Here is a 144179-nt window from a genome sequence, read left to right as displayed (position 1 = left end):
AAACTCATTTTTCATTGCATTTTCTTCTTTAGTAAGTATAGTCTTTATTTTATAATTGCATTATGTCTTTGCATAATACTGAGCAATGTACTTAATTTCTTTAGAATATAAATATAATCTTTTTTATGGCATTAAGTTTTTTCTTACTCATTAAGAAGTTTAAAACATATCATATTACTTTTCATAGACTTTGGCCTTAATAAATAAGTTTCTAAAAACTTAGGGATTATTGTCATAACTTGTGAAGTCCTTTTTCAATTAAATATTTATTCTTGGCATCTTTTGAAAAGTCAATTATTGTATACAATGGCTTAAACAATAAATTATTTTAATGAGTTTGTTTTTGGCATTGTCAATAATAAATCTTTAAAATTATCTTTTAATCCATATTAAAATTTATTAATAGGGGCTTTATTATTCTAATATAAATTATAAGTAAAGTTTTAGAATTCAATGTATATGGTAGCTAGCCCTAATTCTCATTGTAAAAAAAAGAATTAGATTTTTAATATCCTTTTTTAATTATTTCTTTCAAATGTGGCTGTCATTATTTTATAATATAATTATAAAGTAAAAGATAAAAATATGAATTTTATTAAAAAAGATCTTAATTAAAAAATATATAGTAGTACAACATAAGTAAGAGATAGATAGGTGGTATATGTTTTTAGTGTTAATGGTACATTTTTATAAAAAAAAAATAATCTATTTACTTTATAAAACCATAAATAAGGCAAAAAAATAGATTAGAAAAATAATTAATAAAGACATCTTTAAAAAAATTAATAATAATATATATATAAAAAAAATCTTTAAAAACTTAAAAAATTGATATTTAAAGAAGATTGATTATGAATCAAGGTTAAAATTATATTCTAAGGCATAAAATCACGCATCTATATTAATTCAATGATTTTTTGTTAATTAAAAAATAAAATAAGAGAGCATATTTAAAATAAGATAAAATAAAATAGCATTGATTTGATGAATATTGAGTTTCAAAAAGCTTTTCAAAGTAAAAGATGTTTTCAGTGATTTCAAATATTGGAAAATAAAAAATGGCTTACATATATGAGAAATTTGTGAGTATTGTAAGAGATGTACAAATGAATTTTTTTGGATTCATAAGTGAGCTTATTTTAAATATATTTTAAAGATTTTAAGTCAATCAAATAATTAAATTGAAGGATATAGAAGTTTAATTGGATTAATATCTAAGATATTTAAATTTTAAAATCAATATTTTTTTTTAATCTTAAGTAATTTTTTAATTTAATTGAAGTAATTTTTTTTTAATGTGTAATAGAATTAAGTTATTATAATTTTTCAAATTTAGAGATCAATTGAATGGTTCAACAAGGAGTAATTGCTACTAAAAGATCAATACTTAGATTGGAGAAGGAGGATAGTCAACATCTAGAAATATTAAAAATTCCTTCTTTCAATTGATAAATTTTTTTTTTTTTTCAAATCTTGTATGCTTATTTTTTTTTTAAAGATTAAAATATAAATAAATATTTAATCGAAATAAGTTATTTCATTAATAATTATTGAGATTTTAAAAATATTATAGTAATTTTCTTTAAATTTATTTGGAATTTATTTGAGGTTTTATTAGGATTTATTTGAAATTTTTTTAGAATTATATTAGAATTCAGTTGGATTTTATTTAGGATTTACTTATAATTTCTTTATAATATTTTTTAGAGTTTTTTAAAGATTTCTTTAGAATTTATTAAGGTTTTATTGGAAATATTAAGATTTAATTGGTATTTATTTAAAATTCTATTAGAATTTCTAGAACCTTTGTTGTTTCAATTTTAAATTTATCTTTCATAGCCAAGTACCCAATGCATTCTCAAGCAACACCATAAATACTTAATAAACACTTCTAAGAATGAATTTAGATTATATAAGAGTCATCAATTATTTTCTACCAATAATATAAGTAAAAAATAAAAATAAAAAAATACTTTTAGATAAAAGTGCACCTATGAATCCAACTAAAGTAAATCCATTAACATATTAAAAAAGATATAAGGTTAAATAAAGCTTAGCTAATTATAGAAATTATCAAAAATTTAACCTTTTCTAATAAACTTCTTTAACATATTGGTTCTTGTCTTTCTTATACTTGTAATAGAAGGACTTCTTGGATTTAATTGTAAAGTTGATCTACTTGCTTCTTTGAATTGTATAACTTCTTAATATAAACATTGAACCTCATTATTGACTTCTTTCATGTACATAGGAATAGTATCTTTATATCTAATGTTAGTAATATATAAAATTTCTATATTTTTTTAATTTGACTTAAAAATAACTGTCTTCTAATTTGACTTTAAGAATATTAACAAGCTTGTGAAGATTTGAAATAGTTGCAAATCTATTTTCACTTTTTCCAAGTATAAAATTCATAAAATTTTCTTCTATCTCTATAATAAATGATTTTAACAAATATTTAAGTTAAATTAGAGGAAGATTATTTATAAATTATAATACTAAATAGATTTTTTTATTAAGATGAGTAATCCACTTTCTTTAAAAAAATAATCAATATTAGAAATTAAAAAATATTAATTTTAAGATAGATAGTTTATAACCTTGAAAGCACAACAAAAGAAGTGAAGTAATCTATTCACTTCTAAAATAAAACATGAGTTATGAATTAGCACTCTTGTCAAATTATAAAGAACATGAATTATAAACAATCAAGAGGTCAACATTCTATTGTGTTACTAAAAAAAATAGATAATTATTCAATGATGACATAATATTAAAATTAAAATGGCCATTGCCAAAGACAAGAAGACTAGAGGCTCTTGAAATAAAACTCAAAAATTTTAAAAAAGTCTATAATATTAAAACAAGACTAAGAACAAGAGTAAAGAAGGCCTCACTCTAGCATACATATATACTATCTAACTAGAAGGTATATGGTGATATTTTGTGAAACTTCTAACATGTATTTAACTTATAAAACAAATTTCCTATATTTGCATTGTATAGCCAATTTGTGCCACAAGTCACCAATATGTGTAATATGTAAGTAACTTGTAGGCCAAGTTTTCAATCTATCAATCAACTTCAAGCACATATAATACCATGGATATACATTTTTTTACACCAATAATTATCTAGATAATATGAATAAATAGAAATAAATTAAAATAATTAATTTGACAAAAAAAACTTCATAGAAATACATATCATATTGCTTTTAGAACATTGTTATATATTTCTTTAGTAGATAATATATCTTGAGGCAAGAATGAAGCTATTTTTTCTTTTTTCAATGCCTTAATTGTATTCTATCTTGATTTGAAAAATACTAATCTTAGTGCATTTGACAATAGTTATTCTAATTTCAATTCTATATTTATTTTTTAACTTTTAACTTTTTTTTTCTTAAAATTATAAGAATTATATTTTTATTTTTAGAATTTTTTGTGATTCATGTCCTTGACATGTAGAGTTTAAGCATTCTTATGGACATGTCATTAAGAATATCCATTGCAATTGCAACCAAAACTACTTGGCACAACTTTGATGAATCTTAGTACAGAAGTTGCAAAAAACTTAGAAGTAATTAGAAGTTGCAAGAAACTTCTAATTGAAAGGGTTGAATCTTTAATTATTGACAGCAATGACAATGATTTCTGGAAGCTGAAGTATTGTGACTGTTGTCAGAATCTGCTCGATCGAAGGTCATGTGGTGTATTCATGTTGTGTCTCACATTCTTCCGTTCATAGTGGTTCACATTCTTTCGTTCATAGTGGTTCACTTCTTCACCAAGAAACCTGAGCACTACAACAAATAGCGTGAGTTTCAGATCTTCCACTGTCCAGTGAAGGGATTTTTTCACGAAGGCGCGACGCTTCCAGCATCTCCGCATTTTGATAAATAGCTCGAAGTGCAGGTAGTGCAAAATGTGGTGTAAAAAATTGATACATGACTGGTTATGGAATTCAAAATGCTTTGTGAATCGATAAGTGAACCAGGATATTATTGACTCTTGAAATTGAGTAGAATACCTGAATACAAGCTTTGAGTCGGTAAGAAATGCACAATATCGACAAAGGTGCTGTGGATGTGTTGAGTAATCGCTCTAATGTGTGAAGAGAAACTGATAAATCCCTCTGCTACTATTGCAGCTTTTGATGTCTCCGTGGAACACATGACATGTCTCTTCATTCAAATAACAAAACCACCCAGTTATTCAACTCTTGAAGGGCCTTCAATAACGAATCAGGAATCCCTCTCATGTTTCGATTTCAGAAGCCACTGAACAGCCATTTGTAGTGCATCGAATGCTTGCGATGTTGATTTTCATGAGAGTTTTCAGCAATGAGGATTGTTGAAACCAACATGGTGAGCTAGAGATGCCCAAACATTTGAAAATCTTGAAAAATATAATAGAGACGATAACAAATCAATTTGACCTCGGCGTCTACAGGACGGTGAAACATAGCTATTCATAATGGAAGGTTGAAAACAGACAACAATCACAGTCGAAGATAAGAGACATTCCTGCAGGAAACTGAAGGACTAGGTGGAAACATATAGAAGCTCAAACAACGTCCAGCCTACTTCGACATCTTATAAGTAAGAACAGTAAATAGACGTGATTTGTACCAAATTGCTAACACCGTGCAGCGCTCAAGGTATAGTCCACCAAGGTCTAGAGAGTTATTCCTTGGCTTTAACACTAAAGCCCCATGCTCCTATGATCGTGGAAAGGTAGCGTCAAAAGAAGACTGCTGGTGGAGCACATCATTCTTTCAAATTAGCGACCACAGTCCCTTCTACTACAATGAAGGTTTAACGGACCAAGCTCTTGTGAGACAGGTAAAGACGGTACATTTCAGGACTTGGTTCGTGGCGAGCTGTAGAAGTTGTTCCGGAAAATAAGAATTCGTAAAGCAGTGATAGGCGTGATCAAGGTGCGAAGAATTTGCTTTGTATAAACACCTTGTGCGACTCACTTGTCTAGATTGCTGCGTGGTGAGCGCCGGTTCGTTGCGATAGACAAGGACGCCCTGATCACGACCCCAGTCGCAGGACCCTTTATACTGTGAGGAATGCAACATACTCATGATCTGGTTGTTGTGAATGCGTTAATTGGATTGGTCTTCCGTATGTTTGTGGTTAGAACTTCTAGAAGAGAAGCCAGTGAATTCTTGCAGAACCGCGATGTAAGCCAAGCTCAATGTTTGTGCTTTGGTATTCGATGTCCCGTTAGGACCAGCTCCCTTCCTCAGGCCTCTACGTGAAGATTGGCCGACACTCGCAGCATATCTAAACACAACACATCCTTTGTATCTTTGAAGTGACCCAACTTATTGCTTCATAGACGAACCTCAACCAGCTGCTTCCCTTTGAACAGGTCTTCAACACCACCGATAGTGTAAAAGGGTGCCATAGATTTCTGTTCTATATTCAACAGCGACCGATGAGCCGATTTTGATGTGAAGAAAGCTCGCTAAATTATCCTGAAAACGGAAGTGTCAACGACGAGGTGTGCCGAAGCCAAGTGGTAGGGCTGGACTCGTGGACATAGAAAAAGCAAATAAAAAAGCAACTCAGGATGAAGGTTATTTTCCATCATCTTTCGACGACCATGTCAGAGTTTCAGCAAATATATCCCCATTTTCATATTTTAAATAGACACAAAAAGCGGTATACCCTCTGACTAGATTAAGTAAAAAGGGGAATACAAAACAATTCGACTTATATCCTTACACTTTTTCTTGCCGTATAAGAGCAACTGAGGTATCTCAAAGAAACTACTAAGCTAGTTTCTTTTATTAAACCATGAATAGAATGCCATTTTGTGGTATCCTCACTTAGTTCCATGTAATTGTTACTTTGGATCCAGATTTCATCATTTTCCTTGACTTTTATTGAGAATGTTTTTAGAGAGAAAAGAGTAGCTAGAAATAATATACACACACAATAAGTGAGTTTATTGATAAGGTTATATCTCTTATACAAAGAAAAGGAGAGAAGATAAACACTGTAGCTATAGTAAATATTGTAAATTACAATAAATAGTATAGAGAGCACCAGCTATATTTAATACTTTCAATACTCATCCTTGCTCGTCATAATATTTATATGCATAGAAGAATGATCTATACTTTTCTGTAATCTCATAAGATCAACAATTCCTGCCTCAATAAAACCTTATCTAAAAAAACCTTATTATATTTAAGGACAAAATCATAGATGAAAGAAAAAGAGTATAACATTATCTCAAGATTTCACTAACTTTTTTGCTCAAGAAAAGCAAGTCGTTGCATGCCGATGCAATAAGTAAATTGGCAATGGTTGCACAAAGGTAGAACTTTGGTGAGGAGATTAGTAAGGTTATTTGCATATTCAATTTTCTTGATCTTAAGTACTTGATTACTAACTAAGTTATAGGTATAACTAAAACACTTTGGATTAATATCCCTTGTCTTATCCCATTTAAAGAAACCGATTTGCATCTATGTAACACAAGCGTTATTATCTTCATATAAGATAGTTAGAGAATGTCAAGGACATGAATTAAAAGGTGGTGCATAAACCAATGAAATTCGTATCAAAGAAAGAGAAACAAAATAGAAATAAAGAAGTACATATATTAAAAAAAATTGGAAAGACTTATTACCAAAAGACAAGAAAACTTGAGACTCTTGAAACTAGATTAGAAATAAGAAATGAGTTGACAAGAGTGAAGAGGGCTTTACTCTTGTCTCTATATATACTATCTAACTAGGGCTACATGGCCATGTTCTATAAGACCTTTAATGTGTGTTGACTTTGTAGGACACATGCTTTAACTTACAAGGCAAGTTTTTCTTTGTGTGGGCCACATAATTAGCTTGGTCTTCAAGCTAACAACATGTATATCACATGGCCAACTTGTTTACTATGTTTCTAATCCAAAAAGTCAATTAAAGACACCTATGAAGTCAAAGCAGTGTTTATGAAGCTTCTAGGAAGCTTACATACCAAATACTATAGAATTAACTTACTTTTATCTATTTTTACTTACTTCTACTTATTTATACATGTAATTATTGGCTTACATGTGTATGTCTGTGACATCTATAGAGCTTCTAGGAAGCCTCCATAGAAGATATTATAGAATTAATTTATTATTATCTACTTCTACTTATTTCTACCTATTTATATAGGTAATTACTAACTTACATGCATATGTCCATGATAGAGAATCATCAAATGAAAGTCCATAGATTGTTTGAATGAATTTATCAATTGATCGCAATCAAATATACTCTTGAGATGCTTCAAGTAAGATAATAATTTTTGCATGATTGGATGAAGTTGCAGTTATAGTTTATTTCACTAATTTCTATGATATTGTAACTCTATGTCTTAAGAATATATAGCATATTTGAGATTTAGCTATTGTAATTTCAGATTTATATCTTTCATCAAAATATCCAACTAATTTTAGATCTGCAGATCATGTATAGTATAATCTCAAATCTTCAATGCCTTTTAAATAACGTAGCAAATGTTTGATATCATTCCAATATTTTAGTATTGGACGTGCACTATGTCTTGCAAAAACAATCACTACAAATGCAATATTTGGTCTTATACCTGTGACTAAATATAAAAGTGTTCCAATCACTGCGAGGTATAGATATTGCTCTCTCAATATTTCTTCTTCCTCTTTGCACGAACAATATGGATCATGACCATCACAACCACGCTCAACCATTGGTGTAGACAATGGATAAATATCAATCATATTGAATCTCTGTAAGATTCATTTAATATATGTTAGTTGGTAGAGAAAAATGCTACCATCTGTGAGATGCATAATCTGAAGACTAATACAGAAAGTTATTTTTTAAACTTATTTATGATTATATAATCTTAGAGACATTGATACCACATACATTCAAATTTTTTTAGACCATATAGGATCTTCTGTAATTTAATACTATGATATTATCCTGTAGCAGGTACATTTGGAGTTCATATTTTCAAACCACTTGGAACTTTTATATAAATATATACATCAAAAGAACCATACAAATACATAGTTATCACATCCATGTGGCATATTTCAAGGGTGGCATGAATTGCCATTCTAATAATATATCAGAATGTAATTGAATCCATGACTAGAGAATATCTTGATTCATAATCAATGTCAAACCATTGAGTAAATCCTTGAGCAATAAGACGAGCTTTATAGCAATTTATTTGACCCTTAGCATCTTGCTTGAATATTAATATCAACTTATATCCCATATGGCGAGAAGTAAGAGTGTCCACAATTAGACCAAAGACTTTCTTTTTACATAAAGAAGCATATTTTTCATCAATGGCAGTTTTCTATTTTAACTAATCAAAGCAACGCATCACTTCTTCAATGGTTTGATATTCAAGTTCTTTTTTCTCATAAGAAAGAGCTTCTGCAATCATGAATGCAAATGATTCATCTATTATAATAGATAGTCTATCCCAAAGATCATTTGTAGTACAATATAGATGTCACGGACATACATATAATTACCTATATGAATAGATAAAAGTATGTAAAAGTAGGTTAATTGTGTAATATCTTCTAGAGAAGCTTCTTAGAAGCTTCATAGACGCTGCTTTGACTTTATAGGAGTCTATAGTTGACTTTTAGGTTAGAAACTTGGTCAACAAGTTAGCCATGTGCCACGCATGTTAGAAGCTTAAAGAACAAGCTAACTACGTGGTCCATCCATAGAAAACTTGCCTTGCAAGCAAAGGCATGTGGCCTAGAAAGTCAACATATATTGGAGGTCTTATAGAACATCGCCACGTGGCTTCTAGTTAGATAGTATATATAGAGGCAAGAGTGAAGCCCTCTTCACTCTTGTCAACTCCTTTCTTGCTTCTAGTCTAGTTTCAAGGGTCTCTAGTTTTCTTGTATTTTGGCAATAGCCATTCCAGTTTCTTTCTTAATATACATATTTCTATTTTGTCCTATTTCTTTTTGAGAAAAGTCTCACTTACTCTTTAGCTTTCATCGAGTTCTTGTCCTTGACAGATTGACAAGAGTACACTTACAATATCAGAGCTTTGTCTTTTCTTGATTAAGAGTGGATTACCCCTTTTTCTTGATAAGACATAGGCGCATTAGAAGTTGCGGATTACCCTCTTTTAACATGATATTGTTCTTAGTATTTTCTTTGTTATCAATTCCTCTCTTCTATTTGTTTTGAGCGTTATTAGACATCTTCTCTTTTCTAAGTGCTACTATAGCAGAGCTTGTTGAAATGAAGAGTGCAATGGCACAGATGCAAGAACAATTGAGGGAGTTAATGCTTGCGATGCATCAACTCAATTTACCACCACAAGGAGCAACAAGAATGGTAGGAAGTGAAGATATAGAGATGATTGGGGCTGCTTCAACATCTGCACCAAACCATGTCCCTTCTCCCAGAATGGAACACCCTTCGAGTGTTAGAGAACCGAGAGTTGCCTTGCCCGAGAAGTTTGATGGTACCAGATCCAAGTTTCGAGGATTCATCAATCAGGTCCAACTAGTGATTGAACTTCAACCCCAGAGCTATCCAACTCCAGGGTCACAAGTAAGATTCATTGGTACACTTCTTTCAGGTTCAGCATTGTCATGGTTTTCATCTTTTCTTGAACGACGAGATCCAACATTGGATAATCTGGAGGCTTTTTTGGCGGAGTTTCGATCCATGTTTGGAGAACATGATGCAATTCGTGTTGCAACCAACAAGATCCGTATTTTGCGACAAGGCAAGCGATCAGTAACATTATATGCTTCACAATTTCGACAACTTGCAACTGATATCAAGTGGGATGATGCCGCACTTGTGAGTCAATTTCTCTACGGATTACAATATGAGGTAAAGAAATTGATGCTTAATTTACCTGATCCTCAAACATTGAGTCAAGCAATTGACTTTGCTGTGAAGTGCGACAATCGACTTTTTGAATTTCGATCCGAGAGTCGCACAAGTGGGCCTCAACGTTACTACAATTCAATGGCAACACCGACGTCTCCTCAACACATACCTTCAGAAGTAGAGGATATGCAAATTGATGCGGTACGTTTCAAACCTCTTACTGAGCAAGAAAAGTCTCGTCATCGACAAGAAGGATTGTGCTTATATTGTGGAGAACCTAAGCACACTGCTCAACATTGTCCAAAGAAGCGACGTAACTACAAAATGAGGAGTACGGCTGTCAAAGAAGACAGTATGTCGGAAAACGAGTACGTCCAGCTACAATAGGGACCGTGCAGCTGGAATCTTGTACAACTTCTAATAAAGGTCCTATCCTCTCCTCAGAACCATCTCCTTGTTTTATAATAGATGTGCGTTTAGGACCTAATAATTACAAAGCCTCTGCCTTGGTAGATTCAGGAGCCTCATCTTGTTTTTTAGATGAAGAATTTGCTAGATGTCATAGAATATCATTAATACAAAAAACTAAACCTGTACACGTAGAAGTCATAGATGGTCGTCCGTTGTCTTCTGGAGATGTAACTCACGAAACACTTCCTGTAGATGTAGTAATAAATGGTCATAGTAGTTGCGTAATTTTTAATATAATTAGATCTCCCTCTAATCCAGTAATTTTAGGCTTATCATGGTTAGAAAAGTATAATCCTCGAATAGATTGGATTTCTCGTAAACTTGATTTTCCTCAGAGCATTAGTAACAGTTCTATTAACCAAGTAAAAAACCATGAGTCTAGTATAGTAAAACTCGCACCTATAGGTGCAAAAGCATTTATACACGCAGCAAAAGAAGGATCAACTTTTGCTATTTATGCTGCACCTATTTCTGAAAACGTAAAGACTTCAAGTGGCATTCCAAGTCAATATCAGGATTATCAAGACGTTTTTGAGAAAAAGAATGCAGATATTCTTCCTGAGCATCGCCCATACGATTGTTCAATCGATCTCAAGGAAGGAACTCAGCCACCATTTGGACCAATTTACAGTTTATCGCAAGATGAGTTGGCTGAACTCAAGACATATATTGACGAGAATTTAGCGAAGAATTTCATACGCCATTCAAAATCTCCAGCAGGAGCTCCAATTTTATTCGTAAAGAAAAAAGATGGATCTTTACGAATGTGTGTTGACTATCGAGGACTCAACAAGATCACAATCAAGAACAGGTATCCATTACCTTTGATATCAGGACTCCTTGACCAGTTAAATCAAGCTAAGATCTATACAAAAATAGATCTAAGAGGAGCATATAATCTAGTACGGATCAAAGAAGGAGATGAATGGAAGACTGCGTTTCGAACCAGGTACGGGCATTTTGAATATAATGTCATGCCTTTTGGACTCACGAATGCACCAGCTGCTTTTCAACATCTCATGAATGATGTATTTCGTGAATTCTTAGACAATTTTGTCGTCTGCTACCTAGACGATATCCTGATTTATTCTAAGAATGTTGAAGAACATGAAATACATGTTCGTCAAGTATTACAAAAACTCAGAGATGCAGGATTGTACGCCAAGATGGAAAAGTGTGTATTTCACACTACTCAAGTTGACTTTTTAGGATACATCATTTCAAATGATGGTCTTATGATGGATTCTAAGAAAGTCCAAACAATCATGGATTGGAAGATTCCAAAGACTGTGAGAGATGTCCAATGTTTCTTGGGATTTGCCAATTACTATCGGATCTTCATCAAAGACTTCTCACGAGTTGCAGCTCCACTTACACGCTTGACTAGTAAAGATAAATTCCAATGGAATCAAGAAGCGGAAGTAGCATTTGAAGCCTTGAAGACATCGTTTGTCTCTGCACCAGTCTTATATCGTGTTGACTTTTCCAAGGCATTTTTTATGGAAACAGACGCATCGGATTTTGCCTTGGGTGCAGTTTTATCACAAATGGGAACAGATGACAAACTTCATCCGATAGCTTTTCATTCAAGAAAATTCTCAGCAGCCGAGATCAATTATGAGATCCACGATAAAGAACTTCTTGCAATCGTGGATTCCTTTCAAGAATGGCGTCATTATCTAGAAGGTGCTTCTAGTCCAGTCACTGTGTATACAGATCACAAGAACCTCGAGTATTTCATGTCAGCACGCGTGTTGAATCGTCGTCAAGCTCGTTGGAGTATGTCTTTGTCAAGATTCGACTTCATTATCACTTATCGGCCAGGAAAACAACAAGGTTTGTCCGATGCCCTGTCTAGACGTTCTTATTTTGCACCAAAAGAAGGAGATGCAGCTTTTGAGCAACAAAGAACGGTCCTCTTGAAACCGGAGCAATTTCATCTCCGAGCAGTGAAATCAACATTGACTGTTGATTCAACTTTTCTCAAGCAAATCCAGTCCAGTATGTCCTCAGACCCTCTTGTTCATGATATCGAGAATAATTCTTCTAAGTCTCATGATTCTTCTAAGTTCGAGTTCAAGAATAATCTATTATATTTTGAAGGACGCCTATATGTTCCAGAAGGAAAAGCACGTTTGCGTGTTCTTCAAGCACGTCATGACTTTCCAGCAGCAGGGCACTTTGGATATAATAAGACTCTGGAACTCATATCAAGAGATTTTTGGTGGCCACAAATGTGGAAGTCAGTCAAAGACTTTGTACAATCATGTGATATTTGTTCAAGATCAAAAATTCCTCGACATCGACCTTACGGACTTCTTCAGCCATTACCTATACCAGAACAACCATGGTCTTCTGTTTCTATGGATTTCATCACAGATCTTCCAAACTCAAGATCTTATGATTCTATATTTGTGATAGTAGATCGTTTCACCAAGATGGCACATTTTATGCCATGTACAAAATCTATCACAGGTGAAGAAACAGCTAAGCTTTTCATTGATAATATCTATCGCTATCATGGATTGCCTAAAGATATCATATCGGATAGGGGAACTCAATTTGTATCGAGATTCTGGAGGACTCTTTTCAAGATTTTAAAAGTGGACATAAAGCTATCTTCAGCTTTCCATCCTCAAACTGATGGACAAACAGAGCGCGTAAACCAAGTCTTGGAACAGTATTTAAGGTGTACCATCAACTACCAACAAGATGATTGGACAAACCTTCTGCCATTGGCAGAGTTTGCTTATAATAATACGGTACATTCCTCCACGCAACAAACACCTTTCTTTGCCAATTATGGCTATCATCCACGACTTGATACTTTTGATTTTTCAAAAGTTGATAATCCTGCAGCAGAAGATATGGCAAATCGGTTGTCAGAGTTACATGCAATAATGAAGGCGCAGTTGAAGAAAGCTCAAGAACGACAAAAGATAAATGCAGATGTATATCGTAAAGAGCAACCACAACTCAACGTGGGTGATAAGGTATGGCTACTTCGTCGCAATATCAAGACCACTCGACCTTGTGACAAATTGGACTATCGTAGGCTTGGCCCCTTTTCTGTTTCTGAACAGATCAACCCAGTTGCATATCGGTTACATCTACCGGAGTCAATGAAGATCCATCCTGTATTCCACGTGTCTCTTCTTGAACCATATAAGACAGTGGATATACAAGGAAGAAGACAAATGCCACCGCCTCCTATAGAAGTAGATAATAATGAAGAATTTGAGGTGGAAGAGATATTAGACTCAAGGCGGCGCCGAAATAAGCTGGAATATCTTGTTCATTGGTGCGGATATGATATTAGTGAGCGCACATGGGAGCCATCCAGGAATCTAGCAAATGCATCAGCTAAAGTCAAAGTTTTTCATCAACGACATCCATCAAAACCAAGATGAAAACCTCTCTTATAAAAGAGACAAGATTGAGGCAAGATAACATTCAATTTCCTATCCTTGTTTGTAACTTCTTTGCATTTTGTGACGCTAATTAGATGGAGAGCCAACAACCAGCGGATTCAACTCAAGAACCTTCGTTTGCTGACTTACCGGATGAGACATTGCGATTGTCACAACCTTCAAGACGACGCAACCGAGATGAAGACCCTCAAGAACGACATGTTCTTCTTCGAATAGATGGTGAGATACAACGCGTTTGGTATCACGACCTTGGAAGAGATTCTCGATGTTTGGTGATATTATTGGAGATAGGAATGACTCCTGATGGTCTTTCAAATGTATTATTTGAAGGAAGTTATGAAGGCCTCAACAGTGATCAAATAACAGGGTGGTCTTCTCGCCCTGGAATGGGACACTATCGATGGCTAAGAGGACCCATCAACTATCTTCGAAGAGAACAAAGATCAGAGTATGTAGCAAATACAATTCGCCGCATATTAGATTTTCTCAATATATAATCACCGCTCCTCGTGGAACTCGTCCCTAGAAGGGGGGGTAATGTCACGGACATACATATAATTACCTATATGAATAGATAAAAGTATGTAAAAGTAGGTTAATTGTGTAATATCTTCTAGAGAAGCTTCTTAGAAGCTTCATAGACGCTGCTTTGACTTTATAGGAGTCTATAGTTGACTTTTAGGTTAGAAACTTGGTCAACAAGTTAGCCATGTGCCACGCATGTTAGAAGCTTAAAGAACAAGCTAACTACGTGGTCCATCCATAGAAAACTTGCCTTGCAAGCAAAGGCATGTGGCCTAGAAAGTCAACATATATTGGAGGTCTTATAGAACATCGCCACGTGGCTTCTAGTTAGATAGTATATATAGAGGCAAGAGTGAAGCCCTCTTCACTCTTGTCAACTCCTTTCTTGCTTCTAGTCTAGTTTCAAGGGTCTCTAGTTTTCTTGTATTTTGGCAATAGCCATTCCAGTTTCTTTCTTAATATACATATTTCTATTTTGTCCTATTTCTTTTTGAGAAAAGTCTCACTTACTCTTTAGCTTTCATCGAGTTCTTGTCCTTGACAATAGAATAGATAATTTTGTATTCAATTTGATTTTATTTCTTCTAATTTCAAGATTTTCTATTGTATGAAGTGAAGGTATAATGCGCATAGATATAGTATTATTAATTGATGGTTCCGTAGGTTTTGTAGGAAATTCCAAAGAAACAATATTAAAATCACCATATGTTATAGTTTTCTTCTTTCATGGTTGCTTATCTGGTCCATGAGTCCTTTTAATTGCTAATATTTTAACTTGAGGTATATTTGTTAGTAATATTGCAATCTAAAAAGGTTTATTTTGAGCCTCATTAATTAAAGCTCTTGTAATTCAAGATGCATCATTGAAGCCATCATGTGTTTCATCTGCGATCTATTTTAGATACAAAATCTTGGCAACTTCACTTTTAGGCAAAGATATTTTAGGATCAAGATTCATTATAAATGTTTCTAGTACTCTAAATACAAGTACTATATTTCTTTGTTGAATAAATATTCCTCCTTAAAGCGATGGAAATACATTCTCTTCAAAATGGCAATTTTAAAAATATACACATAATAATGTGTCAATTGATGGATCAACAATATAAATAATGCTTGATGAATCAAAACCAATATATATGCCTTCTCGTTGATGAGCTCGAATGGTATACCATTCACGTTCTGATATTGGAATCCAATCACGGCAACCAAACATCTATAAGTGAGATACATTTGAAACACGACCTAAAATAAACTCTTATAGTATAACAATTTCAAGAAAAGAAGGATAGAAGCATATTAATACTGTAGCATGCAAAACTACATGGCCCTATATAGATGCAGGTAAATTTGCCTGAAGAAAGAGTGGCTGGATAATGAGTTGTAAACAGCTTATAAATGACTCTATAAGTCCATTTTAAGCATATTCATGTAGAATACAATATATTAACTCAATCCTTATTATAGTACAATAATCTTCAAAGGAATTATATCAAAGAACTATGCATGTGTGCAAGGCAAGATAATTACTTGACCCTCAATTTAGAAACTCTCACAAGAGTTACCACCAATGCTTAAAAGATTGCATGGTGATATTTGTGGTCCTATTAATTCAATATTTGGCCATAATTCTATAGAATCTGTATCTATAAGTCTTAAATTATACTCAATTATATATGAAATTATCTTTTAAAATAATGTAGATCTCCAATGTTTCAATTGTCTATGCTAAAGAGAAATGCAATTCTTTGTAATAGATGATGCAAAATTAAATATAATAGGAGGCCAGATTGTAATTTGGTATAAACCATTTATCACATCAAAGGCTTTTTCTACAACTTTATGATTCAGTTTAAGAACCAAAATCTCTCACCTAATTAGAATTGTAGTTGAGAGGTGATAATCATTGGCATGCATATTTCAGTAGCTGATCAGACTCTGAGATGCTAACGATGCAAACATTGCATGTTTACATTTTATGATAGAGCTTGCAGGTAATTTTATCATTATTGTTTCCTTTTAGAAATAAAAATGCATTTGTTTCAATCATAGTCATCAAATTTCTAGTTTGTGAGGTTGAAATTTTTTTAATAAAAAACAGTCTATTTGGCATGATAGTATGTATTGTTGGAGAATCAATGAGTGTATAATTTGACTCATTATTAGAGATTTTGTCATTCATATGAGCCTCTAAATCATCAACACCAATTGAATCTATGGATGCATCCATGGTATGAACTTCACGAGCCTTAACTCAAAGTTTCTTATTTTCTTGGAACATTTTAACAAAATATTTTGAATTACGGCTTACATGTGCTAAATGTCCAATCATTCCATATTTATAGCAAGAACACATCTCTGATTTTTGTTTTCTACTGTAATTAATTGTATAACATTTATTCTTTCTATATAGGTAGAAATGATTATGACCATGATTGATTTGGTACTTATGAGCATTTTTTCTATATTTGTATAATTATTTCTTAGACTTTGGAATATTAAATGTATGAGATTCTAGAACCATGGTTCCAACAAAATAAGCTTCTACATTACGTAAGAGTAGCTCATTTTGTTTCTTCACAAGAAATAGATAGGACATGAGATCAAGACGACTCTAAAATTTCATGTTCCTATGTTATTGTGCAAGCACACCAGATGTAGGAAGAAATGTAGAGAGAGTTTTCTCAATCTTTTTTTCTTCAGAGATGCTTTGTCCACATAACCATAATTATGAGACAATACAATACATTTCATTGTTGAAAGCATTTGAATTTGGAAAATCTAAGACACATAAATGTATCCAATTATGACGTGTATGTGGAAGGAAAATGGTCTTTTGATGATCAAACCTAGATTTAAGATTCTTCTAGAGCTTGGTTGGATCTTACATTTCCAAATATAGATATTGTAATGCAGGTAGAAGATGTTGATGAAGGAGAAGAAGTACTTTCTAATAGATAGTAATAAGAATTGAAGTACTTATAATAGGAGATTCTTCAAACATAATTCTATTTGAGAGTTGTTTTGTAAATAAATTTATTTTTGTTATTTTTTTCCATAATAGATAATTATTTCCATCAACAATCAATGGTGGAAATAGAAGAGCTTGAAAATATTGGGATATAGTGGTGATAGTTGGAAACATAGTAGATGCAATGGAAGATGTTGAAGCACTTATTATAAATCTGTAAACAAAAATATAAGTTCAAGTAGAAAAGTTTGAGTAAAATGCACCTTAAAATGTAAAGCCAAATAAAATGATATAGTTGAAATTTTAAATAAAAAATATTAAAAAATTAGTTTTTTTTTTTTTTTTTTTTCACAAAAATAAGGGTCTACAATGGATTGTGACAAGGTGCAACAGTTTGGCAGCAAGATGCAGTAATATAGCAATATAATAGCAATAACAACAACACAAGATATCAACAGCAACAACAATAGAGGACAGCAATAGCACAACAGCATAAGACATCAATAGCAACAACAATAGAGGACAACAATAGTAGTAGCAATATCACAACAATAGCAATAGCATAACAACAGCAATAGTAATATAGGACAACAACACCAACAATTTCAACACAACACAACAACAACACTAGTAACAACAATTTCAACACAACACAACAACAACACTAGTAACAGCAATACAAGACAACAACAACATCAACAACAACAGCACAATAGTAGCAGCAACAATAGTAACACACGACACCAACAACATCAATACAAGAAGAAAAAAAATTGAAGAAAAAACGAAGAATAAAGTACATATAAGTTTTTAAGAACCAAGACTAGGGCATAAGAATAATCGTGCTGATAACTTATTGAGAATGTTTTCAGAGAGAGAGACAAGAATAGTTAGAAGTAATATGCATACATATGTAAACACACACATACACAAGAAGTGAGTTTATTAATAGGGTTATATCTCTTACACAAAGAAAAGTGGAGAAGATAAACAGTTTCTCTCCACTACATTCCAAACATTATAGCTATAGTAAATACTATAGACCACAGTAAATAATATACAGAGCATCAGCTACATTTAATGCTCTCAACAACGTCCATGTTCTATTTAACCTTTTGAGAAGTGTTGACTTGTGTTGAGGATTGACTTCAAACTTATTGGAGGTAAATTTTCACAAAAATTGTCTATATTCTATAAGACCCATCCAAATAGTTTTTTCTGGCATGATAGCCAGGCTATATTTTGGATTCATAGATAAATTTATTTTGTTGAATTCACATTGTCCAAATGCACAACCGACGTAGTGAGAATTTTTTGAAACCAGTAGATGAAGACTGGGCAAAAACTGTCTGTTTCCAGTTAAACCCTTAGCAAGGGCCCCATTTTAAAAAAATATATAAATAATTTTTTTTAAGGCTCGACGGATACATCCCATTTTCGATAAAGCACCTCAATCTTCGCTTTCATTTAAAGATGGAAATGACAGGTGGAAGACTGCAAGCTCGTACATCACCGAGATTGCAGCAAACGGTGACGCACCCTCAAGTCTTATCCATTACCCAATTGTTCCACACAGATTCAATCAATGAGACATGGCATGGCTAGTAATGCAATCTACACAGAAAGCTCGACACCAATCAAACAATCCCAAGCCATTTTTTTCTGTGGTTGAAACTCCCTTTCGATCCAGAGATTTTGCCGCTTGGCTGGTGACCCTTCATGCTCTTCGGAAGCACTGCAACAACAACAACAACAACAACCTGTCAGATGATGTTCACAAGAGGAATTTAACACTTGGGGTTCAAGGTGCTGCAATACGTGGACATCTGCTAGATAGATCTCACTCGGAAGATCCACATGAAATCGTTGGCATGCTTTAAAATTTGCGTCGCATGTGGGTTGATTCTGCATCTACAGGACTGAGCTCGACAGAGCAACCTGAGTTTGGGCACTGCACAGACAGACAGATCAGTGACTTGTTAATCAACAACCCCAAGTCAGTGTTTTTCTGTTGTTTTTGTTGTTGTTGATTCGCACACATTCCAAGACGGTTTCTATGAAAGAATGAACTAAAATTAGGAGGGAATTGTTCAAAACAACTTGAGAGGAGGTTTGATGGAGGATGATTCCAAAAAGCTAGACATGATGAATTTGAAGAGTCATTTGTGCATTGAAGATGGATGGGCAAGCCCACTTTTTGATTGTGGGCAGTGGTTTCCAGCATTGCCCGCAATGGCTTTTCGTTGGTGGAGCGCCTCTAGGGTTGTGTCATTACCTCCCAATAATCTGGCTTTTTCTTTTACTATTTTTGTGCTGGTACCCATTAGTTTAGGGATTTTATAGTTGAGATTTGAACCATTAAGTATTAAAGGAGTTCTTATATTTAAAAGTCCACTTTGAAAGATCATTGTATAAAAGTCTTACAAAGTTCTCTTGCTTGGTGAAAAAAATATATATATATATTAAAGTCATGAAATGAATCAATTTAGCTTTTTATTATTAAAATTTTATTCCTAAATATGTCAAATTAGATCTTAATTTTAACGATTTTGACAGTTATATTAATATGTTATTTGATATATATATATATATATATATGCATCTATGAAATTTTGTAACAATTTTTAACATAATTTCTTGATTCTATGTAAAGATCATTTTTAAGGTGGATCATTGCAAATTTTGGAAAATAACATTGTTTACACCATGAAAGAAAGAAAGAAAGAAAAACAAAACAATGCATTCTACCTCATATTTTATCTTATGAGATTTTGATTGTGTTTTTGTTTGTTTGTTTATTTGTTTGTTTGTTTGTTTGTTTGTTTGTTTTTTTTTTTTTAAGTATAAAAACAACAAAATGATGTTTCTTCATTTCAACCAATCACAAGCTTTGAAAGTTGTGGCTTCTTGACTTCTTCCTTAAACAAAAAGATTCTCTACTTACAAACTTTTGGTAGTTTAAGATCTATGCAGACTATCTAATTTGATGTTTTTATTAGGTAATCTAAACTTTGTAATTTAAACTCTAGATCTTACTCTTGGGTATTACATGATAGATCAAAAAGTTTGGTCTTAGTGTGTTTATAATCTATAATTTGGATTAAATATACCTTGATTCTAAAATATTGTTGTATGCATCTTATTCAGGAAAATGCTTTTTATTAAAACATTGTTTAAATTTTAGATAATGAAAGCACCAAAATAAGTGATTTTTTTATTTTTTATTTTTTTTTTAATTTTAAAGAACCAAATATGATTATTATGATTGTAGGATTTTAACATTGTAAGAAATAACTGACACCATGATGGCTAAATGTAGTTAAATCTGAAATTATATAATTTCTATAATTTATTAGAATATAAAATATATATAAAATTAGTGTATAAATACCTTATATTCCCCGATTAGAGTAGCACTCAAAGAAAATTTGATCCATAATTGTCTAAAGACCATTTAAAACAAACTTAGATAGTCTTCTAAATCAAATATGGTCCTTTATGAAACAACTAAAAAAAACATTTGTTATTACAAAATAAAGTAAGTGCCATATCTAATAAAATATATCATGAAGAATGATGTTCTTTTATAATATAACATAAAAACTAAAAAAGATATAAAAAAATAAAATTAGTATTGAATATATATTTTTTAGAAAATTATTATATTACCATATTTATATTTATTTCTAAAACCATTTAGTTATAAAATTATAGATTGTGGTACTTCAAAATGTTAAGTTTTATATTCTCTATATTATTGTTGATTTTTTTAAAAATATATAAAAAATATACATAGTATAAAAATAAAAATGAAATTTGTAATGACTAAAATTATACACTTTTATAAAGATTTAAAAACTTATGATGAGTTTGTACATATATACATTGTTTTAAGTTATGGTATTTATTTTTGATTTTTTAGCTTTTTAAAAGCATTTATTGTATGGTATCTTCTTCATTTATAATTATAATAATATTCTAAATCTAATTAAAATCTTTCTAAACCTTTCAATTTGCATCACAAATCCAATCAATTTCTAATTCATTCTTCTTTAAGTTTTAGAATTTAGATATCAAATTACAAAAAAATAAAATATTATTTTGAAAAAGCATAATTATATAAAGTAAAAACATGTAATAAAAACATTGTCAACAATATCTATAAATACCTTCCTAAATATTTGGTATATATGGAGCACATTTGAAATAACAGTACATTCTCAATCTCAATTCACTGAATTTATTTATTTATTATTACTTTAAAAAAAAGTTTAAAAGTTATTTTTATGAACTTTGTGAGGACTCTTAATTTGAAATATAATTTACCAGTAAAGGATTTGAATTAATATAATGAAATCATTTAAATTTATTAAAGTCTAGTTTTAAGCTATTATTCAGCCCCGCATTTTGATTATTCTTCTCAAAATTAAAAACTAAATTTTAAAAAAAATAAAATATTTAAAAAATTACATAAAAGTAACTGCAAACAATATAGAGAATTTTAAAATCAGAACAGGAAAACTATTCTCTCTTCTCAACGAACAGCTGAGGCAAAATAGAGAAAAATTATTCAATTCAAAACTAAAATTTTCATATATGAAATACAATACCATCACCAAAACAACTCTCTAATTTAGTTAATAATGTAGAAAAAGTATAATGGAAAATTTAAAATCAAAATATATTGATATGTGTTTACAGTACATCTACTGTTTGACATGATTGTGAGCATACCAAAATAAATAAGTTGGTTTTAAAAAAAAAAGATTAAAAAACTAATGTTGTTGTCCTTTAAGCTCATCCACATTATCTTTATATACTAATAGAACTAATTTCTAACAAGTTTGAGTAAATCTGAGGCTAAACAACAAACAGAAATAACTTGCATCTGTTGTACTTACTTTAGTGCAAGTCTGTAGAACAAAGTAAGAATTTTCATAATTCAATAAGCCAAATTTAACTCATTATCATTCTTATGTGTTAAAGAGATATATATATATATATATATATATATATATTTGAAGTTGGTCACATCATCAAATAGCATTATAAGACCATGGTGTTGTAGAGTTCCCCTCTTCCAATGATATTTATGACTACCACTAATATGGTAAGAGTAATAAACAATTATTAGATTAGATTCTCGACACAAATATGGAATTACAGCCCAGGTGGACATCACAAAAGCAGCAGAATGTTCGTTGTTCATTAATAAATCCAAGTAAGCATTGCAACCCCACCCGGCTTTAGAATCATTTATCCATTACTTGGATGAAAACCTCTAATCCACCGTGTGAAACAATTTTCATTTACATCAACTCATTCATCCATCAACTTTAGGGAGTAACGACCGTCGATGTTGCATCCATGCTTGAATATTTCCCCTCATTTAGGGCAGATCGGGCGGATCGGGCAGATCGAACACAAATGTTTATTGCTGGACAGCAGGACCAGGAGGAGGAGGAGGTTCGTTTGAATTTTGCAACGTTGAAGATGGAACGATTCGGGCAGACGAGAAGTCCGTGGAGAATCTTTCGTCGCATCTGCCCGAATGGAGAAAGATTCACAATGATATGCCCAAGTAGGGCAGGATGACGGGCTGAGCCAGTGCGCAGAGAGAGGGAGCCAGAGAGGCGAGCTTGTGGGGCCCTGCAACACCGTTCTGTGCCCACCTCCCTCGACTTGCGTCCCTCCCTCGCATCATCAGACTGTCCAACTGGGTTCCGCTGATCTTGAGCAATAGGCGGAGTGTCCGTCGCGAGTGTTCGGAATCAATCGCCATTCGATGTTTTTTGCCTTTCCAGTCGTGGGTCACGAGCAATTCAATTGGGTTTGTTCTCACCCTACAGGTGCCGAGTTCTTCTACGCCTCACTGTCAGCACACGTAAGTGCGAAGAAATGGTGTGAACCTATCACCAGATAGAGCTCGGCGATGGAACAAGAGCAAGCACAATTTTTGTAGTCATTTTGGTTACCAAGTGAAGAAGGAGCAAGGATTGCGACATGCGCCTCGGTCTTGATCATTTTCTTCTGTTAGGTCTGCGCCCCTTCGTTTGACAGTTTTTTTCTGGGTTTGTATCGTGAGAGGCTGCTGTTGTGTGGGTCGGAGTTCAGCTTTGTGCCGTGAAGGGTTGGAGGAGCTCTTTGTGTCTTGAGTTCCTCGTTTCGGAGGAGGAGGACGGTGGGGTGAGAAGGTGTGTGGGTTTTGGATGCGTGTGAACGCTGGTTCGCGACGAGACTGTCCAGTTTAGTTCTGCTCGTTTTGGCTGATGTGCTCAATACCTTCCGTGTTCTTTTATCAATGTTGATCGATTTTGAGCCCAATGAGGTTTAAAGCAAGGCCTGAAGGCTGTGGGAGTCCTTGGTTCTTCTAGATGGGTTAGTCAATTTTCTCGAAATTAGAGGTTATTCCAGCTTAAGTGATACTTGAATCGAGAGGAACATGTGAAAGACACGGTGGAGTCAGATCATAATTCGGAAGTTAGTCTAGTTTTGAATCAAATCCGAGTCACAATTTCTAGTTCCAGTTCATTATATTGAAGTGAGTTATTTAGTTCTCATTTCGTCTCAAGGTGTTCCAAGGATTGTTGCAGAACGTGGTGAGATGTTCTCGCTGGTGTCATGAATCTGGAATCAACCGACGAAATGCGTAGATTAGGACTAAAACCCGCCTACATCTCTCAGCGATTGAGAAGTTTTTGAGTGGTGGCGTCTGCACTCAGAGCAGGTGTTCAAAGAAAGTTAAGTGCCGTCTTCTGAATGAAATGGAGAGACAGGTCTGGTGTCCCAAGGTGACCACCAAGTTGACAAGAGGATGTTTACAGTAAGCGGCCTCAAGGAACACTCGAGCTCCTGTCAGGCTTGTAATTCCACTTACAGTGATTATCATCACATAGACATTGACCACCAATAGGTCACGTTGCATTTACAAACCAGGGAATTGTCATAGAATGCAGTTTTTACAGCTTTTCAAGGTTCGCATCATCAGTAATTACGGGAACATAGGTTCTTGATTTTTACCTTTGAAGAAAGTCTACTTGAAGTTGTTGAGGTAGTTTCTATCTTACTTCCATTCAACATGGCTAGGCCGGATTGCATCCCGTGGGGACAGGTTGTATTTCATGGCTTGATCTGGACATCTGCTTATCTGCTGGTGGGGATTATGATGGCCTTTCCACTTATTCACCGAGCCATGGGATTATTCCAAAACTGAGGATTTTTGATTGGCTTGGGTTGCAGCAGTGATTTTAATTTTCACCTGAAAAATGGTCAAAGCAAACCAGAGCTCCTTTCCTTTGAGGTATCTATTTTCAACTCAAATTGTTAGTTCTGTGCTAGCCTTAGATTACGATCCGCTTCACGAATTTTTAGCTTTTAGTTCTCGATGTCATTTTTTTAATAATCTAAGTCAAGTAATGTGAGAGCTTCTCCCACAAGTTGTGATTTGTGTGACGCTGCGTTCCATATTTCTTGACTTTATGATTGGCACAGAACTGAAATGAATGAGATCTGTGTTAGTTGACTCTAAATCGGGCATGGTGCTAATGTTGCAGGTCTAGTTGTGCTTCGGAATACCATGTGCCAGTTTCATGAGGAGATGGTTTTACGCTTGCTATGAGGAACCAGCTGGAACAAGGGATTAATTTTCAGAGGGAGCTTAGTTTAGAAGTTGGATATCTCGAGTGGTCTTGAACCAGGTGGGGTCGTTTGTGTCCAGTCTCTTCTCAGACTATCATCAAATGCAAACAACCTTGACTTGGTGATGTGAGAAACACGAGTCAACCTTTCATGGAGATGAGCCTAGTTTTGAGAGGCACTTACGACTGAGCTGCACCTTAAACTAAGCAATGTGCTCCTGTTTATTAACTGCATTAAGTGATGGCAGCAAACACATCCTACCTCAGTTAATTAGAGCGAATTAGTAAGCCGCTTCACGCGCATGTAAACTCGATCAAGCTGTGTTCTATTTTTATTTACTTATAGATTTTCAAACGGAAAATTTAGCTGGTAGGTCGAAGAGAAAACCTTAGTGCTAGGCAGACCTCTCACGTACCCGGGAGGTTGGATGAGTCATGAAGACTCTGGAGTTTTCAGCGGCACCTAGATTTTCTGATGTTCTTATGTTCTGATGTAATATCTCAGTGTCTTGGAAGCACGAATCAGTGACAGAGACATACGGGGCCAGTACCTTCGTTGGTATGGATTTTCTTGGTTTCTCAAAGAGAGATTAATCTTCAAAAATCACTCTTTTACGAATCAAAGCTCAATTGGGTACAAGAGACTGTTAGAGTGATGGAAAAAAAAAAACGAACTGGAATTTGTATTCCAACAGCAAACTCATATGAGTGAAAAATTGTAGCTGGCGCTTGTATCTATAAGGTCTCTGTTTTCACTGTGCTACTAACAACTCATAGCCTGTACTAGTGACCGCAACGTTCTAACTGCAGCATAGAATTAAATCCTTTTAGGTATTCGGTTCAGGGATTCATCGGCTGGTCTTGACGTTGCTCCTGAATCTCAATTTCATCCGGTTCCTCCATGTGGCTACTACAGGTTGGGGGTTCCACTGGTTCAACTGACGGAGAAACTACCGTGACAAGCTCGGTGCCTCCAGACGTTACACTCTGCTCCAGTTGCGGAACATTAATGGTAGTGTCAAGAGGTGGTGTCATGGCTCGGCCCAAGAGGCTTGCCAGGCTGTGTCCTTGAGAATTACCACTTGAATTCCCAACTGGTAGAGTCTCCAAATTCGCATCTTTACAGACCCGCGCAATTGCAAGCTGCATCTAAAAACCATGTGTCATTTCCCAAAGCTAAACTGACTGTTGTTCATGGCATTCTGCACTTGTGCTACAACACGTTCCTGAATGCAAATATATTTCCCATGTGTGTTTGAGAGCAGATCCAATATTGAAGCACTTGTGTTATGTGTTCACCTTAAGGCCGTCAGGCTGCTGGACTGCATATATGATTTCTGTGGAGTCGCTCAACACGGGCTTACTATTTGCCGTTGAGGCATCTCTAGCCGAACCACTTTCATGTGAGACGACTTGGTTAATGACGCGTGCTCGCATGGCCCGTGGGGATAAACCAATTATTTGTATGCCCTGTGTCAATTGCATGACAAGCTTTTAAGTGCAACTGCTGCAGTTGTCACGGGCAGAATGTCAGGCAGTGTCGTGCTTAGCTGCGTTCGCATCTACTATCCGTAACATGCAATTGTGGTGAGTCTTGAGTGCAAAGAAAGTGATTATGAAAGATGTCCTTGCTCTCTTTAATAGAGGGAATTAGGTGATGGATATTATCTCCACCTGCTGTAACAGATACCACTGACTCTTGACGCTAATTAGGTGCCACGTTGTAGAGTTACAAGAGATGCTGGGTGAAGAGGTAGGGGCGCATACAAGGGGACGCAAGTGAGGGTCTTCTTCATTTGCTACTGAAGAGACTTGCGTTGTTGGCCAATTAGCGATTATGTGACCATCGTCGTTTGCCATGGGCATTCTTGACACTTTCGCCACCACAACCGCTACGAAGATCTGAAAGTCGATGTCTCAGCACATCAACAATTAAATGTGGAAAATGATCACAACCGACGCATTAATCAGTATTACAAATCACGACCAATATGGAATAGCACAAGCGGATTCTATTCATGACGTCGAAGATATACCATAAAGATTCAGTTGTAGAAATGCTGCACCACGAGTGCCTTGACCCACCTGGTACGAAAGAAGAATGCAGTACAAAACAAGTGGAGCAGCACAGCTGAATCTGGAGCATGGTTGTCGTTTCGCATACACTGAGATGGAGAGCAGCGACAATAATATTTGAACAATTGAGTACTGTATCATCAGAACACCAGATTACAGTCTGTTGGTCAAGTGCGTATCATGAACTGAAATTACACTGATGTTCAGAAATTAGCCGCGGAGGTTGAAATATACGAATGCAGGTATGTAGCCCCGAGAGCAGATGAAGGCCACAAGCTCCACAGCCCGATTAAGCATCATCGGATATAGATGCCAGGGGAAATAGCTAGCAGTAAATAGCTGGTAACACAGCACTCCAACTATCTCTATCTGCACAAATCATTCAAGCCTCAATCCTTCGAACATCGAAATTACATCCAATTCGAGAAACTGGGTTATCCATAGACTCTCTTGTAGGCACGAGTCTTTTCATTCTTGATCACCACCTAAAATCCTTCGATTGGACGCAAGTGATAGTTCATTGACAAACTTACAAATCTCATGGCAACCAAAATTATTGAGTGCAATCGCATTTATAGGGCCAATTATCGTACCAGATCAACAGAGACGAGGAAAGCGAAGAGAGTCACAACGTATTTGTGTGTGAGGATGATCTGTTGATACTGAGAAGATTCTGGCTGTTGCGATGCAGAGCGCCGCTGCCAACAGAATCGCCATGGTGTCGGCATTATCCCTCATATGTCGATTAAGCTCTAAATCAGCATCAATGCCGGTACGATGCAAGTATACAACGTGCTCATGAACTCCTTTATTAATTATCATTCATCTGAAACAATCTGTCTTGTTTCGGACAGCATGGATGCAGTAGCATTAAGACGATGTCAATCCCGTCTATTCCCCACATTGAGAGATTGGTATGTTTGTGAACTACGGAATAGCTTCTCATATCATAGGTTTGCAACCTGTTCGTCATATAATGGATCCCCGATGTCATGGAAAACATAGTGATCCTTGGATAAACATGAGGAGAGTTGAAGCAAAAGAATGTAAAGGTAGCAAATGAAGGGAGTTAAGTATAATGGAAGGGATACAGAAAGGTGTTGGTGACCTAGAATGCCAAACCACCATATTTATAACCGCCAACCATTGTCTCCATAAGAGATCCATCCACACGTGAAAACTCAACTCAATAACCTCTCTCAAGGTTTTACACCTTGTGCCAAATTAAAGGATTTTAATCCGTTTCAAATGTATATAAGACTTCAAAACCTATAGAGTACACCAAGGTGGTTAGGATAAGGTCACAACTGTTCCTCTACCAAGAACTTTGTGCACTTCCATTGCCAGTGTATCCCCCGAAACCAACGAACTCATCTGCATTGATGTCACTGTAGCCTAACAAATCATACATGAGACAGCGTCAATACAGCATGATTTAATAGTTTTCATCCAGTGATACTTTCAGGAATGAATGCAAGTTAACTAAAAATCTCTTTTTGGAGAATGGAAGCACCTATATTATGGAAGCCCGAGGACAAAGCTCTCGGACCAGTCATTGAATAGAAATGCTACAAGTGCTGTGTGCTTTCATGTCTATCACTCAGCTACGATGCACCTATTTAGGGGCTCAGTGAAAAGATTCGGAAAAGTTCTTGGAACCTACTCCCCTACCTCACTTGGGCTACTACATTCTGCCTTGGGCAAGTCGGTACAGCAGATTTACCTTTGAATAGTCGGTCAAAACTGAAATGTACAAGTCTAAATATAGGTAATGTTGAAATCGTGCTAAATATGCTAGCAATAACCCTCGTAGTATTTACGGCTCCCTCTTCAAGACACGCATTAAGGCGGCTCTCGAAGTAGCACAACCCAATTACTCTTGACACCTGAGGATTCTAGACGTCTCCTCTATCCAGTCCTGATGATATATTATGACAATCGATCCTGGATGGTAAATGGTTGCTTTCTTCCACAGTGTCTTGCAAGCCGGCCTTGAACGCCCGGATAAATGCGTCTGAATCATCCTTGATGTCCTGCGTCATGGAACCATTATGCAGGGCGGTAATGATTTCTTGCCTGCATTTGAGCTCCTCCAATTTTCCAGACACTTCAAGCATGGTAGGGCGACGCCGCACCTCAGTCGCTGTGCACAGGTCTGCCAATGTCAAAAAGTTCGAGAGTGATTCACTGTCACCAGTTCGTATCACGATAGGGTCATACACCTCATTGCGCCGGTGAGTCTCGACAAGAGTTTTAACCCATGCAACTAAATTTCCACCCTCCATACCATGGAAGTCGGGTCCAATGGGCCTTTTCCCCGAAGCAAGCTCGAGCATCACCACACCAAAACTGTACACGTCTCCTTTGGCAGTTGCTCTCCATGTCACTCCATACTCTGGTGGTACATATCCAGGGGTACCAGCTACCACAGTGCTCACGTGTGTCATGTGCTCGCCTGTTATTAGGCGCGCAAGTCCAAAATCAGTCAAGCAAGCATCGAATTTCTCGTCCAGAAGAATGTTGCTAGTTTTCATGTCGCGATGGATGATCAGTGGATTGCAATCATGGTGAAGGAAAGATAGCCCCTGAGCTATTCCAGCAGCAATTCGCAACCGTAGTGGCCAAGTTAGTGTAGCTGCTCGTTCCTGGCTCTCATACAGCCAGTCATCCAAGCTTCCATTACTGAGGCACTTGTATACCAGTAACCTCTCTCTCCACCTGCAGCAGTATCCTAACAAAGGCACAAGATTTACATGCTTAATGGACCCCAGTATATTTATCTCAGCTTGGAACTCGCGATCGCCTTGAGCTCCATCTTGCACAAGTTTCTTGATGGCAACGGCTGTGCCGTCTGCTAACTTCGCCTCGTACACCATGCCGAAGCCACCGTCACCGATGATTTTAGCTGAGTTAAAATTTTCGGTTGCGACCACCAGATCTGAATACGTGAGGGGCTTCAATGACCCATCAAAGCTGTGGACTGGTACGTAATTAAAGTTCGAACGCATCACGTTACATGTTCTGAAATCGGCTTCAACGTCCACGATCGACGAAGTTTGCTTCCTTCCCACTAAGCAACGATCCTTGATCTTCATGACCAACAGAAACATGGAAGTTACTACTATGCATACCAGAAGGGCACCAAAAACGCCAATGAGCGTGCAGGCCAATACCAAGTGTTTTGAGAATTCACTTTGATTGGTTACCGAGAGAAAGGGAGGAGCTGAGGCGGACATGCTGCTGCAAACTTTCATATCCTGTTCAAATTGAAGTCTTTGAGTAGCATCTGGATTCCTGCAAAGCTTTGTGTTGTTAATAAAAGCCCATGGATTGAAATTTCGAAATGATGAACGGTCCGGAATTGGGCCTTCTAGCTCAGGATTATAGGAAAAATTGTAGGCGGAAAGAAAGTTCAACTTGTTTAGAGAGCTGGGTAAAAAACCAGCGAGGTTGTTGTAGGAAAGTTGTAGACTCTGGAGAGTGGGTGCCAAACCCTCGAATATATCTGGAATGGAGCCATTGAAGTTGTTGTGTGTCAGGTCTATGTTGTAGAAATGGACGTTGCGGAAGCCTACTGGGATTGGACCTGAGAGCTTGTTATTTGACAGAATGATGCAGGATAAGCTTATCGATATGTTTGAGGCTGGCTCAGGTATCAATCCAGTGAACTCATTATTGGAGAGCTGCCAGTACCCCAAAGCAGGTCTGTTTCCATGCAGTATGTCCAGCCATTGCTTGCGACATTGGTCATGTTTCAAGGTCATTGCCATGTTGTTGAACGGTGCGATATCCTCAGGTATCCAGCTCTGTACTAGAGAGCATTCGCCAAAATTCATGAGCGGGAAATCGTTTAATCCTAGGGTTCTCCAAAAAACTGTATTTGTATCCATGCCTAGTGAATATAAATCACGGGGAAGTTCTCCTGACAAAAGATTGTCGCGCAAATTCAGCCACAGTAAACTCCTACACTTTGTCATTTCCACTGGAATCGAACCACTCAGTCGGTTTTTCGCCAATTGCAACCACATGAGACTGTGAAGGTTCCCAAGGGAGGACGGTATTGACCCATTGAGATGGTTCGCAGATAGATCCAGCCCTTGCAAGCCAGTCAAATTCCCAAACGCTGATGGTACGAACCCAACAAGTTGATTACTGGCCAAGCGCAGAAACCTCAAAGTTGTCAGGTTAGCAAGCTCTGAAGGAATTCTACCACTCAAATTGTTGATGCCCACATCGAGGTGGACCAGCATCGGTGCTTGTCCAAGCTCGAGCGGGATTTCACCGGAGATGTTGTTCGAGTGAGCAGTGAAGTACCGAAGGCTTGGCATCCTACTCAACCATATTGGTAAGCCCCCAGAAAGTAAGTTCCGGCTCACGTCAAGCACCGAGAGCTTCTGACACTGCAGAAGACTTTCAGGAATCGTCCCTGTGAACTTGTTCTTGCCTAATCTCAAACTCTCCAAATTCTGTAACAGGCCCAGCTCTTCTGGTATGGTTCCAGTCAGCATATTGCTTTGAAAATTGAGGTGGGAAAGCTGACTACAACTTACCAACGAAGCTGGGATGTCACCACGAAATATGTTGAAGGAAAGGTCCAGGTAAGTGAGGTTGGAGCACCCAACCGACTGAAGCACATCCGTCAAATTTCCGGTGAATTGGTTTAAATATAGGTCTAGCTTTTTTAAAGAGTGGAGTTGGTGAGCAACACCGGAGGTCAAATCACCAGTAAAATTGTTGTCCCTGAGTTGAATTTCTTGGATGTTAGCGCAGCTCCATAGATGATCAGGTACCGGCCCTACCAAATCATTGTCTGAAACTCGTAAATATTTCAAATTCTGACAATTTGCAAAAATATCTCCTGGAAGATTCCCCGAAAAAGCATTGGACGAGATTTCCAAATTCTGCCAACACACATTCCCATTACTTTCAGCAACCACGCTGAACATATACCCATTCATAGGCATGTGAAGCACGCCAGCGAACTGGGACACAATATGAAGCACAAAACACAGGTTGTACTGGGAAAAAGATATCAATCATCGTTTTCTGACTACAGATACGACAACTTGCAGGCTTACACACCTTCCGCTAGTACAGAGGCTAGAAACGACTGGTTTAATACAAGACAATTCTGTTCTCCGTTACTGAACTAGGGTTGTAAAACACACGATCCATTATTATAGGGTCATCACACTATCAACCGTGAAACCATAAAGACCTTAAAATTTTCGCAGAGTATGAGGATGATTAAGTCAGGTCTGAACCTGAGGCTTCATCCATGAACTAACCTCGAGCTTGATACATTTTCCGATGTCGGTAGGGATACTTCCATTGAATTTGTTGGAAGCTATCACTAAACTGAGAAGACCTGTGAGGTTCCCGAGTCCATAGGGCATGGACCCTGTGAGGTTGAGAGCAGTAAAATTGAGGCCAGTAACGCGAGCTTCTCCTTCAACACTTCCACATTGTACTCCATGCCATCCACATGGTGCAGAAGCGTTGTTGGATAACCATGAGTTACGGAAGTTGATGTTATATGTCTCGTTTAAGAGTGAGTACGCCCAATTCTTCAAAGCTGCTTGATCTTTACTGAGCCACGTTTCTGATGATGGAGATACGGATAGCAGACCTGTACGGAAACACGTTCATTGGATAGAAATCAGGACAACTCTTTCGGTGATTTCAACTATGAGATTCACTTGACAGTGCAAAGTAGTAACAACAAAACACCTACGCTCCACGATGTGTCAAGGTCGATAATAAACGCTAAACTGTGTGAACTCTTACTCAAAAATGCGTCGCATAAAAGCAGACATCGGACTCAAAAAGATATTCTAGGTGTAGGTCGAAAAATGTTTCATTTGGGCAGGCAAGGAGTTTCCCATCAAAGTCATTTGATGTTATTTCTGTGATCATAAGAATAGCAGTTTCAGAAGCACCAACTACAGTGCATATTCACACAAGTATGACTATACTAGCACTGAATCCAACACATAGTACATGGTTGAGACTCACCTTTTCTGAGACCCACGCTTGCATCTTCATCTGAAATAGGAAGAGATGCGAGCTCTTTCCCTCGCAAAGGTTCATCCGCTGCTACTGCCGGCGGTAGAGTGATAATGAAAAGCACAAGTCCATTGAAAATGAACCTGAACAAGAATGTCAGCATTCTATAGCTGAAAATTGCCCAAAATGTGTATTAGTGCTCAAAATTTAGCCTCGCGTAATCTGCAGCCGCTCATTTCATATCTCCACCTATCCAACGCCCACGGTCCACATATGCAGGACATACTCTTAAATTCATTAAGATACGACTCCAAACGAAGAGCCACAGCTCACATTTCTTATCCTTGTTGTAATACATCTCCAGGACAATATTTCAAGAAATGTTTTTGTTGGAGCAAACTTTCGACGCAAGAAGAGCTCAGACGATGAAGATCGAATCTTACATCCTCTCTAGGAACCATTCAATTCCAACCCCGATTTACCATTTCTGCTACGTGAGTTTGCAGCAGATACTGATTTCATCAACTACCCGAGCACGTTTAGTCTGTACAGCACAGGCTTTGCACCAAATGTAATTGGATACCAAAACTTGCAATGAGATATTTGCATGGGGCACTATCACTGGCTTAACGACTTCGTCAAGACCGCGTCTCCCTTCACCTCGATCACTCTACCAGAGCTGTCAACGATGCTCCTTTGTTCAGCTCCTTTGAACCACGTACGCAGCCTCGTTCTCAACTCAACCATAGCATCAAACAGACGAGCTTCCTTGAAGCCAGGTGATAAACCAAGACCTAATATGATTCTCGCAGGTGTAGAATCCCCCAGCTGGTTCCTCCTCACACCCAATTCCGCCGACTATCTCAGACCAGTGCACCTATCATATTGGTTTTAGAAACTCTTCCGGTACACCCACTGAGGAGATGAATACAGAACGAATTCAAATTCAAGCACAACTTCAGCGGCTAGCCCGCCAATTGCAACCAGCCTCAATCATTTTCGCCTTTAAAGAAACAAGCCTCCGCTTCGACGATTTGAAACCACCTTCGCAGAACCACATCATTCATACACCAGGACACCAGAATCATAACCGTTGGTCTACATCATGATCTCAAACCACCCACACGCATCCCACAATCCCGATCCCATCCAGGTCATATCCTCATCCACTTCGCCGCACTTTAGACCCCCCCCCCCCCCCACGATCTCCTCCTCTTTCAAACTCACAATCCACGAATCTTCTCGTTCTATTCCGCCGGTCCATCTCTCCCGCTCTCGTCACACCTACTGCCCCTACTTCCCAGTCTCAGCCCCTACCCCATAATTCCCAAAAATTCTCCTCACTACACCTAGCACTCATCCGGTCAAGATTCTTCCTCTCATTCACACACACACACATACTCAAACTCACTCACTCATGCACACACACACGCACAGACTCGCAGTCGCAGCACTCTCAGCACCCGAGTTTGACCGTAGCCAAGCAACGAGGACTTGTGTCACTACCAAGCAAATTCCGAGAGGAAAAAGGAAAAATCCGGCACCACTGGGTCCGTGGATTGGGAGCAAGACGCGTGACGAGGGAGTCAAGGGAGGCGTTGAAGAGGTGATGGCGCGATTGAGAGAGAGACGTAGTGTGCCCGTGAGTGAGTGAGACTGAGTGCGGGATCGGAGTCAACTAACTGCCCTGCATCGCCTTGACCAACCCTCCCGCAACTCTACTCCTCCTCCTACTTTCTACTTTTTCGTCGCCGGACTCCACAACGTTCGTCGTCATCGTTGATGGAGTCGTCGAAACCAATAACGCTCGTCTATATTCTACTTTTGCGTCGCTGGACCCCACAACGTTCGTCGTCATCGTTGATAGAGTCGTCGAAACCAATAACGCTCGTCTATATTCTACTTTTGCGTCGCTGGACCCCACAACGTTCGTCGTCATCGTTGATGGAGTCGTCGAAACCAATAACGCTCGTCTATATTCTACTTTTGCGTCGCTGGACCCCACAACGTTCGTCGTCATCGTTGATGGAGTCGTCGAAACCAATAACGCTCGTCTATATTCTACTTTTGCGTCGCTGGACCCCACAACGTTCGTCGTCATCGTTGATGGAGTCGTCGAAACCAATAACGCTCGTCTATATTCTACTTTTGCGTCGCTGGACCCCACAACGTTCGTCGTCATCGTTGATAGAGTCGTCGAAACCAATAACGCTCGTCTATATTCTACTTTTGCGTCGCTGGACCCCACAACGTTCGTCGTCATCGTTGATGGAGTCGTCGAAACCAATAACGCTCGTCTATATTCTACTTTTGCGTCGCTGGACCCCACAACGTTCGTCGTCATCGTTGATAGAGTCGTCGAAACCAATAACGCTCGTCTATATTCTACTTTTGCGTCGCTGGACCCCACAACGTTCGTCGTCATCGTTGATGGAGTCGTCGAAACCAATAACGCTCGTCTATATTCTACTTTTGCGTCGCTGGACCCCACAACGTTCGTCGTCATCGTTGATGGAGTCGTCGAAACCAATAACGCTCGTCTATATTCTACTTTTGCGTCGCTGGACCCCACAACGTTCGTCGTCATCGTTGATAGAGTCGTCGAAACCAATAACGCTCGTCTATATTCTACTTTTGCGTCGCTGGACCCCACAGCGTTCGTCGTCGTCGTCGTCGTTTGTGTCGACGACTCTGTCGTTGTCGTTGTTGTCATCGTCATTGTCGTCGCAGCGTGGAGTGCCAGGAAGGTACTGTACAGCTGTTTCGAGGGGTTCTTCTTCCATGTGCATTTTCCCACATGCTCGTGCTCTCTGCATAATCCTTTGAAGTTTTTGTTTTGTTTTGTTTTGTTTTTTTAATAATATATTAAAAACTCTTTTGGTTCTAGAATAAAAATTGGACATTGAAAATGCTATACAAAACCAGCAATAATGTGGCATGTTGAAAGGCTCGTCATCCGTTCTTCAGAAGCTTGGATTTCAACTTATTCCAGTTATTGTGCAATCACTACACTTTTCTTTCATATACATACATACATATATATACATATATATATATATACACACACACACATAAACATATATTCCAAGCAGTAATGATTTTTTTTTCAAAGATATTACAAAATTGTGAAACTGTAAAACTGTAAGATGATGATAAATTGGGTAGTCTTATATTAGTAAAAGTTATTTACTAAAAAGGACAAGTGAACTAAGCCAAATATCAAAATATAATAAAAACATTATCTAGAAGAGCCATGCAAACCCTCTTTTATCAATTGAATGAATTATTGTTTGAATAATTATTTTTTAAATAAAAAAATGGAAAAAATAGAATAAAGTAGAATAAAAACAATGACATTTGTTGAATTTCATCATATATCATTTATAACTTTAAAGATGTGATATTAATTGTGTTCATATTTTCAACACATCACTTATAATAAAATATTTCATCCCCCCTCCATGCCTCTTTAAAAAGCAATAATTTGTCTCCCACTTTAAAATTTATTCTAGTTTTGGCCATGGCTTAATCAGGTTGGTTGAAGGCTCTAAATTTATACATGTGCACATGAAAATATTATATGAACTCACAAATCAAATTCCAATGAATTGGGACTATCTTGAGGTCTTTGAAGAATGTAGCTATGATAGCAATGAAAGATCACTAAAGATATTGTATACATTGGACTAACCATCCTTCTCTTACTACATATATATATATATATATATACACATATAAACATACAACATTCTCCCACTGTAACATCCCATATTAATGACATAAAACAATAGAGTGGGGGACTGTAGAAAGAGCACCCACAGAATTGCACGGATTGAGAAGAAGATCAATTTGATTGGAAGAGCATTGATGGCACCATCAAATTGTTTGCATGGATGAATTGCTTTGGGAAGAACTCAACAACAACAACAACACCAAAGTCAGACAAATAGTAGAGGAGAAGAAGATTAGGTAAAAGTGGTTAATTTTCTATTGCCTTCAAAGCCAATTGCACTCTTTGATTAACAACCATGTGTCTATCCCACCCCACATCTTGAATTCTTTGTAGAGACTAGTTTTCATGGTCTACAACCCTCAATTATTCTTTATGACCAAATTGACTAATTGACTATACTTCTTTGACTTCCATTCACGTGTGTTGAAAGGATTTGTAGTACTTTTAGAGGCAAGAAATAGTAAGATGACAAACCCTCTTTTTCTTTTTATTTGTTTTGTTTTTGTTTTTCTTTTTTCCTACGATTCTATAGTAGAAGAATGGGAAAGCACATACTTGGGGCCATCAATAAGGAGCAACCAAGGAAAGGAGGCTCCAAAAGGTATGTTCATAGAATTTTCTAGAACTAAAGGCCACCAATTAGGGCATGACCGGAAGGTTCCGGAATACATCAAGCAAAGAGAATCCACCTTTATGTTACAAGAATAAATGACCTTTGTCATAAGCTTTAGTCTTTTCTCTCCATTTATTTATCTAATTTTATTCATCCAATGCATTTGTACAAGCTTGTTTAGGTGGGTCTTTTCTCACTCATGCCTCACATTCTATTGGTCTAATTGGCTTCATGACTTTATTGACTATCTAGCCTCTTCAAAATGAATGAAAAAATTGTTATTGCTTTGAGGCACTCATTCCAAATTGGCAAATGTGAAACCACAAAATGCTTTTGTAGGAGTGTGACATGTATAAACGGAGTAGATGGTTTGGCTCTCAAAAAGGCTTACACAATATGCTCTAGTTGGTTTTTTATTTATTTATTGGTTTCCTTTCTCATTTATAATTGCAATTTTCTCATCGGACCAAGACAATTCATCAATCTCTCACTTATCGAGGTCCTACTCCTATCACTACTTTTAGTTTTTCTCTTTAAAAGAAAATGTCTGAATGTATGTATGTGTGTGTATATATACATATATAAACATATTAATAAAAATTGTGTGAGACCACAAGTATATTCTCAATTTCATTATTACATAGATAATATATGATTGGCAATAAATAAAAACTTCACTAAATACTTTAAAATTTTATTCCATTGAGAGAGGATTTCTCTATTTTGTGCTGGCAACAATAATTCAGTGACGGCAAGACACAAAAATATAGATGGATAAATTGTGTATTTAAATCATTTCTTTCAACTTTCACTTTTTATTGAAAAATGATATACTTATCAATGTTTTTTTTGGTAAAAAGAATTATTCACAGTATTTATAAATTTTCCAACACATCCAACATAAAATAAAATAAAATTTGAATCATTAAGGCACTGGTGATGTAAATATATATATTTTGTTTATACATTCTTGTTAATAATCAACAACTTTATTTGATATAATGATGTTTTTAATGTGATTATTTTTGTACATCACCTTACATATTTTATGGAGTTTTTACTGAGGCTTTCTAGGTCATAATAAATATGAATCAAGTAATGGTTAACATGATTTGTTAGTAAATAATACAATAATAATAAATCTTGTTGGTTCCTCAAAGTGTTGTATGGTACTACCACATGAATGAGTGTGGTCTTTTAACACTTCTACTTGAAAATACATTAGATCAAGCCACTTTGTTCAAATATATATATATATATATATATATATTTAATGAGTTAATTAACAAATTCACCTGAAATAATCTTGAAGTTCTAATAGTTGTGTCTCTTCAAAGTTTAATTTTAATAAATAATACATCAAAATTTGATACCCAAAACCAACCAATTGTACTTTTTTCTTCCATAACATAAAGTCAGTATTAATCCAGTTTAAACTGTCACACTTTACATGTAATAAGTCTAGCTTATTTTTTAAGGACTAATATGTAGGTGACACAAGTGTTGCCTTCAAATACTAACTAGACTGATTTACAAACTCCATGTTCCTTTGAACAATACAGTTTTAAGAACAATGAAAAAAGGATTGAATGTAATATAGAATACTGCAAATTTCTTGTTTGTGCAAACTAATGCCACTCAATTATCCTCTGTTGTCTGGTTATATTGCCTTATTATCCACCAATAATGAAACACATTGTAAATTCTGTCTGGTGAATACAAAAAGTACACAAACATGAAAATTTCATAATATTTCATAAACTGCTTATCAACAGTTGTGTGGATTTTCAGAAGCTTGCATAACATGTTCATGTTTAAGTGCTCATGCAAACCAAAATAAAAGTAAGCAACAAATATAAAGTTGAAAAATAGCCAACACATGTTGCAGAGGACTAAAGAGTTTCATTCATTCATTTGCTCATTCTCCCATGCTCTAGAATGTATTCTAAATATTTCATAGATACAGTGTATTATGGCACAAATGCTAGAAACCTTGAAGGATGCAAACTGCAATATTGTATAACATTTTATACAATGTTTGACCACTCAAACATTTTTATTAGATTAGGATCTTTGATATTTGAATTTTAGATTTAGTAAAGATTTTTGCAATCCCAAAAAATCTACTTATTCAACTAGAGAAAAATTTAGTGAGAGCATTTTTGACTAAGGTATCTACTTTTTTGCTAAATTGTAAAGAAATTGAACAATTCAACAAGGAGAAATTATTACTAAAAGATCAACATCTAGGTTGAAAAAAGAAGATAGTTGATATCTAAGAGTTTTAGGAGCATGTTCTGTCAATTGGTGAGTTCAATTTTCCTCAAAATTTGTATGCATAATATTTGCTTATGGATTGAAATGAGTAAAAAAATTTAGTTAAGATCAACAATTTGATTAATAGTTGTTGAGATTTTAAAATATCTATAGGAATTGGTTAGGATTTACTTAAGGTTTTTTTGGATTCTTTTTAGTGTTATTTAGGATTTCTTTAGAATTTTCTTAGGATTTAATTTGGATTTCATTAAGATTTAATTAGAATTTCATTAGGGTTATTTTAGATTAGCTTTAGATTTTATTAGGATTTGTTAGGATTTGGTGAGAGTTTGGATAGGATTTTATTAGGATTTAATTAGGATTTCTTTATTATTTTTCTTTAAGATTAATTTCTGATTTTTTATGTATTTTTAGTATTTTCTTTCTAACTTCTTTTGGATTTGATTAAAATTTAATTATGATTGTTAAGATTTGATTAGAGTTTATTTATGATTCTATTTGACTTGTTGGGACCTTGTTGTTGCATTTTTCTATTTACCTTCCATAGCTAGGTGCTTGATGCATTCTCAAGCAAGAATTCACATAATACAATGGCACCATGGATTATCAACCTTTTGAACCAGCTTAATACATGTAATCGCACTAAAGGCCACATTAAGGTTGCAATGAAGGCAAATGAAGTTGCGATGAAGAGCCCTTTGCAAAATTTACAATTACATCGAATGCAAATTAAGTTATAATAAAGAATCCACTATAAAAGAGACCATTGCGATAAATGCAAATCAAATTGCATTAAAGAATCCTCTACAAAAGGGACAATTGTGATGAAGTCAAATCAAGTTGCAATGAAGCATGATTTGCAAAAGTTTTTTGATATCAAGTGGTCAATTTGTAATTCAATATTAAAAAAGTAATATATATCAAAACACAATATACCTTAGTAGCCAAAATGACAGTGCTTTTTACTGCATTAAATAAATAAATAAATAATAAAAATAAAAATTACACAGATTGTATTGCGTAAAAGAACAATCTGAATTTTTTTATGTAATTGAGATGATGTCATTTCAACAACTCACAAACATTGTACTTAAATTGCTTGCACATGATAATCCCACATACAATTGCCCATGAGTAAAGACATGTTGTACCACAGATGGAAACTAACAATGCTCATAGTTTGTCCTTGTGCTTTATTTATAGTCATTGCAAAGGCAAGTTGAAGAAGGAACTGCCTACATGGAAGCCAAAATGGCCAATGTGTGGTACTCATATGTGTATGATCATGTTATTTTTATTTTCAATCAAACCTTTTAACTCTCATGTTGATATCATTTTTAGATCTCTATCCACCACAATTGTTATATTTTGATAAGATTTCTAAAGATTAGGCACATGCTTTACGATCAATATGTCATAGTTTTTATACAAACTATAAGTAAGGTTATACTTGATATAAAGAATGTTAAATGCCTTTGAAAAATAAATGAAGTGATAAATAAATTTTAAAAATTAAAATTAAAAGATAAAGTATTTAAGTGACTTCATATATGCAAGTTGTTTTGAATTAAGAGTTAACTGACCTATATTGCATGACAATAAAATCAACACACAAGGTATAAAACCATTTTGTTTCAAAATAATTCTTTTATAATTTTAAGATACATAAGTTTAATCAATAACAAATATTGATCATTACTTTGTCAAAATTTGTGAAGATATAGTACAATTTATTTATTTATTTATCTTTAGAATAATGTGGTATTTGATTTTCTATTAAATGTATAAACTTATATTTTGAAGGACAATTTTTTATGAGATTTATAAACTTTCTACCACACATCGGTAATAATTTTCACACAGCACTTAAATGTTCATGAAAGAATACATAAAATTAAAAATTAAAGTTGACTGAGATATAAGAGTATAAAAATAGAGGTCAAACTTGAAATATAGTGGCATATTTTTAAGATTCAAGGACCAAATTTCTTACAAAAAAAAATAATTACACAAAATTGTATTAAAATTTGTACTATCATTATTCACAACTTTTCTATTCACAGTTTCAATGTTGAATACTATCATTTTCACAATAGTAAAATCTTTAAAACATAGAGACTATTTATTTTATCTTATTTCTTCAAACACCAAATGTAAAAGAAAAACCAATTGTAATGATTGCAAAGAATTGTAACAAAACATACACATAATACTCTTCTAAACATTAAAAAGTAAAATGATCAAATGTTAAATAGATTTCAAAAAATCATTTTCATATTCGTAGTGTTTTTTTTATAAAAAAAAAATAGAAGAGAGAAAAAGAAGGAACTGTCATCTTCAAATTTTCAACGAGAAATAAGCTCTCTTCCCTACCACGCCGAAGGTCGGCTGGCATTCAAGTCTCACCTCGTATTCTCCGTCACACACCCACACACACACACTCCCTTCTCTTGCATGAGTGGCCTCGGATCCTCCGCCCGCGGGTATTCAATTTTTTGAAAAAACGCAGGACTTCGCCTCGGGTACTCGACCCCCAAGTGTTGCATAGGGCGTTAGAACTTCCAGAGCCAGTACCCAAATGCGGGGAGGCGAAGCGGAGAAGATTTTTTGGGGAAGTTAAGGCGACTAAAAAAATCGCTTTGAGATCAAACGCCAACCAGAATTAGGGTTCAAACACACCAGTCGAAACTCTCTCGTATGTCTCTCTCTGTGTAGTGTGTGTACATGGATGGGCCCATCGATCGTGAAGCACGATGGCGATGGTGTCCCGAAAAAGGAATGATCTAACTAACCTGTCTGCCCTAACTCGTCGATATGTGTCTCTCTCTCTCTCTCGAGATGGATTCATTTACTGTACAAATGGTTGTGTGTCAGCCTGGTGTGAACCATGGGAAATTGTTGGAAGAACTTTCACCACCTCTGAAGACAAACGCAAGGATCTTCGGGTGCGTCGCTCTATCGCTGATATGAAGGACAAAATTGCAGGTGACCACATGACATGGTACGCGACAGCTGGTAGCGGAGGAGTAGGATCCTTTCTGAATGTGATCTTCATGTAAGATTGTGGTGATGAAGAGGATTAGTATAAGGGAAGGCAGGTACGAGGCACTTTGCTGGTGCGTCTGAGACTTTTGGAGTCCATAGCTCCTCCTCTCACTGCTCTTTCGAGGACCTTAGCTTCTGCTGTGATCCTGTCCTCTGATTTCCGGCCTGCCATTGACATGCTGTTGTAAAACTTCTCCTTCAAACCTGGGGACTGCAGCAGTGGAGAAAACACAACAAAAATTGTCATGAAGCTTTTCAAAAGGAAAAAACAAAAAAACAAACAAACTGATTCCAATGCGAGTTCATCATGTTGATTAAATAATAAAGGGCAGAGATTCTTCACAAACCTCGGGTTGCTTCACTGCTGTAGCGGCTTTGGCTCGTTGGTGATCTTCCAAGGACTTGATTTCTTTCTCCTTCCTTTTGTGTCTGTTTGACAGAAGGCAAGGTTCAAGCAAGTAGGTTAGACTGCCGTTTTCAAACTCTTCGGTCCGATTGCAGATAACACAACTAGCCAGAATATCCAAGAGTGGAGCTCAGTTGTCTTGATATCGACGGATTTAGAGATCATTTTCCACATAGTGCCACAAAGTTTCATTCCCGAAATGTGACATCCTCAAACGCGATTGTTGACTTCACAGAAAGAAGTGGAACAAAAAGAAAAGAAAAAAAAAGGGGAAAGGAAAGACTGAAAAACCAAATGCCTGGTTCAAAACAATCTGCTTACTTCATGTGGTTTTGAGGAGCGATGTACGGCTGTGGTGACCGAACTTGCTCAAATGCTTCTTGCTCCGAGGTCCTTCTGTATAATCTCTGAAGAGGAGTTGGCCCTAAAAGCCACAACTATCAAATTATGGTTATAATTTAACTATTAACTGTGACTGTCACGGCAAGTGAAACAAATTTCCTAAAAAAACTGTACGTGTATGTCATTTTGGCTACCAATCACACCACGAAATGTTTTTTGAACTTTACCATAAATCGCGCCCGTGCGAGTTTTTTTGTCATCCACCCACATATCCTTCAAATCGCCACTTCCAGAACGATTGAGAATGCGAGCTACGCGTGGAAGTTCCATGGACCAGTTCCGGCGTGGTTTCCTCCTCACAACTTGCGGAAGTACGCCAAGATTAGAGATGTCGGAGTCAGCATCGGAGACATTCGAAGCTCCATTGCGGGCCTTGTAATCAAAGTTACTCGCAGACGGATCGCGTGTACTCATTCCGGCCGCATTTCCGGCGGCTAATATATGCTTCCACTCAAAGGTTAAACTAAACTCGCTACGGGGTGAGCCACATTCCTCTGAATTGAAATTCTCATGGTGATCGTTCGTTTGTTTAAATGCAGGCGGAGACGGAAAGTCGCTATCTGCAAAATACATCAGCCAAGACGCAACTGTAAGCTCAGTGCACGCCCAATAGAGAATTTTCACCAAGTAAGCGTACAGTACAAAAACTCAAAGAAAAAATGAGGTAAATTCAGGAGGCCGTAGAGTTTCGGAGGGGCTACATCGCGCATTCTTCAAAGCGGTCGAAAGAAAGCTGCCTCCAGTGCTGTAGTGTTCGGCATCAATCCTTGAGACGTCTTCCGAGTTTCTATTAGCTGCACTTTTAGAAGGAGGAGAAATGGTCCTTGACTGCAACAGCGCCACATTCCAAACACAACTGTTAATCTCTTAGTTGTCGTGACAATACAGCAAATGTATGAAACATCACATCTTTCTGCCAGTAAAGAAGCTAACAAGTACAACATAACAATTTCATTACAAAAAATGTATGAAACATCACATCTTTCTGCCAGTAAAGAAGCTAACAAGTACAACATAACAATTTCATTACAAAGATACAGAATGTAAATGTCGCACGAACAACTCCAGGACAATCCCGTTAGGAACACAAGGAGGTTGGGTTGGAGTACCCACCCTGCTATGAGCAGCTTTGCTAGTCTTGGAATCTAAGGTTTGGAACCAAGTAGCGCAGCTGGAATGGTCCCATCCGCTGGGTGAAGAGTTGAGGAAATCAGAGGAGGAAGGGTTCTCATCATCAAGTGTGTCCAGCACGGAGGTAGGACTCGTCTTCTCTAGCCACGCCTCGACGGTTTCCCGCGAACGAAACATGCGCTCCGATGTAACAGACGCAACTGCGCCACTACTCGTCTGTGGCAATTTGCTGGATTGTTGTTCTTCATGCCACCAGCCATGGTGACCCGGCCATTGGCTTGTGGGTTTGGGGGGACAACTGTGGGGCTTATCCTGGAGTTGCTTCCCCAAATATTGTGTTGCCCTTGAACGTATGGACATCTGTAAAGGGAGTCTTAATTCTCCGAAATGATCTATTCTACCCTGGGTGTACGTATACTCTGCAACGAGCTTTACCAATGAAGATTGATGCCCCGGTATGCTACACACGTGCTTGTAACGACTAGTTCGAGATTGAACACCGACTGAATGAATGCCGGCAATACTAAGGAACGCTCAGTATCTCAACGCAGCGCTGGAGACTTCTACCTGTGGCCGTTTCTAAACTCCACCGCACTTCAGTCTATCCTCACAGTCTGACGCCGAAATCCCCAATGGTAAGAATCACACAAACCAAGCCTCTGCTCCAAATACTCGTGCTTTGAGCCAAGGATTCGAGCTGCAAAATGTCTATTCAATAGAATCTAACTAACCTAAGAACATTAATGAAACTCCCACGACCAGCTTCGACTCAAAAAATGCGCACAGAACTCACCCAAAAAAACAACCGCTTCACCTCAGCTCTCCCACTCTAGCAAGCAGCATCCGGTCCAGATCCCAAAGCAATTGAATCGCCACCTTATGTGAGTCACCACTCATCCCCCACTCATCACCAGCTCATCATGCGCTGACGCACACCACCATACAATCCTCAATCCCAAACAGTAACCAATCTGGAAACCGACTTCGAGACCCCCCCCCCCCCAAACAGAGCTAACCTAAGAGTAGAAACCACAGCGTCACCGCAAAATGATCCGACATATCCTTTGACCAACCCACTTGTACCAAACCTCGAGCCAAAGACAAATTTCTCCATGGGACCCACTTCCATGCACTTGCAGCAACACCGAACATCGACACCAACTCTCTCAGTTGCGAAGTCCCAATCATCTCGCGGGCAGCGCTAAATCGAGAGGAAATACCGTGAGGAATAGACACCTGGTGATGGAACGCCAGCTGCACGAGAGAATTTTGGACGCATCTAGAGCGGCAAAATCGCCTCGAAATTAGCTAGCCACCCGGCGCAGGCTGGTGAATCGGACAAACATGCGACGAGAGACGGAATGGGTGCGAAGGCATCGCGAAGCATCAGCAGCAACAGCGACACTTCAGGGTTGCGTCAGGCAGGACCTGCTGCTGCTTCGGCGTCGGTGGGCGACGAACTCCGCAAGGAGGCCCCCGGGACAAGTGGGGGGGATGATGCCGAGGTGGCAGGTATCGAGGGGAAATAGATCTGAGCTGGACCCCCCCCATGTGTGCGTCATATCTTCTTCCCCCTCGGGGTCGGGTCCAGGTGCACGGGTACAGGTCCACTTCTCCCGTGCCTGCGCGGACCCGACGACGATGTCCTCTGGTTGGTGCAAGATCCTCGCTGCGTTCTCGCCGTTCCCAACGATGTTCCCAAGCACAGACTCCCCCACACACCCCTTGTGTGTATTGTCTCATTCTAGCGTCAACTTCAAGATTGATTTGATTGCTCTACTTTGAAGTAGTATGATAAGGGGGAACAATAATATATTTATTTATTTTTCTGTACTACTTTGTAGAAATATTTAAAAAAAAATACCTTTTTTATTGTTGATTGTTTTTTGTTTTATTTTATTCATTAGAGGGAGCTATGTTTGATTCAAATGGCTTCCAATCAGAGAAAATCATTCCATAAATATAAAATTTGTATATATCTTTTATGTTTGTTATAAATTGGGAGACTAAAATAAATAAATAAGTATTGGCAAAGATTGTTGGTGGAATGGAGTTGTGGTAATCTACAAAATCATAGAACTATACAACTAGAGAATACTTGAAATAGTACAAAGATTAGAAATATGAGTGGAGTTTGTTTAATGATTCCTAATTTTAAGTTGCAAAAATGTGTGTATCCTTGGTAAGATCTATGTGAGAGTGCAAAGTAGAATTTAATTTCCATCTCTTCTCATAGCTTTGTAACCAATAGTTTGATCTCTTTGTGCTTGGAACACCATTTTTTTTTTAATTATTATTATCATTAAAACAACCATTCTTTTTGTACAAATTGTTTTCTTAGTGGTCAATATAGATCACACATAATCACACATGTGAAGTCATGAAACTAAGTTATTGCAAGTTATGTGTGATTGGAATACTTAACTTGCAATTACATAAATATTTGTATTGGATTATCAACCGAAATATGGTGGTAAGACTATTAACGTAAAAACGTTACTAAATACAAACAATTGACATTGTTTGCAACCGCATGGGCAAACTTACTTATGTAGTTTTTAGATTTAATTTTTTTGTTTACACTACTTGTGTTATTTTTTAACATCAAATCTGAAAAACAAATTGACAAAATACTTTAGCAATAAGGATTGTGTATTTGAAAACAATGCATTCTTTTTCTTCCATTTCTATTGGACGTGTAGACATCTCTGAGTAATATAACAAAATAATAATAATAATAATAATAATAATAAAATGCAAATTTAATACATGATTTACATTCATGCAAATAAATGCTAAACTTTGTATTGGCTTTTAAAATAGAATTTCCAAAGCTAGAAGGATTCACAAGTCCAGTTGTGTAGCATTTTTTATTTTAACTTTATTTTAATATTTTATAATAGAGAATTATAGGTTTGTATCTAGTACATTATTTACAATGTTTTACTACATGCTTGTTATAATAAAAATCAACAAGGACCTTGCCCAAGGGAGGGAGGGTGCGGAAATGAGTATCAGGGGATGGTGACCGTGCCAGGGCGGGTATAAATTAGGGCTCACTGCTGCATTGAAGTCCAGCAGGGCCAACGCTTTCTTCCACGTGTGACGTAATCTACCACGTGGGCATAGATTTTGTTAAACTAGATTAAATTAAATTAAATTTTAATTTTAATTTTTGTCTCTCGGTTGCCTACGTGGATGGGTGCCTTCCTACTAACCAGGCCAATTACGCAGCGGCACCACCCGATCCATATATTGGAGGACGACACGTGGATTTGCTTATTACTTGCTATGTCGTAGATGTCCCCAAAACAGCCTCCTCCGTGATTTATTTTTTCTATTTTAAAAAACATTTGTGCCCTAAATGATTCAAATAATTAATTAAAAGCTGTTAGTGTGAGCTTTGTGCTTGTTTGCTTCAATTTAAAAAATGCTTTTGTTGATATATTTCATGGAATCACACACAATGTTGTAACTTGATGTTGAAGCATTCTGTGTTTTAGTTTTTTAAAGTATTGTAACTTGTAGAAGTGAAGAAGTCTCCCATAATTGGTTTATAGCTTGAGAAAAGATGAGGTGGACTTCACTTTATTTTTACGTGACATGGATAGTGTTGTCCATTGGAATTTGTGATAGGCCCACCTCAAGATATGGTTACACAAAAATTTAAGAGCCCGTATCGAAGATTGCTAAGAATATTCATGAAAAGGTGTTTAAATTCAAATATTTGTATATTTGTCATAATTGCCACAATGAAGGCATGAATTTCCATATTTAGAATTGCAACAAAAAAATGATTTTGTCCTCCTCTTACATAATACTACCTCCAAAAGTCTTTACTTCCAAAAAAAAAGAAAAAAATAAAGAATTTTTCTATACTAAATAGAAAACCTTTATAAAGCTTTTAAATCATGGCCTTTCAAAGTGGGATTCTAGGTCCAAATATCCCCTTAGCCCATAATATCTTTGACCAAAAAAATATTGATTGTGTTTCCATTCATGTCTTGTCACCACTAAAAGTATAGTGGATTTATATCAACAATCACAATGATTAATTCACAAGAATAACTATAACAAAAAAACATAAACAGTTGATTAATAATAATAAATATTTGAAGTACTCAGGAATATAGATGAAATCTCTAAATCACAATCTAAAAACTGTTTATTGAAAGACGTCATCTACCAATTATCTTTTATTTAGCATTTTATAGATATACACATTATGCACAAGATTCTGCATGCCACATGTTGCGATAATTTATTTAAATAATGATTTACAAATAAGGTGTTATTCAATCAGTATACATTGATACTTGTTCAAACAAAAAAAAACCAAAAAAACAGGGAAAACAGGAAAAATACAACAAAATCATAAATGCATATTCAAACAAACATGCACGTGCTTTTACTCAATACACGAATTTTATGTGCAGCCCAATCATTCTTTTGTAAAAAAAGCAATGGGATGTATAGTTTTCACTACCCAGCAAACCAGAACTAGATATCCATTGCACAAAATTTTATCAATTTCTCATGAAAAGTATTATAAGATGCATGTGATTGAATCGATGACTAGCAAAAAGAAAAAGCTGTATGGAGCTGAAACAGAATGATCGATCCATGTTGTCTCCGATAAGCTTGATTGGCGATCAGAACTTGGTACAACTGATAAGAACTGATACACATTCACTCACAACTTACCGAATCGATCTGGGGCATGGAAGCAATTGGGTACTGTAACTACAGATTGCTCTCCCATGGCGCCATCAACTGGAGCTCCACGCGCCAAAAATCCACTGCATTGTCGAGCATCGAAGCTGAATACGTCGCCATGGCTACGACGGCATCTAAGCTTGTGTGGTTGCGCCTGCTCCTCCACGACCTACACTGCACCAAAATCTTAAAACAACCTACCCTCATTTACTGCGACAATCAATCCGCGCTCCCCTTCGTGGACACAACCAAGTTTCATTCCAGGACGAAACAAATCTCTATACGCTACCACTTCATATGACAACTGGCGGCTCACAACAAAGTCTTGTTACAATACTGCCCAACACACACTAAGCGCACGGACATTCTTACAAAATCACTCTCTGGCCCGAAGCTTGCCCAGCACTTACCCTTGCTTGGCCTGCGTGGAGGAGAAACCCCACCTTGACGATGATTTGGTTAAGCGGCCGTTTTGGAATCAAGATTAGATTTAACTAATTCATCCATAACGGCTAGAGAAGAATGAAACGTCGCATCCTGTCAAGGGGGCGCGACAATATCCGTCGCACCTCCCTTGATAGGATAAACATTGTACACACAATTATGATTACACTCAATTTTAACATTCTAATAAAAACTCTCAGATTCACCTTGTTCTAATACGTACGTGGTGCATATGCTTCGAGAAGTTGCACTTGCTGGTTGCATTGTGGGTCTGGCTTGGTAGGAAGCTCCGCAGTGCTTTGGATCCCAACACTAGCATCTCGTTTGCTCATTGCATAGGGTCCTCACTCACGGGACCATGTTGCAGCCATGGGTCTCGTCGAAGGTCTGCCCTGTGGACAACTTTCTTGACGTGAGCTTTAACATGACGATGGTCTTCTGGTTTTGGCTGCGATTCGTGGGGACATAGCTTGGTGAGTCACTGATCAGAAGCACGGAGTCAAGGTGTTCTCTAGCTTCATCCAAGTTGGGTAAGCGGCGGTCTACCGAGTGAGACCCCGACTGAGAGTCTACCATCATGTCGACGGATCTCACATCGCTGTGGTCAACATTGCGTACGCAACTATAATGCAGGAGAGCGAAGGCTTGCGCGGAACCGAATACGATCTGGTGTCGAATCCGCCATCTCAGACCTTCGGGGGCAATGAACTTCTCGGCGAGGTCCGGTAACATCTCCTTTGTGCAGATCTGAATGAGAAGTGTAACGGTGAGAGTATCAGATGTACATTGAGGACCATCGCTGCTGCAATCTTCTCTGCTGGCGATAAAAAGAAATGGTTGAAACTTAAGCTGAGAATTGCACTAAATTTTACTCGTACGAAAGCGGCCACAAGTCTTAGTAATATAAGATCATGTGGTATTTGCTCTGGAGCTCACATCGCCACTGATTCTAAATGCTGGAAAAACCACAACTAATCAGTTCCTCGTGTGAAACGAAGATTCTCATGTCGCTAGCAAGCTATCTGAGAGCCTTTTCAGAACTTGCATAGTGGTGCTCACAAGTAAATACTGTGTAAGCGTCTTTAACAGGAGAAAAAAAACAAAACAAAACAAAACAAACAAACAAATAAACAGTTTTTGTGTATCTTTATCATCTTTTTTTTAGCATCTTTTATTAAATACATCTTCAACATCTTCGACAGTTTTTGAGCATCTTCAACAGAAAACTGTAAATGTATTGGATGGCGACGTAAAAGAGCTCATTAGCCACACTGGATACAAGAGTCGTTCATCAGATATATATATATATATATATATATATACAAAGAATTAAGAATCACGAATTGATAAGAAGTGAAATGGTGGTGTAGTTCAAGTTTTTGTTTGTTTGTTTGTTTGTTTGTTTGTTTGTTTTGTTTTGTTTTGTTTTTTTTTTTTTTTTGGTTTTGTTTTAATTTAGATCAACTATTGTTCAATTTGCCTACCCCAAAAGGTATTAACTTGGAAATTATTTATACTCTTGAGTGAATAACAAATTTTTTTTAAGGTTAAATCCAATTTTTAAAAGTAAAATTGTCATAGTAATTGTGGATTTTTGAAGTACTACTCAAAATAGTTTATTAAAAAAAATTGACTATCAACACAACAGTTCAATATATTTTGAATGAAAGTAATTCTAGTTTTAAAAAATTAAACTATATGACTTGGTAATATATTAAGAAAAAAAAAAATGTGAAATGAAGAGGAAGAATTTTACCAAGTTTAGTTTTATGCTTTAAGATAAAATTCTTTAAAGTTTATATGTATATGTATATTATTCATTATTCTTTTTGAAACATACCACAATTATATAAAGTTTTAAAAATATATCCAAGAGAATATTTTGAATGTACATAAATATCATTTGACTAAAAGACAATGTTATCAAAGTAACTTCACAAATTATTTCTATTAAAAAATGTGTCATTTTATTGAGATTTTTAAAAATAAATTGTTATTAAAATCATATAATTTATCCTAAGTATTCTAAGACTTGTATATAAAAAAAATTAAAGATTGTAAAGGTATGAATACTATAATTCTAAAAAAGAATTAATTATATTACAGAGAAAATTTTTAAACCATTTATGTATTTTTTATATTCTCTTTATAATTACTTATACTTAAATGTTATTATTTTTATTTATTCTTTGTTTTTTACATCTTTTTTTAAGAATGGTCAAACATATTAAAAAATAAGCATAATTCTTGGTATGATACTTAAAACTTAGAGGGTTTTTGAAATGTTGATAAGATAAAATAAATTAAATCAAAATAAGTTAAAAATTCTAAAAGTATAAACTTCTAAAGAATGCTTTGGTAAAAAGATTTGATTAAATATCATAGACCACCAAACAATAATCTCAATTAGAATGATGAAACAATATTAAAGCTCTAAGAATGCAAAATATTCTGAAAGAAGGAAGTTTCTCAAAATATTTAAAAATATACTATGTATATAAACTATTAAAATCTTTAAAAAATATCTATAAAATAGTTAATTTTATTGTTTAGAATAATACTAAGTAAAATATGATTTCAAGGATGTTAATCATCATTAATATTCTTTTATGTGTACTTAAAATACTAAAAATATAAATAGGATATTGTAATAATATCTAAAATTTATGACACATCGATAAAGAAATAAAATGTGAAAACATAGTTTGTATTTATGTTATCTTAAAATATTGAAAACTATCTTATGTAAACTTTTTGGTACAATATTTAGCTCATTGAAGGTGGTAATGCTTAAAGATGGCCAAATGGCAAATCTTTACAATTAATTTTTTTAATAGAGTATCATATTGATTAATGATATACTAGAGTAGAAGATATGAAGAAACATTTATGAAAAATGTAATAAGTGAAAACATGGTTCTCAATAGAGTTAAACCATTATAAGATAAAATCAAATGGTATATTTATTAATTAAATATGTTTCTTAGATTTATTCTAATAACTTAGATTATTTTATTATAGAATTATATATATTTCTTTTTCTTTTTACTCCTTTGAATCTTTAGAGAGCAACCCAAGAAAATTTAAAATGGTACAATTTGACTTGGAATTTCACTATTAGTGACTTCAATATTCTAATTAGTTAATTAAATGGCTATGGTTTTTTAAGAGAGTGTTAAGTTTAAATTAGTGATAATTTTTTTTATATAAAATATTGTCTTAGTATAGTTATTATCTTTCCTTACAATAGATTTAAAATAAGTAGTAGATGCCACATAAAGTTGAAGATGATAAATTGTAAAATGGTGATGTTATTATATAACTATATTATAAGATGAAATAATCTTATTTTAAAATCTTAAATATAAGTATAATCCTCAAAAATTAAGCTAGTAGTTTAAAAAAATTAGAATTTAATAATATGCTAAATCAAATATATATATGTATATATATATATATATATATATATATATTTGCACCAAATATAATTAAATTTGATATATACATAAGTGATGACATGTTTTAAAAATCTAATTTTAGTGATATTTTAAAATAAAATTGTGATATATATGGTTTATAAAGAAGCTTTTAATATCTTAATCAAGTTGCAAGGATGTTCCATATATAAAACAATATTAAAATAAATAAATAAAAATGGAAAATAGTTTTTAAAGTCCAAAAAAATTTGCATATAAAAAATATGATCTTACAAGGAAATTTCTTTATGAACTCAATCATTTAAGTAACAAAATTATCATTACAAAATTGGAAAATTATAACAAGAAGAGTCTTTAATTTTAAAGAATAATCTAAATTTAAAACAAAAATTCAATATGTTGTTTGGTAATCATCCAATAAAATGTCCATCACAATTACAACTTATGGAAATTATACCATTTAAGAACAGATTACAAAAAAATAAAAAATTCAAGAAACAAAATTGGTGACAAACGTGACTGATCTATCTTCTAAAAGCTCCTGTTTGAAGTTCATGTTCAAATTTGAAGACCAAGAGAAAGCACAACTTATCATGAGTATAGAAAGACAACTTAAGAATATATGATCAAAATTTACATCTTAATCAGATTATTGTAATTAACTACGTGTGTCTAACTAATCGCTTCAAGGTTGAGAGAGAAGCAAACTGTGAATGGAGCCATAAATTACGAAACTTTGCACACACCACCACCTTCAAGCACATGAAGGTAGAGGTGTGGTATTAAAGCACCTGTTGAGGATGCTAGAATGATTCACCCTAAAACGAAGCTGAACTTGGAATGACTGAATAGACTGATTCAGATGAAAATAAAAGGCATGTCCATGTTTCATATGCTTAACTTGACACATTCGTAGACTTCAATAAGATAAATCAAAATGGACACAGCTTTTCAATGCTTCTGCATTTTGAGCGTTTCTCTGAACTGAGATACTCTATGGGACACTAGCAATATGGCGAGATATGTCTCACCAGTTTCCTAGGTCACAAAATATAACTCTTCATACGTAACAATTGCACAATTTAGAAGTTACTGGTAATCCTCATCAAATGTAAAAAGTTTCATAAAACATTTTGTGTCACCTACAATATTCCAAGCTTTGGGTAGAATGAACGGTACATCTGCTACGGTATAACCCCAAGATAATGAACCAAATATAGATGCGTTAGGAGATGAAACCTGCAACCGACGCAGCAAGAATCAGAAGGCCTTGCGCAAGGAAATGGACAAACCCAGAATGACCTAACCATATATGCCTCAAATAGATGGCATATTGATCAAGGGTTGTGCTGCCAATTTATGTGAATCTGGTAAGAAAGCGAAAGATGTCCCTATAATGAAGGAATCTGAATGAATGAACTGTTAATTCTGCACTACCTGTGTTGATTCAAGTATATATCTCTTCTAAAGTCCATACCCTAACGACAAACTTGAGCAAATTGACTTGACCTACTGCAATACTGGAAGCCTCAATATGTTACAAAAATATGACTGCAAGTAAGACCTGATGGTATTTACAAATAAGATATAAAGAGAGGGGTCTTGTCATATCCAGAAAAAGATGTGACTGATACTGCAGGTGCATCCATGGCACCGGACAGCCATCAGTATCTGTTCAAGCCATACTGCATTTAACAAATTAAAAATCGTCAAAAACCACCGTGAAGAATCTTTTTAACCTGAGAGCTACAATCTCTAAGAGAAATTTCAATAAATGTTCTCAAAAACCAATCACAAGGATAACGAAACCTGAACAAGAAACAGAGATATGCATCATCTTCGTCCTAATAATTACAGGAGAACATACACAATCCCAAAGTTTGAACTGCTTCTAAAGAGAAGGAAAGGACAAACCTGCAAGAGGGGAACGTGGTAAGGAGTTGCTTGAGCCTCTGCAATACGTCTACGGAGGTCCTCAAACTTCTTACCCTCAGCTTCAGCGTGCTCTGCTTCCTTTCCACTCTCTCCTGAGTCCCGGAACATATCTGAACGAGAAGAAGACCATCATCGAAAAAAAAGAAAAAAAAGAGAGAGAGAGAGAGAGCAGAAAAAGAAAAAAGAAAGAAAGAGAAGGATCTGTTCCAAGTCTTTGAAACAAGAAAAGTAGCAGAATAATATACCAACTTCACTTAACATCAATTTACAAGTGAAGAGGTGCGAGACTAACCTCTGAGCTCAGACAGGACCGTCACTTGAGTTGGTATATCATGAAGTGACTTCGCCAGAGTGAAAGAAGATTTAAGAATATCACGGGCCTGAGTTGTGTCATGCATGGCAATAGCCAGGCTACCAAGAACCGTTAAATACTGGGAGACTAACTGATGGTTACCCAGTTGCTTGTGAGTAATTTTTAGACCAGTTGCTAATCGTGTCCTGCAACCAAAGCAGATGTCCTCATGCAATGTAAATCATGAAAGCTAGCAGAAATGAAGATTTAAAACTAACCAAGCCAAAGCTGTGAAGTATACCGAGCTTCTTGCAGATTCTGTTGCTTTTTCTGTAGGACACCCGATGCAAAAAGAACCAGGGTTTTCTCCCGCACCCCTAAATACGAATCCATGTTTCGATAAACAGGAGCTATGAGGTCCAATGCCTGCAATTACACTCATTATCAGTCTATCCAATATCTAGAATGAAGTAATAACACAAAAGAGTAACGATGAGGCTTCTCAGCTTATGCATGCCAGTAGAATTTTCGAATCAAAATAGACTCATAGAATACTCGTCCTTAAACCACATAGAATTAAGTACAAAGACACAATATAAGCAGTTCGCGCATGAAACTAAAACTTTATGCGATATTATCAGAACACTCAACCGTAGTCGACTTACATGCGAGGATGAATCTTGGTCATCTAAACAGATATACGATATTGCAGCATTCACTTGACACATGGCTCGCAAACCCTGGTTATCTGTCAACTGCAGGCCCCACACGTAAAATATATCTTTAATACTTCTTTTTTCTCTCTCTTTTTTTTTACTTTTTAGTCCCTCTTAGTTTCGTAAAGCAGATAGTGAAAAATACTAGGAAGAATTACTTTAAGAATCAAAGTTGGAACTCAATAACTATACATCCTATTTCAAAGCAACCTCCAAGCTGAGGTGTCCGTCTGGATTATGAGGTTTTCCTCCAGACTCGTAGGAATTTAGACACTGAAAAGCAGAGAAGCAAACAAATATCATTTCGGGCGACACTGAAACACCGTTCACCTTGGATGCCTGTATGAAATGAAGAGCTGACTCATGGAAATAGCCCAAGGAATGTGCATAATGACCCAGAAGTACTTGAATATTGCTTTCATTGCCTTGAAGCATTGTTGGGAATCTCCTCTCCCATTCCACCAACTGAATTAAAGACTAGTGTTTCATATAGGCAAGTCGAATACAATTATTAGCAAACTTTTCTAACAAAATCACCACCTTAAGGTGGATCTTGGACTGAAACAGGGACTACATTGGTAAAAGCCTGGTTGCAAGAATCAAACCCTGACGATGTCAAATCTAAATCACAACAATGCATTAATAAAATCAGATATCCTTCGAGCAAAAAAGAGGTTCCCGTCTACACTGCAAGTGGCGTACCTTCTGGGCTCCAACATAATCAGCTTCGGTAAGATCAATTACTGCTTTGTTCTCAAGCAGCTGCGTCAACAATAACAAATAAACACCACCCGTCCACATTGCCCAGTGGTGCAACTCTGCCTCTGTTATACATAACAAAGTCAATCCCTGTCTTCTTCTTCCATAGTTCTCGGTCACAGTTAGGATTCCAACAGCTATACAAATCCATTCCTAGTAACGTAATCACACCATAGAACCAGTAACACAACATAATCGAAGAACGGGAAAATCAATCTTGAATATCGCAAGTCATTTGACAAGTAAACTTGGTAAATAGGTAGCATACCTGTTACCTGAGTTGTAATTCCAAGCTTCTCCAGTTCACCTTGTAAACAAACAAGATGCTAAAACAATCAGCAAATAAGAACAACCCCTTTAAAGGGGAATGGATCAAAAGACTTTTAATCACCTTGTAAAGCATTCACGGAACGCCATTTAGTGTGTAGTCTAAGCAAGCAACGTAGAGTTCCGTACCATTAACACGGTCCAACCCAGAGTTTATTCGTATTGTACAGTCTTTGAACGTGCCTTTGGGCCTTGAGCAAACAACGGACATGAGATCGACCAGAACAAGAACTGCAGCCTTGGGGATCCATTCCTCGTCCAATGGTGCGGGCCCCAATTGTAGTTTGCTTGGGTCTCCCTGTAGTGTTGCCACATGGTACCTGTGAACAAACTCTTAGATGACAAAATGGAAAGTAGCACCAGGCATTCAGGCAAAGGTATAGAACGATGATCAAATCTTCTACCACCCAGTATATGATGAATACAGCTACTGAGCAAAGTTTGCTGCCTCGTCAAGTGGACGATACTAGCTAATTCTTACTTCAACTGCTCATACTGGAAGAGCCGCTGCTGAATTAAGCCATAATGATATTGCAGATCCGCAGTCCGTTGTGACGAGGCGCCTGGAAGTTGTAGCTCCTTAATCAACCACTCAAATTGGTTCTGGAGCTCTTGATACACAAGAGGGTCAAATACCGGTTGTTGCACTGATACGGCCTGTTCCAACTCTCTTAGCGTTGTATCCAAATCGGTCACGCGGTCTTGTACTTCCTTATACTCACATGCCCGCAGAAGGAAAAAAATGTAAAGAAGTTCCTTGTAGACATGTAGACCTGCATGCGAGCGTTTCTACAAAGGCCAGGGGACAGCATGGTTTTTAAATCCAACAAATTAAGCAAATGTATCTCTAAAAATTACAAATAGCAGATGCAAAGTCAGAAATAAAATAAAAGTAAAGTAATAAATAAAAATAAAAATCTGAATCAAACAAAAATTAGCAATGTCATTCAAGATATGGTATTTTTCATGAGATAGTAATTAAAGCAAATAACTAATCCTCTCCCCGATAACAAATGCTTGAAGCTGAATCACCTTGCACAGAAATTTGACATATAATTAAATGAATATATACTGCATGGGCTTGGCACTATTAAAGCGAGGCTTACGAAACTTTATATAAGATAGTTATAATGAGCAACCATCTTCTATAAATAGACAAAATCCAGTTGTCATCCTACTTGAGGAAAAGAAAGACTAAAAAACATATCCCTTCAAAATGTTAAGACACAGAGAATGGGCACATCAGAAAAATATTTAAAACTACACGGATACTTGTTCTTACCAGATGCTGTGGAATTCTCTCGAACAACTGGTCACATTCAGCAAGACTTCGCTCTATGATAGCAGGATCCTCCCATTGCATCAGCTGAATGTGCAACCTAGCAGTTGCAAATACCATCTGGTGCAGCAACACTTTATCAAGCTCTTGATCTTATAAGTTCAAATTAAGTCACAATAAAGCCAGAAGGCTAAAGAGCTGTCAGGAAAGTGCCCGTGCAAGGTTGAACCACTATTCAGGCATATTGAAATACTAGAATGAGATCTACTGTGCAGTTCAGAGACTTTATCGTTGCAATTGTCAAGCCTAGGTAAGAACCTTAAAACGTGCAAGGAGGGAATCATTTAAATCACTATCAGCAATCTGAACACTCAATATAAAACGTTCATAAAACTGAGCACGGATCGCTATCGACAAAATATACCCACAAGGAGCTCACCTCGAGTTGAGGCTGATTCATGGCAGCAGCTAACCTAGAGCCGCTTTCTAACAATCGCAGTGCACCAGCATAATCATTCTCAGTGGTAAGAGCTTTTGCAAGTTGCAAAGTGAAGTTGCAGGCCCACAGTCGCCCGGACTCGCTGTCAAAACCAAGCATTATTAGGGAAGTTCATACTTCATCGCCATATATCTTGCTAAAGACATCATGCACTGAGGAATCCAACCCACAGCTACCACCCAGGGCGAGCAAGAGTAACTCAGAAGTCAGTAATTTTCTTCCAGTAAAAAACGAGTAATCTTCTCATTGCCCATGGTTGTATACATACCCAGTCGCTGCATTGGTGGAAAGCTCCAATCCTTTCTTCAAAGTCTGCTTCACAGCCGCAATAGTGCCCACAAGCTGATAGCATCGACTTAGCAGACTGTGAGCTCGAAATTTCAGCTCAAAACAAGTTGGAATTTGTTTCAATAACAATTGCTGCAACCAGAACAAAGCACAAACTGAAAGGGCCACTTAGAGCTTCGGATAAAAGACAGGCAGTCGGCTAATTCTTCAGGAAAAAACGTGTAGTCAAAAGCAAACAAACCTAAATTTTCAACTACTGCTACAGACCAATAGTTTTGAAATATGTCCTGTACTTGAGCCCCAATGCACAGATAGTTAAAGGGGCAGCACTCGACGACACCACTGACTTCGCCGAGACCTGACAAATAATTATTCGATCTAAACTGCCGTTCAGAAATATGAATAATTCATTATCCACGAACAAAACGAACTTTGCAAGTTTTAATTCCCTTCACCTCAAATATCACTCACCGAAACAGTAAAATGCGCAGCGTCAAAAAGCGAAATTATTTGAGACACAATTCCAGTCTCTAAGGTTCCATTTTCGAGCTTCACGAAAATTTATAAGAAAAATTACGCAAGAACTCACAAAAACTGCCTTACCCAATAGATGCACCAAAACACAAACCACCTACCGCTCGTTCAAGATGTGCCTTGGCGTGCGTGACATTATCAGTGTGCTCCAGAAGAAGAGTCGCAATTCGAAGGCGTGTCTTCACTTCAATCACTGGCAGAAAAGACACCTGACTTTGACAAATCGCTTCCAAGCACTTCACAGCTTGCGCTATACACCCTTCTTTCTCGTGCGTTTCCGCCAACTCCCACAGTCCTTCCGCTATCGATTCCATCGCAGCTTCACCACAGCTGAAACCAATTGTGCAGACCTCCCTCCTACCACACAACCCTTGAAAAATTCCTGCCCTCCCAGCCACCGCTCACGCCATCGTCAACATCCTCATGAACCAAAACTCATCAAGACTGTCTCTCAATCCATGAGATTCTGCCGCGACTGCGGCGTTCGTCAGAGTCATGAAACGAAGCGAAGCTGAACGTCGTGCGCGAGGGGAGACAACAATGAACGGGATTGTAATCCGGAGTAAGCGTAGTAGGAGAATGGTGGCGAGAGGGGAGACGGAGTGAAACCCTAATGGCACGTAAGAAGAGAGCGAGCATGAGAATTATGTCCCTATTCCATGAAGCGTCGTGGGAATGGTCGTGGAGTTCGGAGTTGGGATTAGGTCTCGCTGCTGCTGCATTTTGTGCGAGGAGGAGGAAGATTGAGTCACCATGAGTCGCGTCGTCGGACATTCGAGCTCGCGACGCTCATGCCTTGACTAAGACTTGCACTCATTCTCTCTCGGCCTCTCTCCCTCCCTCTCTCGCTCCCTCGCCGTCGTCTCCCTCGCCGTCGTCTCCCTCGCCGTCGTCTGCCTCGCCGTTCTCCTTCCCTCCTCGCCGTCGTCTACATCGCCATTCCCCTTCCCCCAACCTCTACCGAACCACACTCCTTGCTCTACCGAACCTTCTCCGCGACCAGCTCCGGCTTGACGTGGCCACTGTGTTGGGGTTCGGGGAAACCTGTTTGCGAATCTCCTCGTTCATACTCATGCTTGTTTGCTCGAACAACGTGGCTTCTACATATGTTCAGTTACTTTATCTTTTACTTCAATTAATTTTTCTTTATCAAATATCAAATTTCTCCCATCTACATCCTTTATTTTTTTTAAATAAAAAAAATGAAATAATAAATTAAATTCAATAATAACAACAAAAAGAAAATAAATAGAAAAAGAAACAACCAAAATAGAAAAATGGCATTAATTTTTTTCACAAATATATATTATTTATTTATTTATTTAAGTATATATTCAAATACTTATTGGTTAAAATGGACCAAATAATTTTAGGTTTCCATTATATAATAAAAAATACAATAGATAAAACACATAGCACAAATTTCTACAATTATATCATAATTCTTGGAAAAAAATCATGTAATTTTAGTTTATTTATACAATATTTAAAATAAGACATAAACATCAAAATTTTCCATTAATAAGATTTTACAATTTTTCCTAATGATAATTTAGAATATTTTAAGTTGATAAAAAGGTAAGAAATTTGTGTTTATAAATTCAAAGCTAGTAAATTTGTACAATTCAACTTTTGAAAATAGTAATTTCTTTGAAAATAAATAGAAACAATAATAAAAATAAAATAATTTAATAATTTACCAAAAAATTTGAGCTGCAAAAGTTACTAAACAAATGTAATCAATGGATTTTGAAATCAACAAAATTTTACAGGAGATATAAGAATTAGAATAAGGATCTAAAATATTTTAAATATTATATTTACAGAACTATGGTGGTTTTAGATTGAACAAAAAAAATTAAATCTAAGATATAAGGTCATTCTTATAACCACTCATATTGGAACACAACATAAATTAAGAGTGCTTACAATATAAGATATTCATGTTTCTTAAGTAAATAGAATTAAGTAGAAGTATGTAGAAATATATTGGAAAGATAATATCTTATATAAGAAATTTTAAAGAACTTTCTTAAACACTAATTAGATATTGAGACTTTTAAACATATGTCAGGTGACTATTAAAAGATATGCCACAAATTTTTTATTTCAAAGAAGTAACCTATAACTAGGTGCTTGAGCCACAATTCTTGCAGTCTCTAGAAAGCAAGAATTGTGGCTCAAGCGCCTAGTTATAGGTTACTTCAAGACCTTCCTAATAGTTGGTATACATAGAGACAAGATTGAGGCCATATTTAACCTTGACAACACATTTCTTGTGTTTTTGGTTTTAGTTCAAAATTACCTAGTCTCTTTGTATTTGATAATAATTGTATTATTTATTTTCTATTTAATAACTATATTTATTTTTCTTACTTATTCTTTTTTTAGTAACACATAAGTATATTATCTTTTGGATTTTGTTGTAATACAAGTCCTTGAAAAAAACCATTTTTTAAAATAAATTCTTTACTTACTATTATTCTCAAATAATACTAACATAATTGCATTAAAGAGATTATATTCTATATTCAATTAAATTTTGGCATTTAAACATAGATACATATAGAAAGAAAGAACATCCTTGCTCATGTACATTAGTTGTTTGACCATCTAAATTATAGCATTACAGAATATTTTATATTATTATATTATTAAACAAAAAAAAATGCAACCAATTTATTTAGAAACCTTGTAATAATAATATGTACTAGATTTGATTAAACAAGACTATTACACATTGATTTCATTTTTTTCTAATTTTTATTTACATATATATATATATATATATATATATTTAATAAACTCAATAATTATAATAAATAGATTGTTTATATTATGCAAGTATAATATTTTCCTACTATAGTGCATAGCAAGAAGAGAACCTAATTGTTTTAAGCTAAAGAGAATATATTTTAGGCTATAATCATTTCTAAGTCGTTAGATCAACATCACTACATACAAAATGATAAATTTGTCATGGTAAAACAAACACAATTGAAAATGCATCAAAGAACAAATTTCAACTTAATTTTAAGGTTAAAATAATAATAATTATTATTTAAATTAATGAATGAAATAGAACTAATAAGCATTATTAATAAACAAGAATGATACATCTTCTAAGAACAATCAATAATGTTGTTCTAGCTCCATTTATATGACTTCATCTCCCTTCTCATTCAAGGCTACTCTATGCTCCTATCCTACCAAAACTTGCTTCAAAAATATATATCTCTTTAATCAATTGGTCCCATGGACTAAAATTTCATTGCTAATTGAAGTGCAAGCAAAAGCAACAAAATGAGGGTAATGTGACATTGCTTGATTATACCAAACAAACCATATCATTTCTTATGTAAAACAACTCAAGGGGATAAACCAACGGGATAGACTAGAGGAGACAAAAACCATCTCTAATTGGTTACATATCTCATTTTTTTCATCAAAAGTGAAGCAAATGTGGAGCAAAAGTGAAACAATAACTCAACTTTTGATCAATTAGAGATCAAAATCTACATATTGTCACTGCAGATTGCTGATAGTAGCACTTTGAGATCACTAGCAATAGAGCTCAAAAACTCCCAATTGAGGCTATGGAAAGCTGCCTTTCATGACTATTACATGAAATTATATTTTACATTTCAAATACTTTATTTTTTTTGTGGCTAATGACATGGGTTATTTGATGTGTGTTTAAAATATAAGGATATGGTGTATATTTTTTTATTTTTTTTTTGTGGCAAAGGCACCGGTTTCTACTAGTTTCTAATAAATGAGCATATTGGCAGTGAACTCACAGCTTGAATCCTCATGTTTGATCGAATAATATCGTGGAAGCTGAGATTCTGGTTGGAACTGGTGTCTTCGGCACATCAGAAAAAGCACATATCCACTGGAGAAGGGCAGGTGCTGAAACCCTAAATCTTTCAAGTCACGACTGGTTTTGCTCATCGTGATCATTTCACTCGCGAGAATCTCCGCCCAAGTGGGACCCTTTCTGGTAGTTTAACATTCATTACCGCGACTCTGAAGTGGGTTTTCAGTTTTTTGGGCTACGCTGCTTGCTTTTCAGTGGTCGTCGACTACGGGTTGCATTTCGACCTCAGCTGTGTCTTAGCGAAGGAATTGTTTTGTGATGGGCTTGGGACCTACATAAATCTCGTGGTTGTAGGTTTCGAGGAGGTCGTGTGATAGAGAGCATGAAAGGAATGCGTAGTCTTCAGCTGAGGTTCTTTGAAGCTACTGCGCCTGCTGCTTTGAAGCGTCTTCATGGAGAAAATGCGCTCACACATCTGCATCCCCGCTTATTGTGACGGGAGATTTGTCATTCTTGAGGGTTTGCAGGTGTGAGGTTTAAGGGTACTTGGCGGTTAATTGCGAGCTGTAGGTTATAGCGGCTGAGGTGAAGGCAATAGTGATGTGTAGGTGAGGAGTTTTGGACATTAAATGGGAGAGTAGAAGGTTTTGGCGTTGGCGGGGAGCGGACGCGGGATTCATTTGTGATGTTTTCGAGAGGTATAAGAGAGGATGAGTTTGCAAGTGGGTCGTATCTGAGAACCCCAACGTATGGTCCGGTCGAGCGCTCAGGGCTTAAGGGCGAGTTGGACAACAACAGAGGGTCGCATTTCCGAAGCAGAGAGGGTCGAGGAAGAGTATGAGTTCCTGTAGATAACGAAGTTGATCAGTGCATTGAATTTGGCATTGTTTTGCTTCAGGCAACGAAACTATGCACTTTCTTTCCATAAAATTAAGTTTTGTTACATTTAGTTTTTCTCAAGTACAATAGTGTTGAATTGATGTTTCATCATTCTTAAATACGATGATGTTTATTTATTTATTTTACTGGTTATTTTATCTTTGATGAGTCCGTTCTTTTCTTCCCAACATATCTTTGTTGCGGAGTTATTCGTTGAGTGTTTCAATGAGTTGGTTAATTTTGAGCGTCATAAGTTAGGAAGCGGGGAGAATCTCGAAGTGGTCTTTCTGGCTACTGTCTAAATTTGGGAAATGTACTGGAAGTAGAAACTGGGAGATGCCGGTACTAAAACGAGGACCTATAAACCTTTGCGAGGAAGGCGAAAAGGAAGCCATTTATAGGTCCGCAAATCCACTCCGACACTCCCACGAGCAAGGAAATTCATGCTGCCATTCTTGTAGGTAGCATGTCAGTACATATCTTTGCCCTTGCTTTTGAAGGACTCAGCATTCCTTCCACTATTTTCGACACTGTAAACCCACTGCCTCAATTTGACTTCCTCTTCTTGGCCATTGAATTTTTTTATTTACTGTTATACTGTACCCCATGCTTAAGCTCTTGCTCATTTAATGGAAACCCGAGAAGAATGAATACTGCTAGTTCCTAGTTTCTTGACTTTTTAAATCTGTGTAAATGATAATCTCTTCGAAGATTCTGCTAACATTACATGTGCTGCGTGTTATTGGATAGTTCATCAACTCGCAAATTTTCTCTGGTTTTCAGGGAAAGCATGGTCTAGGTCTTCGCATAACAATACGAGATGTTCACACCAAGCATAAACTGTTCTTAAGCTTCAAGCATGCAGCTCAATTCTCCACAATTTCGGGCCGCAAGTTTCGTAAACTTGTGGGTATATGGGTCAATGCAGGTACTGTGAAGGGAAGGAAAGGGGTTGTAAGAACATCAAACGTGGGACTAGAAACCCAAACTACCTGGTACCCTGGGACGGGAAGTGCTTCTTCAAAGGCAGCCATCAAGACCCAGATTGAATCCAATTCCTACCTCTGATCATCAACATAGCTTACAATGTAAGTATGAAGATCAACTCTAGAGAATAAAACTTAAAAAAATATGCACAAAGAAGATACAATTACCTTCTACTCAAACACAATGAATGTAGTAGAGGGAGTTACACAAGGGGAATGGGCGGAAGAAATGAACATCATTTCACTACATACAGTGCCAACAATCAATCCATTGAAGATCCATTGAAGGATATTACTTGCTACGATAAAGAAGGAAAAACATATAATATTAATATGGAGGGTACAAATGGAGGCACATGGGATTTCATCTGACTGTCTCTAGTCTTGTCTTAATTTCAGAATTAGTAATGTATTGAACAAATTCTCTTTTCTTTGTGAAATTAAATCTATTTGAACGATCGGCGACAAAGGGCTTCGATTGCTCATTCAATGTTGGTCCATGTTGATTTTCCTGGGAAGTTTAGATAACATTTATTCGAAACCCACAAATCAGAAACTCTTAAACTTTTATTAAGTGTAGAATACATATGACTTATGAATGCGTGACTTTTGTTTGCATTACAGAGGTGTACATCTCAACTTCATCAGCTTGAATGCTTCTGAAGATCTTGATGGCACAACCAAACGTTTTACACTTTTTCCTGCCAGGTGAATGCCAATCAGTACCTCCTGCAACCAAGGTCACAGCTTTAAGTAGCAGTAATTCCGGATAATATTGAGTTTGCCTAGTGTCTCCCATCATTCATGTACGTTGCAACAAGCTTTAGAAAGACATCGATATCAAAAACGGTACCAATGTAGCAGTACGAAACACGTTTGTACTGACGAAAAAGTTCACTATTAGGATCAACGGTGACTGCATCGAATTTCCCATGAGACTTTCTGTTCCAATGTACATGCTACAAAGGGCGAAATCATTCAGTGTCAATCCACACCAGCGTTTTAAACTATAAGAAGTCGACCGTGTCAGAAACATGCATGCATTCTTCCATTTCTGTTTGAAGGATTAATGGAAATCTGTCTACAACAGTATGACGAGTCCATTTCACTCGGCCAGTTATCACAGCTCTCCTGGGAAAAATCGAGAAATGAGGAAGAACATGTTAAAAAGGGTGATCGATTGTCCTTGAAGTGTCAAGCAACTTTGACCTGTGTCATCTGTTTGGATGAGGCCTATAGACCTGATAAAATTTGGTGAGTCATGACTGCTGGAAATTCAAGTTCATTGCACTTCATGTGATGTTGAATGACCCTACCATTGATTAGATGGTAGGTGAGTAAACACAACATTACGGTACCAGATTCAGTGGATTTGTGAGCTACGTGTAATACCTCTAGCTTTTCTTATCTTGCCCAAAAAGGTTCAAAAGCGTGAAGAATTCATGATTCCAAATGGCAGAAGGAATTCACAATCATTAAAGTAGTATAAACTAAAGTAGGCATAGCTAGTGTTAGATATATCCAGGAATGAAGCTTGCTGAGTGGTATTCCACGTAGTTCACTAATCCACTTACCGTGACCACCGTGGCAGTGAAAATTGTACCTTCCGTTAACAACATTATGAACATCAAGACTTCTCTACAAAAAAATTAGGTGTACTATGTGTTTTGATGGTTGACTTACCGATGGCGTTGTCTAATGGAACACTCAGAACTACAATTCAGGGTAGGTATACGTTCAAGTACCCATCCAAGTAGTGTACAACAACCGACAAGATTACAAAAAAAATTGGACACAGTTTGGCAATCAGCCAGACTCGGTGATCAAGACACTAAAGAACTCTTTCCAAATACAACTAAAACTACGTAATCAATAAAAAGAGGTAGTAACAAATGAGAATGCTAAGTCATAGTAGCAGATTGACTACAATCCAGCCAAAGGCGACACGGGATACTTGGAAAATTTGAACATTCAAAATCCAGTGATATTTACTGCTTGAGAGTTTACAAGGTTCTGCTTGGTGGTCGTCGTCTCTAAAATGTTAACCAGATTTTACAGCAAGTCGTGAGCAGCGGGTTCACTCTGCAACTAGACTAGTAGGCTGCAAACTGGGATTGAAGTGCCCCAGATTGTTAGCACGAAGAAACAATAACACCATCAAACAAAAGGGTATCAATCACACCCCAACCAGTCTGCACCAAAACTGGGGAGACTTGTCTAGCTATAAAAATCTACAACAGATGTACCTACACCCTGAGCAGCATACCGATTCCATACTTGCACCGAAAAACTGGTTATGCTCCAGACTGCATCCGTGAATTTTTCAGAACCGACAAGAAGTGCCCAGTCTCTGGACCTGATTCTTGCTCTTGAGCTTGACAGCGGCGAAGGCTTCACATAAGAGACTCTGAAAGCGCTCCAAGAAGAGAGCCCAAGCCTTCTCATCCATGTCTGTCAGACTAAGCGGCCCACCCATAAGATCCTTCGAATCTTCAGCATCATACACATTTTGTGCCACTTTCATGGCTGCGTACCCGCGAAGGCCCATTGCACGTGGCTTTTCAATCTGAGTATGAGAACGATACTTTCCGAGTTTCAGAGAGGTAGATCTCGAAGGCATTGACATGCGAGATAAAGAATAAGACTCGTCTTCGTTAGATAATGAAGTTGGAGAGTAGTCCGGTGGAAACCCCAGAGGAGAACGTGGCATGGGAGAAATTTCCAGAGTGCGAAAGCTTGAAAGCCCCATTTGCGGACTGGACTCTCCAAAATATGGAGACCACGAAGGGGAGGTTGGCACTGGAGACATGGATCTGTAGCCATTCGCAGGTGAGTAAGAACTGGGACGTTCATGCATATCAGGAAGCTTCAACGCAGGAACTTCATCGTGGACGTCCATGTCAAACTGGAAATCATCTGAGCAATCCTCTGCAAAACTGAATTCATCATAACCATCACTATCAGGACTAGATGATGATCCATCACAAACCCCCATTTTCGCTCGCACGCACACAATTTCAAGCTCACTGGCTTCTTCGTCGACGCCACATAGCTCCCGGGTCATCATACCACCGATTTCCGAGAGAGTCAACCCTGCTTCTGCTGCCAACTTCAGGAATGTCGTCGAAAGCACCAGCATGCGCAAACAAGCCTCCCGCAGTGTTGGAAGCTCTTTACGGAGTAAATTGCAATCTTTGATAGGGTCCAATTTTTCAATGTAATCCAGTTCTTCTTCTGAGAAGGGAATTGAAGCTTGAGGCCAATGAAGCCATTCGAAGTACGGTTCGTCTAGAGTTTCGGGAAGGCAAAGACCATGATCAATAGGAATAAGATCCATCTCCTCTCCAAACAGACTTTCAGTCTCAACATTCGTTTTCTTCACCAATATATTGCCTGCATGACGGTCGGTGTTGAACAAGCGAACATCAAGTATCCCTATGCGGTGTACAGAGGAGACAGGAAACCGGGAAGTACCATACTCATCTGCGGCAAAGTCGTGTCTCACAAACTGCTGAAATGAAGCTATTTTGGCACTACCTGGTTGCGAATGCCCCGCACCTACGTACTCTGCATTCACATTAAATATAGAGTGTGTTGCGTTCACCAGCGCTGTCACCGGCACCTTGGCAAAATTATCATGGTCTAAGAGGTAAGCTGCCACCTCCCTCAAACCAGTCTCTCCCACACGAATCGAAGGTTTCAGACCAGGTTGCCCTAATGCTCTGCCAGTGAACCCTTTCGGATTGTTAGGAGCGAAAGGTTCCTCATCAGTGGGTTTCACAATCGCAACATTTTCTCCAAAACAGTTTCGAAAATAGTATGCTCCACCCAGACCCCCTGAAGCAAGAACAGGTTGCACCCCAGCTTCGCTGCCTTTTGCTGCTTCTCGTACGAGTCGCTGGATTTTTTTGGAGTGTTTTAAGCCACCCACAATCTCGAACACGCTACTTTGACGAACGTCCCTGCTACTGGGTGACAAACACGGCGTTGAAGAACTCCGATAAATTCCTTTCCTGAGTAAAACAGGAGCATCGCTGCTAATCGCACTTAAATCCTTATCAAGAACATGATCGCCAAAAACCAACGTGCTTTGCTCTGTAGGGATGTTAAATGCAGCCTGAACTTTCTTCTTCACAGACTCGACCTTGTCAGCTCTGTCCAATTCAATGCCAAGTACGTTTCCTGAAACCCATCAAACTTCACATTACTTCCAAGTTATAACTTCAAACAGTTCGTTCTATGAAACCAACCCAGACTTCGTGACCTCCACGTAAGACCTATATCATCATGAGATAGAACAGTCTAATTCGAAAATAAGTCTACAAATACAGCACAAGACAACATCCTAATTTCTGCTAGACGAGCATTCCCATGCTAGGCGAATCGCAGACGCTGCTTCCTCTCACCTGCATAAGTTTGTACAAAAATACGTCGTCCTCCTACTTGGCGGCATGCATTTGGATGAACACCATTTCTGCCCACACTGTGGCCATTAACTGTATCCGCAACTGCCACAGGTTTCCGAACTTGCACTGGGCCTGGTGCATTGGGAGGCATACCTGAACCAGCCACAAAAAAGTTATCATTTAGTTCGAAAATCATTCCTGTTTACGCTTGCATCATTTCCTTCAATTATCCAGACTACAGAGATGACTCAAAATGAGAGCAGGCGCAATACTTCCTACACATAATTCAGAGTGATCATTCGGTTTGTCACTCCTACGTTAAGCCACAAGTAACACCTCTTACGTGCATAAGGCCTCAGCAGTCGACACTGCCAGAGAAAGATAAAATGCGTGTACTTAAAGCAAATACATCATATACATGTCTAAAAAATCATGTTCTGAAGCCGTTAATCTCAAAAGCACAAGGAAGTTAGGACGTGAAAGCTTAGCCACTAACATCACACCAAAGTTTTGAAACACAAACCGACTTGTATGTAACTGCTTCTTAGACCATGAATTAAATGAAATCAGAACAACGAATATAGGATTTTCATCACAGTACCAAGAGTTGGCAGAGATGCACTACGATCCCAAATGCATCAAAAGAAACGAGACATACATGCTGTAACCCTGTTTACCTGAATCTGACGCAGCGCCCAAACTGCCTCTCCTCAGATGCGTTCTCTCTTCTTGGTAAAGGAAGTTCTAATTGCTTCGTGCGATACGTTATCATCCAGTTGCGGAGCTTCAATTTGCCGTCCAGGCCACAGAATGAGCAATTGCTTGTATTTCCTTCGTAGATCTATAGCGCGCCTAAATTATAGCCATCGATTACCACGCCTAACCATCACAACGAAACTCACTGACACTTCGTAAAAATCCGCGCCGCCAGAGCTTGTTTAGGAAATCGATTGTGACGACCAAAACGGTCGCGGCGAGAGTCGACTACCGGCCCATAGCAAGGCTAGCATATCAAGAGTGCTTCTCCCTCAAAACTATCAGGGCTACAGATGATTTCTAGACACAGGGTAAGACCCTTGAAGAAAAGGGTGGTGCCGCCGCAATGCACTCAATCAAACTTCGATCCAAAATCACCTGTTGCTTCTTCACCTGGAAATGGGGCATTAGTAAAGCCAGAAGCCCCCGAGTTTCAAATACGCAAAATCACTCACGGAGCCCCTGCGAATGACCCGTGACCAACCCTTCCGCTACATTTGCAGAGCTTGAACTACAAGCCTTCTACCTGGAATTCCATCCTTCATTACCTATGCTCTTTCAAGACCGTGGCCACCACTCCAGAAAATCAGGGCTCTCGGTCAGGCACAATTTCGAACTATCATCGACTTGTCAAAGTAATTCCGCCGCCCAACGAAAGCAGAATCCCCCGGCCTTAAGTCTATCCTCGATGCACCCCGCCGCTCTTAAAGCCTCATTTGAAAACAAAATTTTACCCCCATGAACCACCACCGCGACCACAATGGCTCCTCACAATACAGCTGTCATGAAACGAGAAACACTCACCAACACTCAAGACATCGTACACATCGTACCTCGACCTCACAATGCTAACAGAGCACGACTAATTCCAATCGCCGCACACCGAACTGCTCGAAGACTTCAAAAAAGAACCGACACCCCAAATTGACCGGCACAGGGGGGGTTTAGGCCGGCAGGGCATCCACAAGGAATGCAAAATGGCGCCGCTCCGGAGAAGGCTTTACAGCGCGCACACAATGCCTCCAACAACCGCACCCAACACAAAATATGATTCGATCTGTGTACAAGGCGCGAAGGGCGACGGTTGATTCCAAACAACAGCACTCCCCCACTACCGCCACACACAACGAAGAAGAACTATTCGCAACTTCCAGGGATGGCACGCCAACACTCGGCTAATGACACACCATGGGGGCGAGGAACGCAAGCCAATGTGGTTGAGCCAACCGACTCCTGCAAAACCTTCGTCAGAAACAACTTGGAATGCGAAGACGAAAATGAATGTGCTCAACCTCCCAAGGGCAGTCTACCATGGCATCATCCCAGCAATTTGCTCCCAATCTCGACGGCAACAAGTGCAGAGACTCCGCGGAAAGCTCCCAAACCTAAAATCTTGGATGGGAAACGTTGCCCGAACAGAAAACGGGACGATCCCAGCTCTCGCAGCAGCTTCTAGAACCCAGTGTGTCACCTGCTGAATTTTACAGTGAGATAAAGATCTGTGCGCCATGTGGATCGTTAAAATTGATGAGGTGGGTCCCTGCTGGATGGGTGGTTTTTACGCCCTGAGGTGGCGTAACAGTTGTGTCGCCGAACTTTTGGTGTGGATTGATTCCTCGCTTTTTTGAGTAATTGCCAGTTCTAGTGTCGATGGAGGGCCTCAGGACGTGGTGTGCAGTTGGGGGGGGCTGTATGGATTGTGACCAGCTTTGGGCTTGGGAGCTTTCGTTCTGCAAGGTCGATTGATGGATGGAGACCTCGGTGGGTGCTAGAAGCAGTATGGCCACAATGCAGGGAGGTTTGGTGGTCCTCTCTTCGCAGGTGCGTTTTGAGTCCATTTCTGCATGGAATTGGGATATGTATTGGATTATCGCAATGTGGCTAGGAGTATTGATTTGTTGGTTTTTATCTCAATTTGTAGGATGGCGGGGATTCTTTTATTTTATTTTATTTTCTTTTTTCTTTTCCTTGGAATTGTTGCGATTTATTCACCGCTAGGTGGAAGTTGTATTCTGTTGAAAATACAGCTTCTCTATGATAATGTGTGTCGTGTGTGCTTGTTCGGTTCTTGTTCTTTTAAGACAAATTTCGAAAGACATTCGTTCTTTTTCCTCGTGGGGATGATTTTTGTCGCCGGATGATGTAGAATGAGTGCAAGAATCGAGAACTTTGCTATTCAATTGTTGCATCAGAGCAGTGTGTTTTGGATTGCTCACAAGTTAAATTCCACAGACGGACGGGCAATCCACCGCCACCCGGTTAGCGCAAGTCTCTTCTGCACCACATGCGAGTTTCAGCTCCTCGAAGTCACAATCTCGGGCCTCCTTGCGACCTCGTGCTGGACGCCTGCTCCGCAATGCGAGCTCCTGGAGCGAGTCGGCCCCCTCGCGACGGCCCCTCGATGTGGTGTGCAGTGGGCTGGGCGATTTTGCAGGAGACTTGCTGGGTATGGACCTTGACAAATGAGTTGAAGACGTCGAGAAGTATGGATCAATTGATGTATATGCTCCGGCTGAGGTGAAGGTCCAAACCCGCTACGAAGGCCGTCACTGTACACGCTTGAAAGGCGAAGAGTACCATTTTATGAATATCTCGGCGCGCGGCTTGGGTGATCCCGAGGCATACCTCACCAAAGTTCATGGCGTACGACCTGTAAGATGTCCTACCACTTTAAAATCAAAGACATTGAGAACGACAGTGATGCTTTTTCATTGAAAAATAAATAAATAAATAAAAAACTGCCAGAACAAATGGCTTTGGAACCAAATGGGTTGTGAATGGGTTGCATGGCACGATGATTTGCGTTCGAAATTTAGACCAGGTCTTCCAGTACATTTGATAGTGAGAGCCTCGATATAAGGATACACGAAGGTTCGTTACATTCTTGAATATGTATATTTTGAGACGCAATTATATTATCGTTCCGACGAATTGTCTAGAAAGGGCACTGGAACGATATTATAATTGCTGACACATTGATCTCTCAATGATCGCAATTCCTCCCAGGATGTGGTGGAGAAATATTTAGGACCAAGCGAAGCCTCGAAAATATGCACTGATACTCTGGAAAAATTTGAGGTCTCTGGTAGTGTATTTTGTGGAAATGTACACAAGTGGTCCGTTTCGGCGAATTCGGCACAAATTTGTAACCGCGAATTCGTTAACATCAAGAGTTCATTGGGAAATGGAAATTCTCCGAAATTGATGACAAGGAGTGCGTTACTTATAATACTTTAGCACTTTAAGTTATACGCATACTTGCAAGAAGGCAAGAATCTGCTAATTATCGAGTTCTGGAATTAATTAATAATCTTTGGTTCCCTGCAGCCCCACCTTGGGAAGCAAGCCATCGCTCGCTGGTATTTTCCACCAGAGATCGATTATCGCCTCTCTCTTCTGCCCAAGAATTGCAAGGAACTCGTTCGCTGGGTTGTGGAAGCGAAGGTAACCAACAGCGTCCTCCTCTCGTTGTGTGGGTGCTCGTGTTCTGGACCTACAGAACTAAGTGACGATTTATAGGATAATAGTCTGAAGAATTCTGATTCAGCTTGAAATTCAAACATAACTTAAAGAGGTTGCTCATACTGATAAGTTTTACTCAATCTTGATGTTACCATTGTGAACATGTCGGCAGGTGCTCTCGAAGTCAGAGTTACAGTTCCTTGCATTGCTCCCTGCCATTCGTCCCAACGTGAAGGTCATTGCAGAATGCGGAACCTGGTAACTTACCACTATGAATTTTTATTGAAGTGAGGGGATCACGACGTGTGTTCATAAAATACGTAAATGTGGCAGTGCGTACACGTGGGGTACGAGATCCTTTTATGGACTTCAGATATGTCACGCAGAAATCACGCTGATCTTCAAACAATCTCCGAACATCCTATCATTGCATCTAATGTACTTGTCCCCATTCTCCGGAATTTCAATATATCTTTGATGGCACCTGTGTGAATCACTTGAAGGCTATCGCTGGGAGTAATGGTAACAAATATCACATTTTGATCCTTCTCGGTGTTATAACTTCAATTGGACACGCGTTATGATTAAGGGTTAACACGCTTAGAGGGCTAGAGTGATAATTGCAGTGCTGTATTACTTGCAACTCTTCCACTAATTCTCTTAATTAGTGTGGGCTGTGTCAGTGTGATCGCAGCACTGGAGCTATTTCTCTTGCAAGGGAGAAAACCCATCGTATATTTCCAGTGGGTGCTTGTCTTAGACGATTGCTTGATCATGTAGACTGTTTTTGGATTGTAATCATCCCTCACTGAATCGTTTTGAATTTGTCTCAGGAGATAACACAAGTGGAGACCTCTGAAGGAAGCGGCAGGTTTTCAAGTCGCTCAGGAAGCGAACACAGTTCCTTCAGCTTGAGTTTTTTTCCAAACAAGCACTGTATTATTTGCCACCGATACTCTTACTGGCTATGAACATTTCCGGAACGCAAGTTCTTGGCTAATCTTTATCGAAGTCACTCTTTCTGGATTCCATTGAACAGAGTTAAATTTCAACGTCGCAGTCTTGTTGTGAAGATCTGCTTCAAATCTGAGGCTTCTTTGGTGAAAAAAATCAACATAAACAAAAATAACATATAAAAATAAACACACAGTAGTTGAAATGTGAAAAAATGTGATGTTTTAGTGATGCTAACACTGACATTCGTGTCTGAAGTTTGAAGCGACTTTGATTCATGCATTTAACCAAAGCTGAAGCAGAAGGTAACACAAACGCATTCCCAGTTTTTTCACCGACACTGTCTTGACATTGCTCCGAAAAATTTATTGCTTAAACCCAAGTTTCAACATGTAAGATATGTGTCACCCCTGAAGATCCGTACCTGGCTATTCTAACAAAGACAGAATGGTGATCATTATTACTTGCAGAATTGCATCACCCTAAAGCAAGCATGTAACCATTCAATGCTTGGATAGTTTGATCTTCCTCCTCCCATTGATGAAACCCAATTGCTTTGGGGTTGTTGAGTGGTCTTTGTGAAGCATGTGGTGGATAACTCTGGAAAATTTGAAATGTTAATAAACATTTTGGGTAGGGTTTGAATTCTTACAATAAAATTTGAAGAATTTTGTATATACAATATCTCTTTGTGTGTATAAATATGAATATATATATATATATATATATATATATAACTTAGTGTCTTTTGTGTCTATCAAAAAAATAAAACCAATTACTGATGATAATAATAATAATAATGGATGATAGAGAACTTGTCATTTTAAAATAATTTTATCCTCAAAAGAATGGAGAGTTTGTTACAAAAATATTTAATAAAACAGTTTAATAGGACAAGTGCAATAAGCATGTATTATGGTAATGCATTATTTATTGAATAATGAAGGTGAATAAATTTGTACCGTGCCATTTCATTTTCTAAAGTACCAGAAATTTAGCTATGTAAGATATTAAGAAGAATTATATTTAAGAATTTCATTGCAATAGTTAAAAAAATATATGTATATATATATATATATATATATATATATATGTATATGTAATTTATTAATCATATATAAAAAATAACAATTAAAATTATTTTTCCAAGAAACATTTGAAAGGTCAAGAGAGTAATTTTTATTTATTTATAACCAAATACATTATTTATACTTTAGAAGGTAAATGACATAAAAGTCATTCATATTGCAATACAATTGTTGAAATTTGATATCATTTCATAAAAATTGAATAATCTTTCTATTAATCAAATCTGAAAAAACTATATTGTTTATTGACATTTAGATTTTTTGTTCCATATATAAATATATATATAGAAAGAGAACAAAAAAGAGTTTGGTTTCTTAAAATATATATTATTTTGTTTATTATGTCCAAATGTATATACAACCTAAAATACATTACTCTACTAAAATAATATTTGTGTTTGAAAAAAAATCTCAATTTTGAAATCTTATAATTGGATAAAATTATTTTGCTTTATGCTTAGAAAAAATAGTCAAAGGCCACAACAAGGTTTTTAATATCTAAAATCCTATTTTAAAGTATCATAATTCAAAAGCCTTGATTTCAACAAAAAATCTTCTTTGGAACCTTTAATAAAATTTCATGAAAAATATATCATCATCTAATATATTTTCAGCTATATAAATTTTTATAAATTACATCTATTGATTTAGAAAATATAAATATACATAACTAAAAGTATTATATTCTTATATTTTATTCTTTTAATTAAATTAAATAGTATATTTTTACATACTATTATTTTCAAATATTTTATGTTTTACCAATTACTACCTAAAAAATCATTTTAACATGGATAATTTAATATGGATCTTGAATTTTTAAAAATTAAAAAAATAAATTATAAGTATCTATCAAAATTTTAAAACAAGAAATAGTAATAATTCTTTTTTTTTTTGTTTAAATACCTATGATTTTTATCAACTATTATAATCACAAATAATAATCTATAATTTTTATTACAATTATCTAAATAATGTTCATTAAATAATAGATATATTCAACTTTTATAAAATGTTAATGTTATTACTATAATAATATTATGATTTTTAACTAAAAACTTTCACTAATTAATTAAAAAATCTAAAATCTTTAATGATAAATTTAATAAAATAAAATAAATTAAAATTATAAGTGTCATTTTTTTATATATAAAACATTGCCATGTCTACAGCCTTCTATCTTCAAACAGATGGACAAACAGAGCATGCAAATTAGACTTTGGAGGATATGATGTGGATATTTGTGACAATTCATCATAATAATTGGGATAAATACTTGACACTCTTGGAATTTGCTTATAATGATAGTATTCAAGCTAGTATCGATCATTCACCATTTTTCCTTAATATCGATCAACATTCAATTATGCCAACAACTCTCTATTGTTCTATCAATACCAAGAACCTGACAATGAAGGAATTTATACAACGGCTTACAACGGCCTTACAAGTGGCATGCCACCCCCTCCTTACTGCATAGAATCGATAGAAGCAACATGCAAATAATCATCGACAACATAAGACCTTCTAAGAAGGTGATCATATGTTACTCTCCAACGCCAACTTGCCACTTGCTACATCAATCCAAATCCATAAACTAGTACCTCAATGGCTTGGATCTTTTCGTATTTCTGTAGTGATATTTGATGTTGCATATGACTTCGAGCTTTCGCCACATATTTGGATCCATCCAATCTTCTATGTTTTGCAACTAAAGGAATTTCACATCGAGCCAAAGCGCTTTTTGGATCAACACAAATTACCACCACCACCAGTTATAGTTGATGACTAATAAGAATATGAAGTAGACAACGTTTTGGAGCATCACTACCTTTGTCATGGTAGTGGATGTCACAATTGCAATACAAAGTTCTTTAGAAAGTTTATTCCATTCTTGATGCAATGTGGGAACCTGCACAAAATCTCACCCATTGGGAAGAGACAATTCGGAGATACCATTGGAAGTAAAACAAGGAGATTTTGTATTAGTAGAGAAAGATTAACTGTAATAAGATATAGATAAGATAATTATATAGATAATTAGAACCATGGAAGTTTCTAGAATTAAGATTAGGTTAGTAGACCCGATAGGATCCATTGTATAATATTCTAGAAAGGATTTAGGGTGATCATTTAGATGGGTCCCTCTATAGAACTTTCTAAAAGAAAGCTTAAGGTGGTTATCTAGGAGGGCCTACTATAGAACCTTCTAGAAAAGGAATTTAAGGTAATAATGTAGGTGGAACCTACCTCCTAGGAACATTCTAGAAAGTCTAGGGTGGTAGGACAAGGTATAAATAAGACTTGCCAAGGCCATTTAGGGCATTTCATCACATATAGCTTTAGATTCTTTCTCATAGTAAAGTTTGGTTTTGCATCATTTTATTCAGTTCAATTTTGTTTTGTTTTTGTTTGCTCAGTTTGTCTTTTATGTCCTATTCTGTTTGGTTTTGTTGTCATACTGTAATTGCTTATAGTATGTAAAAATTATTTAGGACATATAATATGTTCATAAGTCTTGATGTATGTTAGAATGGTTAATAGATTAATTTAAAGAGAGTAGATATAAAAAAAACTTTATTTTAAATTTTATCTATTTTGATTATAGCATTTAAAAAATTTATAGGACCTAAATGTTTAATATGAAGCCTTGAGAGGAGATTAGAGCCTAAAGAAGAAATTTTTAACTAGAAGGAGACTTATTGGGAGGGATGAAAGTAAGGCATGGTTGGATGGAGGTAAGGAATAGGAATCTTTATTCCGATTAGATGAAGGCCATGTCCAATGGGCTTCAAGGAGGCTGCCCGAGGTCTTATTAGGGATTAAGGTTTCTTTTTCGAGGTCATTTGAACTTTGGAGGCTAGAATCATCAAGTTTAGATTTCTAGATATGGATTGGGTGTAAAATTTGTGTGATTTGGAATTTTTATGAAGGATTTATTGGTGCTCAAAGTTAAGGTGTCAATTTCATACCTATTGTCACTCTTTGGGGCTTAATATATGTTTACGGAGAATAACAAAGGATCGGTGACTAAGATTGGAGAGAACACTTCTTTGACCATACTTTTCATACAGTGTTTAATGAATTTGGAATTCGGATGAAGAAGTTAAAGAGGGTTGAAGTTAGCACATCCAAATCAAAGGCGATAAGCAAGTGATTTTGTTCATAGTAATGGTTGGAGCCATATCTTGAGTTTTTAGAAGAATTTTTGGCTCCAATCTTTTGAAAAAGGTTATTAATTGTATTAAAAAACTATACATATAAATTTTGTGGCATTTGGATGTTTGATTTGTGAGATATGAAGAAAATTGCACTCAAGTGTATAAAAACTACGGTTTGACGCTATTGTTAGGATTTTGGTGATATCTTAAGATCCGCAATGAATTTGCAATTGAAATTTGTTGTGATAGATTTTAAAAGTACATTAGTACTTCATGTAAAGTTTGAGAGTATTTGAACGGTCTGATTGGAAGATGAGTTTTTGAAATTTGGAAATAATATCCCATAAGAATATATAAGGATTTAGAGTTTTTTTATCATATTTTTGGGTATTTTTGGAAACTTAAAATTTATAAATTTGATATAAAAATATCTAAAGGTGTTATATATATATATATATATATATATATATATATATATATATATATATATATATATAAACTTGTAATTTTTTATATCAAGACTTGATTGAGCAATTAGTGGTAGCTAGGAGTCCAGTGTTAGGGACATAGTCCTTAAAACCTTTTAGAGACAAGTTTCTAGAACCTTCTAGAAATAAGTCTCTGGAACCTTCTAGAAGCTTCTTCGTTGATGGAAGTTGCTTGAGAAGCTTCCTAGTTGGTAGAAGATGTTAGGAACATAGTCCTTAGAACCTTCTAGAAGCAAGTCTCTAAAATCTTCTAGAAGCTTCCTAGTTGATAGAAGTTACTTGAGAAGTTTCCTAAATAAGAATATATATTGGAATCGAGGTTGAAGAGTTCTTCAGTCTCGACAACACATCTCTTGGACTTCTAGTTCACCTCTCTGGTGTTGTTCTTGTATTCATCTGATTAATCTAGTTCTTGTCAATTCTTCTTGAACTTCTTGTTAGATCTCGAGCTTGTATTTTTGTGTCCCTGACAGTTTATCGAGACTGCACTCACCTCAGATATCAAAGCTAGTTTCTTTCTCGTTAGAGTGTCGATTATCCCTCTGCTTGAAGGTGTACAAGCATTTTAGAGGTTGCAGATTACCTTCCTCTAAACTGTTACTTCTTTTGTTACAATATTGGAGTCTTATTCTTCTTGGAGAGAGTGGATTATCCCTTATCTTGAAGCTCTTTAGGCGTTTTAGAGGTTGCGGAGTACCCTCTTTTAAACCAATATTGTCTTCTTGTAGAATCATTTCTGTCCTTCTCTTAGAATGGCCAGAGGCCAAGACATTAGTATGACGGAAAGTTCGGAGTCTAAGTTGGATGCTATCATGAATGCCCTCGCTACATTATCACAAAGAATTACAGAGATTGAAGGAGTCGTGGCAAGGCTTCATAATAATGGAGCATCTGAGATGGCACAATCTAGATTGCACCAGCCTCAAACTTCTACACTTGGAGAAGCAACTTTGCCTCAGGTTCGACAAGCATCGCTGGTTCTACAATATAAGGAGCCCCGAGTTAGCCTTCCAAACAAGTTCGATGGTACGCATTCCAAGTTTCAAGGATTCGTTAATCAAATTAGGTTGATAACAGTTTTATAGCCCGAACGCTATCCAACGGAGGAGTCATGTGTTGGGCTTGTTGGAACCTTACTTACAGGGCAAGCTCTATCATGGTTTGCTCCTTTGTTTGAGAAACGATCGTCCATACTAAACAACTTTGAAACCTTTTTAGAGGCGTTTGCGAAAGCATTTGGTAAACACGACAAGGTTCGATGGGCTATAACAAAGATCTGGTCACTACGACAAGGGATGCGCTTTACATCAGTCTATGCATCAGATTTCAAATAATTAGCATGCGACATCAAGTGGATCGAAGAAGCATTGATGAGTCAATTCTATTGGAGTTTAAGGGATGATATGAAGGATTTGCTGTTAACTCTTCCTGATCCGTGAACGCTCAATGAAGCTATTAGCCAAGTTGTGAAGTGCGATAACTGCCTATTTCAATGTCGCCAAGACCAACGCTCAAGATAACATATAATTCGCTACGCCCCAACTATACCGACAAACAGCGTGAATTCACATTCAGAGGTAGAAGACATGCAAATTGATGTGATATGTGTCAAATTTCTTACTCTAAAAGAAAAAAAGCGACGTATGGAGGAAGGTCTATGCTTGTATTGCGGTGAAGAAGGCCACAAAGTTGGAAACTACCCCTAGAAGCAAAATCGACACACTATCAAGACCAAGGGCACGTTTGTTCAAGAAAACGAGGATGCCCAGCCATAATAGGAACCATGCGGCTGGACAGTGAAATATCGCAACAACAACCAGGTTCCTTTCTTTCCGCTGTCGTGTTGTAACACGAGTATACAGTGAAAATAAAAAGAAAGGGGAATTTTATTAATATTCAGTTACCTCGAATATTGGGAACATCGACCAACTCTAGTACAAATACTGAGTGGTCAGGTTCAGTGACTCCGTTACAGTCAGCCAGGGCATACTGAAATGCCCCATTCGATTCCAATAACGGGAGTCAGCAGGAAGAGAAGGACCAATTCACACGACGGATTCGAGGAGCCAATTGGATCCAATTTTGATAATCCAATCCGGGTCCTCTTACCCAATATGAGACCTGTATTGGTGGGGCAACCCAATGCAGTCTAGTTACGGGAAATCCAGGTCTTACTACGGGTCTTAGCCAATCTGACGCGAGGACCAATTTGACCCAATTACGGGAACATCCATGTTACTACGGGCATCTTTACCAATATAGGATCTGAATTGGTCGGGCGACTCAATGTGGTCCCGATTACGGGGTTCGATTCTGTTTCAGGCTGTCCTGTTCTCTGTGCCGTCTCAGAGAACGTTGTTTTCGGTAAATGGATTTCTTAAAGGTAAAAACGGAGGAGAAAGCTTGGCGGCGAGAGCCAATTTCGAATCCAAGTTGAGGTGAGAGCCAATTTCGGATCCAAGCTTGAGGTGGGAGCCAATTCCGGATCTAAGACGGAAGATTGAAGAAATTCAGAGGATAAGGTTAGGGGGGGATATAGTTTTGGAGTGGTGTGGGTTTTTTTTTTTTGAGGGGAAATCGGGGGGGGGAAGCGAGTTTTTCAAGCTTCTGCAAGGTTACCAGTTCAGTTTTCATTGGAGGTTTTTTTTGAAGATCAAGGGAATTAGAGAGAGGAGCTTCATGCTTTGGGTCGGGGAAGGAAAGACAGAGAATTTGGATTTTTCTTCTTCGTGGAGTTTTGGGAAGACTGAGGCAATCGCTGCTGAAGTCAGTGTTGTAATGGTGAATCGGGATTTTTAAATGAAGTGGGTTTGAATACTCTTGACTGTTTTGTGAAATCGAGTTACGTCTGTGATTGAAGGATTAAAAGGGTGTCTATAGGATTGAGTATGCGGAGTGAATGAAATTTATTGGGTTAATCTAACAAGACAGTCAGTGGATACAAGATCGTAAGTACAAAGCAGTATTGAAGGTTAACAGTTTGGGTTGTACGGGGTTTTCTGTAACGTCTAGAGACCTACCGGCTGGGGCAAAAAGGACTTCGACAAGTAGTCGAAGAGCACCCGTATAGATTTACTGTACATTGTTGCAGTCGTTTATATTCCAGCAGTCAAAAACTGATAGACTGCGTGACTATTGGCGAATCTCCCTACTACCTTCTACAGCCAGACGGTCGGCGCGTTCTCGAGCAGGAAAGCACGTAATACGACATAAGTGGTGAACCTGACGTGAAAGCTTGAGGTAGAAGGTATTGGATTTCGGTTGATTTTATCTTTATTTTTATGGAAAACGAAAATAAAAATTTTGAAGGATTTTTGGGAGGAGTTTCTGGTGGGGAGTCTTCTAAAGGACAAGGTATGCACATGGATCCGTCTATTGCTAGTATGTTTCAAGCCTTCTCATTGTCAATGCAGCAACAGCAAAGCAATGATCGAAAGGAAGCTTTGGCAACCAAAGCATTGCAAGCAGTGGTCAATAAAATTGATCAATTTGATGGGAGGAATATTTCAAGGTATTTAAGATGTTATATTCGTGAAATGGAATTAAATCGGGTTTCTGAGAAGAAAATGGTTGTACTATTTGGACTTGCCACGATACCGGAGATAAGGGACCACATTACATCGATTACGGATCGTTGTGGGAATTCATGGGAGGATTTTTCACATGCATTGAAAGATGAATATTTCTTGAAAGATGCTGATCGCGTTACTAAGAAGCTGTTTCTGGGATGGATTGAACGGCCCAATAAGAATTTGCAAGCAACAGAGCTACTAAGGGAATTTGAGAGGCAATACTCTCAATTATCGAAGGTAGAAAAATTGACATTGGAGCCGAACAAAGTTGATCTATTTCTTCAAGCTGCTGATGGAGAATTGCAAGAAAAATTAGAACCCCTTCTTGAAGACAAAGAAGAAGATGAAGGATTGACAACGAAGTGGAAGAACGTTGAAGATGCGGTGGGGTTGCTTACAAAAAAAGAAAGGAGGAAGGATAGGAGCAATATTCCGAAAACAGTACAAGCACCCAAAGCTCTAGTACGTACAACACCACCGACAATGCCTGCAGTTCAACCTTCGACATTCTTGTCAAAGAAAGCAGATATGGATATGGAAGAAATTATACGAGAAATGCGAGATCTTCAAATCGAATTGGCAAGACTTGAAGAGAATACTTCTATAAACAATTCGAAGAATGTTTCAAAACAAGGATATGTACAAAGATGCATTTGGTGTGATGATGCTTCACACACTAGAAAAGATTGCAATGAATTTAATAATATGATACGGCAGGGAATTATTTGCTGGAAAGATGGGAAGAGAGCATTGAAAGATAGGAAGGATCTTCTTCAAACCAATTTTGGCAAGGAAGGAATGAGAGCATTGGTTCAAGATTACTTAAAAGAGCATGAAACAGTAGTACGAGAAAGTGCAAGTTCTGGTGCTAGAGTAGATGATGAAATTGGTGGAAGTACGGAAACTAGTGAGTTTTGGGCTTCTGCCGTTTCTACAATGCAAGAAGGAAAATTACCTCGAGAAGCATTATTGAGAACTGCAGCTACAATACGAGGAAGAACAGGTTGGGAGGATCCTGTTGAGTCTCTTTCAGTTCATGCATATATTGCTAAGAGCCAACATGAAGCCTTGCTGGAAGAAAAAAGACGAGGAAATTTTGATGATACTAGAGAAGGAAATTCTTTTAAGAGGCAAACTCGAGGAGACAAGGCTCGGGAGGCAGCTTCACAAGAATCGCCAGTAAAGGATACCTCAGCATCATTGAGAGAAAAAACAACGGAGACAAAAGATAAAGGCAAATCAATTGCTTATAAGCTACTTTCTGACATTGAAGCGGCAACAAATTTGAAAGGGGTGTTGGAAGAACGTATATTAAATGCTAAGGTGGAATTCACATTGAAAGAAGTCTTGGGAATTGCAAAGAAGGAGTTTCATGATGTTATCATTGACAGCATTAAGCGAAAGAGGCAATTAATGAGCAAAACTGGAATGAGTCATGCTATTGATGCAAGAATATGTAGAGATGAAGAAGAGGTTGATATTGGTTACAAGCAACCAACAAATGAAAAGAATGGGTATAATCAGCGAGTATGTTTCGAAGATTCTAGTGACAAGGAAATAGAAACTTTGAGCCATTATACTCGAAAGCATTTGGCAAGGGCAACTACCGAGGTATTGGTGAAGGTAGGAGATATAGAAGAACCAATAGTTGCCTTGGTGGACCATGGTTCTGAAATAAATCTCATGTCTAAAGATCTTTATAAGAAGCAAAAATGGCCAATTGATATGGAACATGGATGGGCAATACGAGCAGCTAATAACACACGAGGCGAATTATATGGAGCTTGTCCAGATGTCAAAATTCGGATTAGGGATGTTGCGACGGAGCAACATTTCTTTGTTCAAGATACAACGTCTTATCCGTTGATTTTAGGACAACCTTATATCACGGCAATACGGATGGAAACAAAGGTACTTGACGATGGTTCTGCTTATGCAAGGGTTCGGAGCGAAGATGGAAAGAAAGCTGTACAATTTCTAACAGTACCTCCTAACCATGAACGGAATCGAGATAGGTTGAGGGAGAAACCATTGCCAAAGATTGTTGAAGGATTTAAGGATTTTGGGGAGGTACCATTGTAAAGCGAGATTATGGAGGTACAAAAGAGGAGGTACTCTCGTGAGATGAAGGTGCCTTTGATGCGAGTTTTATTGGTATATTGGAGAATGGAAATATTATGTATAAGAAAGTTGATGATTTTAAAAGAAAAGAAAGAAAAAGATTATATGATATTGAAGGACAATTACGCAAGATAGGTACATTGCAAGATGATGAGAGGATTTTGGGTGTTTATGAAGAAAATGGACTGGAAGATTCATTGGAATTGATTACATCTATTGGGTTAGGGGATAATGATAAGATTGTTGAGATTCATTCGAGAGAGGTTTATACCATGCTTGAATCTTTTCAAGCACCAGAAGTCACAGTAGAGACGAGATATAAAACGGCAGATAAGAAGGTAAAGCCTGTTGCCGGACCATTACCAGAGGATTCTAAAGAACAAATGGGAGAAGCATCAAAAGAAGCAAGTTTAAGAGATCCAATGAGTATTGGACATCAGTTTACTGAAGAGACTTTTGAAGAATTGAAGATTGGTTCTGATGGTTCTTTATTGCCGGAGGAAATTACTTGCTTCAAAAAGATGTTGGCTAAACAAGGTAGATCGTTTGCCTTCGAATCTCATGAAATTGGGTGTGTGGATCCAAATATTATAACACCTATGGTTATCTTCACTGTACCGCATGTACCTTGGAATCTAAGACCGATTCCAGTACTGAGGGCACATTTACCTAAATTGGTGGAACTATTGAAAGAAAAGATAAAGATGAAAATATTAGAACCTTCATTTGCGCCGTATTCTAGTCGATGGTTTACGGTACCTAAGAAGAATGGGTCACTACGGTTTATTCAAGATATGCAGCCGGTGAATGCTGTAACTGTCAGGAATGCAGGAATTGGACCTATTGTGGATGAATTTGCTGAGGCGTTTGCTAGAAGGGCGATCTATTCAATGGGTGACTTGTATTCAGGTTATGATCAATTTCAACTTGCCGAAGGAAGTAGAGATATGACAACGATGAGGACACCGCTTGGATTGGTTTGAATGTGCACTCTTCCTCAAGGCGCGACCAAGTTAGTTGCGCATATGATGAATGGGATGAATAAGGTATTGAGAGATTTTATCCCGGAAAAGACTATGCCTTTTTAGGATGATGTTCCTATAAAGGGGTGCAGAGAAGGAGACAAGGATGAAACTTTAGATACGAGGGGGTGTCACAGATATGTTGTTGATCATACACAAGATTGTGAAAAGATTTTAACTCGGCTTGGAGAAGTTCATCTTACATTATCGGATATGAAGTCCGTATTTGGAGTGCGAGAGGTTGTAATTGTTGGATATTTATGCGGATCTTACGGAAGAAAACCAGATCCGACTAAAGTTGATGCAATTGGAAGGATGAAAGAGGATTGTGGTTCTTTAACAGAGGTTCGCAGGTTTTTGGGTGCATGTGTATTTTATCGAATCTGGATCCCTCATTTTGCTCACATAGCGGATCCATTATATGAACTGTTACGCAAGGGTTACCGATTTTAATGGAAAGAAAGGCATATTCATGCAATGCAAAGATTGAAGAAATTATTGATGTCACCTCCAATATTGAGGAAGGTTGATTATAAGTGCAATAGACCAGTGATTCTTACTGTAGACGCTAGTCCAATTGCCGTTGGATGGGCGGTGGGTCAAGATGATTCGAATGGGAGTAGATTTGCAGTTCGATTTGGGGCTAAAGTTTTAAGTATTCGTCAGCGTGCATATTCGCAAGTCAAAAGAGAACTTTTGGGGAGTCGTTTCGACTATGAAAGCTGAAAAGGACTATTTGATTGGGGCAGTAGTAGTAATTGAAACAGATTGCTTGCCATTGCTTGGAATGATTATTAACTGTTCAACGCCAGATATTGCAATGTTGAGATGGATTGCTTATATTAAGTCACTAAATCCAGAATTTAAGCATATCACTGGAAAGGACAATTTAGTAGTAGACATGCTATCTCGAGCAAGATACGAGAGGGAGGACGAAATGGTTGAAGACATTGATGATGTCGGATTGAAATTCTATTCAATATCAAATCTCAACAGAGAAGACAAGCTATTTCTTGAAGAAACTTATGAAGGAGAATTATTGGATATTGGTCATTATTTGAATACCTTGTCTAAGCAGGGGAATTGGTCTACAGAAAAATTCAAACAAATAAGAAAAAAAGCATATGGATTTTTACTTCGAGATGGATTCTTATGGAAGAGACCGAAGAAAGGAATTGGGATGCCACAACGAGTGATAGGCAAAAGGGAAGAAAAACTATAATTATTAAAGGAGTTTCATGATAGTTTATGGGCAGGGCATAGAGGAATCTGGGCTACTTTTGCTAAACTCAAGGAACGATATTGGTGGAAAAATATGTATCGAGATGTGCTCTCATTTGTAGAGTCATGTGAAATCTGTCAATCGTATTCTAATATCCGACATCGAGATGGTCTTCATCCTACGTATCCTCTGGCTATTCATTTTAAATGGGTTGTTGATTTGGTTATTATGCCGGTTGGATTATGGCAGATGAGATATTTGGTTTTAGCTCGTGAAGATTTATCAAATCAAGTAGAAGGAAGAGCATTGAGGACAAAATCTACAGAGGAGATTTGTAGGTTTTTGCTTGAAGATGTCATTTGCCATTACGGGTGCGTAGGAAAAATCACTGCAGATTGTGGAGAATTAAATGCACAAGAAGCTCGTAAGTTCTTTGAAAGATGTGGAGTTAAACTATCACTGACTACTGCTTATAATTCGGAAGGGAATGCGAAAAGCGAACGCGGTCACCCGCCGATTGTGAAAGCATTGGTTAAAGCTTGTAATGGGAAGGTTAAAGAGTGGCCACGGCTTTTGTCATTTGCATTATGGGCTGATCGAACAACACATAGTTCGGTGACTGGATATATGCCAGTAGAACTTATGACAGGTCAAAAACCAATTATGCCGATTGAAGAAAAGGTACTTACTTGGAGTATACTACCATGGGAAGATGGATTGACAAGAGAAGAACTTCTGGCTATTAGGATTCGACAATTGGAGCAAAGAACGGAAGATGTCCAGTTAGCATTGGAAAGGTTAAAAAAGCAAGGTTACAAAACAAGGCGCGATTCAATAAGCAACATCGATTGAGACCAAAAGCAATCGAGGAAGGTGACTGGGTACTTGTTTATGACAATAGTCTGGATAATCAACATAGTACTTTGCGGAAATTTTCAAAACGTTGATTTGGACCATATGTTGTAACAACTGTTCATGATAATGTGACTTACTCATTACGGGAGTTAGATGGTACAAAATTGACAATACTAATTGCAGGGAAGAGAGTAAAAATATTTAAACGAAGACACGCAAAGATGAATATGGAAGACCTTAATGAAGGTATAGAGATTCCGCAGCAAGAAGATGAAAGTGATATGGATAATGAAGGTGACAAAGACGAACTGGACAAAGACGTAGGGGATATATTCTGAATCAAACAGCAATTGGGTAAATTGGTGCATACCGGAGGATGCACAGGTTCAAAGGGGGTGGATGTCGTGTTGTAACACGAGTATACAGTGAAAATAAAAAGAAAGGGGAATTTTATTAATATTCAGTTACCTCGAATATTGGGAACATCGACCAACTCCAGTACAAATACTGAGTGGTCAGGTTCAGTGACTCCGTTACAGTCAGCCGGGGCATACTGAAATGCCCCATTCGATTCCAATAACGGGAGTCAGCAGGAAGAGAAGGACCAATTCACACGACGGATTCGAGGAGCCAATTGGATCCAATTTTGATAATCCAATCCGGGTCCTCTTACCCAATATGAGACCTGTATTGGTGGGGCAACCCAATGCAGTCTAGTTACGGGAAATCCAGGTCTTACCACGGGTCTTAGCCAATCTGACGCGAGGACTCAATGTGGTCCCGATTACGGGGTTCGATTCTGTTTCAGGCTGTCCTGTTCTCTGTGCCGTCTCAGGGAACGTTGTTTTCGGTAAATGGATTTCTTAAAGGTAAAAACGGAGGAGAAAGCTTGGCGGCGAGAGCCAATTTCGAATCCAAGTTGAGGTGAGAGCCAATTTCGGATCCAAGCTTGAGGTGGGAGCCAATTCCGGATCTAAGACGGAAGATTGAAGAAATTCAGAGGATAAGGTTAGGGGGGGATATAGTTTTGGAGTGGTGTGGGTTTTTTTTTTTGAGGGGAAATCGGGGGGGGGGGAAGCGAGTTTTTCAAGCTTCTGCAAGGTTACCAGTTCGGTTTTCATTGGAGGTTTTTTTTGAAGATCAAGGGAATTAGAGAGAGGAGCTTCATGCTTTGGGTCGGGGAAGGAAAGACAGAGAATTTGGATTTTTCTTCTTCGTGGAGTTTTGGGAAGACTGAGGCAATCGCTGCTGAAGTCAGTGTTGTAATGGTGAATCGGGATTTTTAAATGAAGTGGGTTTGAATACTCTTGACTGTTTTGTGAAATCGAGTTACGTCTGTGATTGAAGGATTAAAAGGGTGTCTATAGGATTGAGTATGCGGAGTGAATGAAATTTATTGGGTTAATCTAACAAGACAGTCAGTGGATACAAGATCGTAAGTACAAAGCAGTATTGAAGGTTAACAGTTTGGGTTGTACGGGGTTTTCTGTAACGTCTAGAGACCTACCGGCTGGGGCAAAAAGGACTTCGACAAGTAGTCGAAGAGCACCTGTATAGATTTACTGTACATTGTTGCAGTCGTTTATATTCCAGCAGTCAAAAACTGATAGACTGCGTGACTATTGGCGAATCTCCATACTACCTTCTACAGTCAGACGTCCGGCGCGTTCTCGAGCAGGAATGCACGTAATACGACACCGCTCAACCTGCCCTTTGTTTTACAATCCCTTTATTTATTGGCCCTCAAAAACTGAGAATTTTAGCATTATTAGATTCAGGTGCATCTGCTTGTTTTTTAAACGAAGAATTTGCAAAGCGTCATAAGTTCCCTTTAGTACAAAAATCCAAACTTGTTCATGTTGAGGTCATAGATGGGCGATCTTTATTATCTGGTAGTGTCACCCATGAATCAAAACCTATAGAAGTGACATTTAAGGGCCATAGTAGTCATATTATTTTCAATATTATTAGAATCCCATCAAATCCTATTATTCTTGGTTTTTCCTGGTTGGAAAAGCATAATCCATCCATAGATTGGAGGTTGCGGAAGATGACCTTTGCCACAAAACCATCTAAGAGCAAGCCTAGTAGAAAACCTGGAATAGAAAAATCCTTATTCATTAGAGCAAGAGCGTTTGTAAGATCGTTCAAGGAAGGCACACCGTTTGTCATTTATGCGGCTCCAACTACTGGAGATAAGATCTCGACAGCAAGTATACCGGAGCAGTATAAGGATTTTAAAGACGTGTTTCAAAAGAAGAATGCCGACATGCTACCGGAACACCAACCATATGATTGCGCCATAGACTTGCAAGAAGGAGCACAACTGCCTTTTTGTCCAATCTACAATCTATCACAGACGGAGTTGGCAGAATTGCGGAAGTACATCGATAAGAATCTAGCCAAGAACTTCATCCGTCATTCAAAATCATCAACTGGGGCACCCATCTTATTTGTGAAGAAGAAAGATGGCTCATTGCAGATGTGCATGGACTATCGAGGCCTCAACAAGGTAATAAAGAAGAATCGTTATCCATTACCCTTGATTTTTGGTCTCTTAGAACAACTTGGATGTGCAAGGATCTTTACAAAAATTGATCTAAGGGAAGCTTACAACCTTGTACAAATCAAGGAAGGAGATGAGTGGAAGATAGCATTCCGTACAAGGTATGGCCATTTTGAGTATAATATCATACCCTTTGGTCTTATCAATGCTCCAGCGATCTTCCAACATATGATGAATGATATTTTTTGGGAGCACCTTGATAATTTTGTTGTCATCTACTTGGATGTTATTTTGATATTCTCCAAAAACGAGGAAGAGCATGAAAAGTACGTTCATTTGGTCTTGGAGAAAATACGCGAGTGAGGACTATATCCCAAGTTGGAGAAGTATTTATTTCACCAAATGGAGATGGAATTTTTGAGATTTGTTGCGATTACGAAAGGCTTGAAGATGGACCCCAAGAAGGTGGAAGCAATCGTGTCCTAAGAGGTTCCGAAGACAGTTAGAGACGTACAATGCTTTCTTGGTTTTAATAACTTCTATCGAATCTTCATCAAGAATTATTCTGAAGTTGCTGCTCTTCTCACTCGATTGACATGCAAGGATAAGCTGGAATGGGGACCTCTAGTGGAAAAGGTGTTTCAAGACCTGAAGACGGCATTTACTATGGCTCCAATCTTGGTACATCAAAACTTTACAAAGGCCTTTTATTTAGAAACTGATGCTTCAGATTTTGGTTTGGGAGCTGTACTTTCACAAATGGAAGAAGACAAGAAGCTCCATCTGGTTGCATTCTATTCTCGAAAGTTCTCTGTTGCTAGCTGAGTTTGCATATAACAACACCCTCCATGCATCGACTCAATACACACCATTCTTTTCTAACTATGGGTATCATTCGAAGCTTGATTTATTGAGTCCGTCAACAAATAACAATCCAGCAGCTGAAGGATTTGTGAAGCAACTATTAGAACTTCAAACTACGTTGAAGCTTCAATTACAATTCGCTCAAGAATCCTACAAGATGTCTGCAGTTAGATTTCAGAATCAAGCACCTACTTTCAAAATTGGAGATAAAGCATGGCTTCTTCGACAGAATATCAAGACCAAGCGACTATGTGATAAGTTGGACTATCGAAGATTGGGACCATTTATCATCCAGAAGCAAATCAATCCAATGGCATACCGTTTGGAATTATCGGTTTCTATGAAGATACATCCAATCTTTCATGTTTCTCCGTTGGAATCTTATCGAGAGTCGTCTTTTCCTGGAAGAATGCAATGTCCGCCACCTAGTATTGAGATCAAAAACCACGAGGAATACGAGGTCAAAAAGGTGCTAGATTCACGGCAAAGGTGGGGCAAGTTGGAGTATCTTGTTCATTGGTGTGGCTACGATATTAATGAGCGAATGTGGGAGCCAGCTGAAAATCTCACCAATGTGCCGCAAAAGGTACATGAGTTTCATCAACAATATCCTCATAAACCTAAGTTGGTTCAACGATAGCTTCCTTCTGAAGCTTGCTAATCCTAGATTATAAGAAAGGGGAAGAATACCACCAAAATTCGTAGTTGATGTAGTTATTTTTTCCAAGATAAAATAGAATTTTTTCAATAGCCATAATTTGGTCTTCTGATATAGATAGCCAAGAGATAGATACTATGCCAATCAGATTATCTCAACCAACTAGCTCACGAAGGTGATCCTGAGATGAAGAATTACCTACACCACAATGATGATGGATGATACCGAGTAACCGATCACTAGTGATTGTATTTGAGTTTGAACCTGCTTACGATGGTCAGCGAGAAGGCATGTTTATAGGACAATTTCACAATGAGGACACCAAAGTTCATGCTTGGTCAGAAGTCGAAGGCGTGGGCCACTATCGTTGGCTTCAAGGGTCGATGAATCACTTGCCTCGTGAACAACAGTTGGAGTTCATAGCAGACGTTATACGACAGATCTTCTTTTTCTTGCATTGTCGTGTTGTAACACGAGTATACAGTGAAAATAAAAAAAAAAGGGGAATTTTATTAATATTCAGTTACCTCGAATATTGGGAGCATCGACCAACTCCAGCGCAAATACTGAGTGGTCAGGTTCAGTCACCCCGTTACAGTCAGCCAGGGCATACTGAAATGCTCCGTTCGATTCCAATAACGGGAGTCAGCAGGAAGAGAAGGACCAATTCACACGACTGGTTCGAAGAGCCAATTGGATCCAATTTCGAGAATCCAATCCGGGTCCTCTTACCCAATATGAGACCTGTATTGGTGGGGCAACCCAATGCAGTCTAGTTACGGGAAAATCCAGGTTATTACGGGCATCTTACCCAATATGGGACCTGAATTGGTCGGGCGACTCAATGTGGTCCCGATTACGGGGTTTCGATTCTGTTTCAGGCTGTCCTGTTCTCCTTGCCGTTTCAGGGAACGTTGTTTGCGATAAATGGATCTCTTAAAGGTAAAAATGGAGGAGAAGGCCTTGATGACGTGAGCCAATTTTGGATCTAAGCTCTGACGGCGGGAGCCAATTCCGGATCAAAGATGGAAGATTGAAGAAATTCAGAGGATAAGGTTAGGAGACAGAATAGTTTTAGAGAGGGGGGGGGGATTTTTTTCTGGGAATCGGGGAGCTAGCTTCAAGCTTTTTGCAAGGTTATTAGTTCGTTTTCATTGGAGGTTTTGAGGATCAAGGGGACTGGAGAGGAGCTTCATACTTCGGGTCGGAGAAGAAAAGACGAAGAATTGGATTTTTCTTCTTCATAGAGTTTTGGGAAGACTGAGGCAATCGTTGCTGAAGTCAGTGTTGTAATGGTGAATCGGGATTTTTAATGAAGTGGGTTTGAGTACTCTTGACTGTTTTGTGAAATCGAGTTACGTCTGTGATTGAAGGATTAAAAGGGTGTCTATAGGATTGAGTATGCGGAGTGAATGAAATTTATTGGGTTAATCTAACAAGACAGTTAGTGGATACAAGATCGTAAGTACAAAGCAGTATTGAAGGTTAACAGTTTGGGTTGTACGGGGTTTTCTGTAACGTCTAGAGACCTACCGGCTGGGGCAAAAAAGACTTCGACAAGTAGTCGAAGAGCACCCGTATAGATTTACTGTACATTGTTGCAGTCGTTAATATTCCAGCAGTCAAAAACTGATAGACTGCGTGACTATCGGCGAATCTCCATACTACCTTCTACAGCCAGACGCCCGGCGCGTTCTCGAGCAGGAAAGCACGTAATACGACATAAGTGGTGAACCTGACGTGAAAGCTTGAGGTAGAAGGTATTGGATTTCGGTTGATTTTATCTTTATTTTTATGAAAAACGAAAATAAAAATTTTGAAGGATTTTTGGGAGGAGTTTCTGGTGGGGAGTCTTCTGAAGGACAAGGTATGCACATGGATCCGTCTATTGCTAGTATGTTTCAAGCCTTCTCATTGTCAATGCAGCAACAGCAAAGCAATGATCGAAAGGAAGCTTTGGCAACCAAAGCATTGCAAGCAGTGGTCAATAAAATTGATCAATTTGATGGGAGGAATATTTCAAGGTATTTAAGATGTTATGTTCTTGAAATGGAATTAAATCGGGTTTCTGAGAAGAAAATGGTTGCACTATTTGGACTTGCCACGATACCGGAGATAAGGGACCACATTACATCGATTACGGATCGTTGTGGGAATTCATGGGAGGATTTTTCACATGCATTGAAAGATGAATATTTCTTGGAAGATGCTGATCGCGTTACTAAGAAGCTGTTTCTGGGATGGATTGAACGGCCCAATAAGAATTTGCAAGCAACAGAGCTACTAAGGGAATTTGAGAGGCAATACTCTCAATTATCGAAGGTAGAAAAATTGACATTGGAGCCGAACAAAGTTGATCTATTTCTTCAAGCTGCTGATGGAGAATTGCAAGAGAAATTAGAACCTCTTCTTGAAGATAAAGAAGAAGATGAAGGATTGACAACGAAGTGGAAGAACGTTGAAGATGCGGTGGGGTTGCTTACAAAAAAAGAAAGGAGGAAGGATAGGAGCAATATTCCGAAAACAGTACAAGCACCCAAAGCTCTAGTACGTACAACACCACCGACAATGCCTGCAGTTCAACCTTCGACATCCTTGTTAAAGAAAGCAGATATGGGTATGGAAGAAATTATACGAGGAATGCGAGATCTTCAAATCGAATTGGCAAGACTTGAAGAGAATACTTCTATAAACAATTCGAAGAATGTTTCAAAACAAGGATATGTACAAAGATGCATTTGGTGTGATGATGCTTCACACACTAGAAAAGATTGCAATGAATTTAATAATATGATACGGCAGGGAATTATTTGCTGGAAAGATGGAAAGATAGCATTAAAAGATAGGGAGGATCTTCTTTAAACCAATTTTGGCAAGGGAGGAATGAGAGCATTGGTTCAAGATTACTTAAAAGAGCATGAAACAGTAGCACGAGAAAGTGCAAGTTCTGGTGCTAGAGTAGATGATGAAATTGGTGGAAGTACGGAAACTAGTGAGTTTTGGGCTTCTACCGTTTCTACAATGCAAGAAGGAAAATTACCTCGAGAAGCATTATTGAGAACTGCAGCTACAATACGAGGAAGAATTGGTTGGGAGGATCCTGTTGAGTCTCTTTCAGTTCATGCATATATTGCTAAGAGCCAACATGAAGCCTTGCTGGAAGAAAAAAGACGAGGAAATTTTGATGATACTAGAGAAGGAAATTCTTTTAAGAGGTAAACTCGAGGAGACAAGGCTCGGGAGGCAGCTTCACAAGAATCGCCAGTAAAGGATACCTCAGTATCATTGAGAGAAAAAACAACGGAGACAAAAGATAAAGGCAAATCAATTGCTTATAAGCTACTTTCTGACATTGAAGCGGCAACAAATTTGAAAGGGGTGTTGGAAGAACGTATATTAAACGCTAAGGTGGAATTCAAATTGAAAGAAGTCTTGGGAATTGCAAAGAAGGAGTTTCATGATGTTATCATTGACAGCATTAAGCGAAAGAGGCAATTAATGAACGAAACTGGAATGAGTCATGCTATTGATGCAAGAATATGTAGAGATGAAGAAGAGGTTGATATTGGTTACAAGCAACCAACAAATGAAAAGAATGGGTATAATCAGCGAGTACATTTCGAAGATTCTAGTGACAAGGAAATAGAAACTTTGAGCCATTATACTCGAAAGCATTTGGCAAGGGCGACTACTGAGGTATTGGTGAAGGTAGGAGATATAGAAGATCCAATAGTTGCTTTGGTCGACCATGGTTCTGAAATAAATCTCATGTCTAAAGATCTTTATAAGAAGCAAAAATGGCCAATTGATATGGAACATAGATGGGCAATACGAGCAGCTAATAACACACGAGGCGAATTATATGGAGCTTGTCAAAATGTCAAAATTCGGATTAGGGATGTTGCGACGGAGCAACATTTCTTTGTTCAAGATACAATGTCTTATCCGTTGATTTTAGGACAACCTTATATCACTGCAACACGGATGGAAATAAAGGTACTTGACGATGGTTTTGCTTATGCTAGGGTTCGGAGCGAAGATGGAAAGAAAGCTGTACAATTTCTAACAGTACCTCCTAACCATGAACGGAATCGAGATAGGTTGAGGGAGAAACCATTGCCAAAGATTGTTGAAGGATTTAAGGATTTTGGGGAGGTACCATTGTAAAGCGAGATTATGGAGGTACAAAAGAGGAGGTACTCTCGCGAGATGAAGGTGCCTTTGATGCGAGTTTTATTGGTATATTGGAGAATGGAAATATCATGTATAAGAAAGTTGATGATTTTAAAAGAAAAGAAAGAAAAAGATTATATGATATTGAAGGACAATTACGCAAGATAGGTACATTGCAAGATGATGAGAGGATTTTGGGTGTTTATGAAGAAAATGGACTGGAAGATTCATTGGAATTGATTACATCTATTGGGTTAGGGGATAATGATAAGATTGTTGAGATTCATTCGAGAGAGGTTTATACCATGCTTGAATCTTTTCAAGCACCAGAAGTCACAGTAGAGACGAGATATAAAACGGCAGATAAGAAGGTAAAGCCTGTTGCCGGACCATTACCAGAGGATTCTAAAGAACAAATGGGAGAAGCATCAAAAGAAGCAAGTTTAAGAGATCCAATGAGTATTGGACATCAGTTTACTGAAGAGACTTTTGAAGAATTGAAGATTGGTTCTGATGGTTCTTTATTGCCGGAGGAAATTACTTGCTTCAAAAAGATGTTGGCTAAATAAGGTAGATCATTTGCCTTCGAATCTCATGAAATTGGGTGTGTGGATCCAAATATTATAACACCTATGGTTATCTTCACTGTACCGCATGTACCTTGGAATCTAAGACCGATTCCAGTACTGAGGGCACATTTACCTAAATTGGTGGAACTATTGAAAGAAAAGATAAAGATGAAAATATTAGAACCTTCATTTGCGCCGTATTCTAGTCGATGGTTTACGGTACCTAAGAAGAATGGGTCACTACGGTTTATCCAAGATATGCAGCCGGTGAATGCTGTAACTATCAGGAATGTAGGAATTGGACCTATTGTGGATGAATTTGCTGAGGCGTTTGCTGGAAGGGCGATCTATTCAATGGGTGACTTGTATTCAGGTTATGATCAATTTCAACTTGCCGAAGGAAGTAGAGATATGACAACGATGAGGACACCACTTGGATTGGTTAGAATGTGCACTCTTCCTCAAGGCGCGACCAACTCAGTTGCGCATATGATGAATGGGATGAATAAGGTATTGAGAGATTTTATTTCGGAAAAGACTATGCCTTTTTTGGATGATGTTCCTATAAAATGGTGCAGAGAAAGAGACAAGGATGAAACTTTAGATATAAGGGGGTGTCGCAGTTATGTTGTTGATCATACACAAGATTGTGAAAAGATTTTAACTCGGCTTGGAGAAGTTCATCTTACATTATCGGATATGAAGTCCGTATTTGGAGTGCGAGAGGTTGTAATTGTTGGACATTTATGCGGATCTTACGGAAGAAAACCAGATCCGACTAAAGTTGATGCAATTGGAAGGATGAAAGAGGATTGTGGTTCTTTAACAGAGGTTCGCAGGTTTTTGGGTGCATGTGTATTTTATCGAATCTGGATCCCTCATTTTGCTCACATAGCGGATCCATTATATGAACTGTTACGCAAGGGTTACCGATTTAAATGGAAAGAAAGGTATATTCAGGCAATGGAAAGATTGAAGAAATTATTGATGTCACCTCCAATATTAAGGAAGGTTGATTATAAGTGCAATAGACCAGTGATTCTTACTGTAGACGCTAGTCCAATTGCCATTGGATGGGCTGTGGGTCAAGATAATTCAAGTGGGAATAGATTTGCAGTTCGATTTGGGGCTAAAGTTTTAAGTATTCGTCAGCGTGCATATTCGCAAGTCAAAAGAGAACTTTGGGGAGTCGTTTCGACTATGAAAGCTGAAAAGGACTATTTGATTGGGGCAGTAGTAGTAATTGAAACAGATTGCTTGCCATTGCTTGGAATGATTATTAACTGTTCAACGCCAGATATTGCAATGTTGAGATGGATTGCTTATATTAAGTCACTAAATCCAGAATTTAAGCATATTACTTGGAAAGACAATTTAGTAGCAGACATGCTATCTCGAGCAAGATACGAGAGGGAGGACGAAATGGTTGAAGACATTGATGATGTCGGATTGAAATTCTATTCAATATCAAATCTCAACAGAGAAGACAAGCTATTTCTTGAAGAATCTTATGAAGGAAAATTATTGGATATTGGTCATTATTTGAATACCTTGTCTAAGCAGGAGAATTGGTCTACAGAAAAATTCAAACAAATAAGAAAAAAAGCATATGGATTTTTACTTCAAGATGGATTCTTATGGAAGAAACCAAAGAAAGGAATTCGAATGCTACAACGAGTGATAAGCAAAAAGGAAGAAAAACTAAAATTATTAAAGGAGTTTCATGATAGTTTATGGGCAGGGCATAGAGGAATCTGGGCTACTTTTGCTAAACTCAAGGAACGATATTGGTGGAAAAATATGTATCGAGATGTGCTCTCATTTGTAGAGTCATGTGAAATCTGTCAATCGTATTCTAATATCCGACATCGAGATGGTCTTCATCCTACGTATCCTCTGGCTATTCATTTTAAATGGGTTGTTGATTTGGTTATTATGCCGGTTGGATTATGGCAGATGAGATATTTGATTTTAGCTCGTGAAGATTTATCAAATCAAGTAGAAGGAAGAGCATTGAGGACAAAATCTACAGAGGAGATTTGTAGGTTTTTGCTTGAAGATGTCATTTGCCATTACGGGTGCGTAGGAAAAATCACTGCAGATCATGGAGAATTAAATGCACAAGAAGCTCGTAAGTTCTTTGAAAGATGTGGAGTTAAACTATCACTGACTACTGCTTATAATTCGGAAGGAAATGCAAGAAGCGAACGCGGTCACCCGCCGATTGTGAAAGCATTGGTTAAAGCTTGTAATGGGAAAGTTAAAGAGTGGCCACGGCTTTTGTCATTTGCATTATGGGCTGATCGAACAACACATAGTTCGGTGACTGGATATATGCCAGTAGAACTTATGACAGGTCAAAAACCAATTATGCCGATTGAAGAAAAGGTACTTACTTGGAGTATGCTACCATGGGAAGATGGATTGACAAGAGAAGAACTTCTGGCTATTAGGATTCGACAATTGGAGCAAAGAATAGAAGATGTCCTGATAACATTGGGAAAGTTAAAAAGAGCAAGGTTACAAAACAAGGCGCGATTCGATAAGCAACATCGGTTGAGACCAAAGGCAATCGAGGAAGGTGACTGGGTACTTGTTTATGACAATAATCTGGATAATCAACATAGTACTTTGCGGAAATTTTCAAAACGTTGGTTTGGACCATATGTGATAACAACTGTTCATGATAATGCGACTTACTCATTATGAGAGTTAGATGGTACAAAATTCAAAATACCAATTGCAGGGAAGCGAGTAAAAATATTTAAACGAAGATACGCAAAGATGAATATGGAAGACCTTAATGAAGGTATAGAGATTCCGCAGCAAGAAGATGAAAGTGATTTGGATAATAAAGGTGACAAAGACGAACTGGACAAAGACGTAGGGGATATATTCTGAATCAAACCGTAATTGGGTAAATTGGTGCATACCGGAGGATGCACAGGTTCAGAGGGGGTGGATGTCGTGTTGTAACACGAGTATACAGTGAAAATAAAAAGAAAGGGGAATTTTATTAATATTCAGTTACCTCGAATATTGGGAACATCGACCAACTCCAGTACAAATACTGAGTGGTCAGGTTCAGTGACTCCGTTACAGTCAGCCGGGGCATACTGAAATGCCCCATTCGATTCCAATAACGGGAGTCAGCAGGAAGAGAAGGACCAATTCACACGACTGGTTCGAGGAGCCAATTGGATCCAATTTCGAGAATCCAATCCGGGTCCTCTTACCCAATATGAGACCTGTATTGGTGGGGCAACCCAATGCAGTCTAGTTACGGGAAAATCCAGGTTATTACGGGCATCTTACCCAATATGGGACCTGAATTGGTCGGGCGACTCAATGTGGTCTCGATTACGGGGTTTCGATTCTATTTCGGGCTGTCCTGTTCTCTGTGCCGTTTCAGGGAACGTTGTTTGCGATAAATGGATCTCTTAAAGGTAAAAATGGAGGAGAAGGCCTTGATGACGTGAGCCAATTTTGGATCTAAGCTCTGACGGCGGGAGCCAATTCTGGATCTAAGATGGAAGATTGAAGAAATTCAGAGGATAAGGTTAGGAGACAGAATAGTTTTAGAGAGGGGGGGGGGTTTTTTTCTGGGAATCGGGGAGCTAGCTTCAAGCTTTTTGCAAGGTTATTAGTTCGTTTTCATTGGAGGTTTTGAGGATCAAGGGGACTGGAGAGGAGCTTCATACTTCGGGTCGGAGAAGAAAAGACGAAGAATTGGATTTTTCTTCTTCATAGAGTTTTGGGAAGACTGAGGCAATCGTTGCTGAAGTCAGTGTTGTAATGGTGAATCGGGATTTTTAATGAAGTGGGTTTGAGTACTCTTGACTGTTTTGTGAAATCGAGTTATGTCTGTGATTGAAGGATTAAAAGGGTGTTTATAGGATTGAGTATGCGGAGTGAATGAAATTTATTGGGTTAATCTAACAAGACAGTCAGTGGAGACAAGATCGTAAGTACAAAGCGATATTGAAGATTAACAGTTTGGGTTGTTCGGGGTTCTCTGTAACGTCTAGAGACCTACCGGTTGGGACAAAAAAGACTTCGACAAGCAGTCGAAGAGCATCCGTATAGATTTACGGTATATTGTTGCAGTCGTTTATATTCTAGCAGTCAAAAACTGATAGACTGCTTGACTATCGGTGAATCTCTATACTACCTTCTACAGCCAGACGCCCGGCGCGTTCTTGAGCAGGAAAGCACGTAATACGACAGCGTTGGTACTGATTAATAATAACATTGCTTCTCCGAGACCTCGAAGCTAAAGGAGGGGGTGATGTTAAGAACACAGTCCTTAGAACCTTCTAGAGACAAGTTTCTAGAACCTTCTAGAAGCAAGTCTCTGGAACCTTCTAGAAGTTTCTTAGTCGGGAGAAGTTACTTGAGAAGTTTCCTAAATAGGAGTATATATTAGAATCGAGGCTGAAGAGTTCTTCAGTCTCGACAACACATTTTTTGGAGCTCTACCTCACCTCTCTGGTGTTGTTTTTGTATTCATCTGATTAATCTAGTTCTTGCCAGTTCTTCTTGAACGTCTTGTTAGATCTCGAGCCTGTATTTTTGTGTCCCTGACACCTATTGCTTTCTTGAGGCAAACTCTCTCTATCTCGACACTGTTCAGTTCTGTTTTGGTCTGTTTTGTCCTATTTTGTGATGAGGTTTTATATTACTATGGAATAAAAGGATCTTGGGTTTTTTTTTTGAAATAGTCTGATCTTGTTTCAATTCTTATTTTGTACATCTTTATTTTGTATCATCCAACAATCTTTTTGACCATCTACTATTGTTTCTTGATTATCTATTATTATTGTTTGACTTTTAAATTTATAAACTTGTTCTCTAAAGTTCTACAAGACATTAAAAAATCAAATAAGACTTTTACATCCAACCATATACAACTATTGATCAATAAATCCAAACAAAGTTAATCAATTACAATTGAAGCTTTAAGGGTACAAATTCTTAACTATTTATTTCAATACATGTTTATGTAGGAAGAATTGAGAAAAGAAGAAAAGAATTATAATCTCTATATTTTGAAGTAAGAAAAGAATAAACATTGAGAAAGCAAGATGAGAGCACAAAAATGGAGTGCAAGGAACTGTCAAGGACAAGAACTCGATAAAAAAATAATTCAAACAAGTGAGCCTTTACTCAAAGAGAGGTAACAAAATATATATAAACAAAGATATATATTGAAAGAGAAATTGGAATGGCTATTGCCAAAAGACAAGAAAACTAGAGACCCTTGAAACTAGACTAGAAGCAAGAAAGGAGTTGACAAGAGTGAAGAAGGCTTCACTCTTGTCTCTATATATACTATCTAACTAGGGGCTACGTGGTGACGTTCTATAGGACCTCCAATATGTGTTGACTTTGTAGGACACATGCCTTGACTTACAAGGCAAGTTTTTCTATGTGTGGGCCACATAGTTAGCTTGATCTTCAAGCTAACAACATGTGTGGCACATGGCTAACTTGTTGACCACGTTTCTAATCCAAAAAGTTAATTAAAGATACCTATGAAGTCAAAGCAGCATCTATGAAGCTTCTAAGAAGCTTCTATATTAAATACTATAGAATTTATTTACTTTTACCTACTTTTACTTACTTCTACCTATTTGTATATGTAATTACTAGCTTACATGATTATGTCCGTGACATTACCCCCCCTTCTATGGACGAGTTCCACGAGGAGCGGTCATCATATGTCGAGAAAATCTATGATGCGACAAATTATATTTGCCACATACTTTGATCTTTGTTTTCTTCGAAGATGATTGATATGGCCTCTCAACCATCGATAGTATCCCATACCAGGGTGGAAAGACCACCTAGTTATTTGATCATTGTTAAGGCCTTTGTAACTTCCTTCGAATAGAATATTTGGAACACCATCAGGAGTTGTTCCTACCTCTAGCACAATCACCAAACATCGGGAGTCCCTTCCCAAATCGTGATACCAAACACGTTGTATCTCGCCATCTATTTAAGGAAGAACATGTCGTTCTTGAAGATCTTCATCTCGATTGCGTCATCTTGAAGGTTATGACAATCGTAATGTCTCGTTCGACATGTCAACAAATGAAGGCTCTTGAGTCGAATTCGTTGGTTGTTGGTTCTCCATCTCCTAAGCATCACTACTATAAAAAAACTACGAACAAGAATTGAAAGTAGAATGTTATCTTGCTTAGATGTTGTTTCTTTTATAAAGAAGGTTTTCATCTTGATTTTGATGGATGTTGTTGATGAAAAGCCTCTACCGCCTTTGCTGCATTTACAAGATTCTTTATTGGCTTCCATGTGCATTCACTAATACCATATCCGCGCTAATGGATAAGATATTCTAATTTATTTTGGTGCTGCCTTAAATCTAAGACTTCTTCTACTTCAAATTCTTCATTATTGTCCACTTCTATAGGAGGAGGTAGAGCTTGACGTCTTCTTGGTATGTCCACTGTCTTGTATGGTTCAAGAAGAGATACGTGGAATACTGGATGGATTTTTATTGACTCCGATAGATGTAAACGATATGCAATTGGATTGATTTATGCAGAAATAGAAAATGGTCCCAGCCTTCGATAGTCCAACTTGTCACAAGGACGAGTGGTCTTAATATTGTGATGAAGTAGCCATACCTTATCACCCAAGATAAATGATGGTTGTTCCTTTCGATAGACATCCGCATTGACCTTTTGTTATTCTTGAGCCTCTTTTAACTATGCCTTTATCGTTGCATGTAGCTCTGATAAATGAATCCCCAAATCTTTTGCAGCAAGATTATCAACTTTTGAAAAGTCAAAAGTATCAAGTCGTGGATGATAACCATGATTAGCAAAGAAAGGTGTTTGTTTTGTAGAAGAATGTACCGTGTTATTGTAAACAAACTCTGCCAATGGCAAAAGAGTTGTCCAATCAACTTGTTGGTAATTAATGGTACATCTTAAATATTACTCCAAAACTTGATTAAGACACTCCGTTTGTCCATCAGTTTGAGGATGGAATGCCGAAGATAGTTTTATATCCACTTTAAGAATCTTGAAAAGAGTCTGCCAAAATCTTGATACAAACTGAGTTCTCTTATTTGATATAATATCTTTGGGTAATCCATGATAGTGATAGATATTGTCAAGAAAGAGCTTAGCTGTTTCTTCACCTGTGATAGATTTTGTACATGGTACAAAATGTGCCATCTTGATAAAATGATCTGCTATCATGAATATAGAGTCATAAGAACCTGAGATTGGAAGATCCATGATGAAGTCCATAGAAACAGAAGACCATGGTTGTTATGGAATGGGTAATGGCTGAAGAAGTTCAAAAGGTCGATGACGAGGAATTTTTGATCTTGAATAAACATCACATGATTGTACAAAATCTTTAACTGCCTTCCTTATTTGAGGCCACCAAAAATCCTTAGATATCAGCTCTAAAGTCTTATTATATCCAAAATGTCCTGCTGTTGGGAAGTCGTGACGAGCTTGAAGAACACGTAAACATGCTTCTCCTTCTGGAACATATAGGCGTCCTTCGAAATAGAGTAGGTTGTTCTTGAATTCAAATTTAGAGGGATCATGAGATTTAGAAGAATCATTCTTGATATTATAAACAAGAGGGTTTGAAGACATAGTTAACTGGACTTGCTTAAGAAAAGTTAAATCAATAGTCAATGTTGATTTTATTGCTCGAAGATGAAATTGCTCCGGCTTCAAGAGAATCGTTCTTTGTTGCTCAAAAGCTGTATCTTCTTCTTTTGGTGCAAGATAAGAATGTCTAGATAAGGCATCAGACAAACCTTGTTGTTTTCCTGGCCGATAAGTGATGATGAACTCGAATCTTGATAAAGACATGCTCCAACGAGCTTGGCGATAATTTAATATGTGTACTGACATAAAATATTCGAGGTTCTTATGATCCATATACACGGTGACTGGACTGGAAGCGCCTTCTTGATAATGATGCTATTCTTGAAAAGAATCTACAATTGCAAGAAGTTCTTTGTTGTAGATCTCATAATTGATTTCTGCTGCTGAGAATTTTCTTGAATGAAAGGCTACTGGATGAAGTTTGTCATCTGTTCCCATTTGTGATAAAATCGCACCCAGAGCAAAGTCTGATGCATCTGTTTCCATAAAGAATGCTTTGAAAAAATCAACACGATACAAGATTGGTGCAGAAACAAACGCTGTCTTCAAAGATTCAAAAGAAACTCCGGCTTCTTGATTCCATTGGAGTTTGTCTTTACAAGTCAAATGTGTAAGTGGAGCTGCAACTCGAGAGAAGTCCTTGATGAAGATCCGATAGTAGTTGGCAAATCCTAAAAAATATTGGACATCTCTTACCTTTTTTGGAATCTTCCAGTCTATAATAGTTTGAACTTTCTTAGGATCTATCATAAGTCCATCATTTGAAATGATGTAACTTAAGAAATCGACTTGAGTAGTATGGAACACACACTTTTCTATCTTGGCATAGAGTCCTGCATCTCTTAATTTTTGTAACACACAACGAACATGAAGTTCATGTTCTTTTGGATTCTTAGAATAGATCAAGATGTCGTCTAGATAACAGACCACAAAATTGTCCAAAAACTCTCAAAAAATAACATTCATTAGATGTTGAAAAGCTGCTGGTACATTTGTAAGTCCAAAAGGTATGATGTTGTATTCAAAATGTCCATACCTAGTTCAAAACGCAGTCTTCCATTCATCTCCTTCTTTGATGCGTACTAGATTGTATGCTCCCCGAAGATCTATTTTTGTATAGATCTTAGCTTGATTCAGCTGATCAAGAAGTCCAGATATTAAAGGTAGTGGATACCTGTTCTTGATGGTAATCTTGTTGAGTCCTCGATAATCAATACACATCCGCAAAGATCCATCTTTTTTCTTCACAAATAGAATTAGAGCTCCTTCCGGAGATTTAGAATGGTGTATGAAATTCTTGGCTAGATTTTCTTCAATATACTCCTTGAGTTCAGCCAACTCATTTTGTGATAAACTGTAGATTGGTCCGAATGGCTGTTGTGCTCCTTCTTGAAGGTCAATTGAGCAATCATAGGGATTGATGGTGAAAGAATCTACATTCTTTTTTTTAAATACATCTTGAAATTCTTGATATTGGCTTGGAATGCCACTTGAAGTTTTTTCACCAGTAGAAACAGGTGTGGCATAAATAATATATGGTGATTCTTTCATAGCAGCATGCAAGAAAATTTTTACACCTATAAATACGGGTTTAATTGAACTGGACTTATGACTCTCTACTTGATTAATTACACTGTTAGTTATACTTTTAGAGAAAGTAAGAATTCGAGACATCCAATCTATTTGAGGGTCGTATTTTTCTAACCACGATAAACCTAAAATGATTGGATTAGAGGGAGATCTAATGATATTAAATACTGCAAAATTATTATGACCATTGATTATTACTTCTATAGGAAGGGTTTTGTGAGTAATATCTCCAGAAGACAATGGACGACCATCTATGACTTCTACATGAACAAGTTTAGTTTTCTTTACTAAAGATATGCTATGTCTTTTAGTAAATTCTTTATCTAAAAAACAAGCTGAGGCTCCTGAATCTAACAAGGTAGAGACTTTGTAATGTTTAGGTCCTAAAATAACATTTAATGTAAAACAAGGAGAGGGCTCTAAGGAGAGAATATGACCTTTATTAGATGTTGTGCAAGGTTCCAGCCGCACGGTCCCTATTGTAGTTGGAGAAACTCATTTTTCGACATATTGTCTTCTTTCACAGCCATACTCCTCATTTTGTGATTGCGTCATTTCTTTGGACAATGTTGTGCAGTGTGCTTTGGTTCTCCACAATATAAACATAATCCTTCTTGACGATGATGAGTCTTTTCTTGGTCAATAAGAGGTTTGAAACGTACTGCATCAATTTGCATATCCTCTACTTCCGAATGTATGTGTTGAAGATGTGTTGGTGTTGCCATTGAATTATACTAACGTTGAGGTCTACTTGTATGGTTCTCAGATCGAAATTCAAAAAGGCGATTGTCGCACTTCACAGCAAAGTCAATTGCTTGACTCAATGTTTGAGGATCAGGTAAATTGAGCATTAATTTTTTTACCTCATATTGTAACCCGTAGAGAAATTGGCTAATAAGTGCAGCATCATCCCACTTGATATCAGTTGCAAGTTGTCAAAATTGTGAAGCATATAACGTTACTGATCGATTGTTTTATCGTAAAATACGGATCTTATTGGTTGCAACACGAATAGCATCATGTTCTCCATACATGGATCAAAACTCCGCCAAAAAAGCCTCTAGATTATCCAATATTGGATCTCGTCATTCAAGAAAAGATGAAAACCACAACAGTGCTGAACGTGAAAGAAGCGTACCAATGAATCTAACTTGCGATCCTAGAGTTGGATAGCTTTGGAGTTGAAGTTCAAACACAAGTTTCACTTGATTGATAAATCCTCGAAACTTGGATCTGGTGCCATCAAACTTCTCGGATAGGACAATTCTTGGTTCTCTAACATTTGAAGGGCGTTCCACCATAGGAGAAAGGACATGGTTTGGTGCAGATGTTGAAGCAGCTCCAATCATTTTTATATCTTTACTTCCTGTCAATCTTGTTGCTCCTTGTGGTGGTAAATTGAATTGATGCATCACAAGCATTAACTCCGTCAATTGCTCTTGCATTTGTGCCATTGCACTCTTCATTTCAACAAGTTCTGCCATGATAACACTTAGAAGAGAGAAGATGTCTAATATTGCTGAAGACAAATAGAAGAGAGGACTTGAGAATAAAGAAAATACTAAAGACAATATCAATTTAGAAGAGGGTAATCCGTAACTTCTTATATGCTTATATCTTATCAAGAAAAAGGGATAATCCACTCTTAATCAAGATTAAATAAAGCTCTGATATTGTAGGTGTATTCTTGTCAATCTGTCAAGGACAAGAACTCGATGAAAAAAAAATTCAGACAAGTGAGCTTTCACTCAAAGAGAGGTAACAAAATATATATAAACAAGGATATATATTGAAAGAAAAACTGGAATGGCTATTGCCAAAAGACAAGAAAACTAGAGACCCTTGAAACTAGACTAGAAGCAAGAAAGGAGTTGACAAGAGTGAAGAAGGCTTCACTATTGTCTCTATATATACTATCTAACTAGGGGCTACATGGCGACGTTCTATAGGACCTTCAATATGTGTTGACTTTGTAGGACACATGCCTTGACTTATAAGGCAAGTTTTTCTACGTGTGGGCCACATAGTTAGCTTGATCTTCAAGCTAACAACATGTGTGGCACATGGCCCACTTGTTGACCACGTTTCTAATCCAAAAAGTCAATTAATGACACCTATGAAGTCAAAGCAGCATCTATGAAGCTTCTAGGAAGCTTCTATATTAAATACTATAGAATTTACTTACTTTTACCTACTTTTACTTACTTCTACATATTTGTATATGTAATTACTAGCTTACATGATTATGTCCGTGATAGGAACCTAGTAGTTTATATGCACACAAAAAATAATTGGCCACCTTTATAAGAGCATCACTTAAAGAAACTTGCCTAAGGAGCTCTATGGGGCTCAAGATAACTATGGTCTCATAAGTTCAAGGAAGAGTTGCCAATCATTAAATATGTTTAGATCCTACCAAATGCAAACAAAAATTTCATCTAATGACCAAAGAATCCTATTATAAAATAACTTAACATTTGTCATAATTGTTAATTATAACATAAAACAGAGGTTGTTGTCTTCCTTCCAAAGCAATCAAACATCTTGTACATTGATAATAATAAAATAAAATAAAAAGCATGGTAAAAAAAAAACTTACTTACATACATTCATACATAAATATACACACACACACATACATCCATAATATGCTTTTAAAACTATACAAGAATCCCAGACTCTGCAAGGACAGTCCAGACTGCACCCAGGAAGGAACACACACACACACTCATTTTGTGTGAGTGTCTGAAATGGCTTGTTCCCAACTCAGTTTCTGCAAACACCCAGAGCCCTCCTTCCATGAACTCTGGGTTTGATCATAACCTTTGTTTGCCTGCCTCAGAGCAGATCAGATCAGATTGCTCTCTCTCTTTCTCTCTCACTCTCTCTCTGCTGTGCTGAGCCAACTCAGTGAGTGAGTGAGTGAGTGGGTCAGGTGGGTTCCCATGCAACTGCTGCGCCACTCAAAGCTGGCAAATCAGTGGATTTCTCCGCACTCTGTTTTTATCTGCTCCCACCTTCCTCATCGTTATTGTGGGGCTCGGTGCTCTCAGATTCCTCCCTAACTTTGGCTTCCACTAGCTGCGGAGCTGATAAGGTGGCCGCCTCCAGCCACATCCTTTAGGGTATCATCGTGTGTCCACTTGTTTTTTGGGGCTTGTGTTGACGTTTTATATGAATTCGGGTATGACGTGTAGAGCACGCCACTTTGAAGGTTCGCCCACTTGCTCGCTGAATAGCTGCTTCCAGACGTTGTGTGGTGGCTTGTCGCACAGCCTTGTCGACATTGCTGTGCTCCCAGAACTGATCGCAGTTGTTGGCTGCATCGGACAGCTTTGCCGACCTTGAAGGTTGGCTGTTGCCGATTTGTGGATGAAGCTTGGTTGTGAACATCTGAGCCAAGCCCTTTGCACTGCCGGTTTTCGCGGAATGATATTGTGTTGTCCGATCTGAACCAGTGTCTGGTCTCTTGTTGTGTTGATGGTCCATGACCAACAATAAGTCCTGTGTGAAGTTTGCGACAAAAAGGGTTGTTGCATCTTGCATTAGAGGGACGATCACTACGTGAACCGGTCCAACTAGGCATATTGAGAGTGCACCACCAGGCAGATGACGTGGAACCACATTCAGGAGGAGTGACCCCAAACTCAGGTTTGATACCAAAGCACAATCAAACTCATTTTAACTGATTAAAACGTACCCGAGGTCACAACTAACTTTACAGAAGGCCAAACAGGGCTTAATAAAAAAATAAAAATAAAAATAAAAAAAAAACTCCTGGACAGACTTTCCGGAATATTCCGTTGCCACTTCAGTGTGTGGGATTCCAGCTTTAACGCGCAAGCCTCCAGCTAGCATTTTGACCCAGTGTGGCTGGAGAGGATGACAATCCGGAATCCAAAGGTGTCAGTCAAAAGCTCGTCGATGCTGGCATAGGTGGCCGCGGAGAGGGACAGTCGCGAATCCAAAGGATTCCTGAGCCAGGTGGTTGTCGACGTCACCTGGGTATACCATGAGGATCACAACAACAAAAACAACACCCAGTCCTCCGCTGAACTGCACAACACACATACATACAAATAAACAAAGGTGTGGCGTTCACAAGGATCGTCATGGAAGCGGAAAAGTGCTCAACGAGAGCTTTCCAGGCTGACCTTACGAGGCGCCGAGCAGCTCCGGGCGCCACACGGCTGCTTGCTTGCCAGGCCTGGGAGTGTGACACTTGGCGGGTGCCCAAAATCCACCTGGCATTTTATGCTGGGGTTGCTGTGACCATGCAGCCACAAAATAAATAAATAAATATATAAATAAAACATGCGCTATTAAGGGTGATTTAAATTGCTAACACACACTAATGCAACAGGATGGTCACTCTTGAACCACTCAAAAATGACTCAAACATACGTTAAACTTCCTCATGTTCATTTTTCAGATGTCTTTCGAGATGTCTTTCACAAACATTCATGTGAATTTATGTTAATGTTCTACATAAGAAAAGTACCCATTAAACGGATTTATTGTTTCTATTTTATTTTATTGTCTGTCATATAACCCTCGCTCGACAATCCTCCTCACATGAAGTTTACAGACGTGTACATTTGTAAATTAGACAATGAGAGAGTGCGAAAGAGTCGGTTCTCTCATAAATCCTTTTAATTCGAAGAAGGGCAATTAAGGAGAAGGGGCGTCGAAGAAGCAACATCGCTGCCCGCGGTCGCTCGGTGGAGCCGCAACGAAGCGGGCTCTGCCTGCAGCATTTCGCACTGCGTTTCGTGCCGCCACGTTGCCGTCTTTTTACGGAGGATCCAAGTTAAGCGTGCGGCTGTCCAAGTTAAGCACATCACAATTCCCTCTGTTGCTGCATGCGCCTGTGCATCTCTCATTGCTCCCTCTTCTCGTTGTAGCAGCAGCAGAAGTAGTTCATTTCACAGATTAGTATGGATTCGGTTCTGATTTGGTACAAAATTGGCTTAGTTGAATGTTGTAGTCTGTGCGATCGGTGACTGGGTGATGTCCTTGAATATAATTCGAAGATTTGTCAGGGTTGGATCTGAGTCAATGCGGTTGTACAGCAACATTGAAACTTGGTGAGCGGATTCTGCATTTTGAAGTTCCTTTCAAATTAACTTATTGCCCGAGCCTGGGGTTGATTCTCGATTACTGAGCAGGACGTTTCGGATATCATCCGACGATCCGAGGACTGAATTATCTTCTTGCTAGAGTAGAATAGTAAGGGATCCCAATTAGAAAATCCATGGCCGAATTGGAGCAGTCAAGTTGTGGATCACTGCGAGAAGGTCCAGTGTGGCTGTCGCCCCTGCTTCAGACAGAGTTTTTCGGGCATTGTAAGAAGCATACTACTGGCAAACACGAGAAGAACCAATTCTGTCTTTCCTGTTGCTCGGGGCCTTACTGTCCTCAAGGGCTAAGCCAGTCGCATTCTGGTCACATGTCTATCCAAGTGCGAAAAGCTTCCCACCGAGACGTGGTTCGCATTACCGACATGCAGAAGTACCTCGACCTCTCCAACATTCAACCATATACTATCAACGGCGCTAAGATTGTCTTTCTGCAGAGTCGACCGCAGCCGAAATTGTGCAAAGGTGCAGCTACATATTGCGATACCTGCCATCGCAGTCTTGCGGACCAGGTCAGATTCTGCTCCATCAACTGCAAGTTGGTCGCAATTCAGGATGCATCTGAGCAAGATACCGAGCTGAAGTTGTCTCCCACAACCGAATTTCAAAGCGTTCAAGGAGGAGCTCGGAAGGGCGGTTCCTGTGGATATCTTCGACTTTCAATCACTGATGGAACTGATTCCGCGAATCATGAGACGACGAGTTTCTCTCCTTCGACGCCGAAGAGACAGGGGAGTGAACAGGAGACGAGTCTTTCCGGTTTAGAGATGCCTCCTTTCAAGAGACAGAAAACTTTGGAGGATGTACTCTGCCCTTTCTCTCCAATGTCGGTTCTGGGCTCTGGAGCAGCTTTCGGACACGACTGGATTGATTGTTATGGCCCGTCCACGCCCGAGAGGTCCAGTGAGTTGTCTCCAAGAATGCATTCTCGGAAACAGTGCCATCCAGTGCGGGCTCCATTCTTTTGAGCTCCTGGACACCGACACACCGCTTAGGCCAACAACAGTGAATTGTTTTCCTCATTGTACATAATTTTAGACAACAATCGACGTACATATGTTGCAGCATGGTTCCTAGTGAAGTAGTGGTGCATGACATCGATCCAGTTTAAAGACTGGATTCCTGAAGTACTACTGGTAAGTTAAAAAAGAAAAAAAGAAAAAAAGAAAACACACGTCAGGCTTGTTTCTTTCAAATATGTGATAGGAATCCGCGACTGATGTGTGCAGTTCAATTTCTAGAAAATTCTCAGGTTTATAAATTGCATTTTGTAAAAAAGTCCCAGGGCTGTTGAATGCTAACTCGAAAGATTCCGGTTTGCAGAATTTTGCTTGGAGCGTCTCAAAGTTGGAAACGACGGCATGACTGCGAACCACACTACGTATCTATGTAAAATAAGCTACAGCCTAAAGCTGCTGCTGGAGTTGAACATATTTTTGTACACTGTCATAAAGGAGGATTTCAGTGCGAAAGACGATCACTTCTCAACTTCGATATGAGAATGACCTGCAGGCACACAAAGTTCTCCCAAAGAGAAAAAGCGGCTACCTGAACCAACCGTGTATATATAGAACATGAACATCAAGACGAAGCTTAGAAATTTTGACACTACCTTGTAACATCTCGTTTGTACTATATTACAGTTGCCACTGCACATCTCAGTAGCCGTCGAGGGTACAAACAGTTCAGCGCATTGTTGTAATTAAAATTGTGAGAGAAAAGTGACCACCTTAGCTATGAGCGATTCCAATTACGCAATATATGTGTGTTGTAATGTTCGTCAGGCTGTGACGCTCGTGCATCATTTGCACCTATTTGGTAATCTAAAACATGAAAGACCCACCTAAAGCTGGGAATTTTATTTCTTGCTTCATGTTCCATCACGTCGTCTCTGCACCGCAGCAACTGATATTCCTCCTCGTTCAGAATGCATCGGCAGCCCAGGCACTTGCAACATTGGTCCTATCATGTAAATGAAGTTCGAGAGTTGCATGAATCATGGGCTGCTTTCCACCGCATTTGCGACTGGAATGAATGAATGAGGGCCACCAGAGGTATGCGTGCAACATGTGTGCTGCTGAGGTGGCATAGTGGCTCCACGTAAGCTTACCAAGTGGCTATGAGTGTAAAGATCATGTATCCACTTGGAGAGAGAGGCAAGCACGACATGGGCACAACTCCACTTCTGTAGGGAGGGCGATGTATGTCATCCTCTTCGTCGTCCATTGTGAAATGGCATTTAAATCTTACAATTCGCATATGTGTATTTACATATGTATCTATATATATATATCTATTAAAAATATTCATTCCATTATTTTTAAAATTAGTCGATTTAATGATGCCTAAACTCATGTTTTGATATTTTATTTCAAATTAACGAAGTGTATATATTAAGAAATATATTAACTCAAATTTAGATATATTTTTAAAATATTTAATATGTTTACCAAGTTAATCTTTGATGAGATGCTACATTAATTAGTCTTTTTATTAATTAATATTTATAATATGATTTATACACATAAAGTCATTGAATATTTTTAAATAGTGCCATCTTCTTCAATGTTTATTATTTAAAGCACAAACATGAAAAATGTGTCTACTAATACTTAAAGCAAAGAATTGTATAGACACCAGATTAACATCTTTTTAGTTGACATAGAATTAAAAAAAAAATCTCAAAAAATATAGATTTTTTTAATAAAAAAGAAGTATATATATATATATATATATATATATATATATAGTATAAAATAAATTTAAAGTTTAAATTAGATTCTTTCTATTACTATTATCTAAAATCAATTTTTATTATAAAAGAAATGTAGTTTTTTTATTCAATGTTATTATAACTATTATTATAATTAATTAAAAATAAAAGATAAATTCTATAATATTATATGTATTTATTTATTTTTTAGATAACAAGGATATTAAAAATATTTATTTTAAAAATGAATCTTCTAAATTCTTTAATACGAATTTATCAATTAATGTTCTAAGTTTGATTTCAATTTTAGGAATTGTTGTTTTAACTTGAGTTTTTTTCTCCAATCAAATCTTTGTTCTTAGTGTCTTTCAAAAATTTAACTGTTTAAACAATAAATTGTTTCAATGAAATTGCTTTTGGCTTTATTAATATTAACTATTTTACTTTATTTTTTAAACCGTTCAAAATTAATTGAGAAGGACTTTATCATTCCAATCCATATCGCAAGCGGGGTTTTAAAATTCATTAATATATATATATATATATGATAGTTGATTGTGATTATTGCTATAAAGATAAAATTTTGGTCTCTACTACCTTTTTTCAATCACTTTTTCCATGTATAGCCGTAAACACTTCCAAAAATAAATTTTGATCATTTAAGAGTCATGAATCCTTTTCCATTAAAAGTGTGAATCAAAAAAGATCACTTCTACATAGAAGTACACTTATGAATCTAAATTGAATAAATCCATTAAGATATTGGGAATGATACAACTCTAAACAAAACTTAACTTAATGTAGAAATCCTCAATTTTTTTGATCTTATTTTGTCAAACTGCTTTGACATACTAATCCTTGTCTTCTTTAAATTTGTAGTAGTAAAACCCCTTAGATTTAATTTTGAGGTTGATGTACTTGCTTCTTTCTACTGCACAATTTCTTAGTATAGATATTTATTTTCATTGTTTACTTATTCCATAAGTATAAGAATAATATTTTTATAGTTGATGTTGATAGTATAAGAGATTTTCAAGCTAAAAGTATTGATAAGTTTGTGAAGATATGCAATAGTTGCAAATCAATTCTTGCTTTATCAAGTGTAGTATCCAATTTTTTTCTTCCATCTCTATAATATACGACTTTAGTAAATCTAGAAGTCAAATAGAAGATGGTAATCTACAACTTTTAATATTAAATAAATATTTACACATGAAAAGATAGCTTATTCTATTTTAAAAAAATTAATAATATTTTTTTTTATTAGTTTTATAGATGAATAGTTCACAATCTTTTAAAAACAAAAAAAAATAAAATAATATATTCAATTTTAAATAATATAAGAATAATATATTTTTTTTGTTAAAGAAATAAGAACATGAATTATTGTCAAGGACACAAATTGGAAGAAGATGCATAAAGTCATGGAATCTATATCAAAAGAAAAGTGAAAAAATAAAAGAAAGTATGTATATCAAGGGAAGAACTGGAATGGCTATTGCCAAAGATTAGAAAACATAAGACTCTTGAAACTAGACTAAAAATCAAAAAAGGAGTTGACAAGAGTGAGAAAGGCCTCATTCTTGTATCTATATATACTACTTAACTAAGGAATACATGGCGGTATGCTATAGGACCTCTAATAAGCGTTCAACTTAGAGGATACATGTCTAATTTGCAAGGCAAGTTTCTTAAGTATATGCCATATGTCCAACTTGTACTACAAGTGGTAAACATGTCAACACATGGCCTCCTTTTTGGCCAAGTTTTCAACCTACCAATCACCTATAGACATATATAAAGACAAAGCAGTGTCTATAAAGTTTCTAAGAAGCTTTCTACAAGATATTATCATATTTATATATTTTGATTTACTTCTACCTATTCTTATTATCTAAATAATTATCAAGATAAATATGTATGTCGGTGATATTATTCCTCCTTCTAGAGATGAGTTCCACTAGGAGCGATGATTACATGTAGATGAAGTCCAAGATGCACAGAACTATATTTGCCATATACTTTGATCTTTGTTCCCTTTGAAGGTAGTTGATAGGTTTCTTCAACCATTGATAATGTCTCATACCAAGGGAAGAAGACCACCTTGATATTTGATCATTATTGAGGTCTTCATAACTTCCTTTAAATAAAACATTAGTAATACCATCAAGAGTGGTTCCTATCTCCAAAAGTATGACTAAATATTGGAAGTCCCTTCCAAGCTCGTGGTACCAAACGTGTTGTATCTTACCATCTATTTGAGAAAGAACATATTATTCTTGAGGGTCTTCATCTCCATTTTGCCATCTCGAAGGTTGTGATAGTCACAATGTCTCGTTTGGTAGCTTAGCAAATGTTAGTTCTTGAATTGAATTTGGTAGTTGTTGATTTTCCATCTCCTAAGTACTAAAAAATCTAAAAAAATAATGATACAAGATAGAATGAAATCTCTATTGGGCTTACTTTACTTTATAGCAAAGAATTTTTTGACTCTTTATCTTGGTTTTGATGGATGTCCTTGATGAAAAGCTTTAACTTTGATTGATACATTTGTTAAATTCTTGGATGGCTCCCATGTCCATTCATTAATGTCATATCCATGCCAATGTATTAGATATTCTAATCTATTTTGGCGCTGCCTTGAATCTAAAACTTCTTCCACCTTAAATTCTTCATTATTATCCACTTCTATAGGAAGTGGTGGCATTTGTCTCCTTCTTTGCATATCCATTGTCTTGTATGGCTGAAGTAAAGATACATGGAACATATGATGGATTTTCATAGACTCCAATAGATGTAATCAATAAGTAACTGAATTGATCTGTTCACAAATGGAAAATGGTCCAAGCCTATGATAATCCAACTTGTTACAAAGATAAATAGTTTTAATATTATGACAAAGTAACTATACCTTATCTCTCACGTGGAATTGAGGTTATTCTTTGCAATAGACATCTGCGTTGCCTTTTTGTCATTCTTGAGCTTCTTTTAATTGTGCCTTCATTGTTGCATGTAGTTGTGATAATCGATTTGCCACATATTCCGCCATAGGATTATCAACTTTTAAAAAGTCAAAAGTGTCAAATCATGGATGATAACGGTAATTGATAAAGAAAAGTATTTGTTGCATAGAAGAATGTATTGAATTATTGTAAGCAAACTCTACCAATGGCAAAAGAGTTGTCCAATCATCTTATTGATAGTTGATGGTTTACTTCAAATACTACTCTAAAACTTGATGCATCCATTCTATTTGTCCATCAATTTGAGGATGGAAAGCCGAAGATAGTTTTATATCCACCTTTAATATCTTAAAAAGAATTCTCAAAAATCTTACTAAAAATTGTGTTCTTTCATCTGATATGATATCTCTTGGTAATCCATGATAGCAATAGATATTGTCAAGGAAGAGTTTACCTATTCTTTCACTTGTGATGGATTTTGTATATGATACAAAATATGCGATCTTGGTGAAATGATCTACAATCACGAATATGGAATCATATGAACTTGAAATTGGAAGATTCATGACAAAATCGATAGAGACAAAAGACCATAGTTGTTCTGGTATAGGTAATGATTAGAGGAGTCTATAAGGTCAATAATGAGGAATTTTTGATCTCGAACAAACATCACATATTTGGACAAATTCTTTAAAACTTCTACATTTGAAGCCACCAAAAATCTCTAGATATAAGCTCCAAAGTCTTATTATATTCAAAATGTCCTGCTGTAAGAAAATTGTGATGAGCTTCAAGAGCACGTAATTGTGCTTTTCTTTTTGGAATATATAAGCATCCTTCAAAATAAAATAGGTTCTCTTTAAACTCAAATTTAGAAGTATCTTGAGACTTAGAGGAATTGTTTTTAATATCATGAACAAGAAGATCTAAGGATATACTTGCTTGGATGTGCTTGAAAAAAATCAAATCAATAGTCAATGTTGATTTCATTTCTCGGAGATGAAATTATTTTGGCTTCAATAAAATTATCTTTTGTTGGTCAAAAGCTACTTTTTCTTCTTTTGGTGTAAGATAAGAATGTCTAAAAATGGCATCAAATAAACCTTATTATTTTTTTGGCTAATAAGTGATATTGAATTCGAATCTTAACAAAGACATACTCCAATGAGCTTGGTGATGATTCAAAACATGTACTAACATGAAATACTCAAGGTTCTTGTGATCCACATATATGGTGACTGGACTTGAAGCGCCTTCTAAATAATGATGCCTTTCTTGAAAAAAATCCATGATTACAAGAAGTTCCTTATTATGGATTTCATAATTAATCTTAGCTGCTGAAAATTTTCTTGAATGAAAAGCTATTAGATGAAGTTTATCATCTGCTCTTATTTGTGATAAGATTACATTCCAGGCAAAGTCAGATGCATCTATCTCCATAAAAAATGCTTTTGAGAAGTCAATGTGATGTAAGATTGATACAAAAGTAAAAGCTTTCTTCAAAACTTCAAATGATGCTTCTACTTCTTTACTCCACTCGAGCTTGTGTTTACAAGTTAAGCATGTAAGTAGCACTACAACTTAAGAAAAGTTCGTGATGAAGATCTGATAATAATTGACAAATTCCAAAAAATATTGTACATCTTTTACTATTTTTGGAATCTTTTAATCTATGATTGTATGATTTTTTAAAGATCCATTATTAGACCATTGTTTGAAATGATATATCCTAAGAAGTCAACTTGAGTAGTATAGAATATAGACTTTTCTATCTTGGTGTACAATCCCGCATTTCTAAGTTTTTGTAACACACGATGAACATGAACTTCATGTTCTTTTGTATCTTATAAGTAGATTAAAATTTCATCAAAATAACAGACAACAAAATCATCTAGAAACTCATGAAAAACATCATTCATAAGATGTTGAAAAGCAGCTGGTGCATTCGTGAGTCCAAAAGGCATGACATTATATTTAAAGTGTCCATACCTTGTTCGAAATGTAGTCTTCTATTTACCTCTTTCTTTAATGCGGACCAAATTGTATGCTTTTTGTAGATTTATTTTTGTATAGATCTTAGCTTGATTTAATTGATCAAGAAGTCTAGATATCGAAGGCAGAGGATATCTATTCTTGATAGTAATCCTGTTGAGTCCTTGATAATCCACTTATATTTGCAATGATGTATCTTTTTTCTTCACAAATAAGATAGGAGCTCTTATAGGAGATTTTGAATGGCGTATGAAATTGTTGGCAAAGTTTTTATCAATATACTTCTTGAATTCAACCAACTCATTTTGTGATAAACTATAGATTGGATCAAATCATGGTTGAGTTCCTTCTTTAAGATCAATTGAGCAATTATATGGACGATGCTCTGAGAAAATATTGGCATTCTTTTTCTCAAAAACATCTTAAAAATCTTGATATTGACTTGGAATTTTACTTGAAAACTTTCCATCATTTAAAATGAATGTGGTATAAATAACAAAAGATGATCCTTCTTTTGCAGTATGCAAAAAAGCTTTTGCACCTACAAGTACAAGTTTGGCTATACTAGAGTCATGGCTTTCTACTGGATTAGAAAAATTCTTAATGATGTTCAAAGAAAAGTTAAGTTTACAAGAAATCCAATCTTTCACAAAATTATATTTTTTTAGCCATAATAAACTTAAAATGACTTGATTAGAAGGAGATCTAATTATATTAAAAATTACACAACTATTATGACCATTTATTACTACATCTATAGGAAATGTTTCATGAGTAACATCTATAGAAGATAACAAACGATCGTCTATGACTTCTACCTGTATGGATTTAGTTTTTTGTACTAATTGTATATTATGACTTCTAACAAATTCTTCATCTAAAAAACAAGAAGAGGCTCCTAAATCTATTAAGGCAAAGGCTTTATAGTTATTAGATCTTAAACGTACATCTATTGTAAAATGATGAGAGGATTTTGAGGAGAGAATAAGACCTTCATTAGGAATTGTATAAGATTCCAACCGCACAGTCCCTATTATAGCTGGACAAATTCATTTTCTAACATGTTTTCATCTTTTATAGCAGTACTCCTCATTTTATAGTTGCATCATTTCTTTGGATAATATTGAGTAGTATGCTTAGTTTTTCCACAATATAAACATAGTCCTTCTTGATAACGACGAGTCTTTTCTTGTTTGAGAAGAAGTTCAAAATATACTGCATTAATTTGCATGTCTTCTACTTTCAAATGCTTAGATTGAGAAGTTGTTGATTTTGCCATTGAATTTTAATAATGTTGAGGTTCCTATGTGGGATTCTGAGATCAAAACTCAAAAAGCCGATTGTAACATTTTACAGCAAAGTCAATTACTTGACTCAATGTCTGAGGATCAAGTAAATTGAACATCAATTTCTTTACTTCATATTGTAATCTATAGAAAAATTGGGTGATGAGTGCTACATCATTTTACTTGATATCCATTGCTAATTGTCAAAATTATGAAGCGTATAATTTTATTAATCAATTGCCTTGTCACAAGACACAAATTTTATTGGTTCAATATGGATTGCATCATATTTTTTATACATAGATCAAAACTTGATTAAGAATGCTTCTAAATTATCTAATATTGGATCACGTCATTCAAAAAATAATAAAAACCATGATAAAGTAGAATCTGAAAGTAGTATTCCAATAAACCTGATTTGTGATCCTTAAGTTGGATAACTTTAAGGTTGTAGTTCAATCACCAGTTATACCTGATTGATGAATCCTCAAAACTTAGATCTTGTATCATTAAACTTCTCAAGTAATTTGTAACTTCTAATATATTTATGTCTTATCAAGAAAAAGAAGTAATCCACTCTTAATTAAGAAAAGACAAAGCTCTAATATTGTATGTGTAGTCTTGTCAATTTATCAAAGACTCAAACTTAAAGAATATGCATAAAGCCATGGAAATTGTGTAAAAAAAAAAGTGACAAAATAAAAAAAAATATGTATATCCAAAGAAGAATTGGAATGACTATTGTCAAAGAGTAGAAAATATAAGACTCTTGAAACTAGACTAAAAATCAAGAAAAGAATTGACAAGAGTGAGAAAGGCCTCAATCTTGCCTCTATATATAGTACTTAACTAAAGAATATATAGCGACATGCTATAGGACCTTTAATACACATCCAACTTGTAGGACATGTTTAATTTACAAGGCAAGTTTCTTAAGTGTGCACCATATGTTCAACTTGTACTACAAGTGGTCAATATGTCGACACATGGCCTCTTTGTTGGCTAAGTTTTCAACCTACCAATCACCTATAGACATGTATAAAGGCAAAGTAGCATCTATGAAGCTCCTAGAAAGCTTTTCATAAGATATTATCATATTTATCTACTTTGACTTACTTCTACCTATTCTTATTATCTAAATAATTATCAAGATAAATATATATGTTTGTAATAATTATAAATAATCAAAACTTCAATATACTCTTATGTCACTAAAAAAATATACTCATAAGTTTTATTTGCAAAGATTTATTTGTAAAGTTAATATAATATTAAATTGGAATGGCTATTGCTAAAGACAAGAAGATTAGAGACTCTTAAAAAAAAACTAAGAAGAAAAATAATGTTGATAAGAAAGAGAAAGGTCTCATTCTTGCCTCCATATTTACTATCTAACTAGTAGCTATATAACAACATTTTATAGGACCTCCAAGACATGTCCAACTTACAAGACATATGATTTATTTGTAATATAAGTTTTTTATATGTATGCCATATAATTAACTTATACCACAAATTTTGTAAGAAACGATCAACTTTTTGGATCAATTTTTAATCTATCAATCAATTATAAATATATATACAATCAAATCTTTATTTATTAAACTTTTTTTTATAAGATATTTAAAATTAATCTACTTCTATTTACTTCTATTTAATTCTTTTAATTTAAATAAATATAAAATTTCATGATATTTATTATCTATTCTTATTTGTGGTTTCTATGTATTTGTAGCATTAAAGAAATGAAAATTAACAACCAACAAATTTAACATGGGAGCTAATATTTGTTAAGTAATTGGATAATACATTGAAATTTTTATATTTTTCAAGAAGATGTAATTAAAATGAAGATCCTTAAGATATCAAACTTATGAATCTTGAGAAAATAAAATCCTTAATAAACTCATGTATCATTGAAAGAAACTAGAAAGTCACTCAAAAATGACATAATATTGAACTAGAATGGCTATTGCGTTGTCGTGTTGTAACACGTCTATATGATGAAAATATAAATGAAGAAGATTTATTAATATTTAGTCACCTTGGGTGTTAGAAGCAGTGGCCAATTCCAATGTAAATACTAAGAGGCCAGCTTCAGTCACCCCGTTACAGTCAACCGGGGCATACTCACCAGTAACGAAATGCTCCATTCGATTTCAATAATGAGAGTCAGTAGAAAGGGAAAGGACCAATTCAACGATGGGTGAACTTGGTTCGAAGAGCCAATTGGATCCAATTTCAGAAGACCTCGAATCCAGGTCCTATTACGGGCCTTTTACCCAATATGAAACCTGACTTGGTCGAGCAACCCAATGTAGTCCGATTACGAGCTTCGATTTCATTTCAGGTTGTTCCGATTCTTTGTACTGTTCCGGGAACGTCCTTTCAGTAAAAAGATCTCTTAAAGGTGAAAATGGGGAGGAAAAGCTCCGTCAGCTGTTCCAATTTGGAGAATCAAAGGCGGAAGGATAGGATCTTCTTAGGGTTAAAGGGGAAGATAGGTTAAGAAATGAGGAGAAGGAGAATCAAGATTTTAAGGCTTGGAGAGCTAGCTTCACGCGGAAAAAGACAGAGAGTTGGGATTTTTTTTTTTTTTCTTCATAGGATTTTGGGAAGACTGAGGCAATTGTTGCTGAAAGTCTGTGTTATATTGGTGAATTGGATTTTTTTTTCCGAAAGAGAGAAAAGGCTGATACTCTTGATTGTTGATGAAATGAGAGATATTTCTGTGGTTGAAATTCAGAGTTGTCTAGAAGGTTGAGTATGTTGAATGCATGCGTGGTTGTATTAATCTGACTGTACGGATAGAGGATATCTGCCAACAGTTTAAAGAGGTTTTGGGAGTTGAAAAATTGGGGGTTGTTTAAGATTTCTATGATAACTGGGGATCTATCGACAGGGATAAGACAAATATCGGCGAGCGGCCAAGGGACATCGATGCGGATTGCAACATAGCCTCACAATCTGTAAGCGGGGTTGAATTGGAACTTCTTGAGCATTTGAAAGGGCTTGCAAAGACACTAGTGATAGATGTTTTACAATAAGTCGGAAGGACAGATTGAGGATCACAGCTTGCCGAAGTTCACGGTCTAGGATTAAAGTAATTAACGATAAAGATAAAATAAAAAACATAGAATAAATAAAATAAAATAAAAATAACAAAAGAGATTGAAGTTATATAGGGTCTCTAGGCGTTTTATATTGGAATTAAGCTTTTACATTGCAATCCGATATAGATTATATTTGGGTAGTCAAGAACACGAAAGATTGCTTGAGTACTAGCGAAACACCATACTACCTCCTATAGCCAGACGCCTGGCGCGTTCTCAAGCAAGATAGCACATAATACGACATAAGTGGTGAACCTGACATGAAAGCTTGAGGTAGAAGGTATTGGATTTCGTTTGATTTTATTTTTATTTTTATGGAGAACGAAAATAAAAATTTTGAAGGATCTTTGGGAGGAGTTTCTAGTGGGGGTTCTTCAAAAGGACAAGGTATGCACATGGATCCATCTATTGCTAATATGTTTCAAGCCTTCTCATTATCAATACAGCAACAACAAAGGAATGATCGAAAGGAAGCTTTGGCAACCAAAGCATTGCAAGTAGTGGTCAATAAAATTGATCAATTTGATGGAAGGAATATTTCAAGGTATTTAAGATGTTATATTCATAAAATGGAATTAAATCAGATTTTTGAGAAGAAAATGGTTGAATTATTTGGACTTGCTACGATACCAGAGATAAGAGACCATATTACATCGATTACGGATCGTTATAGGAATTCATGGGAGGTTTTTTTACATGCATTGAAAGACGAATATTTCTTGGAAGATGCTGATCGCGTTACTAAGAAGTTGTTTCTGGAATGGATTGAACGGCCTAATAAGAATTTGCAAGCAATAGAGCTACTAAGGGAATTTGAGAGGCAGTACTCTCAATTATCGAAGGTAGAAAAATTGACATTGGAGCCAAACAAAGTTGATCTATTTCTTCAAGTTGCTAATGAAGAATTGCAAAGAAAATTAGAACTCGTTCTTGAAGACAAAGAAGAAGATGAAGGATTGACAACAAAGTGGAAGAACATTGAAGATGCGATGGGATTGCTTGCAAAAAGAAAAAGGAGGAAGGATAGGAGCAATATTCCAAAAACAATACAAGCACCCAAAGCTCCAATACATACAACACTACTAACAATGCCTACAGTTCAACCTTTGACATCCTTATCAAAGAAAGCAGATATGGAGATGGAAGAAATTATACAAGGAATGCAAAATCTTCAAATCAAATTGACAAGACTTGAAGAGAATACTTCTACAAACAATTTGAAGAATGTTTCAAAACAAGGATATGTACAAAGATGCATTTGGTGTGATGATGCTTCACACACTAGGAAAGATTACAATGAATTTAATAATATGATACGGCAAGGAATTATTTGTTGGAAAGATGGAAAAATAGCATTAAAAGATAGGGAGGATCTTCTTCAAACCAATGTTGGCAAGGGAAGAATGAGAGCATTGGTTCAAGATTACTTAAAAGAGCATGAAACAGCAGCATGAGAAAGTGCAAGTTATGGTGCTAGAGTAGATGATGACCTTGGTGGAAGTACGGAAACTAGTGAGTTTTGGACTTCTGCCATTTCTACAATGCAAGAAGGAAAATTACCTCGAGAAGCGTTATTTAGGACTGCAGCTACAATATGAGGTGCAATAGGTTGGGAGGATCCTATTGAGTCTCATTCAGATCATGTATATATTGCTAAGAGCCAACATGAAGCTTTGATGGAAGAAAAGAGATGAGGAAATTTTGATGATACGAGAGAAGGAAATTCTTCTAAGAGGCAAACTCGAGGAGACAAGGCTCGGGAGGCAGCTTCACAAGAATTACCTATAAAGGATACCTCAGCATCATTGAAAGATAAAACAAGGGAGACAAAAGATAAGAGCAAATCAATTTCTTATAAGCTACTTTCTGACATTGAAGCGGCAACAAATTGGAAAGGGATGTTGGAAGAACGTATATTAAACGCTAAAGTAGAATTCTCATTGAAAGAAGTTTTGAAAATTGGAAAGAAGGAATTTCGTGATGTTATCATTGATAGCATTAAGCGAAAGAGGTAATTAATGGACGAAACTGGAATGAGTCATGCTATTGATGCAAGAATATATAAAGATGAAGAAGAGGTTGATATTGGTTAAAAGCAACCAACAAATGAAAAGAATAGATATAATCAATGAGTATGTTTCGACGATTATAGTGATAAGGAAATAGAAACTTTGAGCCATTATACTCGAAAGCATTGGGCAATGACAACTACTGAGGTATTGATGAAAGTAGGAGATATAGAAGAACCAATTGTTGCTTTAGTCGACCATGGTTCTGAAATAAATCTCATGTCTAAAGATCTTTATAAGAAGCAAAAATGGCCAATTGATATGGAACATGGATGGGCAATACGAGCAGCTAATAACACACGGGGCGAATTATATGGAGCTTGTCCAGATGTCAAAATTCGGATTGGGGATGTTGCGACGGAGCAACATTTCTTTGTTCAAGATACGTCTTATCCGTTGATTTTAGGACAACCTTATGTTACGGCAACACGGATGGAAATAAAAGTACTTGACGATGGTTCTGCTTATGCAAGGGTACGTATCAAAGATGGGAGGAAAGCTGTACAATTTCTAACAGTACCTCCTAACCATGAACGGAATCGAGATAGGTTGAGGGAGAAACCATTGCCAAAGATTGTTGAAGGATTTCTGAATTTTAAGGAGGTACCACTTTAAAGCGAGATTATGGAGGTATAAAAGAGGAGGTACTCTCGCAAGATGAAGGTATCTTTGATGTGAGTTTTATTGGTATTTTGGAGAATGGAAATATTATGTATAAGAAAGTTGATGATTTTAAAAGAAAAGAAAGAAAAAGATTATATAATATTGAAAGAGAATTACACAAGTTAGGTACATTGAAAGATAATGAGAGGATTTTAGATATTTATGAAGAAAATGGACTGGAAGATTCATTGGAATTGATTACATTTATTGGGTTAGGGGATAATGATAAGATTGTTGAGATTCATTCAAGAGAGGTTTATACCATACTTGAATCTTTTCAAGCACCAGAAGTCATTGTAGAGATGAGATATAAAACGGCAGGTAAGAAGGTAAAGCCTGTTGCCGGACCATTACCAAAAGATTTTAAGGAACAAATGGGAGAAGCATCAAAAGAAGCAAGTTTAAGAGATCCAATGAGTATTGGACATCAGTTTATTAAAGAGACTTTTGAGGAATTGAAGATTGGTTCTGATGGTTCTTTATTGCTGGAGAAAATTACTTGCTTCAAAAAGATGTTGGCAAAACAAGGTAGATCATTTGCCTTCGAATCTTATGAAATTGGGTGTGTGGATCCAAATATTATAACACCTATGGTTATCTTCACTGTACCGCATGTACCTTGGAATCTAAGACCGATTCTAGTACCGAGGGCATATTTACCTAAATTGGTAGAACTATTAAAAGAAAAGTTGAAGATAAAAATATTGGAACCCTCATTTGTACCGTATTCTAGTCGATGGTTTATGGTACCTAAGAAGAATGGGTCAGTACGGTTTATTCAAGATATGCAACTGGTGAATGCAGTAATTGTCAAGAATGCAAGTATTGGACCTATTATGGATGAATTTGTTGAGGCGTTTGTAGGAAGAGCGATCTATTCAATGGGTGACTTGTATTCAGGTTATGATCAATTTCAACTTGCCGAAGGAAGTAGAGATATGACAACGATGAAGACACCACTTGGATTGGTTAGATTGTGCATTCTTCCTCAAGGCGCGACCAACTCAATTGTGCATATGATGAATGGGATGAATAAGGTATTGAGAGATTTTATTCTGGAAAAGACTATGCCTTTTCTGGATGATGTTCCTATAAAAATGTGCAGGGAAGAGAGTAAAATTGTTTAAACAAAGATATGCAGAAATAAATATAGAAGACCTTAATGAAGACATAGATATTCCGGAGTGGAAAGATGAAATTGATTTGGATAGCAGAGACGGTGGAGATGGATTAGACGAAGATTTGAAGAACATATTATGAATCAAACGGCAATTAGGTTAATTGGTGCATACCGGAGGATGCACAGGTTCACAAGGGGTGGATGTCGTATTGTAACACGTCTATATGATGAAAATATAAATGAAGAAGATTTATTAATATTTAGTCACTTTGGGTATTAGAAGCGGTGGCCAATTCTAGTGCAAATACTGAGAGGCCAGGTTGAGTCACCTCATTACAATCAGCCAGGGCATACTCACCCATAACGAAATGCTCCATTCGATTCCAATAACAGGAGTCAGTAGAAATGAAAAGGACCAATTCAATGACGGGTGAGCCTGGTTCGAAGAGTCAATTGGATCCAATTTCAGAAGACCTCGAATCCAGGTCCTAGTACGAGCCTCTTACCCAATATGAGACTTGACTTGGTCGAGCAACCCAATGTGGTCCGATTACAGGCTTCGGTTTTGTTTCAAGTTGTTCCGATTCTTTGTACTATTCCGGGAACGTCCTTTCGGTAAAAGGATCTCTTAAAGGAAAAAATGGGAGAAAGAAAGCTCCGTCGGCTGTTCTAATTCAGAGAATCTAAGGCAGAAGAATAGGATCTTCTCAGGGTTAAAGTGGAGGATAGGTTAAGAAATAAAAAAAGGGGGGAGAATCAGGGTTTTAAGGGTCGGAGAGCTAGCTTTACGGGAAAAAGAAAGAGAGTTGGTGGTTTTTTTTTCTTCATAGGATTTTGGGAAGACTGAGGCAATCGTTGCTGAAAGTCAGTGTTATATTGGTGAACTAGATTTTTTTTTCGAAAGAGAGAAAAGGCTGATACTCTTTATTGTTGATGAAATGGAAGATACTTCTGTGGTTGAAATTCAGAGTTGTCTAGAAGGTTGAGTATGTTGAATGCATGCATGGTTGTATTAATCTGACTGTACGGATAGAGGATATCTGCCAACAGTTTAAAGAGGTTTTGGGAGTTGAAAAATTGGGGGTTGTTTAGGATTTCTGTGATTACTGGGGACCTACCGATAGGGATAAGAGGAATATCGACGAGCGGCCAAGAGAAATCGGTGCGGATTGTAGCATAGCCTGACAATCTGTAAGCGGGGTTGAACTGGAACTTCTTGAGCATTCGAAAGGGCTTGCAGAGACACTAGCGATAGATGTTTCACAACAAGTCAGAAGGATAGATTGAGGATCACAGCTTGCCGAAGTTCACGGTCTAGGATTAAGGTAATTAACGATAAAAATAAAATAAAAAACATAAAATAAATAAAATAAAATAAAAATAACAAAAGAGATTGAAGTTATATAGGGTCTCTAGGCATTTTATATTAGAACTAAGCTTTTACATTGCAATCCGATATAGATTGTATTTGGATAGTCAAGAACACGATAGACTGCTTGAGTACTAGCAAAACACCATACTCCCTCCTACAGCCAGACGTTATCGTATTACATGCTTTTCTGCTCGAGAATGCACCGGGCGTCTGGCTGTAGAAGGTAGTATGGAGATTCGCTAATATTCAAGCAGTTTATCGATTTTTGACTATTAGAATATAAACAACTACAAGAATATACCGTAAATCTATATGGATGTCCTTCGAGTGCTCGCCGAAATCCTTTTTGCCCTAGTCGATAGGTCTCTAGACGTTATAGAGAGCCCCGAACAATCCAAACTGCTAATCTTCGATACCGCTTTATACTCACGACCTTGTATCCACTGATTGTCTTGTTAGATTAACCCAAAAATTTTCATTCACTCTGTATACTCAATCTTATAGACACCCTTTTAATTCTTCAATCACAGATGTAACTTCGATTTCACAAAACAGTCAAGAGTAATCAAATCTACTTCATTAAAAATTCCGATTCACTAGTACAACACTGACTTTAGCAACGATTGCCTCAGTCTTCCCAAAACCCTATGAAGAAAAAAAACCCCAATTCTCTGTCTTTTTTCTCCGCCCCGAAGCATGAAGCTAGCTCTCCGACCCTTCTCAAAAAACTCTCCCCCCCAAAAAATCTTATTCTCTCCCCTTCATTTCTTAACCTATCCTCTCCTTTAACCCTAATTCTTCCTTCTCTCAAACCCTAGCCTCTGAATTTCTTCAATCTTCCATCTTGGATCTGGAATTGGCTTCGTCGTCAGAGCTTTCTCCTCCGTTTTTACCTTTAAGAGATCTTTTTACTGAAAGGACGTTCTCGGAATGGCACAAAAGATAGAACAGCCTGAAACGAAATCGGAGCCTCGTAATCAGGACCACATTGAGTCGCCCGACCAATTCCGGTCTCATATTGGCTAAGAGGCCCGTAATAAGACCTGGATGTTCTCGTAATTGGACCGCATTGGGTTGCCCGACCAAGTCAGGTCTCATATTGGATAAGAGGACCCGGATTGGATGTCTTGAAATTGGATCCAATTGGCTCTTTGAACCAGGCTCACCCGTCGTTGAATTGGTCCTTTTTCTTTCTGCTGACTCCCGTTATTGGAATCGAATGGAGCATTTCAGTATGCCCCGGTTGACTGTAACGGGGTGACTGACCCTGGCCTCTCAGTATTTGTACTGAAATTGTTCGTTGCTCCCAATATTCGAGGTAACTGAACATTAATAAAAGTCCTCTTTCTTTATATTTTCACAATATACTCGTGTTACAACATGACATCCACCTCCTCTGAACCTGTGCATCCTCCGGTATGCACCAATTTACCCAATAGCTGTTGATTTAGAATATATTCTCTACGTTTTTGTCCAGTTCATCTTCGTCACCTTCATTATCCAAATCACTTTCAATCTCTTGATGCGTATTTAACTTGCGTAATTTTCCTTCAATATCATATAATCTTTTTCTTTCTTTTCTTTTAAAATCATCAACTTTCTTATACATAATATTTCCATTCTCCAAAATACCAATAAAACTCGCATCAAAGGCACCTTTATCTCGCGAGAGTACCTCCTCTTTTGTACCTCCATAATCTCACTTTACAGTGGTACCTCCCTAAAATCGCTAAATCTTTCAACAATCTTTGGCAATGGTTTCTCCCTCAACCTATCTTGATTCCGTTCATGGTTACGAGGTACTGTTAGAAATTATACAGCTTTCCTCCCATCTTCGCTACTTACCTTTGCATAAGCAAAACCATCGTCAAGTAATTTTATTTCCATCCGTGTTGCCGTAATATAAGGTTGTCCTAAAATCAACGGATAAGACGTTGTATCATGAACAAAGAAATGTTGCTCCGTCGCAACATCCCCAATCCGAATTTTGACATCTGGACAAGCTCCATATAATTCGCCCCGTGTGTTATTAGCTGCTCGTATTGCCCATCCATGTTCCATATCAATTGGCCATTTTTGCTTCTTATAAAGATCTTTAGACATGAGATTTATTTCAAAACCATGGTCGACTAAAGCAACAATTGGTTCTTCTATATCTCCTACTTTCACCAATACCTCAGTAGTTGTCATTGCCCAATGCTTTCGAGTATAATGGCTCAAAGTTTCTATTTCCTTATCACTATAATCGTCGAAACATACTCGTTGATTATATCCATTCTTTTCATTTGTTGGTTGCTTGTAACCAATATCAATCTAGTCTTCATCTTTATATATTCTTGCATCAATAGCATGACTCATTCCAGTTTCGCCCATTAATTTCCTCTTTCGCTTAATGCTATCAATGATAACATCATGAAACTCCTTCTTTGCAAATCCCAAAACTTCTTTCAATGTGAATTCCACCTTAGCATTTAATATATGTTCTTCCAACACCTCTTTCAAATTTGTTGCCGCTTCAATGTCAGAAAGTAGCTTATAAGCAATTGATTTGCTCTTATCTTTTGTCTCCCTTGTTTTTTCTTCCAATGATGCTGAGGTATCTTTTATAGGCAATTCTTGTGAAGCTGCCTCCCGAGCCTTGTCTCCTCGAGTTTGCCTCTTAGAAGAATTGCCATCTCTAGTATCATCAAAATTTCCTCATCTCTTTTCTTCCATCAAAGCTTCATGTTGGCTCTTAGCAATATATGCATGAACTGAAAGAGACTCAAGAAGATCCTCCCAACCTATTGCACCTCGTATTGTAGCTGCAGTCCACAATAACGCTTCTCGAGGTAATTTTCCTTCTTGCGTTGTAGAAATGGCAGAAGCCCAAAACTCACTAGTTTCCATACTTCCACCAAGGTCATCATCTACTCTAGCACCATAACTTGTACCTTCTCGTGCTGCTGTTTCATGCTCTTTTAAGTAATCTTGAACCAATGCTCTCATTCCTCCCTTGCCAAAATTGGTTTGAAGAAGATCCTCCCTATCTTTTAATGCTATTTTTCCATCTTTCCAGCAAATAATTCCTTGCCGTATCATATTATTAAATTCATTGTAATCTTTCCTAGTGTGTGAAGCATCATCACACCAAATGCATCTTTGTACATATCCTTGTTTTGAAACATTCTTCAAATTGTTTGTAGAAGTATTCTCTTCAAGTCTTGTCAATTTGATTTGAAGATTTTGCATTCCTTGTATAATTTCTTCCATCTCCATATCTGCTTTCTTTGATAAGGATGTCAAAGGTTGAACTGTAGGCATTGTTAGTAGTGTTGTATGTATTGGAGCTTTGGGTGCTTGTATTGTTTTTGGAATATTGCTCCTATCCTTCCTCTTTTTTCTTTTTGCAAGCAATCCCATCGCATCTTCAATGTTCTTCCACTTTGTTGTCAATCCTTCATCTTCTTCTTTGTCTTCAAGAACGAGTTCTAATTTTCTTTGCAATTCTTCATTAGCAACTTGAAGAAATAGATCAACTTTGTTCGGCTCCAATGTCAATTTTTCTACCTTCGATAATTGAGAGTACTGCCTCTCAAATTCCCTTAGTAGCTCTATTACTTGCAAATTCTTATTAGGCCGTTCAATCCATTCCAGAAACAACTTCTTAGTAACGCGATCAGCATCTTCCAAGAAATATTCGTCTTTCAATGCATGTAAAAAAACCTCCCATGAATTCCTATAACGATCCGTAATCGATGTAATATGGTCTCTTATCTCCGGTATCATGGCAAGTCCAAATAATTCAACCATTTTCTTCTCAGAAACCCGATTTAATTCCATTTCATGAACATAACATCTTAAATACCTTGAAATATTCCTTCCATCAAATTGATCAATTTTATTGACCACTACTTACAATGCTTTGGTAGCCAAAGCTTCCTTTCGATCATTCCTTTGCTGTTGCTGCATTGATAATAAGAAGGCTTGAAACATACTAGCAATAGACGGATCCATGTGCATACCTTGTCCTTTTGAAGAACCCCCACCAGAAACTCCTCCCAAAGATCCTTCAAAATTTTTATTTTCGTTTTCCATAAAATAAAAATAAAATCAAATGAAATCCAATACCTTCTACTTCAAGCTTTCACGTCAGATTCACCACTTTTTATCGTATTACGTGCTTTCTTGCTCAAGAATGCGCCGGGCGTGTGGCTGTAGAAGGTAGTATGAAGATTCATTAATATTCAAGCTGTTTATCGATTTTTGACTGTTGGAATATAAACAACTACAAGAATATACCATAAATCTATATGGATGTCCTCGAGTGCTCGCCGAATTCCTTTTTGCCCTAGCCGATAGGTCTCTAGACATTATAGAGAACTCCAAACAATCCAAACTGCTAATCTTCGATACCGCTTTATACTCACGACCTTGTATCCACTGATTGTCTTGTTAGATTAATCCAAAAATTTTCATTCACTCTGTATACTCAATCCTATAGACACCCTTTTAATTTTGCAATTACAGACATAACTTCGATTTCACAAAACAGTCAAGAGTAATCAAATCCACTTCATTAAAAATCCCGATTCACTAGTACAACACTGACTTTAGTAACGATTGTCTCAGTCTTCCCAAAACCCTATGAAGAAAAAAAAACCCCAATTCTCTGTCTTTTTTCTCTGCCCCGAAGCATGAAGCTAGCTCTCCGACCCTTCTCAAAAAACTCTCCCCCCCAAAAAATCTTATTCTCTCCCCTTCATTTCTTAACCTATCCTCTCTTTTAACCCTAATTCTCCCTTCTCTCAAACCCTAGCCTCTGAATTTCTTCAATCTTCCGTCTTGGATCCGGAATTGGCTCCGTCGTCAGAGCTTTCTCCTCCGTTTTTACCTTAAAGAGATCTTTTTACCGAAAGGATGTTCCCGGAACGGCACAAAAGAAAGAACAGCCTGAAACGGAATCACAGCCCCGTAATCGGGACCACATTGAGTCGCCCGACCAATTCCGGTCTCATATTGGCTAAGAGGCCCGTAGTAAGACCTGGATGTTCTCGTAATTGGACCGCATTGGGTTGCCCGACCAAGTCAGGTCTCATATTGGGTAAGAGGACCCAGATTGGATGTCTTGAAATTGGATCCAATTGGCTCTTTGAACCAGGCTCACCCGTTGTTGAATTGGTCTTTTTTCTTTCTGCTGACTGCCGTTATTGGAATCGAACGGAGCATTTCAGTATGCCCGGACTGACTGTAATGGGGTGACTAACCCTGGCCTCTCAATATTTGCACTGGAATTAGTCGTTGCTCCCAATATTGAGGTAACTGAACATTAATAAAAGTCCTCTTTCTTTATATTTTCACAGTATACTCGTATTACAATACGACAATGCCAGACACGTTCTCAAGTAAGATAGCACGTAATATGACATCGTAAATTAAGAAGATTAGAAAGTCTTGCAATAAGACTAAGGACTAGAAAGGTATTGATAAGAGTGAAGAAGGCTTCACTCTTGCTTCCATATATATTCTCTAACTAGGAACTACGTGGCAATATTCTATAGGACCTCTACATGTATTGACTTTGCTAGCCACATGTCTTAACTTCCAAGGCAAGTTAATTATATAAGTACCACATAATTAGCTTATTCTACAAGCTTTTACATGGAGTTAACTTGTTCCATAAGCTACCAACACGTGGTTAACTTGTTGGTCAAGTTTCTAACCTATAAGCACATCTAAAATCAAAATCATGTCTATGAAGCTTCTAAGAAGCATCTCTAGAAGACTTTATGATATTAATCTATATTTATTTACTTTTATCTAATCATATGAGTAACTATTGGAATAAATATATATATCTGTGATATTACCTCTCTTTTTACATATGAATTCTATAAAGAGCAATCATCATCTTTCATGGATCTTACAATTCTTTATCTTAGTTTTGATAGATGTCGTCCATAGAAAGCTTCAACACTCTTTGTTGCATTTACAAGGTTCTTTGCTGGCTCCCATGTGCATTCACTAATATCATATCTACGCCAATGAATAAGATATTTAAACCTATTTTAGTGCCACCTTGAATGTAAGACTTCTTCCACCTCAAAGTCTTTATTATTATCTGCTTTTATAGGAGGAGATGGTATTTGTCTTCTTCTTGAGATATTCACTATCTTGTATGGCTCAAAAAGAGACATGTAAAATACAAAGTGGATCCTTATAGACTCTGATAGATATAATCAATAAGCAACAAGATTGATTTATTTACAAATACAAAAAAGTCTCAGCATATGATAGTCCAACTTATCATAAGGACGAATAGTCTTGATATTGCAATGAAATAACTATATCTTCTCACCTACATTGAATTGTGGTTGCTCCTTACAATAGGCATCTATATTGATCTTTTGTCATTCTTGAGCTTTCTTTAATTGTGTCTTCATTGTTACATATAGCTCTGAGAAACGATTTGTTAAATCTTTTGGCATAGGATTATCAACTTTTGAAAAGTTAAAAGTATTAAGTTATAGATGATAATCATAATTGGAAAAAAATGGTGTTTGTTAAATAGAAGAATGTACTAAATTATTGTATGCAAACTTTTCCAATGACAAAAGAATTATCCAATCATCTTGATGTTAGTTGATGATACACCTCAAATACTACTCCAAAATTTGATTCATCCATTTCATTTGCACATTAGTTTGATGATGAAAAGCCAAAGAAAGTTTTATATCCACCTTTAGAATCTTAAATAGGGTTCTTCAAAATCTTGATACAAATTGAGTCTTCCTATTTGATATAATATCCTTTGGCAATCCATGATAGCAATAGATATTATCAATAAAAAGCTTAGCTATTTCTTCACTTGAAATAAATTTTGTACATAGTATAAAATGTGCCATTTTGGTGAAGCAATCTATAATTATAAATATAGAGCCATATGAACTTAAACTTAGAAGATTTATAATAAAATCCATAGAAATAGAAGACTATAGTTGTTTAGGTATAAGCAATAGTTAAATAAGTCCATAGGATTGATAATAAGGAGTTTTTGATCTTAAATAAATGTCACATGACTGGAAAAAGTTTTTGTACCACCTTTCACATTTGTGGCCACCAAAAATTTGTAGATATAAGTTCTAAAGTCTTATTGTATCTAGAATGTCATACTACTGAAAAGACATGATATACTTGAAGAAGACGTAAATGTGCTTCTTTTTTTTAATATATAGATATCTTCCAAAATAGAATAGGTTATTCTTGAACTTGAACTTTGAAAAATCATGCAACTTAAAAGAAAGATTCTTGATATAATGAACAAGAAGATCACATGACATTTTTGATTGAATTTTTTTGACAAATATCAAATCAATAGTTAATGTTGATTTCATTGCTTGAAGATGAAAATGTTTTAACTTCAAGAAGATTATTCTTTATTAATCAAAAGATATGTCTCCTTCTTTTGATGCAAGATAAGACCATCTAAAAAGAACATTTGATAAACCTTATTATTTTCTTGATTAGTATGTGATCTTGAAATCAAATCTTGATAAAAACATGCTCCAACAGGCTTAGCGACAATTCAAAATACGTGCTGATATGAAATACTCGAGGTTCTTATAATTTATATATACTATGACTAGATTTGAAGTGCCTTTTAGATAATGATGCCATTCTTGTAATAAATCCCTAATTACAAGAAGTTCTTTTTCACGGATCTAATATTTAATCTTGGATGCTAAAAATTTCTTGGAATGAAAAGCTACTAGATGGAGTTTGTTATCTATTCCCATTTGTGACAATACTACACCTAAGATAAAGTTTGATGCATTTGTTTCTATAAAGAATTCCTTAGAAAAGTCAATGCAATACAAAGTTGGTGTAGAAGTAAATTTCTTCTTCAAAGCAATAAATAAAGCTTCTTTGTTCCACTCAAGTTTGTCTTTACAAGTCAAATGTCTAAGTAAAGTTAAAACTTGAAAAAAAATTCTTGATAAAGATTTGGTAATAATTGATAAAGCCCAAAAAGCATTATACATCTCATACTGTTCTTGAGATTTTCTAATCTATGATAGTTTGGACTTTCTTTAGATCCATCATAAGGCCTTCATTGAAAATAATGTACTCCAAAAAGTTAACTTGAATAGTGTGGAATACATACTTTTTCATCTTTATGTATAATTCCACATTTCTTAGTTTTTGTAACATATGATGAATATGAACTTCATACTCTTTTGTATTCTTAGAATAGATTAAAATGTTGTTCAAATAATAGATGACAAAAACATCAAAAAAACTCATATAAGATATCATTTATTAGATGATGAAAATCGGCTTGTGCATTCATGATTCTAAATGGCATGACATTATATTCAATATATCCATATCTAATTCAGAAAGTAATTTTCCATTCATCTCTTTTTTTGATGTAGACTAGATTATATGCTTCTCATAGATCTATTTTGTATAGATCTTTGCTTGACTTAGTTGATGAATAAATCTTGAAATCAAAGGTAGAAGATACCTATTTTTGATGGTGATCTTATTGAATCCTTGACAGTCCACATACATCTACAAAAATCTATTTTTTTTCTTTACAAATAAGATAGAAGCCTCAGCTAAAGATTTAGAATGGCATATAAAGTTTTTAGCCAAGTTTTCATCAATGTACTCTTTGAGTGTAGCCAAATCATTTTGTGACAGGCTATAGATTGGTTCAAATGGTGGTTGATTTTTTTCTTGAAGATCAATAGAACAATCATAAGGATGATGCTCTAGAAGAATATCTACATTCTTCTTTTCAAAAACGTCCTAGAAATCTTGATATTGGCTAAGAATACTATCTATTATCTTTTCACCATTAATAATAGATGTGGTATATATAATAAAAGATGGCCCTTCATTAGCGACATGCATAAAAGCTCTCGCACCTATCAATAATGGTTTGAATGTATTGGACATATGGATTTCTATTTGTTTAGTAAGACCTTTGGCTAAACTATAGAAAAATCAAGATTGCGAGAAATATAGTCTATCTTAGGATTATATCTTTCTAGCCACAATAATCCTAAAATAATTAGATTAGAAGGAGATTTAATCACATTAAATATCACTAAACTATTGTGACTACTAGTTGCTACTCCTATTGGAATAATTTCATATCTAACAACTCCAAAAGATAATAAACGTCTATTTGTTACTTCTAAATGTTCATATTTGATTTTCTTAACTAAGAGAATATCTTATTTTTTGACAAACTCTATAAAATAGGCTCAAGCTCCTAAATTCAACAAGGCTAAGACTTTGTAATTTTTTGGTCTTAAATAAAATTTTATTATAAAACAAAGTGAGGAATTTGAAAAGAAAGGCCTTCTTCACTCTTGTCAGTTTCTTTCTTGCTTCTAATCTACTTTCAAGCATCTAAAGTTTTCTTGTTTTTTAGCAATAAGCCATTTCAGTTTCTTTTTAATATACATACTTTCTTATTTCTATTTTATTACTTTTTCTTTGACATGGATTTTATTGGTTTATGTATCATCTTCTACTTCATGTCCTTGAAAAATTGACAAGAATATATTTGTAATATTAGAGCTTTGTCTTATCTTGATTAAGAGTAGATTATCTCTTTCTCATGATAAGACATAAGCATATTAGAAGTTGTGGATTATCCTCTTCTAAACTGATATTGTTCTTAGTATTTTTTTTGTCCTCAATCTTTTCTTCTACTTATCTTGAGCAATATTAGATATTTTTTTGAGAGTTATTATGGCAGAGCTTGTTGAAATGAAGAGTGCAATGATACAAATGCAAGAGTAATTAAGGGAGTTAATGCTTGCGATAGATCAACTTAGCTTACCACCACAAGGATCAACAAGAATGATAGGAAGTGAGGATAAAAAGATGGTTAGATCTTCCTCAACATCTACACCAAATCATGTCCCTTTATCCATGATAGAACATCCTTTAAGTATTAAAAAACCAAAAGTTACCTTGCCCAAGAAGTTTGATGGTACAAGATCCAAATTTTGAGGATTTATCAATCAAGTATAACCTGTGATTTAACTTCAATCTCAAAGCTATTCAACTCCAAGATCACAAGTTAGATTCATTGGTACACGTCTTTCAAGTTCAACACTATTATAGTTTTTATCTTTTCTTAAATGATAAGATCTAATATTGGATAATTTAGGAGGTATTTTTGGCAAAATTTTGATCTATGTATAGAGAACATGATGCAACTAGTGTTGCAATTAACAAGATCCGTATTTTGTAACAAAGCAATCGATCTGTAAATTTATATGCTTTACAATTTTGACAACTTGTAATTAATATCAAATGGAATGATGTTGCACTTATTAACCAATTTTTCTATGGATTATAATATGAAGTAAAGAAATTGATGCTCAACTTACATGATCTTCAAACATTGAGTCAAATAATTGACTTTGCTGTAAAGTTTGACAATCATCTTTTTGAATTTTGATCAAAGAGTTGCACAAGTAGGCCTCACCATAACTACAATTTGATGGCAATATCAATATCTCTTCAATACATACATTCAGAAGTAGAAGATATACAAATTGATGCGATACGTTTAAACCTCTTACCTAGCAAAAAAAGACTCATTGCCATCAAAAAAGATTATATTTATATTATGGAGAACCTAAACAAAGTACTCAAAATTTTCCAAAGAAACAACAAAATCACAAAATGAAGAGCACAACTGTCAAAGAAGACAATGTGTTGGAAAACAAATTTGTCCAATTGTAATAGGGACTGTGCGGCTGAAATCTTGTACAATTTCTAATGAAGGTCCTATCCTCTCCTCATAACTCTCTCTTTATTTTATAATAGATGAGCATTTAAGGCTTAATAATTATAAAGCCTCTACCTTAATAGATTCAGGAGCTTCAACTTATTTCTTAGATGTAGAATTTGTTAAAAGTCATAAAATATCGTTAGTACAAAAAACTAAATTTGTTTATATAGAAGTCATAGATGGTCATCCGTAGTCTTCTAAAGATATTATTCATGAAACACTTCCTATAGATGTAGCAATAAATAGTCATAGTAGTTGCATAATCTTTAATATAATTAGATCTTTCTCTAATTCAATTATTTTAGATTTATTGTGGTTAGAAAAGTATAATCTTTGAATAGATTTGATCTCTTATATTCTTGAATTTTCTAAAAGTATAACTAAGAGTGAAATTAATGTAATAGAAAGTCATAAGTCTAGCACAATAAAACCTGTATTTGTAGGTGCAAGAGCTTTCTTGCATGTTGCAAAAGAAGGATCACCTTGTGTCATTTACGATGTCATACTATAATTACTTATAGTATGTAAAAATTATTTAGGACATATAATAAGTTCATAAGTCTTGGTGTATGTTAGAATGATTAATAGATCAATTTAAAGAGAGTAGATATAAAAAACTTTATTTTGAGTTTTATCTATTTTGATTATAGCATTTAAAAAAATTATAGGACCTAAATGTTTAATATGAAGCCTTGAGAGGAGATTAGAGCCTTAAGAAGAAATTTTTAACTAAGACGAGGCTCATTGGGAGGGATGAAAGTAAGGCATGGTTGGATAAAGGCAAGGAATGGGGATCTTCATTCCTATTAGACAAAGGCCATGCTCAATCTGCTTCAAGGAGGGTGCCAAAGGCCTTATTAGAGATTAGGATTTTTTTTTCGAAGTCATTTGAGCTTTGGAGGCTAGAATCATCAAGTTTAGATTTTTGGATATGGATTGGATACAAAATTTGTATCATTTGGAGTTTTTATGAAAGATTTATTGACACTCAAAGTTAAGGTGTCAATTTTGTATCTACTATCATTCTTTGGAACATAACATATGTTTACAAAGAGCAACAAAGGATTGGTGAGTAAGATTGGAAAAAACACTTCTTTGACTATATTTTTTATATATTATTTGATGAATTTGGAGTTTGGATGAAGAAGTTATAGAGGGTTGAAGTCAATGCATCCAAATCAAAGGCAAAAAATAAGTGAGTTTGTTCGTAGTAATAGTTGGAGCCATATCTCAAGGTTTTGGAAGAATTTTTAGCTCAAATTTTTTGAAAAAGATAGATAATTGTATTAAAAAATTATACATATAAATTTTGTTGTATTTGAATGTTTAATTTGTAAGATATGAAGAAAATTATATATAAGTGTATAAAAACTAGGGTTTGTTAGGGACATAGTCCTTAGACCTTTCTAGAGACAAGTTTCTAAAACCTTCTAGAAAGAAGTCTCTAGAAACTTCCAGAAGATTCCTTGAATATTCTCTTAGAATATTCTTCAAAGATTCCCTAAAGATTCTTTGAAGATTCCCTAAAGATTCCCTTAGAAGACTCTAGAAGATTCTTAGAATATTCTAGTGGATTCTAGGAAGTTACTTGAGAAGCTTCTTAGCTCTTAGGTAGTTGCTCGAGAAGCTTCATAGTTCTTGGGAAGCTTCTTGATGCGCTTCCTTAGAACCATAGGCCAGTAGTATATATAGGAGTCGAGGCTGAAGAGTTCTTCAGTCTCGACAACACATCTCTTGGAGTTCTAGCTCACCTTTCTGGTGTTGTTCTTGTACTCATTTGTTTAATCTAGTTCTGCCACTTCTTCTTGAACTTCTTGTTAGATTTCAAGTCTGTATTTTGTATCCGTGATAGTTTGTCGAGACTACCTTTATCATAATATCAGAGCTGAATCCTTCTTGTTTGAGAGCGGATTACCCCTCTACTTGAAGGTATTCTAGCGCTTTAGGGGTTGCGGATTACCTTCCTCTAAACTGATATTTTCTCAATCACAATATCAGAGCTTAGTTCTTTGAGGCAGAGAGTGGACTACCCCTTTCTTTGGAGATACTTGAGCGTTCTAAGGGTTGCGGATTACCCTCTCTTGGACTGATATTAATTCCTTCTTTTTGTTTAGCATAGCTAGTAGAAAAGACTGTTAACATCGATTTCAGAGCTTTGCCTTCTTGATAGAGTGCGGATTACCCCTCTTCTCGAAAGCATTGAGGCATTTTTAGAGGTTGCGGATTACCTCCCTTTAAAAGTGAAATCGTTTAGTGCTTTTTTTTTCTTTTCTCCGAGTAGGTTTTAGTGATAGGTAGTGCTACAATTTTCTCCAAAAGACTTAGCAATTTCTTCTTCTCTCAAAATTTTAATCCATCTATTCTCTAAATATGGAAGTAGACCAGGTCATAGACAGTGCATCTCCACAAGTAGACAATAGAGTGGCAACTCTTGCAGATCTTCAAGCTCTTATGAATAGTGTACGAAAGGAGATTGCATTTCTTCGCAATTCAAATAAAGAACCTCAAATTGATCTAGTGACCGAAGAAGCTAGACGCGAAATTCATAGCCTACAACAAGAGATTATTCGACTGAGAGAAGCAAGACATGTGTCACATACAACCCCTATAGATACTTCAAGGATTAGTACGAAAGAACCAAAAGCGAGTATGCCAGACAAGTTTGACGGAACAAGAGCCAACTTCCGAGGTTTTGTGCAACAAGTACGGCTTTACCTACGCCTATACCCTTCTCGTTATCCGGATGGATTTACCCAGGTTGCTTTCGTAGATACTTTCTATCAGGAAATGCTCGCTCTTGGTTTCCTCCACTATTGGAGAAGGATTCTCCAATATTGTACGACCTAGAGGCTTTCATAGAGAGACTTACTGCTGCGTTTGGAGATAGCGATCTAGAAAGAGTGGCTGAAAGAAAGATACAAAATCTGCGACAAGGATCACGTTCTACTGCAATCTATGCTGCAGAATTTCAACAGCTTACATGTGATCTTGATTGGAATGATAAGGCGTTCATGACACGATTTCGATATGGATTGAGAGATGATGTCAAGAACTTATTGATCACCATGCCTAAGGCGGATACTTTAGAAGAACTTATATCTCAGGCAATTATTTGTGACAATCGCCTCTTTGAATTACGACAAGAAAGACGATCAGGTTGGAGAAATAATGGAGCATTTGCTACATTTTCAAAAGGTCCAGAGAATCACTCCACAGATCCTGAACCCATGCAAATTGATGCGGTACGTTTCAAACCCCTCACAGCTGAGGAAAGGAAGCGACGGTTTGAACAAAACTTGTGTTTATATTGCGGAGAAGCGGGCCATAAAGCTGTAGATTGTCGGAAGAAACAGAAGCCTCAAACAACAAGACTCAGGAGTACAAGCATGCAGGAAAACAAGGACGCCCAGCCACAATAGGGACCGTGCGGCTCGACATCTCAACATCCAAAATTAATCAAGGTCCCTTTCTCTCAGCTCAACCTTCAGATTGTTTTATGGTACCTTTACATCTGGGTATTCAAGAACTACAAGTCGATGCTTTATTAGACTCGGGTGCATCCGCTTGCTTTATAGATGAAGAGTTTGCCAAGCTTCACAATATTTCTCTTGTAAAGAAACTTAAGCCTGTCCATGTAGAAGTCATAGACGGACGACCATTGTCTTCGGGAAATGTTATCCATGAAACTAAACCATTGAAGGTACGTCTTGAAAACCATGAGAGCAATATTGTGTTTAATGTTATCAAGATCCCTTCATGTCCTATCATTTTGGGACTATCTTGGCTTGATAGATATAATCCATTGATAGATTGGAAGTTGCGGAAAGTGACATTTCCAACAAACTCCTTGAAGGTGGAATCTGCCAAGACAATGTCTAGAAACAAATCCTTGTTTATAGGTACAAGGGCTTTCATGAAGGAAGCCAAGCAAAATACACCTCTTGTCATCTTCGCAACTCCGACTCGAGAAGATGCAACTCCGACTTTGGTTATTCCAAAGCAGTATGAAGAATTCAAAGATGTCTTTGAAAAGAAGAATGCTGATATGTTGCCAGAGCATCGACCCTATGACTGTGCCATTGAATTGCAAGAAGGAGCACAACCACCTTTTGGACCAATCTACAATTTGTCGCAGACGGAGTTGACTGAGTTGCGGAAGTACATTGACGAGAATCTAGCCAAGAATTTCATCCGTCATTCGAAGTCGCCAACTGGGGCACCAATCTTATTTGTGAAGAAGAAAGATGGCTCACTATGGATGTGCGTGGACTATCGAGGTCTCAACAAGGTGACAAAAAAGAATCGCT

At 36.8% G+C, this 144179-nt stretch overlaps 7 protein-coding genes, 3 long non-coding RNA genes and 1 pseudogene across 19 annotated transcripts; 6 read left to right on the top strand and 5 right to left on the bottom strand.

Annotated features, from left to right (window-relative positions):
• The first annotated feature begins 22887 nt into the window (after positions 1–22887).
• On the top strand, positions 22888–25452 carry LOC112287781 (uncharacterized). Its single transcript, XR_002971405.3, has 2 exons — positions 22888–24580; positions 24834–25452. It is a non-coding gene; the product is annotated as an uncharacterized LOC112287781 (long non-coding RNA).
• Positions 25453–25507: 55 nt separating this feature from the next.
• LOC112287372 (uncharacterized) lies at positions 25508–27722 on the bottom strand. 2 transcript variants are annotated; one of them, XM_073536635.2, is made up of 6 exons: positions 27587–27722; positions 27228–27362; positions 27003–27125; positions 26685–26819; positions 26217–26387; positions 25508–26066 (listed from the first exon to the last, which is right to left on the bottom strand). In XM_073536635.2, the coding sequence occupies exons 1-6, from the start codon at positions 27719–27721 to the stop codon at positions 25758–25760; spliced, it is 1008 nt and encodes a 335-aa protein (XP_073392736.1). In that variant the 5' UTR covers position 27722; the 3' UTR covers positions 25508–25757. The 2 variants fall into 2 exon arrangements, with proteins under 2 accessions (XP_073392736.1, XP_024386082.1); XM_024530314.3 differs by having other exon boundaries at positions 25508–26060.
• Positions 27194–28783, top strand: LOC141045835 (uncharacterized). Of its 2 annotated transcripts, XR_012218325.2 has the most exons (3): positions 27194–27335; positions 27685–28197; positions 28459–28783. It is a non-coding gene; the product is annotated as an uncharacterized LOC141045835 (long non-coding RNA). The 2 variants fall into 2 exon arrangements; XR_016505112.1 differs by lacking the exon at positions 28459–28783 and having other exon boundaries at positions 27685–28251.
• LOC112287780 (putative LRR receptor-like serine/threonine-protein kinase At1g74360) lies at positions 28472–34185 on the bottom strand. 3 transcript variants are annotated; one of them, XM_024531175.3, is made up of 4 exons: positions 33009–34185; positions 32282–32622; positions 30200–31894; positions 28472–30082 (listed from the first exon to the last, which is right to left on the bottom strand). In XM_024531175.3, exons 1-4 carry the CDS (start codon positions 33160–33162, stop codon positions 28889–28891), a joined length of 3384 nt encoding a protein of 1127 aa, XP_024386943.1. In that variant the 5' UTR covers positions 33163–34185; the 3' UTR covers positions 28472–28888. The 3 variants fall into 3 exon arrangements, with proteins under 3 accessions (XP_024386943.1, XP_024386942.1, XP_024386944.1); XM_024531174.3 differs by having other exon boundaries at positions 28472–31894; XM_024531176.3 differs by having other exon boundaries at positions 28472–31788.
• Positions 34186–38755: 4570 nt separating this feature from the next.
• LOC141045880 (uncharacterized) lies at positions 38756–40632 on the top strand. Its single transcript, XR_012218413.1, has 2 exons — positions 38756–39652; positions 40170–40632. It is a non-coding gene; the product is annotated as an uncharacterized LOC141045880 (long non-coding RNA).
• A 1214-nt stretch (positions 40633–41846) lies between these two features.
• On the bottom strand, positions 41847–45753 carry LOC112287812 (uncharacterized). Its single transcript, XM_024531259.3, has 6 exons — positions 44589–45753; positions 44177–44303; positions 43643–44035; positions 43395–43497; positions 43015–43096; positions 41847–42878 (listed from the first exon to the last, which is right to left on the bottom strand). The coding sequence occupies exons 1-6, from the start codon at positions 44964–44966 to the stop codon at positions 42702–42704; spliced, it is 1260 nt and encodes a 419-aa protein (XP_024387027.1). The 5' UTR covers positions 44967–45753; the 3' UTR covers positions 41847–42701.
• An 8539-nt stretch (positions 45754–54292) lies between these two features.
• LOC112287869 (sister chromatid cohesion protein SCC4) lies at positions 54293–60635 on the bottom strand. Of its 2 annotated transcripts, XM_024531435.3 has the most exons (14): positions 59934–60635; positions 59279–59430; positions 58951–59092; positions 58515–58631; positions 57714–58021; positions 57362–57552; positions 57174–57212; positions 56849–56970; positions 56477–56623; positions 56096–56185; positions 55732–55856; positions 55431–55636; positions 55118–55248; positions 54293–54888 (listed from the first exon to the last, which is right to left on the bottom strand). In XM_024531435.3, exons 1-14 carry the CDS (start codon positions 60144–60146, stop codon positions 54868–54870), a joined length of 2004 nt encoding a protein of 667 aa, XP_024387203.1. In that variant the 5' UTR covers positions 60147–60635; the 3' UTR covers positions 54293–54867. The 2 variants fall into 2 exon arrangements, with proteins under 2 accessions (XP_024387203.1, XP_090109804.1); XM_090253678.1 differs by lacking the exon at positions 54293–54888 and having other exon boundaries at positions 54951–55248.
• A 2969-nt stretch (positions 60636–63604) lies between these two features.
• On the top strand, positions 63605–67281 carry LOC112287194 (uncharacterized). 4 transcript variants are annotated; one of them, XR_016505108.1, is made up of 4 exons: positions 63605–65063; positions 65282–65619; positions 66142–66225; positions 66422–67281. XR_016505108.1 is itself a non-coding variant. In XM_024529955.3 (3 exons), exons 1-2 carry the CDS (start codon positions 64998–65000, stop codon positions 65597–65599), a joined length of 351 nt encoding a protein of 116 aa, XP_024385723.1. In that variant the 5' UTR covers positions 63605–64997; the 3' UTR covers positions 65600–65619; positions 66142–67281. The 4 variants fall into 4 exon arrangements, 2 of the variants coding, with proteins under 2 accessions (XP_024385723.1, XP_073392773.1); XM_024529955.3 differs by having other exon boundaries at positions 65315–65619; positions 66142–67281; XM_073536672.2 differs by having other exon boundaries at positions 66142–67281.
• A 198-nt stretch (positions 67282–67479) lies between these two features.
• Positions 67480–72090, bottom strand: LOC112287192 (phosphatidylinositol 4-kinase gamma 6). The gene is made up of 3 exons (XM_024529954.3): positions 70601–72090; positions 69924–70076; positions 67480–69699 (listed from the first exon to the last, which is right to left on the bottom strand). Exons 2-3 carry the CDS (start codon positions 70072–70074, stop codon positions 67841–67843), a joined length of 2010 nt encoding a protein of 669 aa, XP_024385722.1. The 5' UTR covers positions 70075–70076; positions 70601–72090; the 3' UTR covers positions 67480–67840.
• Positions 72091–72203: 113 nt separating this feature from the next.
• LOC112287193 (NAD(P)H-quinone oxidoreductase subunit N, chloroplastic-like) lies at positions 72204–75181 on the top strand (annotated as a pseudogene). The gene is made up of 4 exons (XR_016505106.1): positions 72204–72500; positions 72912–73331; positions 74007–74123; positions 74314–75181. The product of XR_016505106.1 is annotated as an NAD(P)H-quinone oxidoreductase subunit N, chloroplastic-like (transcript).
• Positions 75182–111493: 36312 nt separating this feature from the next.
• LOC112287190 (uncharacterized) lies at positions 111494–113653 on the top strand. The gene is made up of 2 exons (XM_024529952.3): positions 111494–112916; positions 113104–113653. Exon 1 carries the CDS (start codon positions 111897–111899, stop codon positions 112746–112748), a length of 852 nt encoding a protein of 283 aa, XP_024385720.1. The 5' UTR covers positions 111494–111896; the 3' UTR covers positions 112749–112916; positions 113104–113653.
• Positions 113654–144179: the final 30526 nt, after the last annotated feature.

Source organism: Physcomitrium patens, chromosome 10, assembly GCF_059467195.1.
Source record: "Physcomitrium patens ecotype Gransden chromosome 10, ASM5946719v1, whole genome shotgun sequence".
Lineage (NCBI taxonomy): Eukaryota > Viridiplantae > Streptophyta > Bryopsida > Funariales > Funariaceae > Physcomitrium > Physcomitrium patens.
The sequence above is the reverse complement of the archived record's forward strand: the minus strand, read 5'-3'. Positions and strand labels throughout refer to the sequence as shown.

Bases quoted from the DNA above. Each gene is read 5' to 3' on its own strand.
- LOC112287192 (XM_024529954.3), bottom strand. From the start codon at position 70,074: ATGCCTCCCAATGCACCAGGCCCAGTGCAAGTTCGGAAACCTGTGGCA. The intron at 69,700-69,923 runs GTGAGAGGAAGC...GATGGGTTTCAG, and splicing joins TTTTGTACAAACTTATGCAG to GAAACGTACTTGGCATTGAA.
- LOC112287372 (XM_073536635.2), bottom strand. From the start codon at position 27,721: ATGCCGACACCATGGCGATTCTGTTGGCAGCGGCGCTCTGCATCGCAA. The intron at 27,126-27,227 runs GTATATTTCAAC...CTGATGATACAG, and splicing joins GGGGCTACATACCTGCATTC to TACTCAATTGTTCAAATATT. The intron at 26,067-26,216 runs GTGAACACATAA...CATGGTTTTTAG, and splicing joins AGCAGCCTGACGGCCTTAAG to ATGCAGCTTGCAATTGCGCG.
- LOC112287190 (XM_024529952.3), top strand. From the start codon at position 111,897: ATGGCCGAATTGGAGCAGTCAAGTTGTGGATCACTGCGAGAAGGTCCA.
- LOC112287869 (XM_090253678.1), bottom strand. From the start codon at position 60,146: ATGGAATCGATAGCGGAAGGACTGTGGGAGTTGGCGGAAACGCACGAG. The intron at 57,553-57,713 runs GTAAGAATTAGC...GTTTGTTCACAG, and splicing joins TTCCAGTATGAGCAGTTGAA to GTACCATGTGGCAACACTAC. The intron at 56,971-57,173 runs GTATGCTACCTA...TATGTATAACAG, and splicing joins AATTACAACTCAGGTAACAG to AGGCAGAGTTGCACCACTGG.
- LOC112287194 (XM_073536672.2), top strand. From the start codon at position 64,998: ATGTCAGTACATATCTTTGCCCTTGCTTTTGAAGGACTCAGCATTCCT. The intron at 65,064-65,281 runs GTAAACCCACTG...GTTATTGGATAG, and splicing joins CTTCCACTATTTTCGACACT to TTCATCAACTCGCAAATTTT.
- LOC112287780 (XM_024531174.3), bottom strand. From the start codon at position 33,162: ATGCTGACATTCTTGTTCAGGTTCATTTTCAATGGACTTGTGCTTTTC. The intron at 32,623-33,008 runs GTGAGTCTCAAC...GTTTCCGTACAG, and splicing joins AAGCGTGGGTCTCAGAAAAG to GTCTGCTATCCGTATCTCCA. The intron at 31,895-32,281 runs GTTAGTTCATGG...GTGTGTTGGCAG, and splicing joins GAAAATGTATCAAGCTCGAG to AATTTGGAAATCTCGTCCAA.
- LOC112287812 (XM_024531259.3), bottom strand. From the start codon at position 44,966: ATGTCCATACGTTCAAGGGCAACACAATATTTGGGGAAGCAACTCCAG. The intron at 43,498-43,642 runs GTAAAGTTCAAA...TGTGGCTTTTAG, and splicing joins TCGCACGGGCGCGATTTATG to GGCCAACTCCTCTTCAGAGA. The intron at 43,097-43,394 runs GTAAGCAGATTG...TCTGTCAAACAG, and splicing joins GCTCCTCAAAACCACATGAA to ACACAAAAGGAAGGAGAAAG.